At 39.4% G+C, this 144,179-nt stretch overlaps 9 protein-coding genes across 20 annotated transcripts; 5 read left to right on the plus strand and 4 right to left on the minus strand.

Moving 5' to 3' along the window:
- Nucleotides 1-8,812: 8,812 nt before the first annotated feature.
- On the plus strand, nucleotides 8,813-9,769 carry LOC306998946 (uncharacterized protein; the record flags this gene model as incomplete). The annotated part of the gene is made up of 1 exon (XM_079613345.1): nucleotides 8,813-9,769. One exon carries the CDS (start codon nucleotides 8,813-8,815, stop codon nucleotides 9,767-9,769), a length of 957 nt encoding a protein of 318 aa, XP_079469471.1.
- A 4,011-nt stretch (nucleotides 9,770-13,780) lies between these two features.
- Nucleotides 13,781-17,758, minus strand: LOC306999143 (protein NYNRIN-like). Its single transcript, XM_079613627.1, has 2 exons — nucleotides 17,527-17,758; nucleotides 13,781-17,252 (listed from the first exon to the last, which is right to left on the minus strand). The coding sequence occupies exons 1-2, from the start codon at nucleotides 17,600-17,602 to the stop codon at nucleotides 16,345-16,347; spliced, it is 984 nt and encodes a 327-aa protein (XP_079469753.1). The 5' UTR covers nucleotides 17,603-17,758; the 3' UTR covers nucleotides 13,781-16,344.
- A 17,642-nt stretch (nucleotides 17,759-35,400) lies between these two features.
- LOC306999094 (uncharacterized protein) lies at nucleotides 35,401-44,098 on the minus strand. 7 transcript variants are annotated; one of them, XM_079613551.1, is made up of 4 exons: nucleotides 43,712-44,098; nucleotides 42,925-43,078; nucleotides 37,878-37,960; nucleotides 35,401-37,793 (listed from the first exon to the last, which is right to left on the minus strand). In XM_079613551.1, exons 2-4 carry the CDS (start codon nucleotides 43,010-43,012, stop codon nucleotides 36,153-36,155), a joined length of 1,812 nt encoding a protein of 603 aa, XP_079469677.1. In that variant the 5' UTR covers nucleotides 43,013-43,078; nucleotides 43,712-44,098; the 3' UTR covers nucleotides 35,401-36,152. The 7 variants fall into 7 exon arrangements, with proteins under 7 accessions (XP_079469677.1, XP_079469678.1, XP_079469679.1 ...); XM_079613552.1 differs by lacking the exon at nucleotides 43,712-44,098 and adding an exon at nucleotides 43,336-43,427; XM_079613553.1 differs by lacking the exon at nucleotides 43,712-44,098 and adding an exon at nucleotides 43,177-43,354.
- On the plus strand, nucleotides 43,712-57,161 carry sharpin (SHANK-associated RH domain interacting protein). Its single transcript, XM_079613554.1, has 9 exons — nucleotides 43,712-44,005; nucleotides 46,460-46,634; nucleotides 48,798-48,884; nucleotides 50,410-50,551; nucleotides 52,827-52,917; nucleotides 53,024-53,321; nucleotides 54,819-54,919; nucleotides 55,229-55,339; nucleotides 55,428-57,161. Exons 1-9 carry the CDS (start codon nucleotides 43,835-43,837, stop codon nucleotides 55,452-55,454), a joined length of 1,203 nt encoding a protein of 400 aa, XP_079469680.1. The 5' UTR covers nucleotides 43,712-43,834; the 3' UTR covers nucleotides 55,455-57,161.
- Nucleotides 57,162-58,006: 845 nt separating this feature from the next.
- LOC306999486 (alanine aminotransferase 2) lies at nucleotides 58,007-68,124 on the plus strand (the record flags this gene model as incomplete). The annotated part of the gene is made up of 11 exons (XM_079614189.1): nucleotides 58,007-58,111; nucleotides 58,417-58,506; nucleotides 58,645-58,753; nucleotides 59,050-59,183; nucleotides 60,149-60,392; nucleotides 60,513-60,592; nucleotides 61,755-61,891; nucleotides 62,112-62,286; nucleotides 64,911-65,066; nucleotides 67,269-67,381; nucleotides 67,661-68,124. The coding sequence occupies 11 exons, from the start codon at nucleotides 58,007-58,009 to the stop codon at nucleotides 67,749-67,751; spliced, it is 1,434 nt and encodes a 477-aa protein (XP_079470315.1). The 3' UTR covers nucleotides 67,752-68,124.
- Nucleotides 68,125-71,038: 2,914 nt separating this feature from the next.
- Nucleotides 71,039-88,778, minus strand: dhx30 (DEAH (Asp-Glu-Ala-His) box helicase 30). The gene is made up of 20 exons (XM_079612039.1): nucleotides 88,571-88,778; nucleotides 88,368-88,495; nucleotides 86,523-86,633; nucleotides 84,311-84,459; nucleotides 83,174-83,282; nucleotides 82,413-82,562; nucleotides 81,592-81,744; nucleotides 79,894-80,364; nucleotides 78,928-79,311; nucleotides 78,744-78,819; nucleotides 77,133-77,237; nucleotides 76,703-76,878; nucleotides 76,058-76,264; nucleotides 75,854-75,935; nucleotides 75,472-75,665; nucleotides 75,242-75,392; nucleotides 73,442-73,599; nucleotides 73,071-73,174; nucleotides 72,530-72,669; nucleotides 71,039-72,071 (listed from the first exon to the last, which is right to left on the minus strand). The coding sequence occupies exons 1-20, from the start codon at nucleotides 88,743-88,745 to the stop codon at nucleotides 71,779-71,781; spliced, it is 3,516 nt and encodes a 1,171-aa protein (XP_079468165.1). The 5' UTR covers nucleotides 88,746-88,778; the 3' UTR covers nucleotides 71,039-71,778.
- A 688-nt stretch (nucleotides 88,779-89,466) lies between these two features.
- Nucleotides 89,467-100,730, minus strand: LOC306998175 (uncharacterized protein). 4 transcript variants are annotated; one of them, XR_013797524.1, is made up of 6 exons: nucleotides 94,361-94,580; nucleotides 93,627-93,971; nucleotides 93,137-93,436; nucleotides 91,080-91,223; nucleotides 90,698-90,811; nucleotides 89,467-89,922 (listed from the first exon to the last, which is right to left on the minus strand). XR_013797524.1 is itself a non-coding variant. In XM_079612041.1 (5 exons), exons 1-5 carry the CDS (start codon nucleotides 100,690-100,692, stop codon nucleotides 89,906-89,908), a joined length of 801 nt encoding a protein of 266 aa, XP_079468167.1. In that variant the 5' UTR covers nucleotides 100,693-100,730; the 3' UTR covers nucleotides 89,467-89,905. The 4 variants fall into 4 exon arrangements, 3 of the variants coding, with proteins under 3 accessions (XP_079468167.1, XP_079468166.1, XP_079468168.1); XM_079612041.1 differs by lacking the exons at nucleotides 91,080-91,223; nucleotides 94,361-94,580 and adding an exon at nucleotides 100,668-100,730; XM_079612040.1 differs by lacking the exon at nucleotides 91,080-91,223 and having other exon boundaries at nucleotides 94,361-94,660.
- A 2,050-nt stretch (nucleotides 100,731-102,780) lies between these two features.
- Nucleotides 102,781-111,988, plus strand: LOC306999117 (uncharacterized protein). 3 transcript variants are annotated; one of them, XM_079613589.1, is made up of 3 exons: nucleotides 102,781-102,911; nucleotides 107,259-107,486; nucleotides 108,576-111,988. In XM_079613589.1, exons 2-3 carry the CDS (start codon nucleotides 107,402-107,404, stop codon nucleotides 109,544-109,546), a joined length of 1,056 nt encoding a protein of 351 aa, XP_079469715.1. In that variant the 5' UTR covers nucleotides 102,781-102,911; nucleotides 107,259-107,401; the 3' UTR covers nucleotides 109,547-111,988. The 3 variants fall into 3 exon arrangements, with proteins under 3 accessions (XP_079469715.1, XP_079469717.1, XP_079469716.1); XM_079613591.1 differs by having other exon boundaries at nucleotides 102,828-102,951; XM_079613590.1 differs by having other exon boundaries at nucleotides 102,851-102,999.
- Nucleotides 111,989-132,232: 20,244 nt separating this feature from the next.
- LOC306998947 (uncharacterized protein) lies at nucleotides 132,233-143,742 on the plus strand (the record flags this gene model as incomplete). The annotated part of the gene is made up of 5 exons (XM_079613346.1): nucleotides 132,233-132,865; nucleotides 132,941-132,995; nucleotides 133,326-133,475; nucleotides 140,550-142,681; nucleotides 143,680-143,742. The coding sequence occupies exons 1-5, from the start codon at nucleotides 132,779-132,781 to the stop codon at nucleotides 143,740-143,742; spliced, it is 2,487 nt and encodes an 828-aa protein (XP_079469472.1). The 5' UTR covers nucleotides 132,233-132,778.
- Nucleotides 143,743-144,179: the final 437 nt, after the last annotated feature.

Raw genomic sequence — 144,179 nt, forward strand, 5'->3', positions numbered from 1 at the left:
TTTAGTTAATACATTTAAATGACAGTTGGTCAATTATGGCAGTCAGTTTCTGCAAGTGAAATTAGTTTTAACTCGAGTTTTAATTTAGTGCATTTTACAGTAACAAACGGTATATTACAGTAAAATACTGTAGATTACAGTAAAGAACTGTACAATTAACAGTAAATTACTGGCAACAGTGTTGCCAGTATTTTACTGTAAAAAAACCCGGTAAGGTCTAACAGTGTAGGTATATGATATGATATATCAAAGTCTTGATAAGTTCCTGTATCATGTATTATACTATTTTATGGACCATCCCCTGATCTATTCTCAGAGTGCACAGTTCTCCAGAATAATTGGTGAAATTATTTAACATGAATAGTATGGCCTTCTTTTTTTCCTAATCTTCATTTTCTTTCAGTCAACAGATCAGGCCTTGATTGAGGCACTCCACCACCACGACACTCTCCATCCCCGCGGCCCACTCCACCACCACAAAGCTCTCCATCCCCGCGGCCCACTCCACCACCACAAAGCTCTCCATCCCCGCGGCCCACTCCACCACCACAACGCTCTCCATCCCCGCGGCCCACTCCACCACTACAAAGCTCTCCATCCCCGCGGCCCACTCCACCACCACCACGCTCTCCATCCCCGCGGCCCACTCCACCACTACAAAGCTCTCCATCCCCGCGGCCCACTCCACCACCACAAAGCTTTCCATCCCCGCGGCCCACTCCACCACCACAAAGCTCTCCATCCCCGCGGCCCACTACACCACCACAAAGCTCTCCATCCCGCGGCCCACTACACCACCACAAAGCTCTCCATCCCCGCGGCCCACTCCATCTTCGCGGCCCACTCCATCCTCATGTCCAGCAACCTCACTTCAGCCCACACCATCTCTGCTTCAGGCTGTTACTGATTGGGAGAGCTTTCTTCCCAGTCAGTTCAAGAGAGTCCTTCAGCCAGCAGATTGGGTATGGATTGCCAAGTGCCTCTATGAGCCCACAGGGCAGCTGAGGCAGAAGTTCCAGGCGAACTGGTTTTATCCACCAACGCAGCCCAAGCCGTCTCCTCCTGAGCCCGGCTGGTACTTCAGACAGAGGATGTTCTTGTGGGCTCCAATGAGGATGTGGGGCATTCCTCTTAAATGCCCACAATGTGGCCGAAAGATGCACCATTCAGGGATCTACCCAAAGGTCAGGGAGGTGATCGACATGGATAGCCGCTACTACCTGCTGGGTGGGGACTATCCACGCTGCAGTGCATGCATGTTGCCAGTCTGCCCATGGAGCAATGACATCCTTTCGCAACTGGATGTGGCACACAGGACCATGTTCCCAGCTGTGCTGACCACTAAGCTAGCCCTGGACAGGAAATGTGTGACCTTCCTCTGGCCAAGGACCATTGGCAACAGTTCCTCCTACCTCCAGTCAGCAATAGAGGAAGTCCACAGTGAGGAGTGGGCACGACGGACCATCCACTACCTCTCTGACTGTGAGAATCATTTGCGAAAGGTTGCCCTAGTCCAAACTGCAACGGCCCCTGCCTTTACCGCACCTGAATCCTTCAGGCCACTTCCACTTGCCCAGTGGTTTGAGACTGTCCACTCCAACGACATCCTCAGCCATCTGGACGAGATGAAGGGGGGGATTACCTCCACTTATGGCCGAATCCTAAAGATCGATTCTACTAAGAAGGTACAATACATGAAGTTTATTTTCAGCCATCCATGTTAAGTAATTGGAATAGATATAGTTTCCTTATAATGATGAAAAAGTGTGCATTTGTGTTATATATATTGTAATGCTTCATAACAAAAAGAAGCCTGTCATAATTATAATTAAGCCTGTCCTTATATAATTAAGCCTGTCAGAATGTCTTTATGTTTCCTTATGTTTGTTTTTCAGATCACCAAAAAGCTGGCTGGTGGCATTGGGGACACGGCTGCATGGATGACCAACATTGGCAATGAGCTCGGCCAGGTTCTGAACAGTGTTCTGACAACAGCTGAAGGCGCAGGACTGGAGGAGCTGTGCCAGGGCGTCGTCAGACGCTACCAGAATGCTGGTGAGCCAGAGCCTGAGGTCATCTATGTTGACCGGGATTGCTGCAGTCAGTCAGGTGGGATTTTCAAATGGCTACTGTGCATTGCAATATATTTTTCAAAAGTTAATAGTGGTGTGAAAAGAGTTCCCCTTTCCCTATTGGTGATGGTAATTAGTATGTAATGTAATTGTAATAAATTATAATGACTGAAAAGTATGTTGAAGTGAAATGCATGCTTTTTGACCCCCAACCTGTAATCTGTGGTGGGGGCCTCAAACCTCAGGACATTTGATGTCTGCTTAATGTCTAATTTAAACAGCATGAGCCAACGCGTCCTTGGATGGGGTTTGATGCCAGAATTCACCCCTCCAGGAAAACCCACTGGTCAAATATCAGGGCAATGCTGAGCAATGGAGTATTTCTCTCTCTCTCTCTCTCTCTCTCTCCTGTGTGTGTGTGTGTGTGTGTGTGTTAAATGTTTTAACAATGTGTTAAAAATTATTGCAGGGGAGCGCATTGCGGTGGAATACTTGTTGGTCCAGTCCAATAGAGGCGACCAGTTGATTGCACACCACAATGTCATACCTGAAGTACCCCCAGAGGAGCCCGAAGATGAGAGTGAAATTGACACAACTGTGTGCCATGCAGCTGACCTTAGGGCTGATGACTCTGACCTTTCAGTAGCTGACGTGGAGGCCCAGGTGACCAGTCAGGTTAGTGACACTGGACCCAAATCCCCTGATGAGGATGTCAGTGAGGAACAGGAGGATGACACAACAATTCCTAGCACATCAGGCCAGGTAATGTTGCAATCCGGTACTATCTTTTACTTTAAAAAAAATGATCTGGTGAAGTGTAAAACACCTATTGTCAACTGGTTGTAAAGTTAATATATACATGTACATTGAAAAATAATTACTACAACATCGTATATTTATTGGACTGTGGTTTGCTTTTTCCTCAATTTTCAGAGTATACAGTGTGATTCCAGAGATGTCTTGGGCTGGGAGGCAGTTGATGCCCTGGCAGCCTACCTGGTTGGCGTAAACCGAACCATAACTGCCTTGTCATTACAAGAGGAGGCCAAAATAATCCAGCTGTACATGGCTCTGCATGCCATGGACAAGGTACCGTCCAAATACAGCCAGAGGGTTAAGAAGACGACTTTGCCATGGACCTTGGAGAGCATCTAGGAAGCGGAGTGGCTCTGCTCCAGGACAGCAGGCAGCGGAGAGGTAATTTGACTATTTTGATCTTCACTAGTTTATTACTCAGTATACAGTCCAGATTATATTATCCTTCTTTTCCATAGACTGTTCATGACTCATGGGCAGGTGGCTCAGGACCCTGAAGTCCACAGGGTCAGTGAATGTGTTTGCTTACGTCTTTTAAAAGAGTTTCAGCAAGCACGGAACAGGCCCAAGGACACACAGGGAAAAACTCTGCCAATTCCACAATCTATTGTGGTGGTATATAGCCACTTGAAACAGCTTCTGGAGGACAGCAGAGCGGTTCTAGGACAGACTAATCTGGTTCTAGTCCCAATAAACACCACTACTGTCTCCTCGTGGTGAGTCTTCTTTTGCGCAATACTTTTATACAAATCATAGTAGTATATCAAGATTGTACTTATAAAATTATACTTCCATGTTTCCATTAATAATTATACTAAGTAAAGACAATGGGCTTTAATCCATTAAAATTACTTCAAGCTGAAGAATGTTTCTCTTGCAGAATACTAAGAAGACAGAAACGTGTGGACAGAGACATGCTGCTGCAGGGTACTGCACTGCCCAAACAATTATATTTGTCAAAGGAGTCACTTCCTGAGGTGCGCGCACTTCCAGCTGCTCCAGCACAGCACGGGCATGAGGCCATGGTATTTAAGGAGCCAGTAAATCAAGAGGGAGAGGCCTTCATTCGTGAGCGTATCTCCAACAGGTGCCCACTGCCCACCCCTCCTCCTGGATCTTACTCGCCATTTCCCATATACCCACCAGCACCACACTTTGCATTTCCCACTCTTGGGCCCTACCAATCCTTTCCCAGCTACCCACCAGGTCTACCAGTGCCTCAGTCTTCCCAGTTTATGCCCCCTCCCCATTTCCAGCCACTTCCCCAGTTTCAGCCACCTTCCCAGTTTCAGCCACCTTCCCAGTTTCAGCCACCTCTCCAGTTCCAGTCACCTCCCCATTTCCAGCCACTTCCCCAGTTTCAGCCACCTTCCCAGTTTCAGCCACCTTCCCAGTTTCAGCCACCTCCCCAGTTCCAGCCACATCTCCAGTTCCAGTCACCTCCCCAGTTCCAGTCACCTCCCCAGTTCCAGTCACCTCCCCAGTTCCAGTCACCTCCCCAGTTCCAGTCACCTGATAACCTGCCTCCACAAACTCAGCCCAGGCAGCGCACCTGGAGAAGGCAGAAAGCTGCCCAAGAGGATGAGGAGCGAGTGGCTAGGGGTGAACCACCACGGAAACGGCTGGCGAAGGATATGTATCACTATATCTGCAAGCAGTGTGGGCTGGCAAAAAATAAGACAACTGGCCACACTCAGCTGAAGGGCCGGTGGTATTGTCCAGCCTCAGGCCTCTCTATTGCACAATGGAGGGAGAATGTACATGGAGGTCTTTGATTTTATTTAATTGGTGTAATGTTTTTATAGTTTTATAAAGTTCTGTTTTTAATTGTGTTTAACCTTTTGTTTTTAGTTGCTGTGTTTACAGTCATTGTGGTGTAAAAGTAACACAACTCTTGTGGTGTAATAGTAACACAACCATCCTTTGGGTGGAAGATTCCAGGTGCAAGTCCTGGCAAGAGTGTGTGGTGTGTTTGTCAGATCAGTGTTTTATTTTTTATTTTTTTTATACATTTTAAATTATAAATAGTCAAAAATCTATTTTATTTAAATCCTTTGTGAGTGTTCATGAAGTGTGATGGATATTTAAACATTTTTCTTCTTTTTTATTTTTCTTTTCCCCCCCTTTCCCCCCTCCCCCTTTCCCCCTCTCTTCCCCCCCCCTTTCCCCCTCTCTTTCCATTGTTGAGATTCACAGGCTGATTATTGATGTCAAATTTGTCTAAATAAATAAAAAATCCTACGTTTTTTGATCAGAACAACTTTAAAAATATATTTTGATAATACTGAAAATGCTGATAACCATTTAGAATTAAAGGGCTGCTATAATCAACAATGTAAAGCTATCTCTCTATGTGAGATTTTTAATTCAGGTCAAATAATGATTATTTAATATAACCAACTTCACCTGATCACAATTTTATTCTAAAAAGTACTTATGTACATTATGTACAGTGAGGCAGGTTTCCTAAATACAATCATTATAATGCACTTTTTATTGTTGCTAAAGTACAATCAATAGCATTAGAACACATAATGTGAGAGATATTTGCTGGTACATCTGTAGTTTGCAAAAATGTAGTTGTCTGTTGTTGTGGAAAATTCTAAGTCTTCAAAGTCTGGTTCAGGTTTCAAAGAAGTTCTAACAGAGTCGAAGTTTCAGGTCTCAGAAGAATCAACTTTATTGAGCATTCAACAAAGTGAGATGGTAGCTAGACATCTGATTTCTACATGGCTGGTTTACACGGTTATACTTTTTCTTATCTCCAAATGTCCAATTAGTGGTCTTCACACTATCTCTTAGTGGTTGCTCCTCCTTGCCACCATTAGAAGTTACTACCCACTTGGCCTACTTCTAAGTGTGGGCAACCTTCAGCGCATGCGTTATTTTAAAAAAATCATATGTTTTCTGGGTACTTTCTCAACAATGTCATCTCGGGACAAGCTTTTACTTTCCCAGCAATGTTATCTCAGAACAAGCTTCTTCTAGTTACTTTCCACTAGCTTTTACTTTCTCATCAATGTTATCTCAGGACAAGCTTCTTCTTAGCTACTTTCCAAGGCCGTCTTTTCATAACCAATTCAGCTGACCCTTTACTTACATCTTGTTTTTCTCATTTTGCACCATTGAAACTTAGAGCTTATGTATGTGATAGATGGATTTCTCCAACACTGTTTGCACACAATGAAAAAAAAGACAACTTTTTAGATGGTCCCTGTCTTGTTCACCGCACTACATTGGACATTCAGAGAACATTCGCAAGTTTGTATGCCATTAAAACAATACTTGCCCATTTTGATCGATTGTGGAAAATGTTGTAGTTCACCATCCTTGTCCTAAAGATCATGTAGCTGCTTTTATTTGGCAAAAATGTGCTTTATTGCATATGTTATTGAGACACTTTTTAAGCAAAAAAGTGTAAATGTGCGAATATAAAACCAACTTTACCTAAGTGTGGCACTGACCTGCCATTTCGATTGTTCATCGATTTTTGGAAATGTTCCCACGACATAGTTCACCAATATAGTTAAGCTAACGTTAGTTGGCACAGGAAAGCGAGGAAACGGAAGTGCCGCACAAAAAAACGGAAGTTCGACCCATATTTACTTCCGCGTTCGAAAATAAGGCGAATAGACTAATAGCGGTTTCAAAGCAGATCCACACAGTTTAGTTTCTTCTTCCCTTTTTTGATAGTTCGCACCAATTTCGCGCATTACCGCCACCTACAGTACCCTCTCAAAGTTTATGCAACAGCGCTGCGTGTTCAGCTCATGTAGTTCATCTCTGGTTTAAAAATAAATAATGAAAATACACAACCAAAAAGCAGATTTCATTTAATTTAAACCCATGAGATGTCACTTGACTTGAAATAATAGGCCATTTATGAAAACTGTAGGTAAACATAAAAAAAATAAACATAAAAATGACCACATAATCCCACAGCCTATTTTATATTAGGCTATATTAGTAGCCTAAACTGTAGAAAAGGAAAAGTTCACCCATAAAAAAAATATATTCTTAATGTGAACTCATATAGCTTATTTGTTCTTATTTTCAGATGTTATCATATGGCGCTTTTCCACTGCATGGTACGGCTCGGAGCGGTTCGACTCGGCGCGGAATGGTTCGGCTCGCTTCGCTTTTCCACTTCGTGGTACGACTCGACTCGGTACGGCACGGTTCGGTTTGCTTTGGCTCGGTTGCTTTTCCACTACAGTAGTACCGCTTCAAAGTGGGTGGGACTGATCGTTAATAGTTGCCGCCTCTACTGTCATGACATCATCCTAAACGCGCCACATTTCAAACGCACAACACAGGAACAATGGAGCCTATCGAGGGGATGGTGTTCTTGATTCTCGGCATGTGGATGTTTTTAACTTCAAGACGGAGAAATGTGTTTAACCCTTGTGCATCGTTCAAATTTCCATCCTTTCGTTATGTTCGTGGCTGAAAACAGCCACTACTTTAAACTGCTGTAAAAATTGATCAGATAAATATTTTTTTGAATTTTTTTTTGCACAAATCTATTAATCAACCTCAGTCCTGTTCAAAACTACTAAATGTTTTTTAAAAAATCAAGATTTTAACTCTTTAATTGCCAAATTCATAAATTATGTCACTGATTTTGGGGGGAAAAAAACACAAAATTACTTATTTTCAATATAAAATGTGATTGTGGACTGGATTTTTTTTTACCTTTTATCACAGTCTTGGACATTTCAAAGATTAGAAACAAGGGTCCACACACACACACACACACACTTTATTATGCTATTATACTCCATATAACTCCATGTAAAAGCCAGAAACTAAGCTTTTTTTTGCACAGGCCTGTATAAAGGGTTAATGGTGCCACCTGGTTATCAACAGTAAAAATTACTAATTTTACCTCTTCCCAACAGGGAAAACCACCAACAATCAAAAATGCATGATTTTATGGTGTCATGGCTTTGCAATCAAAAAATGTGGTTATAATGGAAGTCAATGGGGCAAAAACAGCCACGAACAGTACATGAGGGAGAAAAAGTTAAAATCTGATGCTGCACAAAAACTAACAATGCATCAAAACCAATGTTGTTTCTAATCTTTGACATGTCCAAGACTGTGATAAAAGGTTAAAAAAAATCCAGTCCACAATCACATTTTATATTGAAAATAAGTAATTTTGTGTTCCCCCCCCCCCCCCCCCCCCCCAAATCAGTGACATAATTTATGAATTTAGCAATTAAAGAGTTAAAATCGTAATTTTTTTAAAAACATTTAGTAGTTTTGAACAGGACTGAGGTTGATTAATAGATTTATGCAAAAAAAAAATCCAAAAAATATTTATCTGATAAATTTTTACAGCAGTTTAAAGTGGCTGAAAACAGCCACTACATAACGAAAGGGTAGTGAATTTGCCCAGAGTGTACTGTTGAGTTTTTGAAAAATTTCAAAGCATTTTCCCAAAATGTGTGTCAAAATAAGATTTGTCACCAAAAATCATTCCATTTGCTGAAACACAGAGAAAGTTATGGCCAAAATAAGACAAAAAAATACCCCATAGTGGCTGAAAACAGCCCCAACAGCACATAAGGGTTAAAATGAGGCTGATGGCAGCAAAACAAATTACTGCAAAAAAAAAAAAAAGAGTCTGGGAACTCTTACAACGGAGCGAAGATGACGACATCACTCGGTTTGCCCGACGGCGCACGAGGGTAAGCTAATCTTGTTTAGGGTCTCAATCGCTATATTGTCACAAAGCATATTATGAATTTAGCTGCCAACTTTATGTATTAAAATGTGTACTCTGTGTATTTCAGATGTATCATATTTCGCAAATTCGCCACCACAGACCATCTGTTTGGACATTTAACAGAGCTTCTGAGTGGTGGGATGTGATTGTTCCTGGGTTTACAAACACGCAGTGGTTGGAGAACTTTAGAATGTCGGAAGAAACGTTTATTTACGTGTGCAACAAACTGCGTCCTGCGATGGAGAGACGGGACACAAACTTCCGCGTGTGTGTACCTCTAAAGAAGAGAGTAGCCATTGCACTGTGGAAGCTTGCAAACGGCTCTGAGTACAGAAGTGTTGGACATCTTTTTGGAGCAAGCATTTCAACTGTGTGTCGGTGTGTTCAGGAGTTCTGTGCTGCAGCAGAGACGTTGTTGGTACCAGAAAAAATTTGTTTTCCAGATCAGGAGAGGTTTAAAGAAATGGCTGCCTACGTTGAGAACAGATGGGGACTCCCACAGTGTATTGGTGCTATTGATGGATCACACATACCCATAATAGCACCACAAGACTATCACTGTGACTATTTCAACCGTAAAGGCTGGCACTTCATCATCCTTCAAGGTGTTGTGGATGGAAAGGGACTTTTCTGGAATGTTTTCACAGGACTGCCTGGAAGCCTGCATGATGCCCGGGTTTTGAGACTGTCCACACTGTGGGAGGTGGCAAGCCGTGGAAACCACATACCAGCTAGCACCAAAAACATTGTTGGGGTGAATGTTGGCTACTACATCCTTGGAGACTCTGCCTATCCCTTGCAAAACTGGCTATTAAAACCATTCATTGACACTGGACGGCTAACAGCGGAACAGCGGGTCTACAACGTGAAAATCTCCAGAGCACGTGTAGTGGTTGAAAATGCTTTTGGTAGATTAAAAGGAAGATGGCGTTGCCTTATGAAAAGAAATGACTGTGCGGTCGACCTTGTGAAATCTATGGTGCTGACATGCTGTGCTCTACATAACCTTTGTGAGAGTCATGGAGAGGCCTATGAGAGTGCATGGGATCCACCTTCAGCAGCAGAGCCTGTGCTGGGACTGGCACAGCCTGTAGAGGAGGAGGGCAGGGATGTCCGTGAGGCTCTGATGCGTTACTTGAATAGCTGACTATGTCTGTTCTGTAAAGTGTGTTGTCAATAAACTTTTGTGCAGTATTTGAAAAAAGTTTCCCTTGCATATTTATTTACCCATTTATTATAAATAAATATAATATTAATAATAAATAGCATCATTAATATAAAGATGTAAGACTCCAGCTTTGATATTTGACCAGTTTATGATAAATCTGCTTTGCAGTGACATTAAATTCTTAATTTATTCCAGGAGTGCAAAATTATTAATCTGTAACATTTGATATTTTGAATAGGAATTATCACTCATAATACAGTCAATCATGTTTTCTCAGGTTTGTGTTCACTTACATGCAATATACAGCATTCATCAGGGCTCTTATCCAATTGTGTGCATATTTGGAGAAATAATCACATGTTCTTTTAAATATTTTGTTATACAGAATAGCATTTTTGTTCATTTTATGTCCAAACACTATTTTAAACCACAAGCGGAATATGATACAAATACTCAATAGCGGTTTAAAGTGAGTTTAGTAAAAGTGTACTATTAATCTTTTAAATTGTGAGATGTAGCTTGATACCTGTTGCTCTAATGCACATGCACCATTAAAAAGGAAAGTAGACGTTTGACAAGTAAATTTTATTGAAGAAAAATGTAAACAAATCAAACGTTAAACAAAGTGCAAATGTATGTAGTGCAAAAAAATGAATATAAAGAAAATATAAAGACACATTTAAAAGTAAAGAATGTACACCAAGAGAACTTTAAATGTGCAAATGTATGTAGTGCAAAAAATTTATATAAAGACACATTTAAAAGTAAAGAATGTACACCAAGATAACCTTAAATGTGCAAATGTATGTAGTGCAAAAAAATAAATATAAATAAGACATATAAACAAATTTAAAAGTAAAAAATGTACATTAAACAAACTTTAAACGTTGTGCACAAACGTATGTAGTATAAAAACATTCACAGGAAAAACAAGTTAAAAAAATAACAATTTCCGTGAAGGACTAGGGAGGTTTTAGTCGGGCAGAGAGTTCTGTTCTTGTCGGTTCTGTTCTGTCACTCATCGTCTGTACAAGCATCCCCATGACGTTGAGAAAGGCTTGATTGAATGCAGCCGATTGTGCATTTTCCTCCCTCCTTAAGGCCGCTTCCTGCTCCCTTGCTTGCCGGGCCTCATCTATTGCCATCTGCAAATGGAGCTCCCTCTGTGCCCGGTTCAGTTCCTGCTGTTGAATATCAGCCACCTGCATCTCTCTTAAAACAGCAAGATGCTCCTGATGGTGCATGCTCCGTTTCCTCTTGCCTGGACACAAAGAAAGAAAAGTTATAATTGTGATTTTTTTTTTATAAAGGTTTTTGCTAAAATTAAAAAAAAAATTGAGAGTAAAATTAAAGCTAACATTATCACATATCATCAATTAATTTATGAAAGAACTGTCCATTAACAACCCCATGATCTACAGTTGAGTTACAGTAGCTAGCAATAATGTATTTATGGTGAGCAACAGGATTTCATGATATATCCAATTTTAGTGCAGGCTTTCAAATCGACATAAGAAAAGGATTAGGTAAGCTTAGTCTAAATATATGATTTGTAACAATAAGTGTTTTAGCCATATTTCATACCTGGTACCACTCGCTCTGGTGTCCTGCTGGTGCTGCTGGAGGTTGCTGGTGTCGATGCTGCCATCACCAGTTGGGACGTTGAGGCATCACTGCACGGAGAAAGTGCTAACGAGTCAATCGTAGACAGTGCATCTGAAACAAAAAGTTATTACAATGTTTGTTAATGCACAAATTACAGCAACACAAATCAAACTAGCAACAATAACAAATCCATAACATTTAAATAATTTATGGGCATACATGTAAAAAACAAAATAAAGCTTTACAGTATCGATGGTCAATAAAGTGAAGCTTTCAAACTTACAGTTTTTTTCAATCGCTAACAAGCGCTTACCCATACTTTAGATACTTTTTCTAAACTCTTAACACAGACTCACACCTACAAAACACAATTGGCCAAATGGATAATTTTCTTCTCAAAAACACATTTTGTTAATTATATACTAACTCTTCATTTCAAAATAGAACACATCTTTCTCTGCACACACTAACTTTACCAAAACACTGGAAATCTGACTCAAAATGAAATTATTATGTCAAAGAATAACACTTGTTTTCACTTCACAAGATACATGCAGTCAATCAAAGTACACCAGGTTTCAGAATACTGGCTATTCTTGACATTACAAAAACTGCATAGACTTTTATGTTTCTTGGTTGGGAACTGTATGTCCACATGTAGTAATGTTCACATTCAAAAGCATTCCAGTAAAAAGCAAATCCTTTACTGTTTACTACAAGAGGTACAGTAGAAACACGGTATTGCTTACAGTGAACAAAATATCCATGAAACACACATGAGCATTCTGAAAAAAAAAAAAAAAAGTTTTAGTACTAAAAAAGCACAAAATTACTGTATCTAGTCTCTGCGATCTTCAGGGTTATGCCACATGTTTTCATCAACATCACATCTGATATTATCCAAGACGATGCAATCAAGAACTGTGATGTCCCTGCACCAGCATCCATGGCTTCAAGGAGGGACATCTGGTCATGTGGCTGATGGTCATAAACCGTCCACCTCCATGCAGAAACGAACTCCTCTATGGGGATGAGGAAAGGTGAATAGGGTGGAAGGAAGAGACTTACCAGTCTTGGGTGGACTTCAAACCATGTTGTTATTGCTTGAGAATGATGGAAAGCCACATTGTCCCAGGTAATTACAAAGGTTCTCATGTTTTCATGAGAACCAGGCGCTGCTCTGGAACCAGGCGCTGGTGGAGATCATTGAGAAAGGCAAGGATGCGCTCGGTATTATAGGGTCCACTGGCTCACTGCATCTCTCACTGGGCCTGCTCTTCTCCCTTCTCCTCCTTTTACTGAATAAGTGTCAATGTAATAGAAAAAAATATCCCCTGCCACTCTAAGCCAGACTGGAATCAGCTGTGGTTGGCACAATTTACCCAACATAAATCAGCTCTGTGTCAATTATTCAATTGTTTGTTTATTATCAGCTGAGATATATTGTCTTTGAACTGATCATTGCAGAAGCAGAGGTTTTTATACTGTATCTAAGGTTTGGAATATTGTTTTTGCTATTGTGGGATGTTGTGTGTTAACATTCGTAAATACTACAAAAACAATCCATAGTTTTGTTGGGAGGTATAGCTTGTCTGTTAAGAAAATGTAAGCATTGTGGAAATGTGTTCACTGACTGCATATTGTGTGAAAACGACATGAAATGTGTGAATGGTATGGCCACAAAAGACCGATGCTGTGCTAATTGTGTTTAGAGTTTTGAAAATGTGACAACTGGCTGGACAAACGCTTGTTAGCGACTGAAAAAAACTGTAATATATTGTACACAACGTTACGTACCATCCTCGATTGTGTTGTCCAACAACGAGGTGGCCGAGTCCAGGGCACCCTCTCTCCCATTGCTCGCAGGTCGACTTCCGTAGATAGCGTCCATTTGGTCGAACCACTTCCACGTTCTTCTGTTTGCACCACTCCTGCCGTTGTGATCCTTTATGGCTCGGTAGTCACTTTTTAGTTTTTTTAATTTGTCCCTACACTGTTTGTAGGTCCGGTGGTAGCCGTGTGCGGCTAAAAGCTGTGCTACTTCTTGAAACACTTTTTCGTTCCGTGTTGCCCCATCGAGCTCTCACTGGATCCGCTCCTCGGCAACCAACGAGAGGAACGTCTGGACCTCGTCCACTGACCACGATTCAGCCATTTCTTGTTTATTTTTTCTACTTCTTTTGTCAAGTAAATAATCTCAAAACAGGTGCTACCGCGTTGGCTGTTGTCTGACTATTTAAATCTAGCGGGTCTCGTGTCGCAAATACAATGACGCTGAAGTGACGATTCTGTCTGACCAATCAGTGATCTGCAGTTTTTTTACGGCACATTTTAGTATCGGTAAAATTGAGCCGAAGCGAGGCGTACCGTACCGTACCATGCAGTGGAAATGCGCCATAAGTGAGCCGTACCGAACCGAGCCGTACCGTACCATGCAGTGGAAAAGCGCCAAAGCGTGCCGTGTCGTACCGTACCATGCAGTGGAAAAGCGCCAATAGTGTCAGGTTTGGTGCAGGATGCCGAGGACACGGGTACTTGAATGCAGTTAGTTTATTAATTAAATAAACTTTCAGGAACAAAGGAAAAGGGGTCCGGGGTCCTTTGCTAAGGGCTGTCCGGTCCCTGTACGATCGAAGCAGGAGCTTGGTTCGCATTGCCGGCAGTAAGTCAGACTTCTTCCCGGTGCATGTTGGACTCCGGCAGGGCTGCCCTTTGTCGCCGGTTCTGTTCATAATTTTTATGGACAGAATTTCTAGGCGCAGCCAGGGGCAGGAGGGTGTCTGGTTTGGGAACAACACGATTTCGTCTCTGCTCTTTGCAGATGATGTTGTCGTGTTGGCCCCATCAGACCAGGACCTGAAGCGGCTGGGATGAGAATCAGCACCTCCAAATCCGAGGCCATGGTCCTCAGTCGGAAAAAGGTGGCTTGCCTACTTCAGGTTGGTGGAGAGTTCCTGCCTCAAGTGGAGGAGTTCAAGTTGTTAGGGGTGAACAGTTATAAGACCCGAGACCAGATATGTAGAAAAGATGACCAGGAGTCGTGAGGTTCAATCAAAAAGATAAAAATTTACTGAAGAATAGTTTGCAGTTTCATTGGTAGAGCGAGTGTCAAAGTCTCACGAGGAAGTCGCAAGCCAACTCCACTTTACACAAAATAATACACCAATTATACCATTTTGCAAGGGCAAGCATCGCATCATCATACATCTGATTGGCTAAGAGAATATAAGACCATAAACAATTTCACACATGTGAGCAGATAGAAGGTGCCTATCGCCATTAGTCAGGATAGCTGTCGCCAATCCTTAGATTTAGGTCAGCGTTAACCTCGCAGGTTAGAGGAGAGCGTCGATGAGGCTGAGCGTTGGGTCCCAAATGCCTACGTAGAAAATCAAACACACACACACATAACACCACCAAATAACATCGCCAAGGCCGAAGAGTGCTTGAGCTTCGTATTATCAGTTAGCCAAAACATAGCTCCTCAGGAAGAAAGGGAGAGAAATTGCATTGCTCTCTAGAGAAAATATATAATTTCACAAGCACAAAAGAATATAGAAATGATTATGTGATAATGCATATATTTGATTATTGATTTGTATAAAAGTAATGTAAGCATTCAAAAGGATATAGAATGAAATATATATATATATAACTGACTGAAGAGACAAGGGATTTTGACCGCCCCTTCAGTCCCCCGTTTTAGACCTATGTGGGGTCCAATACCGCCACATCTGGTCTAACAAGTGAGGTCACTACGGAAGGTGGAGTGGTGACAAATGGTTCCCTGTCGGGTCACAATTGTCTCTTCGCCTTTTTACGGACATGCTGGAAACTAAAAATTCCAGTCCCCATTCCAAGGCTCTCCCACCTTCCACTCACAACAGGGCATCAATGTTGTTCCTCCTCAGTTTGTCGCTCAGGCGATTCGTCAGCTTTATCAGTCTGCTTTCCTCGTCGACAGGATTCAACTTACTGCAAGAAGACCTGCAAATATATGAGAAGAAGAAACGAACACACATCCATACACAAAAACATAGAAGAGCCAACCATTTTGCATAATGAGGGTACTACCGGGATAATTTGGGGAGTGACCAAGCCAAAAGGTCACCGTCTCATTTCCGTCCAAGCGATAGCAGCGATCATTAACGTTCTGATACATGGTTTGGAATTAAATTTAGACCCTCAGTTGAATTTAGGCATGGGTATTGAACCCATGATGGACGGTTATAAATCTCCTCACAATCCCAGTGAGTGGAGAACGCATGGAGTCTACCGGTCCAAATTGAAATCTGAATACATCAGGAATGATAAGGCTATTATAATCAAAGCCACAAACAAGAGAGGGAGTGCCAATCGAATGATGGCCCACCTCACTTTCAGTCGTTTGGTATTTCGCACTTCTTCCTAAAGAATTAGCAGCTTCAATATATCGCCGGATTCCGCCATCTGTAATGATAAAACATTGTTACAGAATTTTTACACTATCACACATATAAATGATCTTTTAGAGATAGTTCGTTATTATGATGCGGTGATTTGGTTGGAACCTTTATCGAGTGGTTTCACCTGTGACCAATGTCTCCAGACAGTACCCAGAACCCCTCTGTCAAGTAAAACAGATGTATTAGTTGTCAAGAGCACCTGGTAAGGTCCATCGAATTTTGGACCTAGAGGAGAAACAATCTCTCTTTGCAACATTACATTGTCACCTATTTCAGGCAAGGCAGGCATGTAACGACCTGTCATTATTTCACAAGGGCTGATCTGAGTAGTTTTGTTAGGACTGGCTCTCATACTTAAAAGAATCATTGGAACAGCTGCGTGCCACCCTTTCCCCCACTCCAACAATCTCTTTCTCAATGACGTTTTAAGTGTTCTGTTTGTACGTTCAATGGAGCCGCTAGACTGAGGCCTAAACGGGATGTGGAAGTGTTGTTTCACTCCCATCAATTTATGACATTTTTCATTACCTTTCCCGTGAAATGTGTACCCTGATCTGAATCAATTTGTAAGGGTAGGCCCCATCTTGGGAAAATTTCATTCAACATTACTTTTGCGGTTGCGTCTGCGGTGCAGTTTCTCAGTGGAAATGCCTCCACCCATCTGGAGAAAAGATCAACAATCATTAGAATGTATGTGAACCCTCCACTAGGGGGCAATGGACCTATGAAATCAATTTGGAGGTGTGTCCACGGACCCTGAGGTCGAGGGGCATGTCCTAAGGGAAATTTCAGCTTTGAGGAAGAATTAACCTTAAGGCATAATAAACATCTCTTACAGAAATCATTGCAAGAAGCCCTCAGCTTTGGCCACCACCAGGTTTTTGAAATCATTGCATGTAATTTCTCAGGCCCTGCATTTGCCAACCCATGATACAAGGACATTAGTTCGGTTCGAGCAGAAACAGGGCAAACAAAGCGTCCATTAAATTTCCAAAGTCCTTCAGAATTTTTCTGTGCTCCTAACTTTGTCCACTGTTCTATCTCTTCATGGTCATCCTCTGCATAAAGTTCAAAAATGTCTCTGTAAGTCTCATTCTCAGTGTCTGCAGCGTGGTTCCCTTTGGCTTCCGGAGAGCTGTCAGTGGCGTGCCCGGTGACTTTAATGACTGCTCCTTCTGCGGGAAGATCACAGGCATTCATAAGTTCTTTTACCTGCTGTTGATGTGAGATAGGAAGTCCTGCGGTAGTCAGAAATCCCCTGCGCCTCCATTCGGAGCCGAAGCGTGTACCCTGCTCATGAAAGCTGGAGCCGTCCACGAACAAGTTCATAGCATTAGACAGGGGTTCAGATTGAAGAGGGCTTTGGCTGTCCATCTCGATCAGTCGGGCACAGTTGTGTGCAGTTCCTTCTTCTGGAAGCAAGGAGGCAGGATTGATAGCAGTTTCAATGTCAATTTGTATGTTCACATTTTTACTCAAGAGAGTGGTCTCCCATTTGGCTCGTCGTTGATTAGAGATGGAGCCTCAACCGGGTATTTGTTAACAGTTTCAAAATCTGGTGTCTGGTGTGCAGTATCACCTTTTGTTGTGTCACAATGTCACTGCCCACTCTGCACAGTCACATATCAACAGGCACGGATGTTGCCCTGCCATTGAAACAGGAATAGGAGCAGAATAATATCCTACCATCCCATACGAGTTCCGGCCCGGAACCTTTTGACCCAGAGCAGCGGAGTAAGACCAGGTCCCCACCCATGTCCATAGGTGGAAAGGCCTGCTGGCATCGGCATGTCGTAATGCTGGGGAGGAAGCAAGAGTTTCTTTGATACTCACGAAAGCCTCCTCCATCTCCTCAGTCCAGTCGATCAAATCCGATCCAGGTCTTCCTCCTTTCAGTGCCTCTGTGAGTGGTTTAGAGAGTTTAGTCTATTCAGAAACATACTGGCGGCAGTAATTCAAAAGACCCATCACTTGCCTTTTATTTCTTTGTTTTATTAGATTTTGGATTGTCTTCCTCTGCCTCAGTTTTTATTTCAAGGTAAGTAATATTACTTAGCTGCTCCTAAATGTGTTGTCATTAATGTATGTTGTATATTTTATTTTTAGACTTCCATTGGATATTTATTTGTGGCCATTTTTTTTGTGATGGGACAACTATCCGTACATAAGCTATTCATGTAGATTCAGCACTGGAAAAAATTAAGAACATTGCAAAGTTATCTGTTTCTCTGGTTTTACTATTTATAGGTATGCGTTAGAATAAAATAAAAATATTAATTTTACTCAAAGCTATGAAACATTTCTCCCAAATTCCAAATACCGGTAATCAAATTGTCATTTAGATAATTTTTTGCAGAAAATGACAACTGGTCAAAATGAAAAATACATACTGTGTTTTCAGACTTCAAATAATGCAAACAAAATAAGTTCAAATTGTTTTTTAAACAAGACAAAACTAATGTTTTAACTTAGGAAAAGTTTATAGTTAAGTCCATAGTATTTTTTTTCCTACTATGGAAGTCAATGGGACCTGGTAACTGTTTGATTACTGACATTTTTCAAAATATCTTCCTTTGTGTTCAGCAGAAGAAAGAAATTCATGCAGGTTTGAAACAACTTGAGGGTGAGTATATGATGACAGAATTTTCATTTTAAAGTGAACTATCCCTTTAATATATATAATCCCTTTAATATTTTAAACTCCATTTACAATTGCATAAATCTATGAGATTATTTTTTTATTCAATATTTAAATATACAATTATTTCTGATTTTATTGTTTTAATTAAAGGGTAGCTATTTTAAATATGAAACTAAAACCGCCAATAGGTGGCGGCAAGTCACTTTCTTAATAAGTGAGTTGATGGAGTCAATTTGTTCAAACGGCTGATTCATTCAGGGAAAGCAAATGATTGTTCATTGAATCATTAAAATGATTCGTACAAAACATGGATTTCAGTCGAAAAATTCATCGCTGTTGCATTGAGACTCTGCTACGGTTTCATTTTGAAATTCTCGTTGGGACATCAGCGAAATAAAGGGAAAACAAACAATACTAAAAAGTAGGCTAACTCACAATGTTAACTAATTTTAACTGTTGTATAAAATTAATATCACATTTGCAATTGTGCAAGGGAAAACTGTACTCTTGCTCATGTGATATTCTAATATAATATATTATGATATAAATATAAGACAAAAACTCATTTGGGGACATACGTTACCTATAACATCATGCAGTGAAAGCACGAGAGACAAATGCGATGTCAGCTCGCAGTGCCCCGTACATCGTTAAAACAATGATTAGCCTACAATATCATCATAGACAATAGATATAGCACACTCCTAAGCACATAAAGAATGAACTAACAATTGAACTGACATTTAGCAACTTTGGCCCTGTCCCAAATGACGCACTTCATGTGGACTTTCGGTCTCGTGGACTTAAAATGCGCGTGCTCGCTGAGTCTACGAGTCCGTAGACCGTCCCATTCATCATTTTACCGCTCTGAAGTGTGCTCAGCAGCGCCCCCTTTGTACCCTTGAAGCGGTCTTCCGCGAAGCCCGCATAGATGCAGGCTTCACGCACTTTAACTACCCAGAAATCCTTGCGAATTTGCGAAAGGCCAATCAGACAACGAATGGGAGGAGCTTTCGCTCACGTTAACATGAGAAGAACATATTTAAGTGTAAATATCATTATGGTTTTTATGACCTATGCGTACATTTTACCAGTTGTTACCTACAGTTTATACAAATATGGTGGTTGATGTCTCAAACATAAATATATATTTATATTTAATATAAACATAAATAGTGCACTGAATAATAGGCTACAATCACATTATGATTCATTAAATAAATATAACCGAATGTCAGGGCTTTACTGAATCATGTGTAAATGTAGAAATATAATATTTAAACAACAACCGGACCGTCTTCCTATTTCCGGCGTGGCGATCGAGTCTGTCCCAAAAATACCTCTCAATGCGCCCTCGTGGACTCGCGCCAAGGGCCCTATAGGTATGCACTACATGACGTCACCAAAGTGTGGACTCTGAGGAAGTCCACAAGTCCGGAGTGTGCCATTTGGGACAGGGCCTTTCTTCTCCCTCTCTCGCGTGCAGGAGACTGACGTAGCCAAATATGCTGCCGCGAATGACGCGAATTGTCACGTGAACAAGCAAATCCACAAAGATAGAATAAAAATAATAATACGTAAGCTAATTAGATAGTATCAATTTGGAAAGCATTTAGATACGTCTAAGTCAAAGTGTCATCTAAAATTTAAGACCTTTCATAGGTAAACATAAGACTTAAGACTTTTTATGGCCTTAAATAAAATAAAAAATCCAATTTAAGACTTAGACTTTTTAAGGATCCGTGGGGACCCTGATTAGCAACAATGCCAAAATTAAATTTTCAACCGACCATATTTTTATACTTTCAAAAGAGGGCCTCTTTTTTAAACTTTATTTTAACAAAGCATTTTGCAGAATGATTTAGGCAGCACTGCCTGTTGAATTTATAAGGGATATAATTAAGAGGTCACGACGCTTCAGTGCTCTGTCAGTAACATTTTAAAGATTAAGTTTATATAATATAACAATTACAAATAGGCTACTAATAACTTGAAACTTTATATACAACGCTAAATTATGTTTGCGCTTATTAGGATCGACATCGCTAGTGTTTTGCTTTAAATAAATTTGTTTAGGCTTTAAAATAAATATTGTTTGTGGACAACGTGTTTCATTACTTAAAGTCCGCGTGAACCGGAAGTTGCAAACGACTTTTCTCAAGTGTTGTGACGCATTTCCGAGTGAAGCGGAATATTGAACAGAGGGCAGGGTTTTACTTTAGCGCTCCTCTTCTCCATCTCTCGCCCATAGCAGAGTAATGGTTTGAGGGGAGTGGTTAAGCGTTTAAGCAACCCAAGCCGTCAAACCTACGTCATCAGAAAAATAACCATTCCAGACCGGAAGTAACTTTCCAGACTTTGATTAAAGATAACCACGGCAAACAATTTTTTTCTGTGTATTAACTTGCACGGATTAATTGTTCACCACAAGACTAGTAATATCCACTAACAAAGTAAATAGGGTCAATTTTGATTTCATGCCAACTTTAACGAATCAGTCATTTGAACAAATCTTTTGAATGAATGACCCAATTACTCACTCATTAAGACAGTCAATTACCGCCATGCACCAACTGGCGGTTTGTTATGGAAATTTTACATTTAGATGTGTTTCTTTTGCTTTTGTATGGGTACAACTTGTATTAACGTTGAACTTTCATTTGCTCATAAGCATTTAAAGGAATATAATCATATAAGCTAAAGCACAATAATAAGATATGTAGCCAGACATGCATGGGTTGGAATAGGCTTGCAAGAGCAATATGTTCGAACAATATGTTCTAAGAAGAACTAAGTAGCAAATAACTTTTCTGTACTCCGAAGTGTGAAGAGTGTGTGTGTGTGTAGTTTTGTTCGAACTAAAGATAGGCAGTAGGTGTGAAAATGAGCAGTGGCTGAGAGAGGGGGTTTTTGGGCAGACAAGGCATTGTTCTGTTCAGATAGAATTTATGATTAGACGAGATCTTGAACACGGACGTATACAGACGTTTCCTTTTAAGGTAAACGAGACAAATCTTTTGACAGATGCAGCCCACTCAGGATATGTTGGGGGTATATAATCTTAGCAAAGGGGACTGGCCTTTGCCTTCTCATGTCAGATGCTCTCTGTGTGAGAATGCCATAGACCTTCTCATATCAGACGCTGTCTGTATGTTGAACGTCTTATTTCATGCATGAAATAAAATACTTTGTTTAATCTCTTGAGAATCGACTTTGTCTCCTTCATCCAGGTTTTTGAATATTGATAATTTCCACAACAAATGGCGACGAGGATGCGATTGCAAAACCGATGATCGTCGTGAGGGGAACAGTTGACTGGCCATCCCGAGAGAACACTCTACGGCTCAAAATCCTCAAACTTGAGGAAAGAGAATTGTTCAACTCCTCACGACGACCTAGGTGGACGCAATTCCAAGAACTCACAGACAGTGAGACTCACAAGACGGTGAGAAGAAAATTATTTACGTAGTAAATAAGAAAATTATTTGCGTATTAAAGTTTCGCCTAAAAGAGTCACGTTTTGGGATAAGCCTAGTAAATTCCCAAAACACCAGACATAGGTTGTCTGGGAAAGACCTACATTGACGAATTTAGGCAAGTTTGAAAGACCTGCATCGACGGATGTTGGCGGGGGCGTGGGTGACCGCGCGAGGGAAATTTAATACGTAGAAGAGAGCGTGGGTGGCTGCGCGAGGAAAATCGATAGGTAAATATAAAGTAATAAAATTTACTACGTAAACTAAAAATAAAAATAAAATAAAATTGATTAGCAAATATAAATTAACAAAATTATAGGGAAATTGAACAAACAAAATTGTTTAAGTAAAAATGGGTAACGGAAATTCAAAAAAGAAGGATGGAGAACAGGTTGATTTCTCGAAGGGTTCATACAAAATAATGGACAAAGTAATAGGAATTTGGTATCATGAATATGTGCCGTATTTAAAAGAAAATTATGGGTTCAATGGGGGTTTAAGCGTGTCACATTTGACAAAAACCAAAGAGAATTGGTCGAATCACGTTGTCAAGGGGAACAAAGAAAGACATTATAAATACTGTGGGATAGTCATAGAAAGATGGTTGGAAGAGGCAACGCGCAGACAACAGAAACAAGTCTGCCGAGCCATCGCACCATCATTCTCTGACGAAGACAGAAAAAGCGCATCAAGAAAAGCGCTATCTAATCTTAAAAATGACTGCTCTGACATTGCTTTTTCTTCCTCCCCTTTTGACATCTGCTGTGCGAGACTGAGAGAGGAGGACGGGACGTATCCGGCTCATCTTCCACCTCCTGGCAATCCTAACCTGATTCCGGCTGACGCAGTGACACGGGGACATGCAGTTCCGAATGCTCCACTCCTACAACCACCACCGCTCTACAGTCCTCGCCAAGATGAAAGTAACAACGAAGCATCAACATCAGCAACACGCTCTGGGACCACCTACGGCGCAAAGCGGCCAAGGGACAACTTCGAGCAGATTGAAGAAATGGTGAGATCAAACCTGAGAGACTTAAGTATTCACCCACGAACTTCCGTGAAACGCAAATTGAGTGGGTCAACGAAGAGACGGGAGCGTCTGCAACGAACGCGCCGACCATACCGATCAAAGAAAGACGGTGCAGACTCTGAGACAGAGGATGACAACGAAAGTGAACTTCAGGCACCTATGCTTGAGGTGGCGGGAGCAGCGGGACCCATTCTGGTCATGCGACCATGGACACAAGAAGAACTGAAAAGCGCGTCTCAACATCTGCCTAACCTAGAAGCGGGTGGGGCAAAACTGGGCGCTGATCTAGCCATTTTCTGCCAGGAGTTTAGACCGACTCTGGGGGAACTGTGGAGATTGATGGTTCTGAAATACGGACCAGTCCAAATGGCGAAGCTGTCAGGTAATTGGCCCGCTGATTCCCGTTTGAAGAACATCGAGTACAGCCACGAAGATAATGCTGATTATGTGGGTAAGGTCAATTCAATCATTTCAGCACTTTCTGAGGCGTTTCCACGAACTCTAGACGTACAGAAAATCCGTCAGTGCACCCAAGAAAAAGATGAGAATACGGAAGCATTTTTTGTACGGCTGAAGGAGTGCTTTGATCGTTATGGTGGTATTGATAAAAGACCCCCTGCAGCGGAACCAGCAGGAGAAGCCGTGGGGTCAGACCCGTACGATGACTACCTAAAGACTTTGTTTTTAGATGGCTTGGACAGTGACATTTCAAAAGCAATTCAAAAGAGCTGTGTCGGATGGCAACTTGCCTCTACAGCAGAAATTCGACGACATGCAAAACATCATGAAGACGTCATGAAAGCACAGCAAAAAATCAAAGCAGCCAAGCAAGATAAAGACTTTGCGTTAGCCCTAGTGACAATGCAAGGTGTGCACATGAACAACAACAATTCTCAGTATCACCAACAGAACCAGAGAGGCAGAGGAAGGGGTCGTGGAAGAGGACGAAGCTTTCCACAAATGAGACGAGGACAAAATGATTCGGACATATGCTTTAACTGCAGACGTAAAGGACATTGGCGGGATGAGTGCCCACACGGTGAAGGCGGGGGTCAGGCGGATTGAAAGGAGAAGGGGGTGAGCGACGGGGGTCCTGTCTCTCCAGCAGATGAGTATAATTTACCTTTATTTTCTGATTTCTGCTCTATGCAATGAAGACTTGCTTGCTAGGGTTTTCTATAAGACTCATATTTCTTTACCCTTGATAGAAATGACTGTTAATGACGCATCTTTGCTATTTCTGCTTGACACGGGAGCTTCCAATTTTGTAATTAAAGCGACAGAGTTTGAAAAACCAATTCCACTCTCTAGTAAGACGACTTCTTCCAGAGGTGCAACTGGTCATGTGGTCATAGAACAATATTCGAAAACACTTGAGTGTTTAATTGAAGGGGAAAAATAAAATAATAATGTGCATTGTTTTTTAAATTACTAAGTTATGCCCAGTGAATTTAATGCGAAGGGATTTACTTTGTAAGTAGGGTGTTTTTTGTTTACTGTGGTGATCAGGGCTTATCAGCTGACATGAGAATGACGCATGAAACTGAAAGCACAGAGGATTTTTCTCTGTTTGTATATGAATGGCAAATTTCTGACACATGTCTGACCACAAAGCGGCTCATGACAGAGTGTTGCCATCTTCTGAATCTATGAGAGACTCAGATTTACATTGCACTTCTCATGTAAGCACTGATCATGATGATGAATATGCACAGCGATGTTTTGATGTTGACATAGAAATTGTGACGACTGACTATGTGTATTGGACTGACCAATGGTGTGTTTTGAATGTGAAATTGACTGACAAACAGAAAGTGTTTTATGACATGGAAAATGCACAAGCCATATATCACTGGCCAAACCAGTGAAGGCTGAATGGCGTGACGCGGGTCCCTTCATGGCCAGGTGCCATGAACTGACCGACTGGGTCATAATAGATCAAAAAAAAAGAATGATCTGCCAAAATGAAGGTACCAAAAATAGCCATGTCATGGAACACAGAAGTTTGAGAGCAGTCACAGTGTTGGATGAGGAAGTGGCAGTTTGTAAGTGCCAGGCTCATACTTCGGGTAGTGATGACGTTTCTAAGGAAAACAGGGTGTCAGAGTTTAGCAGCGAAGGCTGCAGCTCGACTTCCTGTTCAGATAACCATAGCAATACGGCTGAATGAGGAACTAGGTGACAGAAGCGATGCAACAACAACAACGCTTCTGCCTATGATAAAGAGAAATGGAAGAAGGCAGGCCGTGAATATAAAAATGGACGATGGGGCCCCAGCCAACCAATAAATAACAAACCATGTTTACCTTCTGATTTCTTTCAGGTATATGCAAGTTTGATGCATGGATTGGACCATGTCTCAAAAGGGAGGATGTTTACTATTATGCAAAATAACTGATTTACCAAAGTTTTTTTCCACAGTGGCAGCAGATTTTTGCAGCAGATGTTTGATTTGTGGTATTAACAATGTGGGCAGGGGTCAGGCAATGAGACAGGGGGGCATCCCAGGCCGCAGAGACCATTATCAAATGTAATGCTCGATTATATTGAATTATCAAAATCTGACAAAAAGAGATACTGCATAGTGGCAGTCGACATGTTTTCAAAATGGGTAGAAGCCATGCCAACAACAAAGGCAGATCCAAAAGGAGTGGCAAACCTATTCCTACAAGAAATTATCCCACCATGGGAATTTCAAATCCTGAAAAATTATTAAGTGACAATGGTTCACATTTTGTAAACAGTGCAATTTCAGCAGTTGAAGCATTCCTGGGTACATCCGGAAGCGGGAGGAGCTAACTTACATGAGAATGAGAAAGAGGGGACGCGCACAGCTCTCACCATTTGAGATTCTGTTTGCTCGCCCACCTCAGATGGACTGGGAGGCACGAAATCCTCGAACATTGCCTGACACCACTATTTGTGAGCATGACATGTTGCAATATTGTGTTGAGCTGGATAGGGTTTCTGTAATATCTCAAAACAGGTCCAGGCAGCAGTTCCAGAGCCAGCTGAGACGGCCCTGCACAGCTTCCGAGGAGAGTTCGTGTTGATAAAGGATCTGAGACGAAAGCATTGGAAGGCGAAAAGGTGACAGGGACCATTCCAGGTTTTGCTGACAACTCAAAATGCGGTGAAAGTCGAGAAGCATCAGCTCATGCGGCTAGCTGCAACGGAAGAAGAATCCCACTCAAAGCTAACGAGTGCCAAACAGAGATCAGACTAACCAGAGACGTGTCATCCCGTAGGTTACCAATTTGAAAACCACCGTCACTGGAGAGCAGACGAATCAATAGTAAGAGACGATTGTGCAATTTCAGGAGTGGTCAGAACTGTATCAAGGACTTTGTGGAACTTTAACGGCGTGGGCATTGAAATAACCTGTCTGATCATATCAACTAGACCTGCCCTGAGACCAAAAATACATCGAGAAACGGGACTGATATCGTTCAAACAAGAACATTTTCTCGCCTGACAAGGTTGTAATGTGTGGCAATAGGTCACTAAATCTTATCCTCTTAATTAGTGTGGCTGTAAGCCTAGCACGAGATGATAGCATATAGAGGTGAAAATGACAAAGGGAAAATGGGGTAAGACCATGTATTTTTGTAAGGATCCATGTCAAGGGCAATATGTGTACGGAGGTAATCAGGATGCTATCAGAGAGGGTCTATTGACCAAGGCGGGGTATGTCTCACTTCAGGGTGATTAAATTAGAATATTAGAGTGATGCCAGAGTTTTTGGAATTAGAAGAAATCACTGAAAATTTAGGAGAATTAATAGGGCTAATTCCATGTACTATGTAGAAATTACTGAATGTGAAAATTCTATAGAAATCAAATTATCTCCAAAGAAAGTCAAAAGTCAGAACCCATCAGAACACAGCACTAGAGACTTTGACAATGTATGGGCAGTGAAACCACAATTAGGCGACGTATGTTTATGTAAATTAGGGACCCAACAAGGGGCAATAATGGCTGGTACAGCACACTGTAAAACCACGATAATCATGAATAATAACAAATGTATAACATCTAATGGTACAAATATCACATGTCCAGGTGACGACGATGACCTCGGAGAGACAACAGCTTGAACAGTATGTGCACACCCTTCCTAAGAAATGGATGGGGTGCTGTTATCCAGGACTTTTAGATGTAGGAGGTTTATTTGAAAATATGCAAAATGTTAGTAACCTCTTGTTGTTTTAATTTGACTGACGTCTTTCAAAAAGTATCAGACATAATAGAACACATGAAAATGGCCGTAGCCACTCCAGATGAAATGTCATCTTCACTAGATAATTGGTTCTTGGGCCTGCAGGGGTGGACGAAATTGTTAATAAGTACCATTATGCCAATCGGATGTTTGATTTTGATTTTTCTTTTAATGATTCCATGTTTAATGAATTGTATTTCTAGAATCACTGCTAAGGCAGTGACTGCCACAATGGTGAGAATGAGTCCAGGGGAATACACAACAGTGATAAGTAGAGCACCAGAGGTGAAGTTAAGGTGTTAGTGGCTGATGATGATGAGGATTATGAGAACAAGAGCGAACATGAGTTTGACTAGGAAATTAAGTAACCATGGAAAAATTTACCTGTTGTGAATTACTATGATTATGGAAGAGTAAATGTAAAATTGTGTGTATGTTCTTTGAATGAACATATGGGGGATTGTTATGGAAATTTTACATTTAGATGTGTTTCTTTTGCTTTTGTATGGGTACAACTTGTATTAACGTTGAACTTTCATTTGCTCATAAGCATTTAAAGGAATATAATCATATAAGCTAAAGCACAATAATAAGATATGTAGCCAGACATGCATGGGTTGGAATAGGCTTGCAAGAGCAATATGTTCGAACAATATGTTCTAAGAAGAACTAAGTAGCAAATAACTTTTCTGTACTCCGAAGTGTGAAGAGTGTGTGTGTGTGTAGTTTTGTTCGAACTAAAGATAGGCAGTAGGTGTGAAAATGAGCAGTGGCTGAGAGAGGGGGTTTTTGGGCAGACAAGGCATTGTTCTGTTCAGATAGAATTTATGATTAGACGAGATCTTGAACACGGACGTATACAGACGTTTCCTTTTAAGGTAAACGAGACAAATCTTTTGACAGATGCAGCCCACTCAGGATATGTTGGGGGTATATAATCTTAGCAAAGGGGACTGGCCTTTGCCTTCTCATGTCAGATGCTCTCTGTGTGAGAATGCCATAGACCTTCTCATATCAGACGCTGTCTGTATGTTGAACGTCTTATTTCATGCATGAAATAAAATACTTTGTTTAATCTCTTGAGAATCGACTTTGTCTCCTTCATCCAGGTTTTTGAATATTGATAATTTCCACAACAGGTTTAGTTTCACGTTTATAATTTTTTTCCCAACATTTATTTGTATTTTCAGAAAACATTTAAAATAACATAACATTGTTTAATTCAGTTGTAATTTTTCAAATAAAATTTAAGAATTTAAAATGAAAGATGAAAATACATTTAATAAGATTAGAAAAAAACAATTTATAAAGGTTACAAAAAGCCCTCGGGTAAATATCACAAAAATTCAGATTTCAATGTCAAAGCTGATAGAACACTGATGAGAATATTGCTTCAGAATAAATTAGATTTACACAACAACAAAAAATATATATTTTTTAGACAAATTTTATTTTTTGCAATTAATTTATCATTAATCAAAAATAATTTTGACTAATGTAAGTAAAACTATAAAACAAAAGCTGTTATTTTATTTATTTATTTTTTACAGACATTTTTAGCATTGTTAAAATGGCCTCAGATTATCTTAAAAATTGGAGGAAGGTCAATTCTATGGTAAAGAAACTATCTGAGGATGACAGTGAAGAAGAGTTCATGGATAACATGTCCTATCTGGATGATGACGAGTTTGATGTTGTGGATGACAGCAGGGATCGAGAAAGATACTGTGTTGAAGGTCCAGACACAGAAGACGAAGTAATGGAAGAGGCACTCAAAATAGCTGATGGTCTTTATGAAAACAGATTAGACCTACAAAGTGACTTGGCAGATTGGGCAGTGATCAATAATCAATCACACAAAACACTCAATGACTTGCTCCAAGTTCTACGCAATCATGGACACAATGACCTGCCCAAGGACTCACAGACACAGCTTTGTACTCCAAATGCAGTGGAACGCCAGGCAAGATGTACATACATCATATACATCTATTATGGTTTGGAAACTGGTATACAGCGCACACTTCTTCACTGCCAGCTTCACCAGATCACATTGGTGTCACTATTAATGTTGATGGTGTGCCATTATTCAGATCTAATGCTGCTCAATTCTGGCCTATGCTGGCAAAGGTTGAGGGATTTGAGCCTTTTATCGTCTGCCTGTTTAGTGGCATGACAAAACCTGAACTATTGGAAGACTATGTCCAAGACCTGGTAGAAGAAATTAAGAGGCTCGGGGGAAATAGAATCCAACACAATGGACATGTCATAAAGGTTCACATAAAATCCTTAATCTGTGATGCTCCAGCAAGAGCTTTCTTGAAAAAGATAATCTACCACACTGGATACCACAGCTGTGAGAGGTGTGAAGAGGAGGGTGAATGGTTGGGAAAAATAGTCTTCAACAGCAAGGATACATCCCCTAGCAGGACAGATGAAAAGTTCAGCCAGATGGCCTACAGAGCAAATCACCAGAATGGAGAAAACACCACTGATCAGAGCAGGCATCCCATGTGCCGGCTCTTTTGTTCTTGATTACATGCACCTTGTTTGCTTTGGGGTTGTGAGGCGCATCCTGTACGACCTGTGCAGGATCCCCAATCCTCGTAGACTCTCTCCGAGACAGAGCTGAACTCTCCAGTGAACTCATTAAACTGAGGAACTCAATGCCCAGTGACAAGGCACGGAAGCCCAGATCCCTTCAGGAGTTGGATATATGGAAAGCCACTGAGTTCCGACAGTTCCTGCTGTACACTGGACCAGTGATACTCCATAGAATTGTGGACCCGGATTTATACCACCACTTCCTTTGCCTGACGATTGGAATGTCGATCCTTCTTTCTGGAGATTGCGAACTTTCTACCATGTGCAGCTGACCTCCTTAATCATTTTGTCATCAATAGCGCTGAGGTCTATGGAAATAAATTCACTGTCTACAATGTGCATTACATAAAACACCTCCATGAAGATGTTGCACATTTGATTGTTCGTTAAATTAAATATCTGCTTTCCCTTTTGAGAACCATCTGAAAACCATCAAAAACTTGTCAAGACCAGCCATAACCCTTTGGTGCAAGTGGCAAAGCGTATGGCAGAGAAGGAGCGTGCACAGAAAAATACAAAACAGAAGCAAACTCGCCAGCAGCTAGTGTCAGGAAAGCAGAGAGACAGCTGCTGTTTGCTCCAAGATGGCAGCGTAGCTTTTGTAACTGGAAAAAAAAAACAGATGGCAAATTGGTTTGTAGTGTCATCCCATATCACCAAACCTCCAACCTATTTGAAAAGCCTTGCCAGTCTAAACTCCTGGACATTGCTTTTGTTGGCATTCCCTGCAGCACAGCTAAAACACAGCTACTACAAAGACAGGACTTGAAAACAAAAGCTGTAGGTCTACCACATTGTGGAGAATATGCCATCTTCCCTTTGTCGCATGATGTAGAATGAAAACTGAATAATTATTATTTGTATTTTTTTAAGTTGCCCTTTTGTAGTTTCAGACATGGTTTTTGCAAGGGCTGTTTGGATCGAGGGTGACAAACATTTTGAGGGTGTCATCCCAAAAAACTGGATCCTTGAAGATGAAAAGGTTGTGAGATGGCCAAAGACCCAGGTACAGTCAGCACATAAAAAAAAGTTAAACCCCACGGAGGACTGGCTCACTTTCCAGCTGGTGAAAATAAAAATGACATCAGGTACAAATACACATAGCCTACTAAATTTGGTGTTGTTATTAATTCCCTGCGTTAGTTACATACAGTTTACTTTACATTTCTATTTAACTTGGTGATTTATTTTGTAGAAAACGAGAAAGACTAAACTTTATGACTACACATCACGAAAATATCACCACTATGCCATATAAAAAGAGAGTTGTAAAAAAGAGAAAACATGAGGATTATATGGAATGTAAGTGCATAATTGTTCTCCAAAATATTTTATACATACAGGGCTCGACATTACGGTTTTTTTGAAGGGGCAAGTGAAAGAGAATTTTACACGCCCGATCAGACAAGTAGTCTGATAAAAAAAATCTGCATTTTACACGGTATTGCTTCTCCAACGCAATGGAGGTGGAGATGAGCTTCTCCAGAAAGCTTGCGCTGAAAAGCGATGCAGTGCCAAACGCTGCTCTTCCTGCATGAACTCCACCACCGCAGTGGCGTCATGATGTGAGTGAGCATATATGTTTAATCACAATTTATGTTCCTTCCTATTAGGCTAAAGTTAACCCTCTGGTGTCGACAAACGCGCCGGCGCGTTTTGCTGGGGTTTTTTTTCACATAGCAGCAAAATATACTGAACGTAATAGTAATAATAATCCTGGAAAAAATTACCTCAAAATGACTGAATATAAGACTAATTTTAACACAATTATTATTGTTTTTTTAGCATACAATGACCAGAGAAATTGGGTGCCAGACTGAACCAGTCAGCTCCAGATCTGCAGGTGTGCAGGCTAACGTGAAGTCCATTAGGAGAAGCAAAGGTGATTTTGAATACTATGGAGCTTTTGTATGTCTCATCATATAGTCAAGATTATATCATTTTGTTTTGTATTTTCCCTGCTTATTGATAATACATCTATTATTCATTTGTGCAGCCACCAGGCCAGAATGCCTAACAGGAGTGTGTCGTGTGACACAGGCACACTGATGGAGCCTTTCACAGAGTGTCCTGGGGCAACATCTACACCAATAAAGAGGAAAAGATGTGAGGTGTCCACTGATGACTCCAGCTACCATCAAGATGGAAGTGAGAGCACCATGAACTGTACAAGGTAATGCGTTTAGTCCCGTTAGGTTTTTCAGTTATATTTTACAGTTCTAATTTAGCCATTACTTGTTTTTAAATACTTTTGATGGTTTGTCATTAAGTTATTTCTGATACATACACATTACATAAACCAAATTATGATTATTTATGCTTTTATTTAAATTTGTTTTTACTTTTACAGTCTCCAATGAAGTACTAGCCCACAAAGTGACTAAGTACATTGTTTATGAAGATAAACTGCTGGAGCTTTTTAGAAGATGCCCTGTCTGCACCCGGAGTTTGGTTGTCTCACAAACAACCTTTGGGACACTTCTCCGTGTCAAACAACACTGTGCTTACTGTGAGTACTCCAGTGATTGGTCGAGCCAGCCAATGGTAAACAATATACCAGCGGGAAACCTACAGCTCTGTGCAGCTATTCTGTTCACTGGCTCATCATTTTGCCAGATATCGAAGGTGAGATAATAACATAGCGCTGTCATGTTTGCACACCCCTCAGGACATTACATGAAGATGTTTTTTTTTTTTTGTTCTTGGATGCCTTCAAAATCCAGGGGATCTCTGAGCCGTGCTTCCACAAGCATCAGGCCAAGCTCCTTATCCCAACCATAAACTGGCAGTGGAAGATTGAGCAGGAGGACATTATTGAAAATACCATTGCTGTTGGGGCTGTGACTCTTGGTGGGGACATGAGAGCTGATTCACCTGGTAATAAATACCAAAAAATGACATTAGACACGTCTTCGACCCTTGGCATATGGGAAAAGGTTAGTATTTTCAATTAAACGAAAACAGAACCAGTATTTCTAACAGAAAAATTGTCAGTTAAAGTGGTAGACAATTATACGGGAAGATTGCAGAAAGTTAACTTTTTAAGATGCCCCAAAAAGGTTAATTTGTCACAAACTGATTTTTATCATATAGCCTATACTGAATGTTAGTCCACCAACTTGGTCTATACAGTGCTGCGGGAAACACTGATTACAGTAATTGTTTTTATTATTCTTTGTGTTCAGGGCTTGGTAAAAAAATGGATGCCCTTAGTAAGGGTAAGGGACTGCAGGACGTGGGGCTGTGGAGAAAGAGTGTGGTCAATCACCTTTATTGGTCTGCGACCACATCAACATCTGAGGAGGAGGTAGTGGCCAAGTGGATCTCTGTAGCAAACCACATTCAGAACATCCACACTGTAACTGCAATGCTAATGTATTTTATTTTGTAGTCACGTCACTCTCTAGATTTATATTGAACTATCTCCAACATCTCCATTGCAACAAGTCAAACTTAATCCAAATTATAAAACTGTATTGAGAAATGTATTGTGTTAACGTGATAGAATTAAAAACATTCTGGCCACACTGTCATCAACTGTTATATTAACAACTTTAAAATTTTTGTTTAGGCACAGCAGCATGTGAAAAATTCACAGCAATTTTGTTGTCACCACGTCTTCTCAAAGACATGCACAAAATTAGTCCAGAACACCACACCTCTGGAATCGCAGACTGATCTCATGAAATGGCGTATGTATGACACGCCAATTCGTATTCCATTCGGTGTGCTATCAAGACGCATAATCGCTTTTTGGCGTGTTTTTCAATCACATCTGGGGATATGGTTCGTTTCGGCGCAGACATACACGCGGAATCACATGCGGGGATAATGGTTCGGTTCGGGTCGGGCGTAGACATACACGCGGATAGCTCAAAATGCGTACAGATAACACACCACTGCCAAGTGGCGTGTTATCTGTACGCATTTTGAGCTATCCGCAAAGTCTTTGCGTATGTTTACGCAAAGTCATCATGATGTCATGTTGCGAATCGAGTGTTTCCACAGCCTCATTCTGAAGTTCTCAGCCAAAAATGTGTTCTCCTTCAAAGGAATGTTGTGCAGGTAAACAAGATAATGGATTACACATTTAGTGCTGCTTGCTAAAAACACTACAATGTTGTAACCTGTAAGCGCTTTGTTGGTCAAACGCACTCGGGCACGGTTCAAACTGGCTAGTGTGAGTACACCCTCAGACTACAGCTTGCTGCGATGCATTACAATGAAAATGCAGGCAATGCAGACAAAAAATATAATATATATTATAATAATTCTCTTTCTGAAGGCTACATTGACAAATTAATGGAGCTGCTGTTCCACCATGTGGTGGAAAACCCTCTTCCGTACCTGGACTTCTCTGGACAAATGCAAATTTTTGCTGTACCAGAAAAACTGTGTGCTCAGTTTATTCGGCCCGACAAGGAGGAGGCAGTGAGCAGACACAGGTCAAGGTTCTTTAAAAACACATGAGGTTATACCCACTCTGCCAGCTTGGACACACCTGTCTGTCATCTACAACATTCAAGAAAAATTTTGGTGGGAGTCCAGTGTGTAAGCGCTACTGATTAAAATTGACTAATGAGGGCAGAAATAGGTTGGCACATATTAATTTTGAGCTGATTTAAAAAAAAAAAAAACTATTGTGTAACTCCAGTTAAAAATGCTTCTTTATAATTAATTTTTATATTATAAAAAAAAGTTTAAAAAATATAAAAAAATGCAGTGGGGGAAGGAAACCTCTGTATGTTCCTTCTTCAGGAAACTCTTCCCTGATCCGCGTTACAACGCATGAAGGTATGACCACCCGAACGTGTTGGCCAAGGTACCCCCAACACCACCTAACGACATTGCGATATGCAAGATGAAAGACAGGTGGTGCACATGTATGTTGAAGTGGAGGATGCATATTTTTATATATTTATTTTTTATATTTATATATATAAAATTTAACCTTTCTTCCTGGAACTAACCTGTTTGTAACTGTCTCTTCCATCTCACCATATAACTGGACGTAAGTGCCATATGCAGCTTGTAACACATAGGGGTTTAGTGCTACTGGCTCAAAGCCTGGATGAGCCTACTCCGCCAATCTGGTCACACCTGTGTACTACCTACAACATGAGAATGTTTATTACTACTTTGTTAGGTTGTTTTATTTAATATTTGGTAAGTGAAGGTTGTGTGTTTTTTTCAGGGTTCGTACAAGGTGCTTAAAATGCTTGAAGTACTTGAAATTTATGATTTATAAAATGGAACTTAAATTATTGAAAGATAATTTATGTGGAATTAGTGTTTAATTTAATAACTAAAGCAATATTTTCACAAAAAATTATATCTTTATCAGATAGACTGAAGCTTTAGAACCATTTTGCATGGCTATGAGTGTGATATTGTTCATAAATATCCAAGTATATGATACAGCTTTCATTCTTCAGGTCAATCATATTCATGAGGTGGAAAATCTGTTTGAATGCGATATCTTTGTCATAGTAACATTTCAATGGTTAAAGTTTTCACAGTCATTGCATCTGTTGCACTTTATTTTTTAACCTTTATTTTATTTTGTTTAATTTGTTTATTTCTGTTTACCTATTTATCTGTATGAACCCTGGTTTTGCGTATAGTACTTATTAAATGAATTAACTGGACTTAACACTCTGGTCTTGTTATATTTCATAGCTATACCTTGGGTATCTCCCTACTTATTTTCATTCTTGTTCTGAATACCGTTAAATTTAAAGCTATAATAATGTTTGTAAATGTCTTGTTTTATTTACAGGTATTTAATATTCATATAAATGAATGTAATTGTTTGCAATTATGAGGTTAACGGGTGTTTTTGAGAAAGATCAATTTCTCTTTCATGAGATTACTTCCTCTTCTTGGCCGGGTTACATTTCTCCATGTCGTAAACTCTAGGGTCAAGGCTTCAAAACCATGAATTTTTAGGGACGTGAAATTCAAATGACGATTGTTTTCAGCAGCCACATTTATCAACGTATGATGGGACTGGCGGAATATAATATTTTTTTCATGAAATCACACGTAAACCCTGTCATAAGATGATTTCTGTGCTCGGATCTGCGCTCGTTTCTACGTTAAGATTGATCAATTCAATTCACATTTATTTGTATAGCTCTTTTCACAATACATAATAGTTTCAAAGCAGCTTTACAGAAAATGCATGCGTCTACAATAGGATTTTTCTTCAGTTCCTTTTTCTTCTTCTCTTTGTTGGAATAGCACATACATCCCCATTAGGTCATTTAACCCTGTTAGATAAAATCCCCCTTTTGAAGAAATTCTTCTTTTTGCTCTATATGAATATCACACTATTTGCTAATTAATTACCGAAGACAAATTTTGCTCTCTGCGACTACTCTGGACAATGTTTTGGTCTGGGGTTTCTCCAGTGTGGGTCCGTTGGTGCCGCTTCAAGTAGCTTGCTCTTGTAAAAGCTTTACCACACTCAGGGCACACATGAGATTTCTCACTGGCATGTATTTTCTGGTGTGATTTTAAACTGCCGAGCAGTTTAAAACTCTCTCCACACAAAGAACATAAATAGGGTCTCTCATCTGTATGAAGTTTCAGATGTGCCTTTAAGCGCGCTGCCAAAATAAACTTTTTGCCACACTGATCGCAACTAAACGGTCTTTCTTCAGAGTGAATGAGCACATGTGTTTTGAAAGTGTTGCTCTCTGCAAACCTCTTGCCACACTGAGAACACTCATGTAATTTCTCTCCAGAATGATATTTCATGTGCATGTGTAGGCTTCTTTGAACTGTGAAGCTCTTCCCACACTCATGGCACGTGAAGGGCTTCTCTCCGGTGTGAGTTCTTATGTGCGTCTTAAGGTGTCCTTTACATTTGAAGCTCTTTCCACACTGAGGGCATGTGTAAGGCTTCTCTCCGGTGTGAATTCTCATGTGATCTTTAAGCTGTCCTCTATGTGTGAAACTCTTTCCGCACTGAGGACACTTAGAAGGCTTCTCTCCGGTGTGAACTCTTATGTGAATTTTAAGGTTTCCTTTGTGTGTAAAACTCTTTCCACACTGAGGGCATATGAAAGGCTTCTCTCCGGTGTGACTTCTCATGTGACGCTTTATGTATCCTTTATCAGTGAAACTCTTTCCACACTGATGGCATGTGTAAGGCTTTTCTCCAGAGTGTGTTTTTATGTGATTCTGAAGGATTACTTTACGAGCGAAACTCTTTCCACACTGGTGGCACGTGAAAGGCCTCTCTCCAGAGTGAACTCTCATGTGACACTTAAGGTTTTCTTTATGTGTGAAACACTTTCCACACTGAAGGCAAGTTAAAGGGCTCTCTTCCGTGTGAATTCTTGCATGAATCTTTAGGTTTCCTTTATTGGTGAAACTCTTTCCACAGTGAAGGCACGTGAAAGGCTTCTCTCCAGTGTGAATTCTCATGTGACACTTCAGGCTTCCTTTACATGTTAAACCTTTTCCACACAGATGGCATGTGAAAGGCTTTCCTGCTGTGTGAATTCGTATGTGATTTTTAAGGTATTCTTTCTGTGTGAAACTCTTTCCACACTGATGGCACGTGAAAGGCCCCTCTTCGATGTGAATTCTCATGTGACACTTAAGGCTTCCTTTATGTGAGAAACTCTTATCACACTGAGGACATGTGAATGGCTTCTCTCCCGTGTGAACTCTCACATGGCATGTAAGAGTGCCTTTACACGTGAAACTCTTTCCACACAGGTGGCACGTGAACGGCCGCTCTCCAGTGTGAATCCTCATGTGACCATTAAGGCTTCCTTTACACGTGAAGCTCTTTCCACACAGACGGCATACATGAGGCTTCTCTCCAGTATGAATTCTTATGTGATCATTAAGGTGTCCTTTGTGAATAAAACTCCTCCCACACAGATGGCATGTGTAAGGCTTCTCTCCAATGTGAATTTTGATGTGATCCCTAAGGTTTCCTTTATGTGTGAACGTCTTCTCACACTGAGGGCAGGAGAAAGAATTATTGGCTTCTGTTTGTGAGAAATTATTTTCATTTAGCGAGGAACTGAAAGATTTTTCTCCAACCATATAATCTTCAGGTTTCTCAAAATAGTGGTTCTCCTTGACATCACTCGGTTCTTGGTTTTCCTCTTTCACTTCCATCTGGCCTAATATGAACATATTACATGGTCAAAAAATCAGTCCAAGAAAGGTGACACAAGAAACAAGTGAAGTCCTACTTAAAGGGATCGTTCACCCATAATTTAGGCTACTCGCCCTCAAGCCATCCTAAGTGTATATGACTTTCTTCTTTCAGCCAAACACAGTCGCTATATTAATAAATGTCCAAGCTCTTCCAAGCTTTATAATGGCAGTGAATGGTAACTGAGATTATGAAGCCCAAAAAAGTGCATTCATCCATCATAAAAGTAATACATATGGCTCCAGGGGCTTAAAGGGCACCTATTATGGAATTTTGAAATTTACCTTTCATGTAGTGTGTAACATAGATCTAAGTGAACAAAAACATCCTGCAAAGTTTGAAATATGAAAGTGCACCGTATATAAAGTTATCGTCTTTCAAAAGTAAGAGTCGACTCGGAGTCATTTTTATGAATCGTTAGAAGACCGAAGCTTTTTCTCTGACTAGATGACGTCAACTTGTCAAGTTATTTGAATACAATACGCCCACTTATTGCGCTCCAAGGCCAGGGAAAATATCAAGGCGACGAGACGCTGTGTTCTGAAGTGCGACTCAAAAGCCAACTTTTTTAATCTGCCCAAGGAGGAGCATTTGAAGACTAAGTGGCTACAATTCATATATACAACTATACCACAGAAGTATAGTCTGAGCCTTGTGCTTTGCTCGCGCCATTTTGAAGACGATTGCTTTACCAACTTAAATGCAATCAAACTTGGATTCGCGAGCCGGCTGATATTGAAGGAAGGTTCAGTTCCAAGTCTATTTGCATCAGCTTCCTCCTCCGTAACCTGTAAGTGTTAGCCTATTAATAATTGTTGCATTTATGTTTTATGTAGCATGCTTAATAATTATTTTGTTTGTTGAGTAAGCACCGTTTAGCTTCTAGGTCTTCAATGGCAATTGTATTGAGATATGTGAAGTGTTTGTCGTTGTTTTCGGAGTTGTCTTAAAGAATAGAGTAATACCTCGTAGTAACGTAACTGCATTTTTTTTTTTGTAAAAACGTTATGTGTATGCATCGGGCTAATGCAAACAAAGACTGATTGTGCTTTTACAATATGAACTCTGGGCTATGCTCGCTAACATAACATTAAATTCTTTATCTTATTTTTAGTTTTTTACTACAAACTACAAAGCAATGGACTATAATCATTATTATAACACGATTTAATTGATAAAAGCATCATTGTACTCAGTGTTAAACAATAAGTATTATCTCTGTAAACACTGCTGGGTCATCTGACCAATCAACGCAGATTAGCGTCGCGCAAAGGAGGGGTTTGGAAAAATGAGTCGTTGAACGATTTATTTGGGAGTCGGTGAGCAAATCGGGTAAAAATAAATGCATATTATACGACAACAAAAGTGTTTTTTGTCATTACATGCACGTAAACCTGTTGTTGGGGACTCCCAAAACAACATTAGGAACATTTTAAATGTCATAATAGGTGCCCTTTAATAATAAAGGCCTTCTGAAGCAAAGCGTCTTTGTAAGAAAATTATCCATATTTATAATTTTATAAACTATAATCACTGGCTTCCGGTAACGGCCGTACTCAAGTCTACTTCCAGCGAAAGATTGACCTCTGATCAGACGTGTCGTAAGTGTCGTAAGCTTTGATGCCTCTCGCAGTTCAAACAAATAGCACTGGGCAACAAACTTAAGCTCCTCTGACATTTCTCTTTAAAAATTCTCGTTTTAGACTTCTAATTTGTGACCGGGGTTTTCTTTTGCTATATCCTCTGCGATTCCACATTCGTCATGAGTCGGATCAGAGGTCAATCTTTCGCTGGAACTAGACTTGAGTACGGCCGTTACCGGAAGCCAGTGATTATAATTTTTAAAGTTATAAATATGTGAATGCGCACGGGATAATTTCGAGCTACAAGTGAAAGATCGTCTAAAGATCCCAATTCTCCAAATAGTAATTAAACATCTGTAAGTATCTTTATTTGTGCGTTTTCTGAGAGGAGAACCTTTCTTTAGTCCATGGAAAAAGCGCTTCCCTTCAGCACAAGTTTGGTATCGTTGTAAAGTGCTGTATTCCAACTTTGTTAATATTCATAGCGAATTCTCAATGGAATTCTAAACCATTGAACTGTGATTTTCAAACTCATGTTGATATAAACAAAAGGATCTTACTCGCGCTAACTGACAGAGCTGAAGCGTGCGCACAAAGACAGCACGCAATCCCGATACACACAGACAATTACAGTATTTCAAAATATCTGTCTTGGGGAGTATTCATGCAAACATTACCAGTTATGTCTTAAAGGTGCTGTATGGAGTTTTCAGCGGCATCTAGCGGTGATGTTTCAGATTGCAACCAATACGTTTACAAGCAAGTGCTCGTGCGCATGCTTTCTTTTGTTTTGTTTTATTATGTGGAGTTTGTGTTGGAGTCTGTGTTGTGCTAGTCGTTTTATAGTATTAGCAGACTCCATGTCATAAAGTTGCAGTGTCGTCGCTGTTGAGTGCAATGTCAGTAGACGAGGCGAGAGGTGAGACGCTCGGGAGCGCGCATGCAGGTCTCAGTCACGTCACTGGATTTCGCGGCAAATCCGACCCGGAGCATCACATAGAAATAGGAATACTTGCTTTCAGAGGTAATAGCAAAACCCGACAAAGTGGATAATTTTATTGTGAGATTACAACCCCTTCACACACAGGTAATAAAAAATTGATTCATTTTTGTAGAAAAACTCCATACAGCACCTTTAAATAAACGTTTGGTTAACTGTAAAAAAAACATCTGATGTGTAATATTACATTCATGCGGTACAGTAGGTCCCAGTATATATGTCTGTTAAATCAAATGTTAAAATAAATCAAATGTTAATCAAACAATTGTGCTATCATGGGGGGGGGAAAAAGTTAAATATTTTTTTTCCTATAGGATTTTTGGTTTTGACTTGGTGTGTGCCAAATTTTGTGTTATTACCAGGCATTTTAAGGTATGGTTGCTAGGTGAATTTGTTTTTGAAGTTGAACCTTCAGAAAACTTTAAATCGACTTCTCTGACTTCAAACAGGTGGGGTTTTTTTAGGGTCATTTTGAGGGTTTTTAATAGAGAATGTGAAAATAACCATAAATCTTTTTTGAAAATGTGGTCATTCCGACTCCTTTTGCCAGTATGGGTCACATACAGGGTTGGGGAGTAACAGAGTAATCAGATTATAGTAACATTTTGAAAAAAGGGGGAATAAATAAATAAATCAGTATTTTGGCATAATAACACTATATATTATATACTGTTACAGTAGTTCCTGGTTCTGTTGCCACTAACGACTCGCGTGTGCCACCCGCTGGTGCACGCGCTAATAACAGCCGTCTACAATCTCCAGTCACAGATTTAATCACTGCTGCTATTAGAAACGATGCTGCCCGCGGGTAAAAACGCTTTCAATTCATGGATGCTGGAATCTGTAGAAATTAGGAGAGTATCTTTTTTAGTATCCAAAATGTCCTTTCTTAATCTCTTCTCTCTTAATGGGATGTTTGCTGTCTAGTTAACATAGGGGAACTCCCACTGCCAACACCCCAAGTTCAGTCAGGCAAATTAAGAAAGATCACAGCTTTAGTCAACATGTAGGCCTATTTTAAAATAAACTATATGTAGATTGTGTAAAAATTTTAAATGTTGTTTTTATTTTTTCCTTGTACATGTTAGTTAAAAATAAAACAAAATAATCTGTAATACCACACTGTAGACACTAGATGTCTGTATAGCCCTTTACATAAATATTCAGGGCTGTGAAATTCTTAATAAATAAACTTTTTTATTTATTTATAATATTTCTTCTTGCTTTACTTTATTTATATAGCTACGTGACCTTGAAGTAATCCAAAAGTAATCAGATTACATTACTTTAATATTGTGGTATTTGGATTACGTTACTGAATACTTTTTTTATAAAGTAATTTGTAACTGTAACAGAATACATTTTTAAAATAACCCTCCCAAGCCTGGTCACATATCAAGTCAAGTCAAGTCATCTTCATTTATATAGCGCTTTTAACAATGTAGATTGTTTCAAAGCTGCTTTACAGAGATAAACGTATAATTTAAGGTAACAGATTGTTTTGGTTTTATAGCGGTTCTTGAATAATGTTACTTTCCAGCTAAAGTTAGTTTTGATTGATTCACTTCCGTCGAAAGGATAATTTGTTATTAAATTAGGGGCCGCTAAGACGACACCGTTCTCTCTACACAGACTTAAAACGCAAACCTGTGAGAAGCGCTGATGGTGCTCACGTGCGCATCAAGAATTAATTCTAGTTATGTGCGTTTGAATATATGTGCGCATACAAACCAAACCTATACAAACTACTTGTCCTGCCTATAAATTTGATACAGAATTGTATTTTATCACTACGGGGGAGATACCCAAATACAAGTATGTATTTGTAAATGGATATGTTTCTCACAAAAACGCATGGCTTCGCTTCAGAAGGCCATTATTAACCCACCTGAGTCATGCATTACTTTAATGATAGATGAATGCACTTTTTTGGCCTTCAAAATCCAGGTTACCATTCACTCCCGTTATAGCTAGGCTAAAGCTTGGAAGAGCCAGGATATTTTGATATAACTCTGATTGTGTTTGGCTGAAAGAAAAAAGTAACTTACACCTAGGATGGCTTGACGATTAGTAAATTATGCAAAAAAAAATTGTATGCTAAAAGTTAATTCTGACATTCTCATGTTAACAAGATGCAATCTGCAAGATTAGCCTACTACTATCAAATTGTTTTAATTTTATACAGTTACTATACTATGTCAGAATCAGAATGTGTTTTAATTGTTATTTTACCTCTTTTTATTAAATTAAATTCGGATTAATTTTCTAAAGCTTTATTACTTTATTACAAATGTACTTTAATGTTCCTCAACTGTCCTTAATCAGGATTCAAGAACAGACACCAACCTCTTTGTTCCTCAGTATCATCTTCATCTTTCACTCTGCAGGGTTCAGGATCATTAATGTCCATAACCTCCACTTTAATCAACTCCATCTCCAGCAGTGTGTCTGCAAGATCTCAGCTGTTTAATCTGGAGATCCTGCTTGCCTGGAAACTTTTCTGTCACGTTTAAGTGGGAACAATCAATAGAGAAAGGGGACACGTTAAACACTGTTCCTCAAGTGTGGATGCGCTTTGCATAGAAAAATAAGTCATACATGTTGGCGCGATTTACGAGACTCGTCTATGGCTCCAATAATAGGTTCAAAATGTCCAACGCAAAATGCTTTCAGTAATATTAACATGCTGTTGGAACACATTTGATTAAAAAAATCAACTTTAAAACACGTATACACCTTTATACACCTTCAACAAACCTCTCATCAGTCAAAAAACAGCAAAACCGTCGCGGCGCAGACCTAATGATGTCATCGGTGGCAAAATAAAAGACAGCTTAAACGGTCCAAAATAAAACTAGACAAACAAGAATTATTTAAAATATATACAATTAAACGTCAATTATGTAATATACATGTTTTTAAGTTATATTAATGTTAATCCTACGAATAAAAAGTGTATAGATTGATCCAATTTATTACATAGAAATATCTAAAATAAACGATTGTATTTAGTTAAATTATTATTAAAGTTGTTTAGGTGTAACTTATTGATCAGCACCACAGATTGCTGCACATCCACTCTCGGAACTGCGTGTTTAAGTGGTAAAAAGGGGGCAGTAAATATCAGACGGACCTGCTTCCTGTTTTGAAACTGGTTGCTTGTTGCTCATGAAGATGGTGATGATGATGGTGATGAAGATGATGATGTTAGTGTCAGTGACAGTGTGTGCTGTATAGATCCCCTGCCTCAGACACGATGGCCGTGAGCTCGGGCTGCAGTAGCACGGTGTTGATGTCGGTGCGGGTGTCGGTTCGGCCGCTCAGTGTGGGCTCGGATTCACTGCGGCTGCAGCTCAGCATGAACGGGAACCGCGCGGGACTCTTCACGCTCACACTCAGACACACCGACCGCGGAGGACGCAGCGTGGTACACACACACACACACACACACACACACACACACAGACAGAGCTGTCATCTATCCCCACTTTCATACCATCTGATTAGTGCTGTCTTGTCCACCTGTCAGCTGTCATTCAACCTTGTTTGAACGCTGTTTACCATCATTGAATATGCTGGTTTATACGTAGTTTATGTGTTAATCAATAATTTATCATTAAAAAATAGTCATGAGCAATTTTATGTTAATATCAGCTGCGACGCAAACTTCTCTGTATTGTAAAAACATAACCGTTTCGACCCCAGAGACTGTACATTACAATGCTCTAAGCCTACATTTCAATCTGTTTGTTCATCATACATAGCGATCGAGTCTCTTCAGAAAATATGGATTAAATCGTTCAATTCTGGATTAGTTTTACGATCTCTTTATGAACTTTTTGAAGTGTCAACAATATTGCGTAACGTTACCTGTCAATGGAGGGACAGCTCTCAGAAATAACCAGGAAATAACTTCATTTGTGTTTCAAAGATAAACAAAAGTCTTATGGATTTGTAACGAGGGTGTATAAATGACAGAATTTGTTTACACGAGACCGTTTTTAACTAAAAAGGGGAAACTTTATGCGTTTTGGCCGTTCATTTTACACGACAACAACGGTTTGGGGGCCTGACAATACTATCTTTTGAAAACCTGTTTCAAACTGCAAGTCTTTAAAAACGATACCGTTATCGTCTCCGTGTAAACTACAAAAACATGAATCCGTGAAAACAGTGCATCATGAACGTGTTCACTCCATAGGCACGTAGTGTTTCTTTACGAAGTGACATCGCCAACTACTGGCCTGGCATGAATAATACAGCGTTTTTAGTCGTTTTCATGGATATGTCTGAATGGGGATCATTTTGACAACGTCTGTACAAAGAAAAAACGTTTCAGTTTTTAGTACATCGATGTATTGTAAATGTACCCTAAGTGTTTTCGTAATATGCATGTTAGAAATTGGTTCCCCAAAATAATGTTGAACGAATGATCTGTTTTTCCCTGCATAAAGTGCCCCTTGTTTGCATCCAAAGTAAAGGCTGGATTGTCTTGCATTGTAAAGGAAGCAGTGGCGGCTGGTGATAATTATTTTTGGGGGGGCGCATTTTTTTTTTATTTGAGGGGGGGGGGGGGGGGGGGGGGGTACAAAGTAGTAACAAAAAGCATGTTTCCTACTTGAACATAATGTTGCTCTCCTTTATATACAGTCCCTTTCCAAAAATTAGAATAACATGGAAAAGTTAAATTATTTTAGGAATTCAACTTAAAATGTGAAACTAATTTTTATTTTAAAAAAAGGCTAATTTTAAGCCTTGATTTGTTATAATTTTGATGATTATGGCTTACATAATGGCTTACAGCTTATGGAACCCACAAAATAAATTTTTGAAAATTAGAATATTACATGAAATCACACTGTAGTAGTGACAGTAATCCCATGGTCATTGAACCAGGTTTTGGTTATTTTGGCAGTGTGGGCAGGTGGAAATCCTGCTGAAAATCATCTTCATCTTCATAAAGCATCTTCTGCTGAAGGAAGCATGAAGTGCTCTAAATGTCATGGCTGCATTGACTCTGGACTTCCAGGACATTAGAGCACTTCATGCTTCCTTCAGCAGAAAAGCTTTATGACATTTAGATTTTGTGGGTTTCATTAGCTGTAAGCCACAATCAGACTTTGAAAAATAAGACAGGGAAAACAAAACAGGGCATTGCTAACATCACATCCACTCAGCCAGCTCCGTTTCTCGTAACAAGCGCGCGCTCCGTTTGTAATGATATTGTCGTCCTCTGTCACTTGCCTGCTGCTGGATGTGTACATCTGGTTGTTCCGGTCCGAGATCCTTAATCTTTTTTTTTTCTTCAAGCGAAAGTCTTGAGAAAGGTTTTTTTTTGTAAATAAATAACATAATTTGGATTAACTGCTGCCGTAATAAAAAGTGATCAGCCTAGTAGCAAGCAAGGTTATTTCTCGCCGCGTACAGTTGAATGACAGGTGACGAGAACCAATCAGATTGGATAAAATAACATGTATCCAATTATGATTGGCCAGGGACGCAACGACTTGCGCCCCGAGGAGGATCTTTAAGAAACCAATCAGAGACCAGATTCAGGTCACATGCTGCCCGAGAATTTGTGTATTGAATATCGTCCCTCGCCCATGAAACGTATTGAAAATAGTAAATAGTTAATCGATTTAAGACTGTTTTTATTAAATTCTGAGGCTCTTACTACCAGCCGGCACATGAGTAAACTATTTTTTTATTATTATTATTTCATTTTAATATAATGTTTTTACACATGTTAATTTCTGAAATGTTGATGGGGGCGGCGCCCCAGCGCCCCCTATGGACTAGCCGCCACTGAAAGGAACATCAGTCATGTGTCATGCCATGTGTGCTGCCACCGAAGGGTTTCTGATGAGCTGTTCTCTCTCAGTCTCTAGCAGAGTTTGATCTACGCTCCGTGAAGTACGAGATCACATCGGCTCGATGTCACGAACTGCGTCTCACCAAGCCGCCCCACGACTGTCTCACGTTCACCTTCCGTAGCGAACAGGAGGCCCAGGAGTGGGCAACTGTCATGATGTCATCACTGAGAGAGACACACAGAGGTCAGAGGTCACAGCAACATTTAACACGATAAAGCTACTCTGCATGATTTTATAAGGCCTCTAAAATATGTACATGATCCCCTTCAGGTTGTGAAACGCGTGTCTTTTTGCTGTGAAATCTAAAGTAAACGTAAGAATCGCTTTGATGTTGTTACTGTAATTATATTTCAAGATCAACACTTACTGGACCGAAGCAACTTAGCTTCACTTATCCATATCATTTTTTGGAAAATTCATGAGTCTCCAATATGATCTTCAGGCTTTTGAGGAAGGTTTATTTGTTCATCTCTCAATCATCATTGTACTGCATTGCATTATACGTTTTAAAACTGCAGAGCTTTGATCATAAAACTAAGCATTTAAATATCATCTCACTAAGACATATTATTGGCAGATATAGAGTGAGTCAGTTAATTATAATTCAAAAACACTTTTAGTAATTAAATTAAGTAATTTAAAAATATTAAATATAAAAAAAAAGTGATTTTTGGATATTTTAATCTTAAAAATCTTACATATTGTGCCTTTAACCATTAATCAAAGTAACTTTAATTAGTCTTATCTGTATTTTATTGGCCTGTTGTTCATCACTGACTGCTCTAATGACAACGTCTATGTGTGTGACTATTCTTTGGAGATGCGTTCCCTATCAAACATTAATTTTACTTTCATAATCTAACTTCCTAATAATAGTTTTTTTCTTGATTACACATCTTGATTTGATTTTATGCTATTTATTTTGTTCTGCAGGCGAAAAAGTTAAACTAATCCTATAAATTTGAAATAGCAGTCATATCTCCCATTTAAATAATAATGTATTATAAAAATAATAATACAATATAAAATAATAATAATATGATTAAGTTTTTTATTTTGTTCTGCAGTCTAATAACATTTTATCAGATTTTTTTAATAAAATGGTAGCAGTATCTGCGCCCGTTTCTGAATCTGAGTTTAAATAGTATAGGCCCTCATAATAAACAAATCACAAACATGTCCATTGAAATTAAAATGATTGTATAAATGCAATTTAGTTATATTGCAAATGGATGAAGAAACTGCAGTACTTTGAATATCTCATGCACGCATTGTGAGTTTACAAGGTTGTCAGCTCTGTTATAGCATATTGCGAGCATTATACTTTGCTGTAGGTTAAAAAAAACAAGAAAATAAAATACACAAATGTCATTTTTAATTACTTCTATCTCTAAATAAATAAAGCAGTCATTAATTCGTGATAAGCAGCTTAAGGAACAGCTCTAACCAGAAAGAAATAACCTCACCGTTCTTGCTCATGCAGAACAAACCAATTCGTTTTTAATCCCTGATTTTAGACGGATAACAAATACAACATAGATTGAATACAAGTTTAAAAACAGCACTACACTGTTATAATTAAGGAAATTAAACTTTTCATCATTAAACTTCTACTCATGCGATAATGCCCAAAAGAAAGAGAAACGCCGGACTGCTATGTGACATCATCATGCGTTTATCGTTCTTCCGATCACCACCAGAATGATCACCTTCACCATTAATACTTCTGTGGTTCAGTTTTCAACTGTTCTCCTCGGTCCTCACAAAACGATAATGTGGAAATGAACATGACAGCAAAGCTAATGTTTTATGTTAGTTCAAGCTCAAACTAACCAAAGTAAAACTTTAACGTTTCAATCTTAAATGAACTCACTGAATCGCTGGATATCATTGGATGAAGTGCAGCCAAGCTCAACATGATGTGTCGGGGACGATATAATCCAACATCGTGATGCTTTTCAAGACGATTATCGATCAAATATGTTTACATATCGCCCAGCACATACATAGAGCTCATCAAATACAGTAAATGGAGAAGCTCAAGTGTGCTTGCCTGACATGATCTCTGAAGATTGATCACCCCATTAATATTCATATATCTCAAAACAAGATCAGAGAGCTCATCAAATCAACCCTTCAGACTTCAAGCCCTTTTAAACTCCTATATCTTAAATACATGGCAAGCAGAGTGGGAATAATGTGAACACACACGCACACACACACACAAAACATGCCTGATGTGCTTAACCTTTCTGCTTGTTAAATGATTTCCTAAATCTTATTCTTAAAGATGGACTCTGCTCTTACTGTGGCTCATTGCTCATCCACTCTTTTTTTCTGTCTCAGTCGCCAAAATGTCGCATGCCTCACATGACGGACTGCAGTATATGAAGTGTGAGGAGAAAAACTCTGTCTTGTCGCTGTCAATGAAAGGTTTGTTTTCTAAAGGGAGAGTTGACTGGGTGTAAGCTTGGTTAACCTCGATCATTTCTTTAGTTCCGCCATTGTTGTAGACACAAAATCAACACTTTTGTGGCACTGTGTATCTGCATCAGAGTAAAAAGTGCACTACTGCTGGCAGTGATATTAAACTGGCCCCAAGCACTTGACAAATCAGATTTAGATCAACAACAATACAATATAATATAATAACAATAGATCTCTCAGGGTTTCTGCAGGTCCTAAAACGTCTTATTTCATCCTTCCCCAAATTAAGCCCTTAAATAAATCTTAAATTAGAGCAAAAAGTCTTAAATTCATAAAGTTATGGCATTAAATATTGCATGCACTGCAAAAGATTAATATCGTCCTCAGTATTTTTGTCTTGTTTTTCAAAACATGTTATTTTATTATTAAATCAAGATATAAAACTTTATTAAATCAAGATGTATATCCAAAATGAAGATACAAAGTTTTCTGAGAAATTGAACAAAAATATGTGAGTTTTCACTTGAAACAAAAGCAGATCTGTCAATGAGCAATGAAAACTTGTTTTCCGTTCTGTTCTTGTTTTAATCATAAACTCGCTTCATTTTAATCAGTTTCACAGAAAACAAGACTTCTTATCTTATATCATTTTGCTTCTCTTATGAATATAACTTGATTTAAGAATCTTTATTTGCTCTAGAAAACAAGACAAAAATATTGAGAACGTCACTTTTTTTTTTGCAGTGTGATCAGAAGATACAGTAAAAGTTATCTCTGTATTCTAGTGGTTCGGAGCAGAGGCATTCAAGCCTTAAGAATTATTTTTTTGTTTTTTTTGTAAAATAAAAAAGGAAGTTGTATTTTGAAACGTTAACGTGTTTCTGATACAACTCGTTGTGCTTCTCCCCAGACATTTACATTTACATATTGTGTTCCCTTCACTTTATTCCTTCAATTTTCTTTACTTGCTCTTGAAAAGGTCTTTAAAAAATCTTAAATCTGCCTTCAGAAACCCTGAATAAGTAGGTTTGTGGCTTTAAAACGTGATTGGTTTTTATTTACCCTTTTCAATCATTTAAAAAAAAGAAAAAAGAATTGTGATTATTTTAATTATAAATAATGTTTTTTAATGTGCCTAACATCGCCCCTTAGCTGTCCCAAAATCACTGTAAACCACATCTTCACGGGGCTGTGCTTTATTAAACTGTAGTTTTAGATGAATTATTACATTTGTGCAGAATTGATAGACCCTTTTGTCATTTATTTTGATTGTTTTCCATTTGAAAACATTAGACTGTCAGTTTATTTAGCCTATTATTTATAATATTGTCACTGTTGCTGCTTGTAAAAACATGCACATGATTTTTTTAATCGTGATATGAAGATAAAAATCTACAAAAACAGAAGTAAAACATTAAATAATGGTTCTGCATGGACACATAAATCTACAGATAATCAGTATTGGTTATAAAATCACTATCTAGTGATCTAGTGCATTACTCTCACTGTGCTTCTCTTCTGCCGGCTGTAGAGGAGCTGTGTATAGAGCTTTCTCGAGCAATAGAGACCGGAGATACTCACGCAGCTGTGCACTACGCCTCCGATCTGGCCCGGCAGCAGATCGCCCTGACCATTCAACCAGCGCTGCGGGACGCTGAGGACAGAGAGATAAGGTGTGTGTGTGTGTCCTCGTCACACTTCAATTACTATAGTAGATCTGTCGCTTGCCTCATGCTTGTTATGGGGATTTAACATCACACATCTAAAAGTATGTTTGATCGCTTAATTATTGTGAGGGCTATCCGTTTAATGTGTTAATTTAAACAGTTAATAATAATTATTATCAACAGGGCTGTCGATTTTATCTTTAATTAATGAATCATGGGGAAAAATAATGCGTTTAAATGATTAACGTCCCAGATCTACGTAGTTCATGAAGTTGATTGGTGGCGAACATGAAGCAGGGCAACGGCTCACTGAATGATCGAGTCTATAGTATGCCGTTAGAATGACACTAGAATGCAGGATATTAGAAATGCCCCTTAGTTTCTGTCTCAGGATGTAGTTGAGCAATATCTCACGAGTGACGAGCGCAATATCTCACGAGCATGGGCGCCGTATAGGGGGGAAAAGTTAGGACGATTCCAAGGGCCCCTGACTGACAGGGGCCCCAACAAATACGTAAAAAGTAATTTAATTTTTTTTATTATATTATACACTATATAAACCATCATCATTGAGTATATTTCAAATAATAATAAAATTAATGATGTCTTTGATTGTACTTATTTTGGCAATAAAAGTTAAATATCCCCATTGACCAAAAAGTAAACATCCACCCCCCTTTATCTGCATGAAATGGTTTGGTCCTGCCTTAGCGCGCACACTCATCAGTAGCCGCGTTTCTATTACAGATTTGCTCTCTTTATTAGAAAATTATTTTCTCTCTTTCGTTGTTTTGAAAACCAGATTTTATTTTACTATGCAACTTTGTGGTTTCTGATGTTTCTGGCAACTAAACACCGTCATCCGTGTTTCAATTACCCTTTAAATTGCGCAAATTGAAATGAGGTGGTTTTTCAGGCAATATTGAAAAATAAATATTTCGCAAAACTGCAATGGAAACGTTTTTTGCGCATTTACACTCACATGATGTAGATGGTGGGGTGTGTTCAGACAGAATACGAGACGAGTTGTTTATTAAATTCATAAGACAAAAGAATTACAGGAATAGTGGTGTATTTCAATTTATTTTTAGAGGCTTGCACACACACACACACACACACACACACACACACACACACACACACACACACACACACACACTGTTTTGTAGCACTATAATAACCATGATGTGGAAATTCCGTTTTACACGTCAACTTTATTTTGTTGTTGGCATATATGTGCAGTTAAGTAAAAAATCTGATGTTTTTATTCTTTTGAGATGATGATGTTCATTTATTTTTATTAAAAAGTTAATACATATTTAGGTTTTTAATTATTATTATCTTTTTAATCTGTCATTAATTTTACAATAAAAATACATTGAGACTGTAAAGGATTGCTTTAAGGACATTTTTATGGTGGCTTTTAATCTTGCATCAAATAATTAATTGCATACTGTATGCAGACTTGCATTTACAAATCACCAGCTACTAAACTTTTTACAGTTTTACAAACTTGTATTTGTGGCCTCTGATTGAAAAATGTGTTTGTGCTATATTTATTTAAAATAAATATCAATTGCTTTAGATGTTATGTAAAGCATCTGATGGGACAGGTACGTCCTAGAGATCTGGTGACAACAGCTGTGCAGGGGGGGCCCAATGTTATTTTTTTGTCACGGGGCCCAAAATTCCTGGCGGCACCCCTGCTCACGAGTGCTGCTTTTGTCCCGAGTAGCACGAGTGCAGATGTGATGCTGATATTATACAACAGTTCAATAAATAAGAAGTTAATATTGTGTTATATTTTAGACACAATATTTTCTGTTTTTGTTACCTTTAAAGCCATAGCAGAACGACTGTGCTTTTCCGAGCAACACATTAACTTCATTCCTGAATGAATCAGCCGTTTGAACTCATCTAATAAATGAATGACTCAATTTAGACTTCTACCAAAACCTTCTGGCAGATTTAGTTTCCTATTTCCTATTCCTATTTTTTCTCCTTTACCCCAATAATGACTTTAGATTATCTTGTGGGGGTCATTTCTCAGCCAAATTTGATTCGACACATTGCATAATTTATTTGATAAAAAATTTGAATAGCTTGAAGTTTACTAGCAAAGATGCACAACTATTTCATTTGCATGAATGTGGCAATGACTTTTCTGTTGAAATCTGGAATAGAAAGCAACACAAATCAACATACATATAGATACATTTGTAATTTATATCTTAAAATCCTGATAGTGACGTAAGGTTCATGGATATGCTTTTATTTTCAGCTTAGCTGTGGTAGTAGAAGATGCATCATCTTCCTGTTGTGTCACAGTAAAAGTGCACCCGCAGGTGACTGTCGCTTCTCTGAAGCAGCAGGTAGGAAACATCGAAATATATCCTGACGAAATGAAGGCAAATCTTTCTCCAGTACCTCTGATTTGTCAGAGGATTATCTAATAGTTTCCTGCCGTGTCTCTTCCAGATGTTTGTTGAGTATGGTTTTCACCCCAGGGTGCAGCGCTGGGTGATCGCTCAGTGTCTGTGCTCCGATGGCCGCTCTTTAGCGTCGTACGGCATCTACAGGGACGGGGACACGGCATTTCTCTACCTCTTGTCTGCCCGTCACGCCTGCCTCGATCACCAGCAGGACCAGGAGAACGGCCTGCCGATGCCGACTGTAGCGCCGCCACTCAACGCCGCGCTGGCCCACACGCCGGCCATCAGCCATGACTGGAGAGCCTACAGCACGTTACCGCCCCGCTTCAGCCACAGCAGCACAGGTGAGCGCACTTCACACGCGTGTTTGTTTAGCAGTGCTTGGTGTGAGGAAAACTCACATGTCATGTCAAAAGTGTCACATGGAGTGTAGGAGGAAAAAAGTATGCTTCATTCATAGTATATATCAGTTGAGGATCATATTAAAGGGGACATATCATGAAAATCTGACTTTTTCTGTTTTTGAAGTGCTATAATCGGGTCCCCGGTGCATCTACCAACACAGAAAACTTTTTCTTAACTTTGTTTTGGCTTTCTCTGCAAGCATGTCAAAAAAATCCGATCAGATTTCGCTCTCCTTCTGACGTAGGAAGGGTTCTCCACGACGCCGCCATTTGGTTTTGCAAGCGACAACAGTGTAACCAGGTCTAACGCAATGGCATAAGCAATGGCGTCACGCAGTTGCTGCAGATTTGTCGTCTGCACATCCATGATGTGAATCTCCCGTTCCAGCACTTCCCAAATCTGCTCTACTGGACTGAGATCTGGTGACTGGAGGCCGTTTGAGTTTAGTGAACTCTCTCATGTTCAAGAAACCAGTCTGAGAGGATTTGAGCTTTGTGACATGGCACGTTGTCCTGATGGAAGTACCCATCAGAAGATGGTCCACTGTGGTCATGGAGGGATGGACACAGTCAGCAACAGTACAATAATAGGCTGTGGCATTTAAACAATGCTCAATTGGTACTAATAGACTCAAAGTGTGCCAAGAAAAAATGTCCCTCACACCATTACAGCACCGCCACCAAACATAAACACTTGATACTAGGCAGGATGGAGCCATGCTTTTATCTGAATGTTGCAGCAGAAATTGAGAGTCATCAGATCAGGAAACATTTTTCCAATCTTCTATTGTCTGATTTTGGTGAGCCCGTGCGAACTGTAGCCTCAGTTTCAGTTCTCAGCTGACAGGAGTGACACCGGTGTGGTCTTGTGTTGCTCTTCTGCAAACCTCGGTTCTAACAAGTGCTTATTTGAGTTACTGTTGCCTTTGCATCAGCTCGAATCAGTCTAGTCATCATTCTCTTCTGACCTCTGGCATCAACAAGGCATTTTCTCCAACAGAACTGCCACTGGGTATTTTCTCTTTTTCAGACCGTTCTCTCTAGAGAGGGTTGTGCATGAAAATCCCAGGAGATCTGCAGTTTCTGAAACACTCAGACCAGCCCGTCTGGCACCAACAATGTTTTCTCAATCTCTTCTTATTAGCAGTGTTGAAAACAGTTGTGCTCATATTTATGCGGAAACACAGATGCACTTTTTTCGTTGATGAATAGAACGATCAAAAGAGCAGCATTTATTTGAAAAATAAATCTTTTGTAAGAATATAAATGCTTTAATGTCACTTTTGAATAAATGCATCCTTTCTGAATAAAAGTATTAATTTCTTACTAACTCCAAACCTCTGACCAGTAGTGTATAGTATATAGGTCTCAGGGATCTGAAGTTTGCTCTTGCATTATCACTGCTTGCATCAGTGTGTTTTTCTCATTGTTGAATAGGCAGCGGTGTGTGTGGCCCAGAGAAACATAGCGTCAGTGACATCATTAACCTTGAGATGTTGCAACTTGGACGGTCCAAACTGAAATCAAGCAACACGCAGGTAATAATTACATTACATTCACATTTACCATTTCTTGAAACTAACGAATGCAGCCAGACTGTAAATAAGTGGCATGCGTCCACTTAATCATGAACCATGAAAACACACTCCCACAGACAGTAGCAAGGACAGCTTAAGATGTTATGTAACCTTCAAAGAAAGAGATCACAAAATGATTCCATGGAAAACAAGGTATATTTGTATATATTTGTACCCCCTGACTGATGGGATCAGTCTTCCAGCTTCATGTACATAACAAATGCAAATATTAACAGTTGTATTTTCATCTCTCTCTTTCTCTCTCTTTAGCCAGGCTGGTCCTGTCCTTCCTGTACATTCATAAATAAGTCTACGAGACCCGGCTGTGAAATCTGCAGCACAGATCGGCCAAACCCTCCCAATCCCAGTAGCGTTCAGCAGGTGACTTCCCCCGGCCAATACACCAGCTCACAACACTGACTGTGCTGGAACAGTGTACAGGCTAACGTGTGTTTCTTTCTCATTACAGGAAAAAGCAAAAAGGTCTAACCAGTGAAACTGTGTTGTAAATACACAGTGTGTAAGTACAGAGACTAAAACCCTAAACTAAACTCCAATTCATTGACTTCGAACGACCACAAACTCCAGCTCTCGCCCTTCTCATGCTAGTCCTCCACTTGTAGTTTTAATAAGAGTTGACTTGCAACAAAGCTTCACATTCCCACTGCGGTTATGCAATGGGGAATGTCAGTTGGTTTTCCTGGTCGTGTCCCAGGGCAGTTGTCAGTAACTAACCAGTAACTGCCCAGTTGATTTGTTGCTTGGTTTCTCTTAATTGAATACTGTTGAACGGTATAAGTGGATAGGCATCAGAAGATGTTTCGGTTTATTTTATCAGCTAACAATAGCACACACGTTCTTGTTTCAAATGGGACAAAAGAAGAATCTTTTAGCTTTGGTTGCAGATTCAGATTTGTAATCTGAAGTAAAAAAAAAACTGGCAAAACCTCAGTTGTAAAATTCAGTGCTGATTAAACGTACAGCATTTCAAGCTTTGTTTTTAATGTCCTTGCTGGAAGGGAGATTATGCACGAGTCAGAACTGCATCTTACCCAGATGACTCTGCTTCTTTTGCTCTTAAATCACTCATTTGCTGTGTATTGTAATTTCTGCTTGTGCAACAGTTTGGTATCTTCTTCGCTCACTACACGGTAGAGCTGCACGATTCTGGATAAATTGAGAATTACGGAAAAAAAACATTTGACAATTAAAATAACATGCAAACTAGAGGTTCTGACTAAATGTTCATTGCTTTAGTCTATTTAAAACATTAATTTGGACGAAATAATGAAAAAAAAAAATTTCATAAATGAGTCAATGTCTCATTTATAAAGGCTTGTTTAGTTATTGGATAAATCAGCATTTGTAAATAAATCTTTTAAATGAATGATTCAATGACAAACACTCTTTTTAAATGCTCACTTACGATTATCAATTCAATAAATACAAGAGTATTTTCCAAAGATGATTTACTCTTGTTTTGATCACTACCGTAGACATCCGTGTTTATACCCAAACTATACACTTTTATCCCAGTACACTTTTCCCCCCAGTTATTGAAATGTTTGTAACACATAAATAACAGTAATGTGTGGTTGAAAAGCGTGTTTGTTCATACTGTACATTTACACGGCAGCTGTTCTCTCCGGATCAGCGGCAGCACAGACGCAGTTTCACATCGCAAGCGGTAATCGTGCAGCTCTACCACACGCTGTGCAAGTCAGTGTTCATGTCTGTCCTGGAACTGGACCGATAGCGGTTTACTATTTATGTTCGCCAAGCTCTATTTTAGGGGCTTAAGTTTTAAATGTGACTTTGTCATCATGTGACGAGGCCAGTAAACAGTGAGAAAAACGACCGTTTTATCAGCTGAATAAAACTTTCATAAATGCATGTTATGTTATGTAAATGTTATGTACATTTGAAGTATTCCTTATCTAACTGACTGGGAATTCTCATGAAAGAGTTTGTTCCTGTTTGGAACAAACAAACTACATTCAGACAGGGTTATTAAGTGCATTTATTTTATTTTTATACATAGCATATTATTTAATGAAAAGTCTATTGTTTTGAATTGGGTTGAATTGTAATTGCATTGATTAATATGTGTATTGTAAATGATTGTTATAAATTCTTGCTAAAAGAAAGTCTACCTGCATTTCACCATGACTTTGCTGTGAATAAACATAATGGTTTGAGACTGATCTTTAGTCCCGTGCAATATTTCACTGTTTAGTAATGGAATCTAGTCGGTCTTGTGCTGCATATTTACACTTTTTTTTTTTTTTTTTTTTACCTAAAATTTTTAATCGCTTGATAGTTAACTGACATGAATTGAAACGTTTAAATCTGAACTTCTCTCATCACTGGATCTCAATTGTTGAACAATCTGTAAATGTTTGAAGAATTCTGGAAGTAGAAACGTGGTTTTAGTTTTAATAGATGAAAAATGGGGCAGATGCATAATTTTGATTGATCTTTGAATAAATAGCAATACACATAGACAAACAGCATCACTGCAATTATGACGTAAAGAGACTTTTGTGAAGTATCAAAATGATTTGGTGTTGGAAGCCAACAACCACATGGGAGCAGAGGTATTTAAAATTATTTCTCTTACCACTAGGCTTATTAAACTTGCCTTATATTATGTCTAGAATTTCAAAAACATGAAATGCTGATTTCAGTCACACCACGTTACAAGATGCGAGTCGATATGAGATGTGAATGCTGTAGATGATTCACATTCCTCCTGTAGGGAGAAGTTGAGCAGGGAATAATCATCTATTTATATCGCAATGTCTTTGTTAATGTCTCAAGAAGCTCGACCCACTCTCGGGAACTTTGCTCCTATGTATCATAGGATGAAAGATTTGGGTTTAATAACTGAAACTCATGGTAAGGAGTGGTTTTGAACATTTGACTGACTGTTAAGATCTTGCTGAATTCAACTGGTCCAGGAATAGAAGTTTCTAACCAAGAAACTTCTTGTTTCTTGTTGCCTTCTAACCAAGGCAACAAAGAAAATCTTCACACTGGGAAACCACAATGTCTTTCCTGAGAGAAATCAGCCCATTGGTGAAGAACATGTTTCTCTCAGAGAGGGATGTTTTATCCATACGTGCGGCACAGATTGCAGCTGAAATACAACAGGTGTGGTATTACTTTGACAATACTATCATCTATTCTCATATAATATTAATATCATATTTTGGTGCAAATGTATCTGAGGCGAAGTAGAAAGTAGGCAGATGACTACATAGGTTTTTTGAGAGAAGTTTTTTGTATCATATTGGAGCTTGATAATCTATTCAAAATCTGGATCCTGAATTAAAACCAGATTTGCTGAACTGATTTCTATCCTGGATCCAATTTTTATGGTTACACAGAGCAACATATGGTTACTTTTATGACAAGATTTTTTGTTTATTTTTCAATTTTACTTCAACTGATTTTAGGGTGAGAGAAAAAACTATAACGAAGTGCTTGATTTGTCTTCTGGAGATCTCCACAGAGGGGGAATAAAACCCATCACCTTTGTTCGTCAAGTAGGTAGCAGCTTTCTACAAGTCACTCAGTTGTATGGAGAACAGAAAAAAACATGTTGGGAAAAATATATCTTAACCCATGCCTTTATGAGAAATAGGACCAGTTAATGCTCAGTTTTTCTGTGTGCTATTTCTCAGGTCCTTGCTGCTTGCTTCTATCCAGCACTTTTGGAAGATGACAGTCTGCCATTCGATGTTAAACAAAGGGCAAATGGTCTTCTTAGACAATGTGATGGTGGAAGCGTAGGTGAGCTTTTGTCCGTGCACAGTGGCGTACCTTGCTGTTTTTATACATTTAAGTAACTTGATAAGAAAAGTGCAATTGTCACTGCACCACAGCAAATGTTCATGGCCAAATATTACAACTTCAAGAGATCAGCTAAATTTAAGCTGATTTCAGTGAGTTGGTTTTTTTTTTTTTTTACAGTGTGGACAAACAGTTACAGTTCTGATCAAATGTTAATTGAAGTATATGAATCGCAGGTGTGTAGTGTTGAATCCTTTCATGTGTACGTGATTATCATGTGGTGCCAATCTCTTCAGGCTCATATACAGATTCGTGTGGAATCGGCAAAATCAAACAGTGCGTGTCTCAGTTCATTACCAGGAGAGACGGAGGAGTTCCTTCCTCACCCGACAACATCTTCCTCACATCTGGGTCACAGATGGCTCTCATGGTTTAGTCAACAAAAATCATTTATCGCTTTTTCTTCCTTTTAAAGGGGACCTATTATGCAAATGAACGCAAATGTGTGTCCATAGTGTGTGTGAAAATCCACCCACTTCTTTTTTTTTTTTAATCTCCATGAATCATAATCTGTCTCTTCAAACGAGTAGTTCCTGATTTTCCTCTCTTACTCTTACATAAGAGTAAAGGAAGCCCCACCCATGACTAGTGAAGATCTGCCCTATTAGCATATATCCCGCCCTGAGTGAGCCGCAGCAGTCCACCATTTCTGTTTATACGTCTGTGCCAAAAAACAGTACAAATGTTCTGTTATTGGATGTACCAACAAACATAAGAGTCTCCATAGACTCCTGGCCACTGAGGACGCAGTGGATACATTTAATTTATGAAGGAAATGTGCCAAAGAAAGTCGTTAAAGTGTTATATATTTGGAAAAATTATTTTTACCCGGACTATTACAAACGAGGGTCAGTTCACTCTGGATTTGCTCAAAAGTTGCTTCTGAAAGAGTTTTTTAATTAACAAGATGGTACTTGCTAGTTGATGAGTTGAATCAACTTAACTCCACATAAACTACATACATTTATCTGACAGATTGGCTGCGTGACATTCTCCGGTTTTGTTGTTGACGGAGTATCCGAAGCACAAACTGTTGTAAAGGCTCCGCCCTCTTTTGGAAATGGGGCCCGGAGCAGCAGCTCATTTTCATTTAAAGGGACACACATAAAAACAGCGTGTTTGACAAGCTATAATAAATGATCTGTGGTGTATTTTGAACTAAAACTTCACAGACACATTCTGGGGACTCCAGAGACTTATATTACAGTACATCTTGTGAGGGGCATAATAGGTCTCCTTTTAATATTTTTTAAATGCATAAACATACAAGCACTTTTCTTTGAAAATGTAAGAATGGATGGTATAAGTTCAACTTCAAGTAAATTTTTTTTGTAGTTTATGGTGAAGCTGCTGGTTCAGAGCGAGGGCTCGTGTCGAACTGGTGTGCTCATACCTGTGCCAACCTACGCTACATTTACCGAGGCTCTGGAGGACCAGAGAGCTGCCATCATACCTTACCAGTTGTGTGAGGAGCAGGGCTGGACACTGCAGATGGAGGAGCTTCGCAGAGCGCTCCATGCAGGGAGAAGGACATGCAATCCAGTAGCGCTTTATATCTGCAACCCAGGGAATCCTACAGGTACAGCAATAGATAACCCTTATTATTGTGAGAAATATGTGCCATCTTGTAACCAAAAATTGAGAAATGGAAAATGGCTTCTTGTAATTATGCATGAATGAATGTTGCTTTGATTATCAGGTCACATACAGAGTAGGAAATCCATAGAAGAAGTGATTCGGTTCGCTGCAGAAGAAAGGCTCTTCTTACTGGCTGATGAGGTGAGTTTTTCTCAAGTAATGTAAGAGCTCTCTGCATTAAAACCAAAGTCCCTTTCAAGGAAAGTCTATACATTCTGCGGCCATGTTTGCAACGCCTCCAGGCAGCTATTTCGGGCATCCAAGACCATGTCCTGTCTACTTGAATGGGGGAATCCTGAAATCTCAAAACTGCTTGGCAAACTCACAATTAAGTAACATATTTCAAATCAGTAACAAAATCAGGCTAAATGCATGTGCAGTCCGCAAAACACTTTGTTTCTATAGTAACTGGAGCTTCTAATGGCAGCTGCAGTGATGCGATGACAGTACCAATCAGCAATTGGCTCTTGCATTTAGAGACGGGTCTTGTTCCGCTATATTGTGCGTGGCACTTTCTCCTATTCATAAGTAATATGAGTGCACCTTCTTTGGTAAAACACAATCCTGTTCCTGGAAGGACACCTTCCATCAGAATTTAGCTCTAAATTCGTCAAAGATCTAGCGGTGGCAAATCGTCACCTCGCATTAGCTGCGTCTCAGGCAAAAAGCTGCACTTGAACACACCAAAAGGACTAAAGGCAAATGTCAACTAGCATGTGTGTTCTGCGCCTGCGTGTAAGTAAATATCTGTCTATATCAGCAGGTATCAATAGTCTTGTTTTTGTCATTCAAAAAGGGAAACCAAAAATAGGACTGCAAATATACAAACTGTAAACAAAGCAGCACTTGCTTACCATTTTGAATATTAATCACGCCGATCACTTTCTTCATTCCAGTCGAATGCTCAAGTAAGATGACAAAATTATAACAGCCTTCTGTCTGTACCGTCTTGACTTCTTTGCTCGTAACTTTCATCACCTTCGCTTGAATGCTCATGCACTGACTCATTCGCTAAGCTTAACAGCCAATCAGAGTTCTCTCTCACCGATTGCTCGTTGCCGGTTCAACATGGGGAATCAGCCCAAAAAACACTGACGGTGTCCGACTAGAGCCAAACAGACAAAATTAAGCTGACTAAAGCTCAAAAACGGCCCGAAATCGCCCAATGGCCGGCCGTCAGCTTGGTGTGTCTCGAACTTTACAGCTAAACTCTGAATAAAAGTGGCCCTGCAGGAGCAATATTGCACACTTCTGTTCTTGAACCCTCCATTGACATGACTGTGAGCTGTGTCTTTCTCTTCAGGTGTATCAGAGCTGTGTGTATAGAGAAGATACTAAGTTTGAATCCTATAAGAAGGTGTTATCAGAAATGGGCTCTACTATTTCCAGCACTGTGGAACTGGCCTCCTTCAATTCTGCTTCCAAGGGCTTCATGGGAGAGTGAGTAGCGTGTTATGCTCTTGAGTATTATTCTTCCTTGATTTCTCTATATATATAATTACAGTGTATCGATCCTTACATTAAAATTCCTCTGGATACAAATAATAATAATAATGGGAGTGGGCCAGTGAGTCTGACAGATGCACATTTATTTAATCAACAAATGGGATAAATAGTAAATCTATGTTAGTCTACTTCTCTGACCATTCTTTGTTTTCAGGTGTGGGCTTCGTGGTGGCTACATGGAGCTGGTGAATCTTGACCCTGCTGTGAAGGAATATACTCGCAAACTTTTTTCCACTAGGTCCAGCCCACCTGTTGGTGGACAAATTGCACTTGACCTCATGACAGATCCTCCAAAACCTGGAGATCCCTCATTCCCCACCTTTTCTGAGGTTGGTATGCTCCATATGAGTGCTTAACATATACAGAAAAATCACAAGCACCATTTTTTTAATTAAGAAAAAAACGTAATACTCATACTCGGCAAACGTCATACTCGGCAAAAAAAAACATCATACTTGGCAAACATGGCTGAGCACATTTCTCAGCCTTGAACCAAAACAAAATCTGTAGGGTATTAGCCAGAGTGGAGTCATGAGCCCAACCGATAGAGGTGCCACCGGGAGATGTAGAGACCCAAGCGGAGTCCGATGCCCGAAGAGGCCAGGTGAGATCGGAGGACCAAGGGACCCAGGCGGAGCTGCGGTGATGAGTGGCCGAGGTGGAGCTAGGGTACCAGAGGACTGAGGCAAAGCAGGTGGGAGTTAGGACTGAGGACGAGCCGGAGGGAAGCAGGAGCCCAACAGAACCAAAGAGGAAGGAGGTGCAGCCAAAGTCCCAAAACTCTGTGACAGAATTAGAGTGACGACTGACTAAGGTAAAGCTGGAGGGATAAGGGGGCCCAGTGGAGCTGGAAGGACGATGGTCCCCGGTCGAGCCGAGGGAGGTAGGTGCCAAGGTTAGAGTAATGGGCTCGGAGGACCGTGGCGGAGCCAGGGATCATCACACCAAGGTGGAGCAGGGGACCAGGAGGCCCAAGGCATTGCAACAAAGCTAGGCTGAGCTGTTGGAAGCTAAGGAGAATACGAAGAAGACTTTGGGCCGGGTAGAACCAGCAGAGACGAGGAGACTTGGATGCTGGACGGAACTAGCGAGGATTAAGGGCTTGGGCACAGGAAGTCATCAGGTAATTTATCACTCCAGACTGAGGTGGATTGAATTCAGATTCTGGAGGATGGGATGACCAGCCACTACTTCATCCAGCTCCACTAAAGCTCCCATGGGACGGATGAATGAGCTGGCACACACACCTGGTCAGACTGGGCGGCAGAGTCGAGCTCCTGGACGGATGTAGCCTCTGGCAGGGGGTCTTTTGCGGGCATAGGCTCTGGCTCTGTGTCTGCAGTGAGCGTGGGTTTAAGTTCTGGTCCACTGAAGGATTTTGGGCTGGAATGGTGATGGAAATTGTGGAGCAGGCTTCCTCTCTTGCTGCTTCCACTGTGAGGGGAGAACCAGTCATCCATGAAGCATACTTGATTGTACTAGAGCAGGGAACTTCTGGACTCCCCCATGGGCATGATGTCAGATGGTCATATGGTCTTAAAAAAGCCAGACTGGAATTTGCTATTCAGTTCAGTGTTGATTCAGTTCAATAACTGTGTAAAGTTGATTAAATTCTGAAATTAGTTTAATTCAACTATAAAGCCGCTCTGTAGAAAACAGTGATGTAATCATCCAGCTCAGTTCAGTTCTCATCCGATTGTGTCAGTGCAGTCAAATCAACAATATTGCTGAATATTAAGTCTGAAATAAGCAAGCCAGTGGAAACAGTGGCAATGAACCCAAACTCCATCAGGTGACAGAAACAGAGAAAAATAACATTGGGAAAAAACAGGCTCAGTCGGGGTAGAAGTTCTCCTCTGGCTAAATGAATGAACATGGTGCGAATATGATTCCAGGCTGCATAACAATTATCGATTGATATCATTCAGAATATTTCATCCATTTGCTTCTGCTTGAAGATTAGGATACATCACATTGGCATATGGAGGAAGGGGGATTTGTAACTGGTCATAGGGGTCTGAGCAGAGGTTTTGTCTGGTTCCCATCGTCTTTAGGTCTAACTGGGGTTCTGTCTCTAGAGATTGTCTAGTTGTTGTGGTCTCTGCTGACATCCAGGTCCACCATCTGGTCTCAATAATACTATCAAGGTATTCTAGAGTGCAATGTAGTGTGCATCAGAAAGCTCTGTCTCAGTCGCAGATCATTGGTCCTCCAACAGGATAATGACCCAAAATGTACCTGTTGACAATTGCAGAAGTCTCTTTGGGAGCTACAGAAAAAGCCTCTGAAGGTAGTGCTACAAAATATTAGGTTAAGGTTACGATCATTTTTGTCCATGCCATTTTCATGTTTTATTATTTAAATATTTTGTTGAATCAAAAATCCAAAGCAGTCTGTTTTTTTTATTTTTGTTTTTTTGTCAGTAAGTTACTTCAGAGAAAAATTTGGGTTCCTTACTTTTTCATGAAAGGGTACCAACAAATTTGTTCACGTATGTATCAGGAAGAAGGCTTTCTGCTGTTTGCGCCAATTCCCCAGTCAGGGCTTTTTGGCGACGTGGTTAATGCTGCTTGAGAGCCCATGGCTTTTGCAAGCGGTTCTCGCTCTAACTCTCTCCGATGTCCTCGAGGGGATCAAGGAAGTGGTAATGTGGTCTGACAGCCCCTCACAGCTGGGGTGCAAGATCATGGAAGCTTCTGCCGAAAATTACAGATGTGTTGGAGCAGGGTTGGAGATGAACTCTGAAAAACAAGAAGGTAGCTCTCCAAGAGAAGGGCTGTTTTTCCTTGTTTTAGAGACTCACCAAATGGTCTCATGTATTGGTAGACCTGATACAAAAGAACTGATAAAGTTGAAAAGTGTCAATATCAGTGACAAAAAATATTAGTCAATCCAATTATCTGTCTATTAACTTTTTGATTTTGTATTGAACTTAATTATTCTTTTCTGTCAGGAGGTCCAATCCATTAAAAATATGATAAGTAAAAATGCTTGTCGGATTCAGGAGGTCTTTTGTGAGATACCGGGGATCAGCTGCCAGCCATTGAAGGCGGGATTTTTTGTCTTCCCCTGTCTACACTTACCTCCAAGAGCAATAAAATGGGCCAAGGTGAGAATCTGTGTATTGCAACAATTTGTGAATGACACTGAATTAAAAGTACTACTGTTGTTGAATAATACAGTGCACAAACAGTAAATATCACCACCAATCTGTATAATAGCTATTTCAAATAATGGAAACAACTGCCATTTAGCCTATTTCATCATTCAGTCTAAAAGTCAGTAGCATCCCTACAGGAAAAAAAAATTAATTTGATTGCTCATAAATGTTATACAAACAAATCTTACCTTCTTCTAAATCACAATTGTAAGTCAAACACAATCTGACTGAACTATTAACACACAAACAGTTTAGTACTTTTAAATAAGACAATGAAAACAATGAGTAATATGACTGAAAACACCTTTCAGATTTCACTTTCAAAATAGGCAGTCTATTTAAAAATACAGCCTATAATATTGGATAGGCAATTTTTGGTCCATTTTATTTCACTTTACAAATTTGCTTTCACATTCAGTGGTTCAAATTCAACAGAAAATTCAACTTTGCACATCCGGGAACTGCAGGAATAGCAGTAGAGTACAGATGGAAAATCATCATCTGCTGTTAGATAGTCTTACCAGTAGGTGGTACACGCGTGTGTTGAGGAAGACCAAAGCAACAGGTAAAAAGAGTCATTCATGCACAAAAACAGATTTGCAGAAATGGAGCAAGCCATTCATATTCTGAGTGCATCTGTTTGCCTGTAACCAATATAGTATAACCTACATCACCAGTAAGGTATGAGTTTGGTCTTTTTATATCACTGTATCAGTCCATTAAAGGGCACATAACACACACAGTTTCTCCCAATCTCATGTTATTATTGAGTTCCTATAGAGTAGTATTGCATCCTTCATATCTCAGAAGAGTCTTTTTTTTTAAAATCAGATTTATAAAAGACAGATACGCTGTACCGAGTCTTTCCGAAAACAGCCGAGCTCCTGGAGGTGTGCCGTGCATCGCTGCCGATGGCTTCTGTAACCGGGAGGAGATGCCCATACAAGGAATCCCTCCCTTTATGACATCATACAGGGCCAACTCTTTAACAGTGTAAATAAGTCAGAATGCATGAAAATAACATTAGACATCCCCTTTAAGCAACGTTAAGCGTTGTACCGGTATATGTCCCAGCGGCACGGTAATCCTGGAGTATGACGTATGAGGAGAAACCCAATACTGCAGCATAGCGCCACGATATAAAATTAGGGAGAGTAAAACCCAACCGTTGGTTTAAAATTAAAAAAGTGATTTTTAAACCCAACGATTTGGTTTGTCCATATTGGACCCAAACATGCAGGATACAGGAAACATTTAGATGAGGTTGTTGCTGCTAAAAGAGGATCTACTACACACTCTCATAACAATTTTTTTTGCAAAAATTGTACCTTGAGGGGTACAACAGATGGTCACTGGGGCAGTACCCTTAAATGGTCATCTTTGTTTCTCCATTAAAGATAAAAAACTTAAGGTTGCATATTACTACTCCAAGGTACTAAAATGCACCTTTTAGGGGTAGATGAGGTACAACGTTGTCTTTACGGGTACTGCCCCAGAGACATGTTGCTGTACCCCTAAAGGTAACATTTTTGCTATTTTTTTCTGACAGTTAGCGGTCCTGTTTCATGAGATCTACATTCTTGCAGAGTTCAGTTCCAACCCTGCTTGAACACATCCATTTTTAAATAACCAATGTTCATGAACATCTTAATTAGCTTCTTCAGGTGTTGGAGATAAACTTTGCAGGAAGGCAGATCTTCAGGAACAGGATTGACATCCACTGATCTACAAGATAATAACTTCAAGGGTTACTTATTCCAGCTTACGCTGTAAATGATTGCTCAATGACTTCGATAAAAAATTGAGAAGCACAACTGTTTGTATGCAGTTTAATCATCACAAAATCATACCCAACTATAGGAATAATCGACACAGAAAATCAAAATGCAAAGACCTTCAAATTTCTAATCAAGTCTCTTTACATATGGCTGAATGAAATACTGATACTGAAGTGTTGGCAGATGTCTCGATACACATTATGTGAGTCGTGGCCCATAATGATCAATTGCAGTGTCTTCAGTCAAGCCATAAACTCTGAATAACTAATTAACTAGAATCACAGCAGTGAATAAATCTCTTTAGGCAATACTAAAATGCAGTAACCTGACTGTAGTTCTCATATTTTCTACAATTAAAGTTTTCTCTTTGTAGAAAAAACAGATGGAACCAGACATGCTGTATTGTTTGCATTTGCTAGAAGAAACAGGTCTGCATGTGAGGCCGGGCGGTGAATTTGGACAAAGAAAGGACAGCTATCACTTCAGGTTTTTGCACTGCCACTGTTGCATGAGTAATGTGAATGGATAACTTAAACAAAACATTCGGAACTAAATCATGCTGGAAAATGTGAATTTGTCATTACTTTTTATCTGTGTGATTTTATTGTTGTTTTCAATTGCCAATTGTATATGAATTCTTACTAAGTTATGCTTACCATAGTAGACATTCAAATAAGCTGTAAACGTTAGCCCATCCTAATTGAAAGCATATTCTGTGCATCCTATAGATTCTCTGTGAAAAACAAATTCTCAATTGTTTCTCAGGCTTTTTGTGGCAACTCACGAGGACACCATGGAAGATGTTCTACAAAGACTGAAGACATTCCACAAGAGATTCATGAAGGAGTTTTCTTAGTGTCATCTTACCTGCTTTTGTTAGCTGCTTATGTCAGACTATGAGATTTGTTTGAAGGTTAATAAAAAAATTTTTTTTTAAAGAATATTGCTTATATTCCTAAAGAGCTGAGATAGATGGAACACCCTTTGATTTGATTTAAATTTCTCTGTTTTAAGGATCATCCATTGGTCCAACAATGGCATCCAATTGTATTGCTATGCGTTCTGTCTTTTTGCTGCACAATGTAATTTAGTTCCAATTTAACTCTTTATCTGCCTCAAATTTAGGTTGAAAGGTTACATGGTCAGTCTAATAAATTATTCAGACATTTGATTATTATAATTGTATACTTTAGATTGTACTCACTCATTTGGATTCCAATGTCACTCAGATTATCGCACCAGCTGTGCATACGGATCTCACGGTCACACACTCGCCAGTCGTGGTCATTAGGTGGAGGTAATTGACTAATACTACAGTTGTTAACATTTGAAGTGGATCAAAAAAGTTAATCAAAGTTGCCCTAAGACAAGAACGGGTATTGTTCAAAATTCATGTATAACTTTGATGAAAGGTTTTGATCCACTTCAAATGTTGACTACTGTATATAAATTATCTGTCCTTTATAGATATAGATGGTTGTTCTTTTATAAAAGTACTTAGTTTACTACCCACGGATCTGTACACAATTAAAGCAAGATTAAATCCAGCCAGGAATCATGACCATTATTATAGAAAAAAGCAGACCAGTAGAAAAACTTAGTTGAAAAAGACATAAAAAAATGTGCAGAGCAATAGGTTTCCATGACCAGGATTGAAAACCACTGAACTAAGTGAAGAAAGAAACTATGAACAGGTGTCAGAAAACAATGAAAAAATGAAAAACCATGGAAACAAATGAACAGGGATTAAATAACAAACAAAGAAACTAAATACAGAAAACTAAACTAAGCCGTCTCAACATGACATAATACCCACACTCCCAGTAGGCACTTCCTGACTTCGAGAACAAAAACTAAACCTAGGTGGCCTAGGTGTTCAAATACAAAGATTGTGCTTCTTGATGATGACAATAAGGCGGCGGGAAGGAGGGCCTGGACCCTCAAGAGGAAGAGTCCATTGGGTGGCCAGGAGAGGAGGCATGACAGAACTGGTTGAGTGGGATGTCCTGACGGAGCCAGAGGGATGCTTCTCACATGCAGGGGAACGTCACCAAAAAAAAGAATTGTCCTTATTTCCTTCATGAGTTATTGCATGTAAAATTTCACTTGCGCCAACCATTTGTCTTTCATCAGCAGTTTCTCAGCATGAGAATGTCCAAATGTAATGAATTGTATTTTTTCTAAACAATTAAACAGTTTTCTATCAAACGATGCCTACCTTTTGACTCTCCTTGCTATATTTTTGGAGTTAAAGGAGAACTCAGGGCAATTTTTAAGTTAATCTTGATCGTTATACCTTTGTGAGTACTGTCTATATATAAAAAAAAAACGAACCGGATTGGTGCTTGCAACACAGAGCTGCTACCGCTAATGCCCAGAGCTCCCACTCAGCTAAGACGGCAGTTATGGGGGCATATTCATAAAGAGTGTTTTTGTGCCTCTTAACAGACACAACATGCAATTAAAATGTCTGTCCAACATGAACAGGGTCCTTACATGACAACAAGATGCGTTTAGCAACTTAGCCATTGTTTAAATTCACCTAAATAGTGTTTTAGACGGCTAGCTGTAGTCTCGCGCTGAAGTCCCGTGGGAACTCCCGTTGAAAAGCGTATCCCTTTATGTGGGAAGAGGTTCACGGATCTTCTACAACTGATGCATCGAGAAAAGTACTGCACAAACCAGTGAGTAAAAGACAAAAAGAGGCATTTCACAGGGCGTTTTTAGACCTGTAGATCGTTTGTTTTGTTCTGAAACAGGGACTTAGTTTGTTATAATGTTATAATTAGGACTATTATTAGAATATTAGAAATCTAATATTCAAGCTGATTTCTCATTTTTCTACTCCTAATATTAAATCAAAAAACGACCGAAGGAATGATAAACAGATTCCACCGCGTTTGCGCCAGAAAACTACTGCAGTGCAGTCAATATGTTCGATCCTTTACTCTTCCCTGTGGATGACATGTGACCTACTTTCTGTACGATCTGAATTTTCCACGGTTTGAATTTTAGAAAACTGAATTTGAAGTTCCAAATTTCTTCTTCATCTTGAAAACGTGAATCTGTATTTTTTTTGCAGTCTAAGAATTCAGAAAAAAAAATAGCTGTTTGAAAATATGTCTATAAAATTCAGCCATAAAAATATTTCAATTAGTTAAAGGTGGGGTATGTAATTCTCTTTTTTGGCCATTTTTTCAAAATCACTTAAAATCCTATTCCTAACCCACTTACAGCCACTGAGTTAGAAGCACTGAAATAAAAATTAAGCAATTGAATCATCTGTGGAACGGGCAGGACTCGAAAAACTCCAGCCAATCATTTCCAAGACCACCTAGAATCATTGGACAGTAAGTGTGTCAATCAATCGGTCGTACCATCCCCCCCTCCATGTCCATATTCTTTGAATGGGTGGAGTCAAAGGAAAGAAGGTAGGACAGTTGAGTTGTGTATTTTCAAAATCTGCCAGCCATTTTGCAAATCACATACCCCACCTTTAAGTTTCAAATGTTCAATATTCGTTTAAATAAATAAAATTCAGAACTCTTTAAAATTCCACATAAGTGTCAATTTTGTTAGATTACACTTGTCAATAATTCAAATTTACACAATTCAAAATCAAATAATTTTGTCATTTTATAAGCTCCACATGCTGGGAGCAGCAACTCATTTGCATTTAAAGGGACACACACAAAACAATGCGGTTTTTGCCCACCCTCAAAAAGGGACAATTTTAACATGCTATAAAAAATAATCTGTGGGGTATTTTGAGCTAAAACTTTGCATACACACTCTGGGGATATCAGAGACTTATTTTACATCTGGGGATATCAGAGACTTATTTTACATCTGGTAAAAAGGGGCATTAAACCACCCCTTTAACTAATGTGCTCGCTCACAGAATCAGACACCACTGCTTTATATTAAACACATTTGCCGTTATGATTTGATACCGCTTGGTTCATTGATCCGTATTGTTTCTCACCTCAACCGAACCGCTCCAGAGTTTGTTTGCAATCGGGCCGAGCGAGACCACCTCATTTAGGTTGTCTTAGAGCCATTGTTTTAGTGCGGATCTGAGCGGGATTGACATGTTCATATCTCTTATATACTGTCTATGGTTCATAAATGCCTAAACAAACTGAACTAAGCGAGAAACGCACCAGGTTCAGAAACAAACGAACCAGCAGTGAAAGCGCCCTGAAATAATGAATTTCATAGTAATGAAATTTGGGCTTGTTCCACAAAGACATGCAGAAACCTTGTTTGTTACTTAAAAAAAAATGTATAGGTTCTTTTTAATTTGATAAGGTACAATCTTATAGTATCATACATTTCTACATAGTTACAACATTGCAATGGTAGAAACAACATGGCCACAACGTAAATCTGTTGAGTCCTGATTTTGCAATACAAGTTTCTCGGTTGAGTTCAATGCTGCAGGATGGGATTTGTACATCTTTCATTGCGTTAATTAACAAAAAATTAAGCAAAGTATTTTAGTATTATAATGGTTTTCATACACCCTCAGTTAACCTAAGTTAATGTCAACGCAATGCCTTTTGTGTACACATTCTTACAGCTTGTTCGTATTTCCGTCTCAAACATTCAGCTTGTATTCTCCATGAAAAGACCTTTGTGAAAAATGTTTTACATAGTATACTAGTGAGAAATGTCACTGTTCTTTTAACTTAAATAAATTACTTAAATAAGTGCTATTCAAGCAGTTTGAGTCAACATGTCCAGACATGACCCGTATGATTGTTCTAACAGGACAGTTTGATTCACACTACACAATTTTTCCCCAGACCGTCTTCATACGCACAGCTGTTTGGCGGGAATGGAAAAACATTTCTCAATTACTTTACAGTATAACGTGTCCATTAAAAACTGTCAGCCTTAACATCGTCTGTGGAGTTCAGACTGTGGTTGAAGTCATCCTGATCACTGCTAGCTTCTGAGTCAGTGTTATTCAGAAGGTCCACTAATAAGCCAATAAGCTCACGGTCCTTCCGGCTGTCTGATCTGGATTCACATTCAGACGGTCGAAGACTGCGGTGGATCATGGCCTGTAGGGAAGTGCGCAGGTCCCACAGCAACTCCCAGACTTGAGGGGAAAACTCCCATCGTATGAGTGTATGACCAGGTAATGCCACCTCTACACGATCTCCCAGATCTTTAAAAAAAAATTTATATATATATATATATATAACCACTGTATACACAACTTTTCAGAGCAAACATGAATTGAGAAATGAGCTTACATTATATTTCAGTATGAAGTGAATAATATGGAAACTTGTTTCCGCCACGGAATAAAGAAATATAGGTATTGAAACATCACCGAACTTAGACTGTGACGCTATTTTCTTCTGGAAACAAACTTTGTTGCATTCTTTTCCTGTTATCTCTGTAAAGCTGCTTTGAAACAATCTGTATTGTAAAAAGCGCTATATAAATAAATGTGACTTGACTTTAATCTCACAATTATTTTCTCACAATTGCGAGATATGAAAGAAAAAAGTTGCAATTACTGTTCATTTGTTTTTTTCAATCAGTGGCGGAAACAATCATCCATAGAATTGGATCTAGGATTCTGATTATTATTCTGTGTTGATGGCAGGCATTCATTACCTCTCTCGCTGAGGTCACAGTCTGTGAGGAGCAGCAACGCCAGTGGATGGACCACCGAAGAGTCTCTGATGAAGACTTGATCATTTGATTTCATAGCAGAGAAGAACGTGAGCCAGCGACTCGGGAGTTTCTGATTTCCCCTAAACGACACACAACACGTGACTGACTGAACAAAACAAGAATCATGTTTCTTAAACTCGGGCAAATGAATCAGCAATGAAGATTGTGATGCACATTTTCACCAGCAGAGGCAAGGTGGGACGTAATGAGGGAAGACAACTACATATCGTTCTGTTTACTCGAAGCGCACTTAATCCAGGTGTGTCTGACCAACAACAATAATCAGGCACACCTGGATTAATCAGTTTGGCCAATCCTGGCAGACAGGAAACAAAGGAGCCTGCACAAGTTCAGGAAGTAGTGCAGCTGTGCATAGGGCCTATACCTGTAGAAATTCATATTACAACAATACAACCAATAAACCACCAGGCATTCCATCCATTGAGCAATTGTATGTAACATCTCTAAACATGATGTTCACCTGTTGACAGAGGAGCGGTGCAGCAGCACAGGTGTGCTCTCCGTACGGTAGCAGAGAGTTTCTGGACGAAATCTGCCACCTTTGGTCACTGTGCCTCTTTTCACCTGGGTAAAGTTCAGATATTTTATTAATAGATATGCAGATATTGTGTCAGAGATGCAGAAAGATATGTACAAATATGTAACCCTTTGTATGTTTTATAAGGAAATACAATTCACACAGTGAAACCATGAGCTTCGGGCTTGTCCACATTAAACCGGGCTTAAAAAAAAAAAGCAGAACTTTTCATACAACACTTTTCATGGAGAAAACAATATAGAGTCCTGCATATATAGCGTATCTGGAGTGTACATGTGAACGCTGTGTGGTACCTGTATGAGGTTAGGATAAAGGCCAGCGACCAGCACTGCTTTGAGGAGCTGCTCCTGCTGACTGTGCTGGTTCAGATGAGACGAGAGACGCAGACATTCAGAAGAATGATCCAACAGTCTAGCCTCAGCCAAATTTTCACTGAACTGTTGCATCAGGCCTGTTTGAGAGACAAAGGAAAGGGTTTTTTGTTTGTTTTACTATGGCTCCAAAATGACTAAAAGCAGCATCAAACTGAGCATTTTACACTTGGTCTTCAAACATGCCCTTTATGGCCGCTGCACAGTTTATAAAGGCAGTGAAGAAATGTAAAAATGCACATTTACTTTAAAGACATGTCTGTGAAGTTTTACTCCTCTAGGACACTTCTGTTTTCGTCCTGCCCTAGGTTCAATTACGTTTTATTATTTTATATTTAATTTTATGTTATGGTTTTATTTTCAACAATGGTTTTTAAGGTTTCGTTTTTTGTGTGTGGACCCATTTCTATTTTGTTATTATGTATTGTAGCTTCAGAAACTATAGCCAAACAATTGGTTGAAGAATCAACAGAACATTTCCAGAGTTCAGATTTATATCTGAAATGTAATTTAAATCACACTTATTCGTTCAGCAGCCGCTTTTATCCGAGGTGACTTACGACAAAGCAATTCATCCTAAGCGTCTCACTCGTGGACAACAACGCATCACATCTACATATCTGTGCTTTCTGATGTTTGCAGAAAACAAGACATGCCCTGATTCACAGAACAGCGGAGTTTGAGATGACGCTTGTGTATGTTCTGGTTTTGCGTCACATTAAAGTACGAGGACACATGTTTCCTTACATGGACTCTGCACGCTCATAATGACAAATTAATTGACCAAAGCAAGTCCACCAACGTTACTCCGTTAACTCTTCTGTCTGGTTTACTTGTTGGACAAAGTTGTGGATTATTTGTTTTGATTGGTCAGATCGCCTGTCAATCAAACTCCAGGCGAAGGGTGAATTGAGAGACTCATACACAACCAGTGTTGGTCAAGTTACTTGGAAATAGTAATTAGTTACTGATTACTGATTACTTCTCCAAGAAAGTAATCCAGTTACTTTACTGATTACTTATTTTCAAAAGTAGTTAGTTACTTTACTAGTTACTTTACTGGTTACTTTACTTCAAAAACATGATGCACGACCTGAATACGCTATAAAAGCAGACCTTTCAGCCTAATTATATTCTTTCTGCATATTCCATCATCTAAAATTGAATCAAATTAAACATTCTCTTTTTTAAAACTTGTTTAATTAGTTTCAATATTTTAACTTTATGCACATTGCATCAACCAAAAAATTTAATTAAATGCAACTGTCTCATACTTGAAGAAAAATGTTGAACTTTTAACAAATTTCTGCAGAGTCCACCATATTTTAACGAAATACACAAAGTCCTTCTGTTAACTTATATTTCTGCATATTCCAGCATATAAAATGCAAATATTTTTTTGTAAAATCCTCTATTCGAATAGATTCAAATAAAATACAGCAATAAAATAATTAAAATGAAAGTCTCTCAGACGTAGAAAGCCTTTCTTTAAAGCCCATCACTGTACACAACTATATAACATTCACTGATGCTCAAGAAGGAAGATGATGCATTAAGAGTCAGGGGTGTAAACTTTTGAACAAGATCTGTACATTTGTCCTTTTTTTTTTTTTACCTACAATTTACCCCGATCATCCAATTTAAAAAAATGATTACAGTTTTGCAGATTCTGCAAGGGGGGTGTAAACTATTGAGCACACCTGTACATGAATTATGTCTCACCATGTATAAACCGCAGACTGGCTCCAGACAGAGTATATCTGTCCAGAAAGTCCTGTTTGTTCTCTTTGCCTTGTTGCTCTTTCCACCTCTGAACAACTCGACTGAAGACCAGATAATCACTGCAGCTGGACCCGCTCAGAGCGGCCTTGGCCTGCAGGGAGGAACACTATGTGTTAGCACAGAAAGGAGACCTCGTGCAGACACGTGTGAATGCCTCTCCAGACTCTGACCTTGGAGACGAGGGCCCGGTTCTGCATGCTGTTATAGAAGGGGTCTCGAGTCAGACAGGCTGCCACAGACAACATGGGAAGAACGCAAGAAAACAGAGCCGAGAGAACCAAGACTTTCCCCAGGCGCGGGTCACAGGACATGCAGGCCACGCGCTGTCCCAGCGGAGTCAGATTCTCTGAGCCGTCCAGCACGCCTGACAGACACAGAGAGTGTGTATGATTCAAGTGTGTGTGAATTAGACAGGGTTTACATTTTAAGACAAAAGTGAATTAGACAAAAGTTTACATTTTAAGTTAAATAAATGCATAACAAATGCTGTTCAACAAAATTAACTCATTGATGAACTAACAGCTCTAGTTCAGCAACATTTAAAACCATTACCAATTTCCATTAGGTTCTTCACAGCCAGTTTCACTGCCTGCCTGTCTGGGGAGTCGAGCACTTGCGACAGGAAGTCCACAGCCTGCATGAGGAAGAACGACAATGCTTTTAATCCAATCAAGAGAACGGACAAATGTAAGCCTCTTTTCTGCAAACTGTAAACCGTGACAAGAAAGCAGATTTGAACACGGTTTGCTCCCTCACTTTGCTGTCCGGACAGTGGATCTTGGCTTGAATGACCACGCTCTCCAGAGGCGTGCGCAGGATTTCTGGGATGGGGAACGTGTCCATGCTGTCCAGCTGTTTTCGAGGGTAGAGGTGGTAGGCATGTCCAGGTTGGCAGCGTCCTGCCCGTCCTCTGCGCTGAGTAACGTTTGCTTGTGAAATCCAGACCGTGTTCAGACCCGAGACCTGAGAACACAAGCAACAATCAGCTTTACTTTTACTGCCATGCCAGTTCTCATAACTTTAGTCACAATGAAATCAAAATTGACATCTTTTTTTGCTTTTTATATGGAATATTGCAGTATTTATTATAAATGATTTATCCGTGCACATTATCGTTTTAAATTCATGTGCCTCGTAATCTTTAATCAGAATGTCTTCCCCTCCCTCTTCCAGCTTCTCTTCTCTGATGACGAGGACACCTGTCACTCACACGAGATCAGCCAATAGCAAACCACCACCATCCAATCAATTCCCCACGGACAAAATCAAGCCCCGCCCACATTTGTTCTCACTTGAGAAGCCGTTTCACTCGTATACGCCACAACAGGGAAGGAAAGACAATCGTGTACTTCCGAGTACACTACACCGAGACAATCGTAACTTTACAGCAGGGGGAAGGACCTTTGTTCGGGGGTCGTAGTTCTGCTCTTTCTGAGAGCCGGCGTCCACCACGTGCACAATGTCGTCTATGGTGATGGACGTCTCGGCGATGTTAGTGGCCAGGACGATCTTTCGCAGGCCCTTCGGAGGGCGCTGGAACACAGCTTGCTGATCCGCCACAGCCATACTGGAGTGCACTGCAGGAGAAGCATTTCAGAAACCTTTCAGAGTCATTCAAAGACATGTTTGCTCCTACGCTTCAAAAAAGTCTGTTCATTTTGAGCTTATCACTGTATTTGCCATTATTACATATTTAATCAAATGCAGGCATTATATCAGCCATCATCCACCCTGCTCCATTAGCACCGGTTGCTGGAAAACACAAGGTAGCTTGTGCGGCGTGATCTGGAAGGCCAGGATCTTCAGATAAAGCTGCAGCTGGTGTACTTACACGGTAAGATCATCTGTGAGCCTGATCTGTGAGCCGCTCTCTCCTCCAGCTTCTGCTGTACGACTTTAATGTCTTGCCATCCTGGGAGGAAACACAACACAGCGCCTGGAACAGAGCAAACACTGTTAGTCCGAACACAAGAGACCGGACAGAAGAGCAGACACACACTTAACGTCTGCTGTGGAAGAATGTGTATTCTTAGAGAAAAGGTTCTATGGGGTTCTATATAGAACTCTAATGTTCTTGACTCAACTTTACAGAACTCTCTATGCCAAAAAGGTTCAATGTAAGGAGAAATGTCATTAATGATTGCACAATACTTTCATTTCTAATTGGTCAATTCTGAATTAAATTAAATAAAACAACATGAATCAGTTTCAACTAAATACATAAATTGATCCACTAATAGGAACCCCTAAAGGTTCTTCTATATATGAAGTGCCGACAGAAAGAAGCCTTTCCATGTAGTGCCTTTATATTTCTAACGGTGTGGCTTGTTTTCAGGAAACTCAGCCATCGGTGTTTCCTTTTAATTACAACTGATACAATTAATGGGGGAAAAACAGACACTGAACTTAGTCACATTATCTGACAGATGTGGTTAGTGTAATGCAAATCACAAAAATATATTATAATATTTGTCATTTGCAATTATTATTATTATTAAAAATGATCTTAGTTAATAAAGAAATACCTTACTATTGCAATAATACATATGATTGTACTGTATATTTTTAAAAATAATCAAGCATTTAATAATAATAAAATATTATAATACAATATAATTATAATAAAACAAAGTGTTAACAAACGTATTATCTTTTTTAACAATAAGTATTATCATGATTATTATTTAATACAATTTTACAAAACAGTAAAATTAAAATACTAATATTTACGGTTGTCCTAATTTCTTTGCTTTCAAACTTTAAACCATTGAGCTTTTATTTTGTCAGAAACCACGGGGAGAGCTTAACGCTTCTCTGTCGACAACAACAAGTTTATAAACGATTCTCATTACGAATTTGGGAAGATGGTTGGCATGTGTACATATGTGAATATACAGTTTGTACAGTATAAAAACCATTACGCCTATGGAATGTCCTCACAAGGATAGCAAAACAAACTTCTTTTGTTTTGCACACTGTGTGTGTGTGTGTGTGTGTGTGTGTGTGTGTGTGTGTGTGTGTGTGTGTGTGTGTGTGTGTGTGTGTGTGTGTGTGTGTGTGTGTGTGTGTGTGTGTGTGTGTGTATTATGGCTGTCAACAGATTCAAACTAAATGTTTAACACTGGTAAATACATTTAACAAAGTGTTAATATACAGGGCCCATTTACACTTGACACTTCATGCATCTTCTCGGAATAATTAACAAATCGAATGGGTATTTGATCAATATTCAGTTGGCCACATAAATGCGTCTCCACAAACCGATTACGAATCCGATCTTCAATTCCCACACTATGCAACTTCAAGAGTTCATGTCACCAAAAGCAGCAGATATGAACTGCAGTTTTCTATCAGACAAACACATGAAGTGGGCAAGTGTAAATACTGTAGGCCCAAAGATGATCACATGATCTGCTTCATGCACCGTTGAAATCATCTTTACCTGGCTCTCCAGATCTGTGAATATGGCCAATCACATCCGCCACCAGATCAAGGTCAGGAGCGACGTCTTTTTCCTCCTTGAGATGAAGAATGAAAGCAGACCGTTTTAGCTGTGGTTAGAAATCCCTACAGCATGAACCACACAACCAACCAGATGATGTATTTCAGCCCTGATCTGAACGTACCGCCCCGGTCCTCTTCTCCCTGCTCTTCTCCAGCAGCGGCCGACCCATCTCCGTCATCACCTCCTCCAGGTACCTCGCCTGCACCGGGTGCATGAACCCAGGCACACGCACCACCGGGCATCCGCCGAAGTACTGAGCCAGCCGGCAGGTGTCTCCGGTCGCGCTCATCAGAACCACTCGCAGCTCTGGGTTCTCCTTCAGCACTGAGAGCAGCAGGGCCAGAAGCAGGTCGGTGTTGACGTCCCTCTCGTGGACCTCGTCCACCACGACGTGGCTGATGCCCTGCAGACTGGGGTTGGACTGTAGCTTCCGCAGGAGGACGCCGACGGTGAGGAAGAGCAGAGCGCCACCGCTGCTCTCAGGAGGACGAGACTCGAGACGCACCTGGAAGAGCCAGACACACGCGCTCAAGTCTCAAGAGAATGCTGCATTTCAGGGACGGGTCACTTTATACCCCAAACACAGACATTCATGTGATGGGCTGATCAAATAATATGCTCTAAGGCAGAGTTATCATAGTTAACTAAAACTAAACTAAATTTAAAAAACTATATATACAGTATATATTTCTTATTTTCATTTAGCTTGTGTACTAAAACAAGTTAAAGACTATAGACATTTGAAAAAAAAAAATCGGCAAAATATTTAAGAAACATTTAAATCAAAACAGAAAAGAATACCAAATAAATACGGTAAAATATTAATACAAACTATAATAGGATCTCAATGACACTAAAATAATAGTAATATTCCTGTGTCAAACGTACTTTTTTTTTAAATGTAGTTATCATCATATTTAGTACACCTTGTCCTGTTTTTGTTTAGTCAAGTTTTAATCTGAGCATTTTAGTCTAATATCATTTGTATCGCATAATAAAACCAATAACACGCATGTATAAAATAGATAATTTGACTTAAAGCAAAAAAGCACAGATTCCTGAACAGAAATGTTTCGGATGTTCTTGCCTGGTATCCCACACAGTGGCGGAGGGCAGGTCCCATCTCCTGCGCCACACGCTGCGCCACAGACACGGCACTGATCCGACGAGGCTGTGTGACCAGGATGTTGCATTTGGCCCCGTCTCCGCTCCTAACGCGCCCCTCCAACAGGAACCGCGGGATCCGCGTGGTCTTCCCGCAGCCCGTCTCTCCGGCAATCACGACCACCTGTGATGCTTTCACCGCGGCGAGCAGGCTCTCTTTATAGGAGTCCACCGGAAGCTCCACCCCTCGCCCGGGCCCCGCCCCCATCCACAGGCCGAGCAGGCGGTCGCTGAGACTCTCCTCCTCCTCGGGGCGCAGAGCGCGGTACGGCTTATTCGTAATGACATCTTTAATGAAGTCGTCATCTTCATCATCTGAACTGATGGAGGACGATTGAACTGAGAGCTGCTCCTCTTCATCCCACAGCTTCTGAACTTCAGCCTCCACTGGATGCTACAGCAGATATCAAAACAATTATTCAAATCATTGATGAAAACTGTATTTTGTTTTACTGCACTGGTGGATTTTTCATGTTTCTCAGCTAGATCCCTTTTCTTATCCATTTCTGGAACATTTTACTAAAACCTTTTGTCAAGTAAGTGTAATGCTCATTAACTCTTTCCCCGCCAGTGTGTTTTTTAAGTTGTTTTTGATCAGCGTTTTTTTTTATCATTTTCACAAAAATGTCATGGCCCCCGGAATATCTGTTGTATGAATATCTGAACATACAATATCAAAAAAAGGAACAAAAACCTTTTTTATTCTAGCTTTATGCTTTTCTTTTCTATCAACACTTGAATATGGGCAAGTTTCATAAACAAAGCAACATTTTGAGCAAAAAGCTGAGAAAATCATGTTTTTGTCAAAGACAAACACATTCAGATCATATTCAGAACGATGATCAAAACACAGATGGAGTAGCCAAAGTTCATATCCAAAAATCAATCCAGAAAAATATTATTGGTAATTTTAAGGTTACATTTACATGTACTTATTATAGTAAAAACAGTAAATTATGCATAATTACAAGTAACTAACCTCAAACCAAACCCTAACTGTAACTATAGTAAGTACATGTAGTTAGTTCATATTAATCAGTACCGTATTGTTCAGAATATAAAATTACCCTAATTAGGCTATCCATCTCATAGTGAAAACCATGTAGCCTACCAACATTGTATTAGCAGTAGAAGTGAAATGTTATCAGTTTTGAAATCTGGGTACCGGTCTTACGTTTTAAAATCACGTACGGGGGAAGTTTGGTCCCGTCAGCAAGGCACAAAAACATGAGTCGCGCGGCTCTTAGACGGTAAGCTTTTCTTTGATCGTTTGCGTTTTTAAGATCGTGATCTTCTAACATTACGCTCTGACACACCGTATTTCTTGGCACACTCGTTTAACGTGTATTTGGCGCCACCTATTGTTGCGGGTGTATTACTGACAGGTAAAACTCTAGACCCTGAATATAAGACGAGACGGTTTTCAGATGCATTTCTAAAAAAACAACATTGTCGTATATTCAGGTACTTGTGTGAGTAAATACAATGTAACTAGGTCACCTTAAAATAAAGTGTAACCAAATGATTTGTGCTCATCTATATTCGAACATGCATAACTATGTAATGTTTATCCACTATGTACCCAGTGCTACGTGAAGCAGTGATTGGCCAAGCATGTCACCTGTGAGAGGTACTGTTGAATCCTCTGCTCCACATCCTTGGGTATTTCAACACGGCAGGGCCGCCTGTGCCTCTCGCCGGCCTCACGCACCTCCTGCTGATGGTACCTGGCGTGAGTCAGAGGCTTGTTCTGCTCGTCCAGAAGCTTCAGTTCCTGTGGGCATAAAGCAGTCAGGTGGTGAATAGAGGACAAGCACAGTGCTTCCTCTTGAGACGGGAAGTAAGGGTTATCAAGTTACTTCACAACTATAGAAAGTGATATGCTACTTAAAACTGTCAGTGGTATTAGTTCAACGTTCAAAAGCTGCGCTTCAGAGAATGATGGTGCATTCATGCCACCTCAGAAATTAACATAACTTGTGTTTAGACATTTCTAACAAGATGCAGCACAAGTGTGTGACGGATCAGAGCCGCGTTTGCTGAAGCGGCAGCACACACAAATAAACACAGTGTGACCGGTGTAGTCGGCTTCATGACCAAATGAGCCGACTCTCCAAAGCCGTCAAGTGGTGGCAGGACAGTTGGCCTGCTTTTTATATTCCCTATTTTACTCATCACATCATATTTTAGGTATAATTTGCAGTCTTAAACAGACACAAAATTGTAAAAAAAATTAAATCACTCTGAGAAAACCGTTTTGAAATTTGACATTGCAATGCATTACTAATGGCACTTTAAAACCTTTAAGTGACAACATTTTTGTGATGCCAACTTGGATTGAAGACGTGAACTTTAACTTCTATAACTTTTTTACACTTTTTTTTTCGTAGCTGCTTTAACTTCTGCAATAATCTGCTGAGTGTCTGTCCCACACAAACCAACCTTAAACCGGAGACAAGCCAGTGCTGCCGCTTTAGCCTCCGCTTCCAGTCTACGCCGGCCGTGAGCTGTAAAGGTCATCTCCTCCGGCCAGCGTACGGTCAACTTGCATGTCTTCACCGTCCCACCAGTCGTTCTGTACTGAAGAAGCTCCTTCACGCGGGACAACGGAGAAGCAGAAACACAGAGGAAAGAAACCAGAAATCAATGAGTGCGTTTACAGGCACGTTCTTAACCCGATTATGCTTAATCTGACAACGCATGTGGTCATGTAAATGTGTTAACCTTTGGTCTTTTATCGGAATAAACAGATTTTGCCGGTAGTAAATAACCGCGTTTCTTTGGCGTATTGAAGCGCACATGTGTGATATGTGACAGGAAAGCATCCTTTCAGTGGATTTAAGCGCATCCAGACCGAGCGAGCGTTTCGTGGCGGGTAGGGGGAAGAAATATATCGCAAACTCTTGACCCAAGAAACTAAAACAGGGTCATCTCATGCTGCCAAAGTAGTGGTTCAGTCTAAATACTGTTTAGATCTTATTTAACATCGCAGCTCACATAACAAATGGGATCATTCGGGTAAACAGATTATTTCCTTTTAACATCACTACCAGGGAGTAACGTCTTGCAAACCCGGTTTACTTGCTTTGCTTTGCATATGAACCACAACAACTGATTTTTGGGACTGATCAGTGCTTCTAGTAGACATGCTTGTTCTGTCTTTTTGTCAGATGTGTGCCGGTCAATAACAGTTTCTAACTCACTCTGACTCTACAGGATGATGTGGCGACCTGAACGACAATACCCAGAAGTGCCTTCGGCTTTTGAAACATGGAGAGTGCCTCAGTCACCGTCGGATCCTCTTCTATTGGCCTATAACATATCAGATACAGATACAGATACAGACGGAGATCAGACCAAACGCACAGACATGAACAACAATGATGCATCAAATAATGTGATGAAGGATTTCTGAATCTGATCTCTAAAGCATTTCTTCTGCCAGTGTAAACAAAGATCAAAAGCCGATCCGGACAGTAATTGTTTCTCATGAAGACGTCTGTAAAAAATACATTTGCATGGTTACCTGGTTGACTAGCAGACGTACAAGCCCTAATTTATTTAAATGTACACAATACATATTGTGAAGTGTTATTGCATTCCTGTTGCTGGCATAATAATGCCCATTTCAAAACTTTACATGATCTTGTTGTCTTATGTATTTTAAGTTGTGGAGCAGGGACGTAATATTTTTTTTAAACAGTATCCAACATTTTTGTAATAAAACTTCATACTTAAAATGCATGCACAATTGCACATTGCTGTACAGTGCATGACAGTGGTTAAAAATATTTACAATTAGACTTTTGGATTGATGCCGCCTTGCATGTAATTTAGCCAGGACTTTTTACGCAGGTGGTGGGAGAAAAACTCTGACATTCTGGAATCAGAATCCCAGACTAGCCTCTGTACATGTTGAAAATACCTTCTGTCCCCATGAGAAACAAATACTCTCCAAATAGGGCTCAAGCCACATCTTTTAACAAAATGGGGTACCTCAGGGATCGCTGTGTGGTCCCATCCACTTTTTGAAATAGAGAAAAATCACTAGAACATTAATTAGGCACATTGCTTTTGCTTACTAACAAGTGCCTATCCTCACAAGCATGTTCTGTCAGTGATGTAGATTGCACTACATGTTTATTGTCATTTAATACGTGGCACATTGTGACTACACCTTCTGTGCCATGTTTGTACTTTCAAAGAGGACCTGAGTATTTTATGATTTGGTGACTACAATCTCATCTGCATGTTTTTTTTTTACACATTTCATTCATCTATATACTTGAATATGACTGTAATGATGAACATGAAATGATAAACTCAGAGTATTAGACTACCCTTGGGCTCTTTCCTTCTGTGTTTTCTTCTGGAAAGGCAGAGACTCCTCATCTTGCTCTACATCTTCCCAGACAGATGTCGGCCTCCCTTTCGGTCTCCTCTTTCCTGTTATGGATGGTTGCTTTCCTTGACCAAGAACTCCCAGCTCCTAAAGACACAATTTTCAGGATTACTAAACCTACAAATAGTGTAAATCATCCATCTTCGTAAACAACACAGAAAACAAACCAAATTGTAATGGTTACTAATGCTAAATGATATAACCAGAGTTGCAGCAAGCAGATCTTTATCATGGGCTATACTATGAATAGAAAAAGCAGCAAGAGACCATTCTGTATTTAAAAACAAAAATGTTTGAATTTGAACACTGTTTTCCATACTCTCTTCATGAAATATATCAATGAATAGGGACCATTGATTGATTGAGTGAAGTTTATTTCGAGCAAAAGAAAATATATATGCTAACATAATAAACAGAAAAAATAGAACAGTTTATCTCCCATATATATACACACACATATCTATACATAAATAATAATAACTATATATATATATATATATATATATACACACACACACACACACATATATACGTATGTATATGTACATACACGATTATGATACACATATCCACATACATTATTTACACATTATATATAATGTGTAAATTACCCCATTCTTAAAGTCCCCCTGTGGTGAAAATCAACCTTTTAATGTTGTTTATATGTGTTTTTAATATGCTTTGAGAGAAACCATGTGCTAATTCATAAGTCGACAGAATTGCTGAGTATTTTCTGCTTAAAGCTGCAGTGAACCAAAGACAGTCTTAAACACACGGTTTGAAATCGCTGGTGTTTCTGACGTCACACACTACCTTGTAACCAATCAGATCAACGTGTGATCGTCAACCAGTGGATCTCTGAGCAGCTGTGAGTGAGTGAGTGGAGGCGGGGCTCATTTACATATTCATAGAACTGCGTATACTAAATGAGGCAAGAGTGTCAAGTTACATTAAAGCTATTTTAAGGCATGAAGAGTAATTATGTTTAAATGTGTAATTTTGGTGATCAAAGGTGAGTTTTAAGGGATAAAATGGTTGACTACAGGGGGACTTAAAGTCATGAACTGGGGAAGACTATCAGGGGCCGGTTTCACAAAGATAGACTTTGACTACGGCTTGGATATAGTAGATAGTCAGACTTCAGATAGACATCTAAATCAGACCGTTTCACAAAGCACTTAAGACTTTGACTATCTTAAGTAGGACTACACTGCAATGCATTCTGGGTAAACTAAGACACTTTTCAAAACAAAAAACATGGCGGATCGAGTAAGCGCATTCAGCCGCTCAGTGCAGTTTATTCCAGCAGAAAATATGTGTTTGTTGGAGGAGTATAACAGTTACAAGGACATTTTAATTGGGAAATTTAGCGGAGAATGTAGTAACAAGAAGAAATGTTTGGAAAAAGATTGCTATGACAGTTAACAGCGTTAATCCGACCGTTGAGCGTTAAAGACGTACAGAAAAGATACAAAAACGAAACCGACGATGAAGTCCTCATTATTATATATTTCCAGTAGTTACTGCGGTCCCTAAAAACCCTTTCCCTTCTCAGCGCTCTCCACGTCGTCTGTAAACCACAAATTATGAGCCATTTTCCCTTTTCTTTCGGCTGTTTGTTACTGCTGGTTGCCAAGGTAACACAGTCTTAGACCGAAGTTAGCCTGGGGGGAAGGTGTCTCATTTTTTTGGTCTACATTAAGTCAGTCTTTATTTTTGTGAAACAGTCTAACTTGCATTAGACTAGTCTATGAGCAAATTTTAGACTTGTCTAACACTATAGAACGGTCTAAAATAGCTTTGTGAAACCGGCCCCAGGGAATAACAACATGGCTTTAATAGACTTGGAATATAGCGCACTAGTATGGACTACTTTTATGAAACTTTTATTGTGCTTTTGCATCCCCATTCATGGCCATTACATGGAAAATATAAACTGGCGCGGTCTCCAGAATTTCTCCTTTAAGGCCCAAATATACTTCAAGCTAAAGTGAAGATCAAACTGGTGACGTCATTTCAAACTAAATCAGGCTGAAACCAAGTTCATTTGAAGGTCAAAACAGAAAAAAATACCTTCATACAAAACAGCTTTCCAAGGCTCCCTATTCTAGGAGTATTTGCTAAGGTGGAGGAGATGAAGTGACACTTACTCTGAGTTTACACAGAGCTGCAGCTGCGGCTTGCCGCTCGGCCTCCAGCTTACGAGGCCCAAAGCCCTCCGTCTCAATCCTCTCGGGCCACTGAAGGGTGAGTGTTGCTCTCTGAAAGACATTGTGAGGAAGTGTACAACAAATACAATGGTACCATCACAGAGTAACGTTTCATCAAGCTATGGAACATTATTCTTTATTTGAATGAGCTGTCCAGACCAGGGATTGTTTAGGGTGTTCACACACTTGGCATGTCTGGATGGATTAAAATGAATCCTGGTGCGATTGCTCTGTTAGTGCGGTTCATTTGAAGAAGTGTGAACGCTGCCACCCGAACCCTGGGGCACCAAACAAACGGACACAGAACGCAGAAAAGACGATCTTGAAAAAAAACAGACATGATGTCACAAGATGCGACCCTAAAAAGGACAGAATGCTCAAGCATATCTCAAGCTAACCTTTCCTCGTCGTATCGCAAGTTTGCTCGTCACCGTTCGGTTCAGGCGTCAGTACCGCGTCTCCTCGCAGCAGATCTCGGTTTGTGTGTGACGGAGGGATTCCTGCGGCTGTTTTGACTTCTTTACATGTTGTATAAGCTCTTCACGACTTCTCAGCTGGTCAACATCATATATAAGTTACACACACACGACGAGCGCATTTAGCCCAGAACACAGTGTTATTTTGGATGTTGCGTCTCGAAACGTCATAAAAGCCGATCAGGTTGTGAATATCCCTATGCCTTTAGGTCCGGTCTTAAAATGGCAATCTGAACGCGAAGGACTAAATGTTTTTTTGGTATACATATCAATTATGTATAGACCCAATTTATACTGTAAAAAATATGTGTAATATATTATGTGGAAAATATTTAGTTTACATTTTTTACTCACTATAGCACTGTATTGTGTACTATTTGTTTATTTTTAAATCTTTTTTTTTTTACTTTTATAATTTATTGCATTTTTTTATTTTATACATTTACTAATATCAAACTAATTTGAAACAAATCATTATTATTTTTATTCATTTATTTACATCAAATTTACATTTTAATCTATTTTTTATTTATTTAAAAACATATTTGCATTTGTATATACGTTTTTTCTTCAAACATTTCCCCGAACCCCTGTTTTTTTCTTTAAGGCGGTTCATAACTTTCAGACCTGAATTATTTCAATTTTTTGTTTGTCCACTACAATGGACATCACCACTGAAGCAACTTAAAAATCCTCATATTTAAATTATTTACATGAACTAGAGTTTGTGAAATAGGCTAGTGTTTTTGCAGGTCTGTGTTTTAGCTTTAATAGGCTTGCACAAATTTCACAACCTGCCACATAACTAATTCATGAGATGATATATCTTTTAACATCTCATATCCATTGTGACTGGCGTTAAACTTAAAAAAAAATCCTGTTCTGCAACTCTGAAAGATCTTCAAAAAAACTTTGAATATTTTCACTTGATACTACTAAGTTTATAATAGGTGAAAGTTACTGAGGCTATCATGAACATAATAATTATGTGCATATCAAATATAAAAAAGGGTTACCCACATGCCTGAAGCTCAGTCAGATTTAGTTAGGGGGCGGTATCTTCATAGTGATTGGTTGACCAGAGACCAATCAGCGAGCAGGAATTACTCGTATTATAAAACATTAAAAAAATGTTGGTTTACACCAAAAACCATTTGATGTCCATTCCACAGGATATGAAGTAAGTCAGTTCCATAAAGATTGGTCTAATTTGTAACCGAAAGTGAGAATGATTTCCCCAAACTGCTAATATAGCTCTTTAGACACAGTCTGATCATAACTGCACAGTTCAAGCAACTGCAGGACTAACCTTGACCTCGCCATCGCTGCAGCTGTACTGGATGTACTGGGACAGATCGGACAGACCCAGGGATTTGGACAGTGTGGTGTACAGGAGGCTCTTGGCTTGAGGAAACTCTTGGAGAAGATCAGGACCAGCTGTACGCAAATGACACTGTCAGAAACATAAAAGCGCGTGCGTTGTCTTTCGCATGATGATCTCATGCATCTTACCTTTGTGGACAGTTTCCGGCGGAGACTGGCGATGTTTATGGATGACACCTGTTTTAGTCCTATACTGACTTACAAATGTCCAGTTTGACCAGACGTCTTTGTTAAGTTGAAGAGTTTTTCTCCTTAAAGCGACGAGTGCCCGTACCGGCATGAGTGCAGTGCAGGACATCGCCATGTCTATTGTCTTCTTCGACGCTTTTGACGCGTAACCTACTGGGCGATAGCGCCACCTATACTGCAATGAGCGAAGAAGTTGAAAAATAATGTTCGAATAGGGAAATATGTTGTTCATATTAACAAATACATAATCCATAATCAACAAATAAATAATAGATCCACAAATAAATGTAATTCAGTTTTTAAATAAGTGGCCCATCGCTCCAGTACAAGTAGGCCTACTCAAATATCAATGATCAATTGTTGTAACAAAATGTACACTGCATTGTTGCATTATGTACCTTAGTACAGTAGCATAATAAACACATGGACCCTGAACGTGAACAAAATCTGAACGAGGTAAAGCCAGAAAAAAAAATCATGACAGAGAAAATGACCTTGACTAAAATGACCTTGTAACCTTACATTAAATCTAATCTGTTTATTCCACAGACTCTCAATCTTCTTTTTTTCCCTTTCCTAAATCAGATGATGACTGAAATGTGTTCAAATACAGATTCATTATTAATCTGGTTAATCTCAGCTAGGCAAGAGAGCAGTGATCAGAAATAACACAGAACAGAATATTATTGACTGAAACTGAATTATGAAGAGAAAGTAGAGCAGTGTAAAGTGATGCTGCTTTGGTGAATCCAAATGCTGAGGTCAAAATGAAGCGCACTATGCCGGTCACAGCACCATTTCATCAAATGACAAAACTGAAAATGTTTATGTTTTTTAAATAATTTATTTTAAAACAAATCCAAGCATACAAAGGAAATACTGAGAATTATAGACAAACAATTATGTTTTCCTTCAGGAAAAAATAAACAAACAACAGAAATATAGTAGCTACTGAAACTATCAGAATATTATTAAAAATATGTTTTACAAATGAACGAGTTGATGCGGATTAAAACATCTCCAAGTTTCTCATCACAAAATTTAAATAACAAATCACACTGCTATAATTCTTCAGTGAGTGGCATTGAAAGCACATTTGTTAAGATCAACGGAAGGATTTTTAAAAACAGTCAGTCGGCATCAGACCACCATTACCATCATGTCTGGACGGACATTCTGAGTCATGGTGATAAACACACTAACCAGAGAGCTTAAGAGTGTGTGCAATAATATAGTCTCTCCATCACATTCTGCATTTCATCCTCACAGTTCTCTTCAGCAAGTTTCATCAGCTGGGTAAAACACACCAAATGTTAAAAGATAAAAAATAAAATTAAATAAATTCAACATTCTTGCTATAATATATCTATATATATATATATAGCAAATTATACTAATATATTAATTATATTATTATATGAAGCAGCACAACAGTTTTAAACATTGATAATCATCAGAAATGCTTCTTGGGCATCATTTCTGAAGGATCATGTGACACTGAAGACTGGAGTAATGAAGCTGGAAATTCATCTTTGATCACAGGAATAAATTACTTAAAATATTTAAATAGAAAAAAAGTTGTTTAAAATATTTCACAATATTGCTTTCTTACTAGGGCTGTAATAATATATTGTGTAACAATATATCGCAATACAAAAATGCAACAATATGTATCGTGGATAGTGACAATATTTATTGTGTTTAGTTCACCCAAAATGAAAATTACTGTGTGAGATAAAATTCTAGTTTACAGAGATTTAGTGTCAGTACTAGATTAAACTACTATATATAATGTTGAATATAATGTATAATAATGCAATGGGAGAATATTTGTGGGTCCTGATAATGCCAAGTGTTTTTTTTGCGAAATTGTTAACCTTTTATCATACGTCTTGGAGTATCGCAATAATATTGTATAGTGAATTCAGTATTGCGGTATCGAATCGTGACATGAGGGTATCCTTACACCCCTATTTCTTACTGTATTTTGGTCAAACAACAGGTGAGAGACTTCTTTCAAAAACAGAAAATCTTTACTTTGGAGTGGACTGAATGAGAAATACTTACTCTCTTGTTGTGCTTTCCTACGTTTTCTACAGACACACAATATCACAACAGTCACTGTGAGAACTACAGGAATCAGCAGCAGGAGCACCAAATAGTAGAGCAACGAGTTGATGTCTGCAATGATAAACAGCTGGATGTCAAAAACACAATCCACAAAAGCATAAATGACTTTAAGCGACTCCATGCAATCAGTCCCACAGCATTTACATTTACATTTATTCATTTAGCAGACGCTTTTATCCAAAGCGACTTACAAATGAGAAACAATAGAAGCAATTAAACTAGCAGTAGGACAACAGTATGTAAGTGCTATAACCCTTCACAGTACAATCCAACGCAATTTTTTTTTTTTTAAGAATAGATAAGAAAGTGTTAGTAGTACTGGATCAAGTGCTGCCGAAAAAGATACGTCTTCAGCAGTTTCTTAAAGATGGCTACAGACTCAGCAGCTCTGGCTGAGCTAGGCAGATCATTCCACCAGCAGGGAACAGTCATGGTAAAGGTCCGAGAGAGAGATTTCGTGCCTCTTTGAGATGGCACCACAAGACGTTAATGAAAATTTAAACAAATGAACATTCACAACATTCAAATGAACATGACACAAATGAAAATTCAGTCATTTTCTCACTCTCATGCTGTTCTGCACTCTGTACTGTACTTTTCTTTCTTCTGCGAAACACAAAAGAAGATGTTTGAAGAATCTTTCAGCGGTTTATTGGATTTAGGTTTGTTTTAGGTCATATGTTGTTAAAGGAACACACTTTTTTGGAAATAGGCTTATTTTCCATCTCCCCTAGAGTTAAACATTTTTACCGTTTTCGAATCCATTCAGCCGATCTCCGGGTCTGGCGGTAGCACTTTTAGCATAGCTTAGCATAGATCATTGAATCTGATTAGACCCTTAGCATATCTCTCAAAAAAATTACTAAAGAGGTTCAATATTTTTCCTATTTAAAACTTGACTCTTCTGTAGTTACATTACATTGTGTACAAAGATCTACAGAAAATGAAAAGTTGTGATTTTCTAGGCCAATATGAGGAACTATACTCTCATTCCTGCGTAATAATCCAGGAACTGCTGCCGTACCAGCAGCGCAATGATATTACAAACTTAGTGCCGGTCACCGAGTTACCGAGCTGGGGACTATTTTCAGGCGCTGTGTAATATCATTGCGCTGCTGGTACGGCAGCAGTTCCTTGATTATTACGCAGGAATGAGAGTATACTGTAGTTCCTAGTCATATTGGCCTAGAAAATCACAACTTTTCACTTTCTGTCGGTCTTAGTACACTATGTAACTACAGAAGAGTCAAGTTTTAAATAGGAAAAATATCAAAACTCTTTGGTAATTTTTGTGAGATGCTAACGGTCTAATCAGATTCAATGATGCTATTGTGCTGCTTGATATTGCAAACTGTAATCTGTTGTTTTCATATCTTAATTTATGAACGCAATCATAAATTTGGTTTGTGGCGCAAATTATTTAGCCATTTACTGCATTTTGTTATCCTTCCAGTTATTAACTAATAATCAGAAAACGGCTTACTTCTGTGTTGCTACATAAGGTGAATAACGGCTAGACAAAAACACCTGAATCATTCTTCAAATAACTCGCATAGGGGAAAACATCAAATGGGTAAAGATCAGCATGAGGAAATGATCGACACTCTTCAAAATAAAGCTTTCAAAAGGGGGTTTCGTAGCAATGCTACAGAAGAAACATTGCTGGTTCTGCATAGAACAGTTCTTAAAGTCCCCCTGTGGTGAAAATCCAGTTTTTAATGTTGTTTATATGTCTATGTGGCGTTTTTAATATGCTTTGAGAGAAACCATGTGCTAATTCATAAGTCGACAGCATTGCTGAGTATTTAGTGCTTAAAACTGCAGTGAACCAAAGACGGTCTCAAAAACACGGTTTGAAATCGCTGATGTTTCTGACGTCACAAACTACCTTGTAACCAATCAGATCAACGTGTGATCGTCAACCAGTGGATCTCTGAGCTGAGTGAGTGGGTGGAGGCGGGGCTCATTTGCATATTCATAGAACCGTGTACACTAAATGAGGCAAGGGTGTCGAGTTACATTCAGGCTATTTTAAGGCATAAAGAAATTTTTTTTTTGAAAAAAAAAGAAAAAAAAAAGAGTTTTCAAAGATAAAATTATTAGCAACATGGGGACTTTAAAATATATATTTTTTTTTATTATGAATAACTAATACTCTAATGATCTAAAGAACATTTTTCGACTATAAAGAACCATTTTTGGAATGGAAAGGTTCCTTGGATGATAAATATTCTTCATGGAACCATCAATGCCAATAAAGAACCTTTATTTTTAAGAGTGTAACACTTCAAATGTCTTTCAGTTACAATAAAGTACAGTAGAGTCTAGACTGAGAAGAGTCAGTCATGCAAAAGAGAAGAGAAGCTGCGGCCGTACCTGAAGGCGGCTGGCAGAGGTCTGAAACTTTCAGCCGTGTCGTCTGGTTGCTGAAGGGGTTGTTTACCACACAGCTGTAGGTGTTTTCATCAAGATACTCCATTTCCAGAGGTATAGACAGTGTGTTGCCGAGATCAGAGCCACTGACGCTGGAGACTAAATCATTGCCTCTGTACAGGGAAAGAGTCGCCCGTGTCGCATTCTTCACTGAACACAACAGGACACACGCTGGATCTAAAGACCTTCCTGACGCCGTGGAGTTCTGAGCGGCACTGCTCATCATGGGAATGGGCAGAGGAGCTGGAAGTACAAATATGTTGACATTAACATATGCTTTTTTTTCATTGTTAGTTCACCTTAACTAATGTATTTAGCTAACTAATGTTAATAAATGGAACCTTACTGTTACCAATAAACAATTATCTTAGAAAAAGAGACTTAAAGATCCAACGAGTTACAAGAAGAATAAAACGTATTATTTATTTCTCACCGTAGACTTTAACACTGAAACTCCTGATGAAAGTCTTTCTGCCATTGACGATAGTTAATTTATAAACTCCAGAGTGTTCAGAACTAGTTTTCTTAATGGTCAGAGACCCGGTCTGATCATCCAGTTGCAGCTGGTCTCTAAATGGCAGCTGTTGACTGGCATATATGGAGAACATGTAGGACCATTTGATGATTTCAGCTATCAGGGTGTCTGGACTGTCAGGTCCAAACCTCCACACAATGTCATCATTTCTCTTAATTTCTCCGATATCAGTGTGCAGAGTGACTGAATCTCCCACCATTACTGACACGGTTTCAGTGTTATCCGTCTCTGCACCAAACACACCTGCAGAAACACAAACAGCCAGTTATGAAATCATGTCATCAATGACGACTTATAGTTGAGGAAAGTTGCTTTTTAATACTTTATTAACTTCTTAATATTAAGCTTCAACACAGCCATGAGTGGTTTAAGATCATTTGGTGGAGTTTGTTAACTGATGTTTGATGTCATTAAAAACGACAGAAATTGGGAACAGTGAAAATTTGAAACAACAGTTTCAAAAAGGATAACAGAAAGAACACCTTTAAATTAAGAAACTGTAACAATATTACATTGCTCCAAACACTGCAACACTTACAACACTTATAGTGTGTGTGTTTGGGGGGGAACTAGACCAGATCCCATTATTATTAATAATAATTATTAATAATAATAAAAACTCCTCAACTTACCGGCTAGTAAACACAAGATAACGACAGTCTTGAAACGCATTTTCCTGCACAACTTCAGACAGTCTCTGAAAACTGAGCTCATATGTGCGTTGAGAACTGCTCCACACTCACTAGAAATGTTTGTACTAAAAATGTGGTTCGTGGCTCGCGCCAGTGGCTCATCGACTGAGCCAAATATTTTTTTTTAATTTTTTAAAGGATCGACTTGGATTGTCGCGCGTTTAAACTGAGATGAATCAATGCACCCATGGTCGCCACGCCCACTACCTTTCGGCATGCGCACGGCACGCCCATTACTGCAAGTCTCGGAGAAAGAGTGTTTGTGTTATAATAGTACCAGTTGGCAAACGTTTCTAACTTTAGTGGTTTATAATTGCTTCTAATGCACAAACTTGGCTTCGCGTTAGGGTTACGATTTTCTAAAAATTTCTGCTAATATTTCAAGAGGGTTTTTTTAATGGCTGTTTTTTTTTAGTGACTTATGGTTTTGAATCACATATTCAGATGTTCAGAAACTTCCTTCTAAAGGTAATGCAAAGATGCGGTTGCAGCGTCTTAAAGGGATAGTTCACACAAAAATGAAAATTAGCCCATGATTTAATCTCCCTGAATCCATTCTAGGTGTATATCTGTCATTCTTCTATCAGACTAATACAATTGGAGTTATATTTTAAAAAAAATGACCAGAGGTGGAAAGTCCAGGTTCAGGAAGTAAAAGTCCTCCTCAGTATTTTGTTTCAATCACCTGGATTTGCTAATTAGCACAGTTTTTCAGCCAGGAGATATAACTAATTAGTGAAATCAGCTGAGTTCATGGGTGGAATAAACATATGGCAGGACTTTTACTTTCTGACCCCTGGACTTTCCACCTCTGAAAATGACCTGTCTCTTTCAAGCTTTATAATGGGAGTTAATGGGTATATTTTTTTTGAAGTCCATCAAAGCACATCCATCCATGATAAAAGTGCCCGAAACGGCTCTGGCGGGTTAATAAAGGTCTTCTGAGGTGAAGCGATGCGTTTGTGTAAGATATATATCCATATTTAAACATTTATAGACTAAAATAACTAGCTTTCGGCAGACGGCCGTACGCAAGTCGACTTACGCCAAAAGAGTAACACTTGAACTTGACACACAACGTAATGACAGAGCCCGTCTACGGAGAGCCTGGCCACTCCCTATTAAGTCCTATTGTACCGAATTTTGGTTGTAGTTCCACCAGAGTTCCACTGGGGGCGATCGCCCGAGTGCAAAATGAATGCGAGTCTATGGAGCTAGACGGCTAAATTTGTCTCTTTCACCCGATTGCCGTTGAGAAATCTCAGATTTGATTGTAGGTTTTGCAAGTTCAACATGGGTTATAGGTCGAAAGTTGAATGAACAAGTACTTATGTCCTTTCGATTTCTTACATGTTGAGTTGTTGTTGCCCATAACACGCTAGCATTCTGCTAATGAACGCTGATTGGTCAGTGAAGGACTGATTACGAGAGATACTGTTGATGGCATCCAAAGCGGGACCAGAATGTCTTCTAGCAAAAACTCTTCTAGCACATGTATTTACCTGTGTCCGCTGTGTTGTGTGTTTACCTGTGTCAGCTGTGTTGTGTGTTTACCTGTGTCAGCTGTGTTGTGTGTTTACCTGTGTCAGCTGTGTTGTGTGTTAACCTGTGTCAGCTGTGTTGTGTGTTTACCTGTGTGAGCTGTGTTGTGTATTTACCTGTGTCAGCTGTGTTTTGTATTTACCTGTGTCCACTGTGTTGTGTGTTTACCTGTGTCAGCTGTGTTGTGTGTTTACCTGTGTCCGCTGTGTTGTGTGTTTACCTGTGTCCGCTGTGTTGTGTGTTTACCTGTCCGCTGTGTTGTGTGTTTACCTGTGTCCGCTGTGTTGTGTGTTTACCTGTCCGCTGTGTTGTGTGTTTACCTGTGTGTGTTGTGTGTTTACCTGTGTCCGCTGTGTTGTGTGTTTACCTGTGTCCGCTGTGTTGTGTGTTTGCCTGTGTCAGCTGTGTTGTGTGTTTACCTGTGTCAGCTGTGTTGTGTGTTTACCTGTGTCCGCTGTGTTGTGTGTTTGCCTGTGTCAGCTGTGTTGTGTGTTTACCTGTGTCAGCTGTGTTGTGTGTTTACCTGTGTCCGCCGTGTTGTGTGTTTACCTGTGTCCGCTGTGTTGTGTGTTTACCTGTGTCCGCTGTGTTGTGTGTTTACCTGTGTCAGCTGTGTTGTGTGTTTACCTGTGTCAGCTGTGTTGTGTGTTAACCTGTGTCAGCTGTGTTGTGTGTTTACCTGTGTGAGCTGTGTTGTGTATTTACCTGTGTCAGCTGTGTTTTGTATTTACCTGTGTCCACTGTGTTGTGTGTTTACCTGTGTCAGCTGTGTTGTGTGTTTACCTGTGTCCGCTGTGTTGTGTGTTTACCTGTGTCCGCTGTGTTGTGTGTTTACCTGTCCGCTGTGTTGTGTGTTTACCTGTGTCCGCTGTGTTGTGTGTTTACCTGTCCGCTGTGTTGTGTGTTTACCTGTGTGTGTTGTGTGTTTACCTGTGTCCGCTGTGTTGTGTGTTTACCTGTGTCCGCTGTGTTGTGTGTTTGCCTGTGTCAGCTGTGTTGTGTGTTTACCTGTGTCAGCTGTGTTGTGTATTTACCTGTGTCAGCTGTGTTGTGTGTTTACCTGTGTCCGCCGTGTTGTGTGTTTACCTGTGTCCGCTGTGTTGTGTGTTTACCTGTGTCCGCTGTGTTGTGTGTTTACCTGTGTCCGCTGTGTTGTGTGTTTACCTGTGTCCGCTGTGTTGTGTGTTTGCCTGTGTCAGCTGTGTTGTGTGTTTACCTGTGTCAGCTGTGTTGTGTATTTACCTGTGTCAGCTGTGCTGTGTCTTTACCTGTGTCCGCTGTGTTGTGTGTTTACCTGTGGCAGCTGTGTTGTTTTATTTCCCTGTCAGCTGTGCTGTGTGTTTACCTGTGTCAGCTGTGTTGTGTGTTTACCTGTGTCCGCTGTGTTGTGTGTTTACCTGTGTCAGCTGTGTTGTGTGTTTACCTGTGTCAGCTGTGTTGTGTTTACCTGTGTCAGCTGTGTTGTGTGTTAACCTGTGTCAGCTGTGTTGTGTGTTTACCTGTGTGAGCTGTGTTGTGTATTTACCTGTGTCAGCTGTGTTTTGTATTTACCTGTGTCCACTGTGTTGTGTGTTTACCTGTGTCAGCTGTGTTGTGTGTTTACCTGTGTCCGCTGTGTTGTGTGTTTACCTGTGTCCGCTGTGTTGTGTGTTTGCCTGTGTCAGCTGTGTTGTGTGTTTACCTGTGTCAGCTGTGTTGTGTGTTTACCTGTGTCAGCTGTGTTGTGTGTTTACCTGTGTCAGCTGTGTTGTGTGTTAACCTGTGTCAGCTGTGTTGTGTGTTTACCTGTGTGAGCTGTGTTGTGTATTTACCTGTGTCAGCTGTGTTGTGTGTTTACCTGTGTCCGCTGTGTTGTGTGTTTACCTGTGTCAGCTGTGTTGTGTGTTTACCTGTGTCCGCTGTGTTGTGTGTTTACCTGTGTCCGCTGTGTTGTGTGTTTGCCTGTGTCAGCTGTGTTGTGTGTTTACCTGTGTCAGCTGTGTTGTGTATTTACCTGTGTCAGCTGTGTTGTGTGTTTACCTGTGTCCGCCGTGTTGTGTGTTTACCTGTGTCCGCTGTGTTGTGTGTTTACCTGTGTCCGCTGTGTTGTGTGTTTACCTGTGTCCGCTGTGTTGTGTGTTTACCTGTGTCCGCTGTGTTGTGTGTTTGCCTGTGTCAGCTGTGTTGTGTGTTTACCTGTGTCAGCTGTGTTGTGTATTTACCTGTGTCAGCTGTGCTGTGTCTTTACCTGTGTCCGCTGTGTTGTGTGTTTACCTGTGGCAGCTGTGTTGTTTTATTTCCCTGTCAGCTGTGCTGTGTGTTTACCTGTGTCAGCTGTGTTGTGTGTTTACCTGTGTCCGCTGTGTTGTGTGTTTACCTGTGTCAGCTGTGTTGTGTGTTTACCTGTGTCAGCTGTGTTGTGTTTACCTGTGTCAGCTGTGTTGTGTGTTAACCTGTGTCAGCTGTGTTGTGTGTTTACCTGTGTGAGCTGTGTTGTGTATTTACCTGTGTCAGCTGTGTTTTGTATTTACCTGTGTCAGCTGTGTTGTGTGTTTACCTGTGTCAGCTGTGTTGTGTGTTTACCTGTGTGAGCTGTGTTGTGTATTTACCTGTGTCAGCTGTGTTGTGTGTTTACCTGTGTCAGCTGTGTTGTGTGTTTACCTGTGTCCGCTGTGTTGTGTGTTTACCTGTGTCCGCTGTGTTGTGTGTTTGCCTGTGTCAGCTGTGTTGTGTGTTTACCTGTGTCCGCTGTGTTGTGTGTTTACCTGTGTCAGCTGTGTTGTGTGTTTACCTGTGTCCGCCGTGTTGTGTGTTTACCTGTGTCCGCTGTGTTGTGTGTTTACCTGTGTCCGCTGTGTTGTGTGTTTACCTGTGTCCGCTGTGTTGTGTGTTTACCTGTGTCCGCTGTGTTGTGTGTTTGCCTGTGTCAGCTGTGTTGTGTGTTTACCTGTGTCAGCTGTGTTGTGTGTTTACCTGTGTCCGCTGTGTTGTGTGTTTACCTGTGTCCGCTGTGTTGTGTGTTTACCTGTGTCCGCTGTGGTGTCGATGCCTCGAGAGAAAAGAAAGTGCAGAGCGCGAAAGCACCAAAGTGACTGAAGGATTGCCGTAAAGCAGTATCTCTGGTCGTACGATGTGTATGACGTCATTGACATTTTAAAATATTTTTTATAGCAAATAAGTGACTCTAAAAAATCTAACACCCAGCAATGTGTAATTTCTTTGCATCTCCTTTCGAATACAACATTTAAATTACTAGACAAAAAATTATATCCTGAGAAAAGTGGATTTTGAGGGGTATAGGCATTTTGAACTCGCCCTCAAATTTTTTCAAACCTGAATGAATTTCTTTCTTCTGCTGAACACAAAGGAAGATATTTCGGAAAATGTCAGTAACCAAAAAGTTAAGTGACTAAGTACTTCCCTACTAAGTCAATGGGACCAGTTAACTGTTTGGAGTAAATGATGACAGAATTTTCATTTTAAAGTGAACTATCCCTTTAATATTTAGTCAACATCAATGCTGTCAACGGAGGGGCAGAAATGACTCCGATTTCATTAAAAATATCTTCATTTGTGTTCCGAAGATGAATGAAAGTCTTACGGGTTTGGAATGACATGAGTAAATTATGATTTTTTGATGATGAAGCCTTTAAGAAAACTTCAGTGACTGCATCATTTGCTGAGAGCCGGGGCCCCAGAATAAAATATCATTGTAAGCAGTGTTGTAAGTAGCCTACTGCTTTTCAGTAGTGGTGCTTTAATGTGATGACATAAAAAATACAGCGTAACGCAAAATAATGGCAAGAAAACACATTATACAATAAACTTGCGAATGCAGCGTGCCCAGTGTAGTCGGATTCATTAATGACTCTTATGAACTGGTTCTTTGTGAGTCAAAAACACAGCTCAGTTCACTTATACGAACTGTTTTTCCATTTGTTCGTGAATCAGACTAACTCTAATCCCGTCCGTATATGTTTGAGATTCATTTTGGCCCAATTTCCCAAACCATTAATTCAGTTCTCAAAACAAGACATTTCTCAAAACGTTTTACAATGAGTATACATAGCTAACAAAACTGAAAGAATAATATACAGGGTAGATGTTATATAATTACAATACTCTAGATAAGTACTTTACCAGTATTTTATGTACAGTAAACTGTACCACATGTAGTACACCCTCAGACTTGATTGTCAACTTTATTTGTAGCCTTTTTTGGTGTGTGTACTGTATTTTTTGCAGAACTGAGAAATGACTGCCTAGGGATATAGTCTTGTGTCAGAATACCAATAAATTGCTATAGCTGTACTGTAATGAAATCTGGACAAATGTGCAGGATGCTTTCTGTGCTTTGATATTATTGTATTTCTTTCTAATGTTAGGAAATTCATAAGTTTTGCTGTTTAACTTGCACCAAAACATGTGATTTGTTCCTTCCAAGCAGCCTATGTAATATTAATAAAACTGCTCGTCTTCATTAATGATACAAGTTTAGAAACATGTATGTATGTAAACATGTCATTGAGTATGTGAAGCTGGGCCATCGTCAGAACATAATATTAAATATAATAATAATAATATCGCGCTTGAAGCGCCTAGTGTTAATGCTGTCCACTTGGCATTGCTTCTGTTTTGTGGTACTCTGAAATGAGTTTTTGTGTTGTATATTGCGTTTTCCTTTTTTTGTGTGTCTATGTAACCCCTCCACCCGGGTCCTTCTCACCCCACTCCGTGCGGGTCTCCGGCATGAGAGTCAGGCGTTCTAACAAGGAGGCTAAAGTCTGCAGCGTCTGTCGCCAGAGCGCCTATTGAGATCAGAGGAGTGAGGTTTACTCGCACAGCGACTACTAGCTGGCCTCCGTTAGAAATAAATATCAGAAATAAACTGTTTAGCAACAATACTCTCAGTCTCAATGATGGTCGATTTAGCTAATGACATGATGTGCTGAAGAGACTACAAATTCAAAAAGGATTGCTCTCTGGATTTAAAGCAATCAGCGATTGTGAAAGCTGTGTGTTGCGCTCACTGAAGCGATGGTTGGTTTCTCCAAGAAGTGTTTCGAGTGCTCTGTAATAAAGCTTCTGTAGCTCTGTCTCGCCATTGTCCTTTTGTTTCCTCAACCAAATACTGGTGTCAATTATTTTGCACTGCCGTTTTGAAGGTAAATGATTAACATTCAAATTGCACGGTGGAAGAGAGGGAGGAATGTTCCGTATGTAGAGTGCAATTAATGAAGTGGAAAAATGGATAGACAAATGTCGAAAACACAGGTTATTTGTTTTTCAGTATATGATGTTCAGTATTCAAACATTAGCCACGTTTCCATTTTTTTCTAAATATCGATACAAAACTATTGCGAAATGACGGCGTTTCCATTAACCGATGTTATGCGACCTAAACTTATTTTTTTCCTCTCGCTATAAGTCATTAAAAAAATCTTGGCAACAGTCGTTGGTAGGTTTATATATCACAGCCACCGCACTAGACATTATTATTATTAACGGAAGGAGTCGTAGACCATTGAGCGTATTTTCAATTCGCAATTTCAATTTGCGCAATTTGAAGGGTAATGGAAACGCGGCCAAATGTGAAAACACCCACAAAAAAATTTATAATAAAAAGATTTTTATTTTATACACTGAACAAAATTATAAACGCAACACTTATGTTTTTGCCCCCATTTTTCATGAGCTGAACTCAAAGATCTAAGACTTTTTTCTATGTACACAAAAGGCCTATTTCTCTCAAATATTGTTCACAAATCTGTGTTATTGAGCACTTCTCCTTTGCCGAGATAATCCATCGACCTCACAGTGTGGCATATCAAGATGCTGATCAGACAGCATGATTATTGCACAGGTGTGCCTTAGGCTGGCCACAATAAAAGCCTACTCTAAAATGTGCAGTTTTACTGTATTGGGGGGTCTGGGGGGAAGGTTTAATCTTTTTTCCCTGCCGAAAAAAAAACTAAAAAACGTTTTAGATTGTGGCTTCTGTAGCTCTATCTCGCCATTGTCCTGTTGTTTCCTCAACCAAATACTGGTGTAAATTATTTTGCGCTGCCGTTTGGAGGAGGGAGGAGGAATGTTAACCCCCTAACCCTAACTGTAATTTGCACTACTCTGTTCAAAATAAATGAAAACAAACCTAGCATTGGGGATTTGTAGCTATTTCCTGTTGTACTGAACTCGTATCGAACCCTAAAACCAAGGTGTATGTACTAAACCGTGTCTTCTGTGAACCACTACACCCCTAAAATATAGCCTATATACACAGCAACGGTCTTTCAATAAATTGTTAATTTATAAAAAAATATAAGTTTTTTTCTATTATGAAGTTAATTATGGACAAATATATGCTCCAATGTTAGTATTTAAGGTAGCCTATGAACTATACAAAACGTTCTAAAGTTATTAAAAAAGATTCTCTCAACATGGTTGTGGTGTGAAACGAATCATTACAGTTAAATCACATCTTTAAATAAACTCTCATAAACCATAAAAAAATCTTTTTTTTACCCTCTTTTTTTTTGCGTTTAATAAGTCAGAAGAAGAGTCGATTTCAATAAGAAGTAAAGGCTGACACATTGGCTTTTATGAGTTTTATTTATGATCGAGACTTTTATTTTAGCTTCGCCGAATGATGTCATGATGACGTCAGCAAGTCACAGGAACAAGGCCGTTAGGAAATAAAAAATATATATAAAGGTAAAAAAAATAAGGGAACACACAAGTTGTTGTTTTTTGGCAGAGGAGCTGAACACGCAGCATACAGAAATACCGCTTAGGTGAACCCAAAATAATAACTATAAATAAATTAATAAATAATATGAAGAGACGTGACTATCATCCATATACGGATAACAACAGTAGGTGGCGGTATGTGCCTAATGTGCGGAATACGCCAGATTCCAAAGAAGAAGACGAAGAAGAACATGGATGTTTGCTGTTATTCTGCCGAGGGAAGGTCTGTGTTTCCAGCGCTTCAGTTGTTAATGTGTTTAAAGGTATATAATACGGTTGGAAGTTTTGACAGAAGTGCCCACGGCGACACGGTACTAGCCTATTTTTTAAGACATTTTGCGTTAGTAACGTGAAACAAATGTAGATTATTGCCGAATATAATATTGTAATTTTTTGAGGCCTGTTCACATCAACTATGAAGTAAAAACGTACAGAATGGGAATGCTTAATATAATTAAGCTTTATCTACATTTTATTACAGAAGCTGCGTATTTTATTTCTTGCAGTAACGTTAACGTTACTCTTTATAGTCAGTCATTGTACTGTGTTCATGTGTCACTAAAGCTAGTGAAATCTTTATGGTTATGTGTCTTATAACAGATTTTGTTTTAAAGTGAGTCGAGTTTTATTCTGCAAGTGAATGATTGAAGTGCATTTTGCTGGATACGACTGAAACCTGTCATATTGGATCTCAAAAAATAAAAATAATACCGAAATAGGAAATGATATTTGACTTAAAGAGGTTGAAGCCTAATTTTAGAACCAATAAGAGTTTTTTCATTGTGACCCGTTCAGCATTTATCCTCTATCATTTTCATACATTTCCTGTAGAAAAATGAAAATCATCCCATGATTTACTCACCCTCAAGCTATGCTAGGTGTAAATGACTTTCTTCTTTCACCCAAACACAATTAGAGTTCTATTAAAAATATCCTGCCTCTTCCTAGCTTTATAATGGGAGTGAATGGTAATGGTAAGCCCAAAAAAGCGAATCCATCCATCATAGAAGTATCCATACGGCTCCAGGGGGTTAAAGGGCATACTGCAGGTTAGAGCCCCCAGTGAGTCAATGTAGGACTTGATGTGCAGTGCCTGACTTTGCACCCAGGCTTTGAGGCCCGTATGTGCTACCATGTCGAACTCCATCATATCGGCGGGATGATAATCCTCCGGTCCAAAGTGAACGCTACACACTACCGCATTTCTCGAAGCAGAAGTGAAGTCCCGTCTCGTCTGCACAAAACGCACCCAGACATGGACGATAGCACCGTTCTTTATCTCGTCAGGAAACCTGTGGACTCGATGTCCTGACAGGCTGGAGTTTGTGCAACCTCCAAAAAACACAATAATTTAGGACAACGATAAATTGAAATGAATGACCACTGAAAACACTGAATCACGACCGCTCCTCCTGAATATCAGCTACTCTGCACTGAGCAAACGCAGAGCCTGGTAAACGACTCCCTCTTGTGACGTAATTATATGGCGCAATGTTGGGGAAAAAAGCGTTTTTAAAAACGGTCAAGGACACTTGTCACTTTTTCTTCTAAATTTGTGCCCTCATGTCTTGTAAAACATTTTAAATCCTGCATTAACTTTTCATATGATATTTTCATACAAGGTTAGGCTTTATGTTCATTTTGTAAAAAAATAAATATGCAATATGCCCTTTAATAAAGGCCTTCTGATGCAATACTTTTTTTGTAAGAAAAATATCCATAATTTTAACTTCATAAATTGTTATCACTAGCTTCCGCTAACGGCCGTACGCACGTTCACGAGTAAGTCGAGTTACGGCTTATGATGTAGGAGTGTCGTAACAAACAAATCTTCTCGCGCTTCAAACAAATGGAGCTGGGCAACAAACTCAAGCTCCCCTTTATTGAAATCCTCTGACGTTTCCCTTTAAAAAAATCTTGTTTTAGACTTCTAATTCGTGACCGGTGTTTTGTTTTGCTCTATCCTCTGTGCTTCTGCATTTGTCAATGCGTCACGTGTCGGGTCAGAGGTCACTCCTCAGCCAGAACTAGACTCTGACCATAAGTCAGTCATTACAGTTTATAAAGTTATGAATATGGATATTTTCATAGCTTCGCATCAGAAGGCCATTATTAACCCCCTGGAACTGTATTAATAATTTTTATGATGGATGGATGCGCTTTTTTAGGCTTCAAAGTAGTGCTGCTCGATTATTGCAAAAATCATAATAATTTTGCTCAATTTAAATCAACATTATTTAGCCTAACACTACTATAGGTGGGTGATTAGCCTAATCTAGGTCTTATTTCAGGATACGAGTCATTTTAAATGTCAGTGAAATTTCAAAATGATCAGTACTTCAACAAAAACTAATACTAGGTTAATTATAATTAATGTAAGTAAAAGTCCTTACAGTTACAGTACAGAAGACAAGTAAACAGTCAGCAATACAATAATAACAAAGAAACTAAATTACAAAGTAACTGACCAAAAACACTACAGAACAAAAATACTAATAAAATAACTAGAGCTTTAGATCTTTCAGGATGATGTACTCGGTAGTATTCAGATAGCCGACATCCGACAACAGAAATTGAATAAAGTAATCAAATGTAAAATAACACTGCTGTATACATTAAATATAGACTAATCCTTATTAAAATTACGGTTTATTCATTCACGAGCAGTGACTGATTTTATCTTTGTCTTTTGTTGTTTGATTTACAATAATGACTGCAGCAGATTTATTAGGCTGCTGTCACTTTAAGAGTTTAATGCACGGACCCAGTGTACTGTTACACGCACTCTTTCTCAGTGTTTGCATTTCAACATATGTAATGTAGGCTATTTGACCGTTCGGGCCGTATCTGAGACCCACAGGATGCTCCGCTTATGCGTGTCCCACCTCGTCTCGCCTCGTTATTTTGCTGATTTGAATGTCAAGTTTGGGCTTTTAGGGACTAAAGTGCACCGCTGTGAAGGAAAGGAAGGTTTAGTAACCCTGTCGAGTAACCTGCAAAATACCGGAAACGTGATTTCCACGGACAGGAAATCCATGAACCGCATTATTACACTGGTTTATAAGGCTATGCAATATATTTAAAACCATAATATTGCATAGTGCTATTCTGAAATTACAAAGTATGCGATTCATAAATGTATGCGCTGGGGTTGCTTTTTCCACAGAGAAGCACACAACGCTTTAATTATTTATATGCGTGCAGAATACATGTTAAAATTACTGAGTTTCATAGTTGCACTGCTGTTTTGTGCATGGAGCGCGTGCGTCTTGGGTTTCTCAAACTCCATCTCTGCATGCTGTGAGTTTGGGTTGCTTAACGTTCATCTGGGAACCCAGTGTGCACCAATTCACAAGATTTGTAACGCAAATAATCTATAAACCTACGCCAACACAGGAGAATACATACATGCGTTTCTAAATATGCTAATTGTTGTTCATTGCGATTTCAAAATAAAACCATCGCTCTGAGTTTACATGTTTTGATATTAATTCATTACATTTATATAGTGCTTTTCTGGACACTCAAAGCGCTTTATATAGAAGGGGGAGATCTCCTCAACCACCACCAATGTGTCACCTGGATGATGCGGCGGCAGCCATATTGCCCCAGAACGCCCACCACACACCAGCTTACTGGTGGAGAGGAGACAGTGATGAAGCCAATTAGTATATATATAGGAGGATGATTAGGAGGCCATGATGGACAGAGGCCACTGGGCAAATTTGGTCAGGATGCCGGGGTTACACCCCTACTCTTTCGAAAGACATCCTGGGATTTTTAATGACCACAGAGAGTCGGGACCTCGGTTTAACGTCTCATCCGGAGGACGGCGCTCTTTGTCAGTATAGTGTCCCCGTCACTATACTGGGGTGTTAGGACCCACACAGACCACAGGGTGAGCGCCCCCTGCTGGCCACACTAACACCTCTACCAGCAGCAACCAGGTTTTCTCAGGAGTCTCCCATCCAAGTACTAACCAGACTCAGCCCCGTTTAGCTTCAGTGGGAAACCAGTCTTGGGCTACAGGGTGATATGGCTGCTGGCAATATTAAAATCCACTTAATATTAAAGATTAAGTGGATATTTGAATTAAATGTTGTTTGGACAATATTAAACATGCCGTAGTGTAACAACAACTAACACCTGGCTGTTGGCGCCCTCTGCAGCATTGCATACACATAAGTTATGTTTATATTTATTTTACAGTTTTGTTCAATACAATCCATATAATTACTTACTTTGATACTTTATTTTAACCCATTATTATTTATTGTTATTATACATTTGTATTAAGTAATTTTAAAGACTGTTTTTCTCTTGGATCTATTTTTATTACCATTTTTAAAAAAAAATCAAAAATCAATTACGATTAATCACACAGCTTCAAAGTCTCAGTTACTATTCACTCCCATTAGCCTATAAAGCTTGGATATTTTTTTATATAACTGATGTTGTGTTTGGCTGAAAGAAGAAAGTCATATACACCTAGGATGGCTTGAGTAACTGAGTAAATTAGGGGATTATTTTCATTTTTGGTTGAACTAACCCTTTAAAATTGACTTAGCAGATTTGGACCTCCATACCAGTGAAGCTGCTCCCCTGAGATGGGAATATCTCAGTCATTCTACAAGTGAAGAAGCCACGTGGATCTAACCAAGCAGGAACAATTCTGGTGTGACAACCAGTCCTGCTTAACACATCGTTGAAAAGATGGAATTCGTCAGAGTGTTGATTGGGGACGTGAGCGATCCAGAACCATTCAAAATATTAAAGGATGATTCGGAAGAACATAAAGGTTGGTGCCCAGTTTGATCAACTTGCGGTAATTGCAGGGTCTATTTATTTATTTAAATCAATTGACATGGAATATGTTGATATTTTACCATACTAAAGTATCATTTCTTCAATCACAAAGTAATTTTTAAAGGTCCCATATTGTCAAAACCGAAATTTCCTGGCTTTTTTCATGATGGCAGAGGTCTATGGGCTGTGAAACTACCATATAAGTTTCAAAACAGTCGATCCACAGACGAATGCACACAGCCTGCATAAAGTAGCTGTGCCTTTTCACGAGCCGTTGTGACTTCCGTATTAAATGTGATGTCAGAACTACTCAGTCACCACCCCCACCAATGGTGGGTCACTCAGAAAACAACAGGCCAATCAGAAGAGAGGCTCGTGAATATTAAGTAGACAGGCCAAAATCGACCCGTTCTTGGCAGAGCTCCTGAGAAAGGAGCTGTAAAAATATATTGAGAAGTTTTTTGGTACTTATACCGCAAATATATATTCTTAAGGACATCAAAACCTAAAATAAAACTTCAGAAAGTTGTACAATATGGGACCTTTAAAGGAACACTCCGACTTTTTGGGACCTGAGACGCGCCGTGGTGAGGAGCAGAGAGTTCGTTCAGAGCGCGTCTCAGGTGCTGCGGTTATCACTCCGCCCAAGTAGCAGTGCTTCGCCTTCAGATAATATAGTTCCCAGTATTTATACAGTTAAAATATGTCTGTGTCTCATGTGACTTTGTTTTTTGTACACTCTGTGACTATACAAATCACAACATGTAAATAGGAAAATGTTTGCGTTATTTTGTCACTTATTTGGATTAGTATGCTAGCTGCAACCATTTACATCCAGTCTTTGTGCTAAGCTAGGCTAGCGGTGGGTTAGTCAAACAGACTTATAGCACGCACGGAGATGAAAAAGGTATGTATGGACTTATCTAACTCTGGGGGATAAGTTGAATAGGCTAAAGTCCCAAAAAGTCGGAGTGTTCCTTTAAGGAAAAAGGCAAACCAAAGTGCATCATCACTGCAGCAATGCCAAGAGTGTGAGAAAAATGTCTAGATTTTTTTATATTTTATTTTGTGTTCATTTTAGACCTGGTGGAGGTGAAAGAGGAAAGTCCAGAGTTGAAAGAAGTGGAGGTGAAATGTCAGTTTGAGGAACGTCATGCGTTCATAACTAGTAGTGACAAATCTTTGAGTTGCTCACAGACTGAAGATAATAGCGTTCAGAAAAGCGCTCTCATCTGCCCTCATTGTGGAAAGTGTTTTAAACAAAGAGGACACCTTGAGGATCATATAAGGACTCACACCGGAGAGAAGCCTTACACGTGCCTTCAGTGCGGAAAGAGTTTCACACACAAAGGAAACCTCAAGGATCACATGAGAATTCACTCTGGAGAGCGGCGATTCGCGTGTCAGCAGTGCGGGAAAAGATTCACGCATAAAGCAAATCTTACGGATCACATAAGGATTCACACCGGAGAGAAGCCTTTCACATGCACTCAGTGCGGAAGGAGTTTCACACACGCAACGAGTCTGAAAACTCACCTGCTCACTCACTCTGGAGAAAGGCCATTTAACTGCGATCAGTGCGGGCAAAAGTTCATTTTAGCGGCGCACCTGAGAAGACACCTGAAAATCCACACCAACGAGAGGCCGTATGTGTGTTCCTTCTGTGGGAAGAGCTTTTTATGGCTCTGCTATTTTAAAGACCACCAGAAAAAACACACCGGTGTGAAAGCGCACGTGTGCTCCGAGTGTGGCAGTGCTTTTACTAGAGCCAGCGAATTGAAAATGCACCAAAGAATCCACACTGGAGAAAAACCGTACACGTGCTCGTATTGTGGGAAGAGCTTCGCTGAGTCTGGAAACCTGAAGAAACACGAGCGAGTGCACACCGGAGAGAAGCCGTACCAGTGCCCTTCATGCGGGAGGGGGTTCAGCCAGTTCAGCCATCTACTGAGACACTTAAAACAGCAGAACTGTCCCAAGTTAACACAGTTCATCTTCAGGCCCCAGGACGAGCAGAGCTCCTCCCCAGGTGCAGCGCTTTCAACTACATAGTGTGTCATTCAATTGAGTCAAAGACTCCCAACATAGCAATGGACTGTGATTATATTTCCAGAGAAAACTGAGGTTTAACCTACTGACATCCTTACGATTTTCTTTTTTTTTAAAGTCAGTCCAGGATTAAATAAAAAATAATAATGTCAATATATTACTGTATCTGTAACTGCATTATATGTTTAAATAACCTGGATTTCACAGTGGAAATACTGTATCTAGGGCTGTCACGATTCCTCGATTAAATTCGAGTACCCGATTTAAAAATAAAAAAAATCCTTGATTGCATTTTGCTCGTGTCGAGTAACCGCTAAAATACCGGAAGTGTATTCCACAGACGAGAATCCATGAACCGCATTATTAGACCGTTTTTTAAGGCTGCACAATATATTAAAACCATTTAAAAACATTCCCAAAGGCTGCAATTCATTTAAATAAATATATGGTCTGCAGATCTAATATATATGCACTTTATTTTCATGTGTAGGGTTATGTGCGTTTCAGAGCAGCTCCGTTCACAGTAAATGCTGCTCCACATGAACTTAATCATTTACATGTGTGGAGCGTCTCTGAATATATGCTGTGAGTTTGGGTTATGATGTTTATCTGGGAACCTAAACCTAAATATGTTTTTAAACCTGAATATGTTTCTAAACATATTTTGATGTCCACATATTCCTGTTCAAGAAATTACAGTGGCTATAGCACTTCTATAATAAAGAAGTTGCCAAGATTAAGTAAACTTTTAAATGTTGTATTAAATATTAAAGGATTTGATCCAGTTATATGTGTAACAACAACAATCACCACTCTGTTGTTCCTCTGCAGGGATTTGTTATAATACATAATGTACATACATTGAACAAAATTATAAACGCACGCAACACTTTTGTTTTTGCCCCCATTTTTCATGAGCTGAACTCAAAGATCTAAGACTTTTTCTATGTACACAAAAGGCCTATTTCTCTCAAATATTGTTCACAAATCTGCGTAAGTGAGCACTTCTCCTTTGCCGAGATAATCCATCCACCTCACAGGTGTGGCATATATCAAGATGCTGATCAGACAGCATGATTATTGCACAGGTTTGCCTTAGGCTATGTTTACACGGAAACAATCTGAAGAGAAAACGCAAAAGTGGCATTGCGTTATCACTTTTTATTCTGCGTTTAGACGAGCGCTATGGGGGGAAATCTGCGTGCATATGGTGATGCAAAAGTGTGTGAAATTGGATGTAGTGTGCACTCCAGGCGGCTAGGTGGCGATGTGAAGCACTGAAAGTGAAAGAGCCGCTGACACTGTTTTCCATATTCAATACGGTAAAGCTGCTGCTTTAACCCTCGGTGCTCTTCGCGTGTCGCATGTTTGTTTTTTTTGTCAATGAAATGAATGCTATATTTTAGTTTGATAATGTTTTGTTATTTTCCTCTACTGGCGCATGCCTGTGACGTAAACGCGTACGTGACGCCTTCACTGTCTAGCAGACTTTTGCGTTTTTACCGTTTTTACCCTTTAGACGGGAACGCGATGGTGGAGCGTTTTTAAGATTTCCACTCTGGAGGGTGGTTTCACTTTTTTGCGTTTTTTAGGCCCAAAAAACTCTGTCGCCGTGGAAACGAAAGGCACATCTGATAAAATATTTGTACGTTTTCACCTGCGAGCATTCTGGCCACAATAAAAGGCAACAAAAGTGTTGCGTTTATAATTTTGTTCAGTATAAGAATAAGATGATTTTTTATATTATGTATATTATGTATTTTATAAAACTATATTATTACATTATTGCCTCATTATTATAGATGTATTTTAAGTCATTTAAAAGCTTAGGTCTCTGCTAAGGTCTATTTTAATTATTTTACTCGATTAATCATCAATATAATCGACCAATTACCAAAATAACCATCAGTGACAGCCCTAGAAATATCCATAGAAGCTGACATGGCATTACAAACAAAGTGGGAGACTTTTTAAGATGCATTACTTGGAGTGATGACCTATAGTACAGTAGTAGGTGGCTGTGAAGTGCCATGGTGTTAGAGGTGTGTTACATGTTAAAGTAGCAGTAGTACAAAAACGTGTATCTGGGACGGTTCACTCAGAAATGAAACTTCTGTCATCATCATCATCTCCCTCGCATGTTGCTCCAAACTTCTTAAGATTTCTTTCTGCTGAACACAAAAGGAGATATTTAAGCCTTAAATCCTGCTCTTTCCCACACACTGAAACACACGTGTGTGATTCTGACTGTCAAATGCAAGTACATTAAACCACTCTTTTCCAAAATCCTTTTGTTTTCCATGTCACATAACCAGTCACATAATACATGACACTATCAGTACCAAACTGAGCTTGATTTTCAAGTAACACAATTGTTGATAGAATGTATAAGTTGCTTTGGATAAAAGTGTCTTTAAACTGAATAAATGTTTAATGCTTGTTCACCTTTAGAAACTCTTGTGGATGAAGTCAATTTTTTTGTGTACTTAGCTTGCAAACATCAGTCAAGCTTGTGTGTATACTAGCTTTCTCTTTTAAAAACTTTTTTACACAAAGTCAGATCTCATTTGAGGAGTGTTACAGTTCAATGTGAGTGTTTGTTGGCATATAGAAACCATATGAACTCTCTTGTCACTGTCAAAGATCGTTATTACACAAGGGCGACAAGTAAAAAACATGAGAGTTTGCATCTATTAATATATTATTGATCTGACAAAAGGTGACAGCCTGCACTTTCGATGAAGAGGTTACACATTTAGTTGTGCTGGTCCTAACTCAGCAAAATGTGTTCAGATGGTGAATCATTTCCTTGTTTGTATCCCATTTAGCCCCATTTTCTGTAAAAAAACAAAAAAAAAAACAATCTGTCATTTATGTAGTTTGCACAATACAATGTACAAAAGGTTCATCACAGTAACATATCAAGGTAAGATGGCTCTTCTTTTCTGACCCCATCTTTCAGGTTCCTGTCACTTTGGTTGGTCTTGTTCTTAGTTTTGTGACAGTCAGGCAAAATACATGTCTTCACATAAAACAAATGAACAGCAGAAAAACTTAAATTAAAGGAATAACTTTATACTTTAGGCTGTATGCTACATTTCGAGAAGAATTTCTATACATTTTAAAATAACAATGTTTGAAGATTAAATTAACACTGATTGCCAATAAAACCATTAAACAAATGAATAATTTGCACTCTCCGAGTGTTTTGGTGCACCAAGTCTTTCACTGCAGCTTTCATGTCAGTGTTGTGAGCATGGCATTCATCTCAATACTCAGAAGAGCTAAACTAGACAATCTTTTTTGTGACATTGTGCTCCAGATAAATGTCTTGATCACTTCCAGTTTCGAGAATGAACTTTCAGCAGTTGCAGCCACAAGTAAGCACTTAGTGTACGCCATAAGCGATAGTCAACTCAACAAACACAAAACTATATATTTTTCTATATATATATATTTTTTTTTCTTTCTACATTTGTAAATAAACTGCATGTTAAACATATCTGTAATCCAGAACTTTTATTTTCTCAATGTAAAATTAAATACAATTGAATTTACAAATTTAAAATAAAAAAATTCACAAGCAATTTACAGTACAATGCGTCAACCTTTCTGTAACATGGAACTGTTGTATTTTCTCAATGTAAAATACAAGAAAAATTCACAAATAAAATAAACTATTTACAGTTTACCATATTTGTTAAGGCGAGACACTACAGGTGAATAGGGTACATTTTTAAAATAATAGATATCACCATGAAACTTCCTCAGTTGATTACTTACACAAGTTCATAAAAAAAAATGTATGACAAGTTTTTGAAATTTGTATGTTTAATTATGCAAATTAGGCATTTTCTCATTAAATATGCGCAATTTTGCATATATTTTCGGTAGATAGATCTGAACATATGATAAAGCCAGGTGCAAAAATCTTTTTTCATTTTGATTACACGCAAGATGAAAAAAGATGTTCTGAGGGATTTCAGGATATATGCTTTCATTACCTAGGAAATCAAAATATACTGTCCATAGCCTTAAAAAATCGATTTTCGCCATATTTTTTATATTAAAATGTCACATAAATCAGGCCAGGGATGATTTATTAACAAATCCCTCTGAACATATCTTCAGAATACTGCTAAGTGTATAACTGGAAAGTTTGGTGTACATCGGTGCTACATCGGTGAGATGTTTCTACTGGAGAATGACAAAAAACTCATTTTGAGAAAAAGGCATTTAAAGATTTGTAATGTAAAAAATCATACTTTTTTAGTGGAAACAACTATTTATTGACACAATATCTTATCAAATCAAATCATTAGCAACAACAATAAAAACCACCTAAATCACATCAACACTTATAAACACAGCATTTATGGCCTTCAACTGAGCAGAAAAACAGTCAAAAACACACATCTAAATGTCAGAGCGCGTCACGTGATGCATCTGAACCAATCACGCTGTCAGAAATTGACATCAGCCAATGAGATTTCGCTTTTAGGGTTAAATCCCCATTATACTTTCACGATTGGTTGCTGATTAAAGGAAGCAGAGAGAGATCGCGGAGCAGCGCGTTGATTTAGAACGCCAACTTTTGTTGAATTGCGGAGAAATCTACTGACGCAAATAGACAAAGCGTAGTAAAATAAAGACCTAAATGTGTATTTTGGACTTTTTTTCACCACAAGTCTGAAAGAAGACATGTTATTGAAGACAAATATCCCAAAATCTCAAAATTGACCAGTGAAAAAAAAAACGATGTTTTTGCCTGCCGTGTCTCGCCTTAAAGGTGCCATACCAAATTTCATACCAGATGGGGGCAGTATACCTCCATAAAGTGAATTGGTCTACTCTAGAGTAACAGACGAGAAACGGCATAGTCTCTATGCTCCGCCCCTACATTCACAACAACAACACTAGAGCCATAGCCGAGGCATAGAGGACGTTTTGCCTCTAGAGGAACGTTGGGTGATGTCAAGTGATTTTGAAACATGACATCTTCAAGCTACTCCCCTTCACCTTTACCAGTGAATATGTTCATATTCGTTTTGTTCATATTACATTTTGAGTTGTATATAAGTTACACATTGTTTGAATTAAATTAATTTGACAGACAGCATTCTGTCAACATCATTGGTCAACATCAGACAGCGCACGTGAACCGATCATCTCTACTATAGAAAAAAACACGAACACTGTTGAAAGATAGGCTACAAAAGACCTGTTCGCGCCACAAATTGTTCTCCGTCCTTAGCGACCGAGTCATTGAATGTGAAACAGCGGCTGCTGTCGTCAGCGAGCAGCACTCTTCAGACAACGAGGGCGCGCGCGCCGCGCTGATACCTCCGTTTCAGTTTCTCGAACCCGCGCAGTGCGGCGGTCAGAACACGGAGACCATTCTGCCCCTAGCTATGCGTGCGAAAGCATGGGGAGCGATCCCGGGCGTGTCAGAATGGGTGCTGAACGTTGTAAAACAGGGCTATGCGCTGCAGTTCGCTCGCCGTCCCCCGCGCTTTCGAGCCCGGACCGTGACGAGCGGTTATTTTCTTATCTGATTTGATTTGTGCTTTTTCCCTGCAGCGGGTGGTGGTGGTAGGGGTCTCTTGCCCAGGGCTTCAGCCATCCTTCCCCTCTCTTCCCTGAATTGAAATGAAGTAGTGGGCTGTACTTTCCACACGATTGACATCAGGTTCAAGTACGCCCACAAGCCATGCGAGTTATTCGTGAATTGCAGGTTGGCTGGTGGTTATGTTGCCCGCATACCGCCTCCCATGGCCGAAACTGGTATTACGACACCTGTCGGGCCGTGGCTAGTAATGCTAATGCTAATTAAGGTTGATATCTCTGCAGCACTATAACTTGAATTTTTTTTAATGACATCATCGCCCTCATTTCTTCTCATTCTTTTGATGCGTGTAGCTAATTTTTGGGATATTTTTACCTCAATTTTTACACATGGCACCTTTAAACATAAAGGGTGTTAGGGTGGTGCAGAGACAATAGGGACCCAAGAGCAAGGCTGGATTAGTACCCCCAGGGGCCCCTGGGCACTCCATATCCCTCTTTTGCAAGCCGTTGCTTGTAAGCTTAAATCGGTTCAGCACAGTGTCCCAAAATATGGTCATGAGTGCAGTCTCCAGCTTCCCAAGCTTGTTACACAGCACAGCGGCCTCGCGCCTTGTGTCCTGTCGCTCTTCATTGTCAGAGGCTAACATCTGTAAAGCCCCTTTTATTTCAGTATAATTTTCATGCAGAGCTTTTGTGGAATCCCCTCTGCAGCTCCATCGTGTACAGGAGAGGGATTTTAGCGTCATTGTGATGTTGGCAGTGAATATCTTATTCCATCGATAGGTGGAAGCAGAGCAAAAAGCATATAGAGCTTGAAGTAAGTAAAAAAACTGGCTCGCTCCCCGACAGCTATTTTCGACACAGTTCACACCAACCAAATTTAAAGAATGTGCCGCACATGGAATGTAATGAATGAGTGGGTTTTTTTCTTGAGTTGAGCTTGCAAACCATTATATTTCCCTGACATGTTTGATGTGTTGTCATATGCCTGGCCACGGCAGTTGGAGAGATCCACAGTCGGCCAGACTTGACCCAGTGTGGCTGTGAATTGGTTCAAATGCGATAAATCGCTCAACTACTTTTCCATTCTCACTTACAAGTCGGAACACAAAAGTTAGTTGGTCCACGTGAGACATGTCAGGTGTAGAGTCTATTATAACAGAGAAATATTTTGCTCGCTGTAGTTCTGTAGCTATGACTTGTTTTGTTTTGTCACCCATTAAGCCAATAAATTCGTCACACAGATAGTTGATGACAAATATGAAGTCTTACCACGACCCTTCTGACCATACTTCTGCAAATGCTCCATTAAAAATGGATCAAATTGTGCGAGCAGCTCGAGGATTCCCAGGTAATTACCATTATGTGGGGATCCCAATTCAGCATCTCCGCGGAAAAGAAGCCCCCTTTCACTCAGAAATGTAATGATGGTAACTATACGCTTCAATACATCCTTCCAGTACTGTCCTTCTGCTTCAATTTGTCTCCCAAGAGAAGCATCCACAGTTCCCAGATGTTTACTGCGAAGTATAAGTGAAAGCATGCATTTTCTGTGTTCACCACTCATTTCATGTTCCGTTATTCTCTGGATGTTTCCAGTCGCTAAACCCGGCAACAAATGCGCTGCTGCTGTGTTTTGATAACACTTTACAAGCAAAGCAAAAAATGTCTCCGGTGGACGGTGAATATATAATGCACTCCCGTGGCACAGTTTCACCGTTGTGAAGGTGTCGGGTCAGTGCCTCGTTGGTGAGAGAGCGTGTCTTTCCACCACTAGCCTCGTTTCCCCTCCGAGATACTGGATATTTAACCGCCTGATTCTGAAAGGCTGAAATCCCTTTGAGAATAATTTCCTCCCGGACTCTCTCTGCAATCGGTCCCCATAGAGCAGGGTCTTCAGAGATGATGGTACCTGAGTTACAGGTGCATTGTTAATTTCAACAGCAATTTTTTATTTAGTTTTAGTCAAAGGCCATTTCTCAATAAGCGCTCTTGTCTGTACTTGTGTTAATATGAATAATTTTTAAAGTTTGAACCTGCAATACAGACATATATTTAGATAAAATCCCTTAAAATTAAATAAAAACACTTCACCTAAAGTAGAACAGTCTTTTTTTCTTTAATGAATAATTATGCAGTCTTTAACTTATAATACAACATTATTTATTCTTTCAAGCACACATATAGGCTATATTTGTATACATAAAATATAATTAATCCTTATTAACGCTATTAAAGAGCAGTGAATGCTTTTCTCTTTTTATTTTGTTGTTTGAATAATATTAAGTCTATATGAACGGCATTAGGTTCATTACGCACTGTTACTTTAAGACCGAGTGTAGATCCAAGAGCTTTTAAGACCGAATGCACTGATGCACATCCGAAATTTTCACAACTGTACATTCTGTAAAGACATAACCGACTGTGTTAACTCTCCAAAACGTACAATTAGACATAATGCTGTGTATTTGTCCATTCAGATGCGAAAGAGAGCTCAATACCTCGTGCGCCGTATATAGCGATCTATGTGCAGGGCTGCATGCTTCAGGTCGTGTGTGTGCATTTGTGTTTGTGTGTGTATGTGCACACAGAAAACATGCCGATTAAAGCTCTCTTTCACGTCGTCACTCTTATTCAGATCTATCCATATGTCTGTTCTTCTCTTTCAGCACTTTAGTACAATCAATCTGCGCAACGCAAATCAGTTCTGAATGAATCTTCCCCAATCGCCCCTCTAACATTTTCATCTAGTTTTTATTTGTTATTACTTGTTGGGTTTTATTTATGTAGCCCCTAGGGGGCCTCTTCACAACCAGTCGCTTGTTGATTAGCGACCGTCAGAATTTTAGATGTTTACCAGCGGGCTTCCACAATAAAGGGAAATAAAAGGAGAGAGAGGGACTGGAGTATTATAAAAATAAACCAATTTATTTAGTTCTTCTCAAATTTAACACACATAAAAACAAAGACATTAGGCCTCGGGGTGACAGATTCAGGGCTGGGAACAACAAAAGTATAAATCAAAATATAATAAGGCACGTCACAAATCACATGCACAAAAAAAAAAAAAAAAAGTAATTCACATTCAGCAAACCAGTGATCACACAACAAGGTCGTTACCCGCTCCTCCTGCAAAGAACAATTTCAATGTTATACAAGTAATTATACAGGTCGACATCACAACTGTGCCTAATTTGTAACCTGTACATCAATGGGCTGGGAATTACTTGAGCCATAAAGGATCTTCAATTGAATAAGCAATCGGAGCAGGGCAAGAGGCTAAGGTAGCCTATATTACTAACCTGTATGAACACAGACCACGGCGTCAAGCCAAAAGCTTGGTTACTTATACTGTAGTGATCGCTTTACTCCGTCTGGTTTTTATTCGTACATTCCCAGACCAGACTATAATACCAACATGGCAAGTCAACATAACTACATACATGTATACAAGCATTCCATAACAAAGATGTACACACGGGAGAGAGAAAGGAAGCCAGTAAACTTACGTTCTCGGCACAACAAACGCACTCAGCAAACTTGTAGTGGTCCCTCTAAACCCGAAACTAATATAAACAGAGCATGAATCAATACAAGTTCATTACAGCCAGTGGTTAAAAAGCAAAAAAACGAACGCTGCTCATCAGTAAAAGCAGGAGACTTACGTTACGTCTTCGTTGAAACACGCCGACACAATTCGCAGCCGATGAGGGCTCGCGAAGACAGGGAATTAACTGCAACGCCGGCACAACCACGCAAACATCAGTTGCAGCTATAAAACAATGTAATAGTCCGAATCAAATCGGATCCATGCCAACCAGGTTTTCACAAGGAGGCTAAAATACATTTAAACATGAACTCACGTCAACTCGTACACCCAACCAAGAGTCCAAGGAATCAACAGTCTGTAACAGCACTAATCCGGAAAACTGCCAGCTTGCTGGATTTAAAGGTGCAGCGCCAAACAGCCACCACCTGATTCAATCAAGGCGCAATTCTCACTGCCTACGCCCCACCTGCTACATTTAGTTATCGTCTCTTTTTCGTCTGCAAAAAAAATGTCAAATTATTTATTTAACGAAATGAACACTGCAGGTGTCATTCATTACCTTGTTCTTGCTGATGATGACCGGCCTCATCATCTCTGTCTTTTTCCACAACTTCGCTAAAGCTAGCTACTGTTAGCTGAGGCTGAGCGTAGCTGGTAGAGGGCAGCGATTCTTCCAAACTAACGACATTCTCCTCTTCATCGTTCTTAGCTCTTTTAAAAAAGCTATTTATTCGCGGGACATTTTTAATAGCAGCCGCTTCTTTATCTTCCTTTTCTTTTCTTTTTTTTCTCTTGGCAGCCCCGCTGGGCTTTTGATTGGTGTCCATTTTCTGCAAACACCAACTATCCCATAATATTCTTAATTCCCGCTCACCTTTATCATTAGCCAATCAACACAGTGCATGCGGCCTGCCAACTGACATATAAAACAGACAATCCCGATACAATTTTTAAAAAAAATTCTGATTGGATAATTCTCAAGATCGCATGTATACTATTTTTTTGTAGCACAAAAAAATAAAATAAAATAAAAATCCGTAACACTTTACAATAAGGTTAATTTATTAAACATTAGTTAATGTATTAACTAACATGAACTAACAATGAGCAATACATTTGTTACAGTATTTATTAATAGTAAATAGAAATACAGCTGTTCATTGTTTGTTCAGTTCACAGTGCATTAACTCATGTTAACAAGATTTGAAAAAAGTATTAGTAAATGTTAAAATTAACAATAACAAAGATTAATACATGCTGTATAATTATCCCTTTAGATCCTGAAGCTAAAATAGGTGTTTTTCACATATTTAGATTTTTTTGACTGTAAAATTCTAAACCAATGCATAGCGCATTTTCTTTTTCAGAAAAACATGAGCTTTCAACAAATTACAGTTATTGACCATTATTGGTCCCTTAGGAGCAAGACATAAGCTAAAAAGAGACAAGACACCAGTAAGACAAAAGGAGGTTAAATTGAGAAAACCATTTGAGCAATACTTGAGAAGTGGGATAAACAGCGGAGATCTCATAATTGTATACCCCTGATCTCAATTATGTCTTGGTTATTTGAAGGAGAATTAAAGAGAATAACATGAGATGAATCCGAGACTTTTATGAGACAAATCTGAGAATTATGAGCCTTAAAAGAGATCTTATTATTGTGTGTCCAACGTCTCTTCCATCTCTTGATTATTTCTCTTTAATGTCTTACTGTAGCTATATATGAGAATGATATCTGAGATATATTTGAGAAATACAAGAACAAATTGAGAATGCAATTTAAAGATGAATTATCTTTATTAATTAGAAATAACTAAAAACAATACTCAATATTGAAAAGCTGAAAACTGTATTTGTGTAACACCAGTACAACACTTCAAGACAAAGCAGCAAGTGGAACCTGGGATACGTGGAACAACAATGTTAGGCTCACACATGAAAAGTATGGTGGCCTGGAGGTGCAAACCAACATGAAAACTCAGCTCACTCCTCAGGTGTAGGTGCTCGAGTGTGGGGACATCACTAGTACAGTACAACACTTCCAGATTGTAAAAATAAAACACTGACTAGGACATGGAACAATAATGTTTGGCTCACACACACATGAAAAGTACGGTGGCCTGGAGGTGCAAACTAACATTACAAAATCTGAAACACTTTTACAGAGCTTGAGACCAATTTAAATTTTAGAAAACATTTTTACACATCATAAAACAAATGACATTACCATAACACATCTACAAGTCTCGAAACAAATGTAAATTTCAGAAAACAAATTACCAAGAACACACTTTTACAAACACCAAGACAAATTTACAAATATCAACAACCAGAAAGGGAATGTACCAACTCCGAGGTTGAACCAGAGGTGAATGGGAGCAGCCAATATGAGTTGTTGTCGTTGATGGTGTTCATTCTGACCCGATCAGTGCCCTTGCCGGCAGTAGACTACCGTATGTGAATTTGCCATGGTCATTACCGGTCTGGCGGTCCCGTTGCCTACTACTACTAACTATATTACCATGAAAATGAATAAGAAAAATAAAAGAAGGGGTAGAGCGAGAGAGATAGCGGTCCACATAGGACAGGCTATATCAGTGGCCTACTACTTGGAGCCTGCTCTGGCCCTACATTTGTTCACAAAGGCTTTCTTGAGCTTGGCCTCCTCAATTGGTTCCCAGTCCGGTAGAGTTGCACATCTCAGGACATAAGCTGTAAGACAAGAGCATTAAAATCTGTCATGAGTAATTTGACAAAAAATTTTTACCACATAGACCATATACAACTGCACTTCAGGTTAAAAGGAAATAACACCGTGAGACATCCATTTCAGTTCAAAGAATTGCAAATCAGCAAGTAAGATTTTTTTTGGCCAATCATGAATATAAATAAAACAACAGTGTTATCCTTAAAGGTGCTATAAAGTGATACTGGATAAAACTTCATTTCTGGTTTTAAACTTCTATTCTGACAGTTTAGTCAGACAACTCTGAAATTAGAACAAATAATTTATAAGCATTGCAAGCTGAAGCACAGCATCCTTGAGCATGGATGCAGCAGATTTGGCATCAGGCTCTGACTCAGTAATTTGTTCCCTGAATGATCTGCTTTGCAAGACTTTACAGGGAATGAAGCAGACCCCCTGCATGGAATCATGAAGACAGAGCTCAAAGGTGGATGCTGGGGAGGAGGTGGGTTTGCAAAACCTAATTTAACAAATCCAGGATAACTGAAAAAGCGAGGCTTGACCAAGTCTAGTATGTGCATCTTGGCTTGGGCACAACTTTAAATAGTAATAGTGCTTAACTGAACATCAATTATGTACCTATTGTATTTTAATACAGGCTGATAACAATAAGATAAAACTACTGCTGAGCGAACAGAAAAGGCCCCAGGATTAATAAATCCTGGCTGTTAGCCTGGTCTGGAGCAGGCTAGCTGCACAGAATAAATCTCCATGGTAACTAAGGTGCCTCTGCTTTTGTGCAAACAAGTCAAGACTAAATTCATCCAGGATAACTGGAACTGGATAACTGTTTCACAGACTTTGCATCAATCGTTGCTACACTGTCATGATTGGATATAATCATTCCCACTATCGTGGCCTAAAAACACACAGAGCCTAATTTTGAAAAAACTTACTTAGGATTCCGTCAACTTTTTTACGGTCAAGGATCTGCTTTCCTTCCTTTCCTGAGGGGTTGTTGCCAGGGCGACCAAAGGGCACAGCATTTTGACACTCCTCAACAGTGAAGAAATTATCAAAAAGTGCATGAAACAGACGCATGCAATTTGGTTTTGATGCGTGATTCATGGCAGCCAGGCGGAATGATGAGATGAATAGGCCGCTCCCAGGAAACAGCTCCTGCTGGCCTGATGGTGAAGCTGGGCTGCCACAACATCTCTCTCCAATTAAGTTGCAGAGAGTCTGAAGCTCTCTGACCTGGCCTGGATCTGAAAGGGAAAAAATTGTATAAACAATACAGGAGTGAGAAAATACCAAGCTACTCTTTAAAATGGTTAAAGAGCTTTAATGGCAGGCAAGTTTATTTTTGAACATAATTAAAACATGCCTAGATAACCTTGCATAGGCTACAACACCACAAGAAAAAATAATATTTAGAGAGACACTTTGGAATATGTCTGTGGGAGGTATATAGAATGAACACTTGAGGGATCATTAATAATACCAAGGCTTGACAAATACCATAATAAAAAAAAAAAATCTTAATTCTTGTCACAAGTAAACATTTCCATTTCATTTTTTTTTCTTGTCATTTTTTGTCAAGCCTTGATTATATTGATTACAGCTGATGTCCTGTGTTAATTCTAAACATCTATCTTCCAATGATGTATACCTGAGTATTCCCCTTTTCCACAGCTGATGGTTATTGCACTTATGGGACGAATAGATGCATATACAGTAGCTTGTTCGTGTGGTGTCATGTCTTTCTACATTGCCTGAAGAATGCCTATGTAAGGCCAAACATATAGGCATGTTTTAATATGTCCCAAGACTTAAGTAGCCCACCATTAACTAGTGTGTCCCCTACAAAGGCTTTACTTGGGTGGCCCGCCCAAGAAGATGAAACAAGAACTCAAAACTAATACTGCTGCACTTAATTTATATTAATATTGAGGGAAAAGGAGTGAAAATGGATTTTACTTAATTGTACCAGTTCAGATTAATTTGATCACCTTTAGCCCATTTACACACTTTCATTAAACTATCACAATAATAATTAATATAATGAATTGTTGTGCTGTTAAATTATGTTCATACTATAATATATTATTTCCTTTTTTCTAGGATAGTTCAAACAGTGTTATGTGTTCAAGGACCTATCACTAATATAGGGATCTTCGCCCGTGATGTCACAACGCGCTCTGGTTGGCAGAAGAAAAGTACTGGCCGCTTGCTGCGCAGCGCAAACACAGAAGAAAAATGGTTGTATCGTGCTGTGTGATCGGCTGTGTTAACAGGTTCGATAAGAGTTAACCCCAAGAGCTTCTACCGCGTACCTAAACAGCCTGAATCAAGAAGAAAGCTTCGGATTTCTGCAATTAGGCGTCTAACTAGAACCCAGTGGAAAACAATGGGAGCCAGCGGACCACGATCGCGTCTGCTACCTACATTTTGCCTTAAAAATTAAAATAAATTTTGTAAATAAATGTTACTAGTAGGTTCTATAGCATTGATGGATTAATTAATTAATGAATAATTACAAAATACCTCGGAAGACGTGTCAGAGTCAAAGTGTTTGTTTACATAACTTTTTGTGTGCAAGCTAGTGTGACTGAGCAATGGAAGTATAATAACATTGACATACCCTTATACATTAAGGCCAAATTATTGTATTTTCATTCATAAATTTTTACGTATATGTTAACCAATGTTATATATCAGAGGTAAGATTGACTGCTTGCTACGACGTGTTTTGGTTCTTTCTGCCAACCAGTTCACGCCCACGCCCATATCGTGACGTCACATTTGAATCCGGCGAACATCCCTATAGGTACAGAACAATTACATCACGAATGAATTAGCAATTAGAAATGACTTGCCTATTCTCGAGATGACTTCATCGATCCTTCTCTTTTCCTGTAGGATTCTTTCAAACTCCCCCTTACAATCCTGACATGGTGTCCAAGCATTTTCTTGCGGGCTGGCTGCACGGCCTCCACCAGGTGATGGACCAGAGGTGTTGAGGTTGTACGGTGATGGGCTGGGTGTATGGCCTCCACCAGGTGGACCAGAGGTGTTGAGGTCATACAGTGATGGGCTGGGTGTATGGCCCTCCACCAGGTGATGGACCAGAGGTGTTGAGGTTGTACGGTGATGGGCTGGGTGTATGGCCTCCACCAGGTGATGGACCAGAGGTGTTGAGGTCATACAGTGATGAGCTGGGTGTATGGCCTCCACCAGGTGATGGACCAGAGGTGTTGAGGTTGTACGGTGATGGGCTGGGTGTATGGCCTCCACCAGGTGGACCAGAGGTGTTGAGGTTGTACGGTGATGGGCTGGGTGTATGGCCTCCACCAGGTGATGGACCAGAGGTGTTGAGGTTGTACGGTGATGGGCTGGGTGTATGGCCTCCACCAGGTGATGGACCAGAGGTGTTGAGGTCATACAGTGATGAGCTGGGTGTATGGCCTCCACCAGGTGATGGACCAGAGGTGTTGAGGTCATACAGTGATGAGCTGGGTGTATGGCCTCCACCAGGTGATGGACCAGAGGTGTTGAGGTCATACAGTGATGAGCTGGGTGTATGGCCTCTGTAGGGTGATGGACCAATGGTGTTGAGGCTGTACACTGATGAGCTGGCTGCATGGCCTCCACCAGGTGATGGACCAGCGGTGTTGAGGTTGTACGGTGATGGGCTGGGTGTATGGCCTCCACCAGGTGATGGACCGGAGGTGTTGAGGTCATACAGTGATGAGCTGGGTGTATGGCCTCTGTAGGGTGATGGACCAATGGTGTTGAGGCTGTACACTGATGAGCTGGCTGCATGGCCTCCACCAGGTGATGGACCAGCGGTGTTGAGGTTGTACGGTGATGGGCTGGGTGTATGGCCTCCACCAGGTGGACCAGAGGTGTTGAGGTCATACAGTGATGGGCTGGGTGTATGGCCTCTGTAGGGTGATGGACCAATGGTCCCCCCTTTGGCAGAGCTATAATAAAATGACATGGAACCAGAAATGACATTTCTGTAAACTCAAATTGCCCAGAAGAGATTTGACCAATAACTACAAAGAACTGACTGGCATAGACATAAATGAAGAGTAGATGCTGCCTTGACAACTGGGGCTGTCTACTCTTTTTATGTATATGATGGCCAATACCAATAATGAAAATTAATGTACTATGACCAAAATCTGCCATATTTATAATCATTTTATACTTTAAAAACATAAAACATTTCAATACTGGAAATAGCTGATCAACAAGATCACAATATGTTGTGAAATGTGAGCTTGTAAAAAGATGAACATAAACGATTCTGATCATTAAGCAAAAATAATAGCAAATAATTTTCATCAGGGCCCACCAGTCACTCACATACTATTTACTGAAATACAGTAATGGGCTCTACGCACAGCTCCACTACTTCCTGAATTTAAGGCAGCTCCTTTGTTTCCTGTCTTACATTGGACAAACTGATTAATCCACTTGTCAGTTAAAAATCCACACGTGGATTAATCAGTTTGTCCAATAATGTAAGGCAGGGAAAAAAAAGAGCTGCCTTAAGTTCAGGAAGTAGTGCAGCTGTGCATAGAGCCTATTCTATTATCATAGATTGATCTATGATAGATCCTAGATCCTAATGCTGTTTTTTTTTGGTTTTGAACTTTGCCAAATCTGATCGGATAATGATAAAAAGTTTTGAACTCATGGGACCAGGCGATTACGTAATAATTATGACAAACCTACCCATAGGGTGGTGGTCCAGCTGTGTTGCGGCCTGTTGCATGTCCCCCGTCAGGTGATGGATTCAGCGATGGGATTTTCTCGCCATGCTCAGACAGTGGGCTCCTATCTATTATAATGGTGTCAGTCCCTGACGTTATGTCTGATGGCTCATCGCCTTTTAAAATATTTAAAAAGGACTCCTGTGGAGTTGGGTGGCCTTTTGGCAGCTTAGCCTGATCTTCCCCTGAAATATATTCAACAGTGGCCTTATAAAATTTACCATCTGACCACTTTGCTAAAACAGGGTCTCCTGATCTAAGATCTTGCAGCTGCACAGGAGCCTCATCTCTTGCCAAAATGTCAGATACTTTTAAGATTTTGCCAGTATAACCATCTTCCCATTTGACAAATGCAACACACCCTGAGAGAGAGAGAGAGAGAGAGAGGGAGAGGGAGAGGGAGAGGGAGAGGGAGAGGGAGAGGGAATATGTTTAATTTCTATTTCTATTTGGCCACAACAATTTCGACTGTTTTTTTTAGACATTATGTGGACAATAATGTTATGATTATTACCCCCGTATGTAACAGAAACTATTACGTTAATACTTACCAGATTGCTCATTTGGGGGAGGGGAGCTCAGGTCCTTCATTTTCTGAGTGGGAACCCGTAGCCTCTTTTTTGCCAGCACTTTGTTTTTCTCCATCCTGTTAATGAATAATTTTAGATCATTAACGCTAAGTATAATATAAATAGACAATATTTTAACCTAATTCACCTTATATCTTTGAGGCAAGAATGGTATCAAAATGAGCAAAAATCAAATCAAATTATTTTCCTAATTGATTGTTAGTTTTATAACCTATAAAACCACCAAGATTAAAATAATTTAAATATCATGAACCATGATAGCATCCCTATTCTTGGGTGAGCTTTTGCAGAAAATCTGCTCACAACATACGAACTCATGACACAATATTTATGAACTTGCAGATATGAAATTTCAGAGATATTTAGCTAGTGTAGAGCAAAAATAGGAGGGCGAGTCCAGTCAACCAAGTCCAATTTAAATTTAATTAAATCGTGACCTTTATTTTTTTTAAAATCAAAAGTCAAATCAAATCATGGTTTTCAAGAATTGCCACACCCTAGAATGTCACAGTCAAAGAAAATGAATAAAATAAATGAACATCTGGTAACATGTAGGCTAATCAAAATTTCAAATAGATATTTCACAAGTGTAACGTTACTGCTCGCAGACTGGGCGAAACGGAATTCCACACTGAGTTATTGGCAGCCACCACAGGTGGATCTTAATTAGCTAGGGCGAGTTCATGTTACGCTCGGGACTGGAGCGAATGGAACGAAACAGAATGGTATTGCATACTGGGTTTTGAGCGTTGCGGCCCGTTCCATAAGCTCCAGTCCCGAGCGTAACATGAACCCGCCCTAGCAAATTAAGATCTAACTTACCGCCGCAGCTGCCACCAACTCAGCGTGCGACACCATCATGTTTCTCCCAGTCCGGTCATTAATATGAGCTCAGCTTCCCCAATTAAGATCCACCGATCGCCAGTTCTCAAACTGTTTTCATTTCAAGGACTCCCAGTTTGATATGCAACGTAGAACCTAACATTAGCCGCTAGCTAACGTTAACATTAGCTAACTTAGCCAACCATCCCATTTTCGACGGGCTGAATACAGTTCGAAGTTTCTTTGTCATTTACTTGTTGGACAGACACCTAATTACCTAGTCCCCACCTTCCATTATTATGATAATGTCAAAAGAATTTAATTCTTACCTCTTCGGCGTGGCAGGGGCAAAAGCCAACATGCGCAGCAGTGACCAACGCACGTCTCTCAGAGCCGTTATCTCTCACCCCAGCGAAATTACGAATTGGCGCCAAGACCCGCCCTCCAATCTTCTTCTTCTATTTTTATCTGGCGGTTGACAACTTGTTGTATTACCGCCACCGATGGACTGGAGTATACCCACAGATAATATTTCCTTTATACTATTAAATTCTTTTTAAAAGCCCTGTATTCTTTAAAAAAAATTTAAAAAAATTAATTTGTTCAGGTCATATCCCCTGACCAATCCGCTATCCTAACCTTAACCACTCGAGGTGAAAAGTCGAATCAATCGTGAGCCATGCAATGAGCTGCTTCGTAGGCCGGGTCTTGACGCTACCGGTCACGTCTCCCGCGCGTGCAACGTTCAGCTTCTTCTTCTTCTTTTTTCGGCGGTTACTGCACTGCCCGCTGTGGAGTGTGGGGCAGAAATGGCTCGAGTTTGGAAGAAACAGCAAAGCTCTCTGTAAAGGATAATGACTAACGGTAAGTTATAGTAGTGGTAATAGTCACTTTTATCACACATGAGGTAGGATTCTTCACGTGCCGATGCTCACAAGTCAGTGGTTAGTAACTTTTCGACTCCGGCCTCCTCTACTCCGTGTATTTCTCTGCACAGGACCCGAGCACCCCTGGTTTCGTTTACCCCGACACCGACACAGCACCATGGACCCTGGATGATGCCACAGCGGAAGACACGAGCCAGGACCAGAGCAAGGACCTCTCCGCCCCTCCCGGTCTTCGAGATCTCCACCCGGAACCACTTCTCCCCTCTTCGCGAGACGGAACGCGACGACGCTGTGATCATCGGCAGTTCCATGGTCCGGCATGTCCGCGCTACCTCAGGTAAAGGTATGGTGCGCACTCACTGCTTTCCTGGTGCTCGTGTTCTCGATGTCGCTGCGCAGGTCCCCGAGATCCTGAACGGTGACGAGCGCGTCGGAGCTGTCGTGCTGCACGCGGGGGTGAACGACATCAGGCTGCGGCAGACGGAGGTTCTGAAGAGGGACTACAGGAGCCTGATCGAGACGGTACGCAGAACATCGCCTGAAGCAAAGATCGTCGTGTCTGGACCGCTTCCCACGTACCGACAAGGACAAGAAAGGTTCAGTAGATTGTTTGCACTAAATGAATGGTTGATGTCATGGTGTAATGAACAGAGACTGCTCTTTGTAAATAATTGGAATCTGTTTTGGGAGCGACCTAGGCTCTACCGTGCTGATGGCCTGCACCCCAGCAGAATCGGAGCGGCTGTTCTGTCGGACAACATCTCCAAGACGTTACACACCATATGACTAGTAAGTCAAAGTCCAAATCACATTCTTTGCTGTCCCAAATTAATTGATATAAGTACCAGTGTAGAACACTATATAGAAACTGTGTCTATTCCTCGTTTAGTGAGGCCAAACAATAAATCTACTGCAGGATCTAAGAAAAATCTAATTGTGATTAAACCAGAAAATCTCAATATTAGTGAACAAAAACAATTTCTAAAGCTAGGTCTTCTAAACATTAGATCGCTTACACCTAAGGCGGTTTTATTGTAAATGAAATGGTCACTGATAATAGCTTTGATGTACTCTGCCTTACTGAAACCTGGCTTAAATCAAATGATTATTTCGGTCTTAATGAGTCCACTCCACCAGGATACGGTTATAAGCATGAGCCCCGTCTGATTGGTCGTGGCGGCGGTGTTGCAACAATCTATAGAGATATTCTTAATGTTACTCAGAAAACAGGCCACAGGTTTAATTCGTTTGAAGTACTTGTTCTAAATGTTACGCTCCTAGATGTAAGAAAGAAATCCCTATTATCTCTAGCCTTGGCTACCGTATATAGACCGCCAGGGCCTTACGCTGATTTCCTAAAAGAGTTTGCAGATTTTCTCTCAGATCTATTGGTCAATGCCGATAAGGCAATAATTGTTGGAGATTTCAACATACACGTTGATAACACAAATGATGCGTTAGGAGCTGCGTTTACAGATTTATTAAACTCCTTTGGGGTCAAGCAAAACGTTAGTGGTCCCACTCATCGTCTTAATCATACTCTAGATTTAATTATATCATATGGAACCGATCCAACCGATATAGATATTATACCGCAAAGTGATGATGTCACTGATCATTACATGGTAACTTGCATACTACGTACGGCTGAAATGTGTCATGTTGCGCCACGTTATCGACCAGGCAGAACAATCCTTCCAACCACTATAGATAGATTCTTGAATAGCTTACCTGATCTATCTCCGCTCCTCAGTGAACCCAAACTAACAGATGAGCTAGAGGAAATGACTAGCAGTATGAGCACCATTTTCTCTAGTACATTAGAAACTGTTGCACCAATTAGATTAAAAAAGGTTAGAGAGAAAACTAAAGCACCATGGTACAACAGTGCTACGCATGTTATCAAGAGAGAAACTCGTAACTTAGAGCGCAAATGGAAACAAACTAATTTAGAGGTCTTTAGAATCGCGTGGAAAGACAGTATGTCACGTTATAAAAAGGCTCTAAAAGCAGCCAGGTCTGAGCATCTACGCAAACTAATAGAAAATAACCAAAACAATCCAAGGTTTTTATTTAACACCGTGGCTAGATTAACAAATAAACAGACATCACCTGAACAAAATATTCCGTTACATTTTAATAGTAATGATTTCATGAATTTCTTCACTGAGAAAATAGAAAGCATCAGAAACACAATTGTAAATGTACAATCTTTGACAGCGTCTTATGATTCAGCCTCAATTATCGCCCCTCAAGAACAACTACAGCGCTTTACAACTATAGGACAGGAAGAGCTAAATAAACTTATCACTGCATCTAAACCAAGAAAAATCAAAGATAACGTCAGTAAATTATGGAGTGCCGCAGGGATCTGTATTAGGCCCCCTGCTATTCTCAATTTATATGCTGCCACTTGGTAATATTATAAGAAAACATGGAATAAGTTTCCACTGTTATGCTGATGACACTCAATTATATATTTCATCTAGACCAGATGATAACACTAAATTATCTAAAATGACAGAGTGTGTTAAAGATATAAAATATTGGATGACGTGTAATTTTCTTCTATTAAATTCAGATAAAACGGAGGTATTACTGATTGGTCCAAAAAACTGCCCACAAAACCTCTTACAATACAACCTTAATCTAGATGGACGTCCTGTTACTTTATCCTCTACAGTAAAAGACCTGGGTGTCATACTAGACCGCAACTTGTCTTTTGAAAATCATATTTCAAATGTCACAAGAACAGCCTTTTTCCACCTTAGAAACATTGCTAAGCTACGTAATATGCTATCAGTTTCTGATGCAGAAAAGTTAGTTCATGCATTCATGACCTCGAGACTAGATTACTGTAATGCTCTATTAGCTGGTTGTCCTGCATCCTCCGTAAACAAGCTACAGTTAGTCCAAAATGCAGCCGCTAGAGTTCTTACTAGATCAAGAAAATATGATCATATAACACCAATTTTATCATCTCTACACTGGTTACCTATTAAGTTCCGTATCAATTACAAAGTATTGTTACTGACCTATAAAGCCCTAAATGGTTTAGCTCCTGTGTATTTAAGAGATCTTCTATCGCCATATAATCCATCGCGCTCTTTAAGATCGCTAAATTCGAGGCTTCTGGTCGTACCTAGGATATCTAAGTCCACTAAAGGAGGGAGGGCGTTTTCACATCTAGCTCCTAAACTCTGGAATAGCCTTCCTGATACTGTCCGAGGCTCAGACTCGCTCTCCCAGTTTAAAACTAGATTAAAGACGCATCTCTTTAGCCAAGCATTCACATGATGCATCTCATACCTTTTATACTACAGTTAAATCAGATCAAATGCATTCATATTAAGAACAGCAGCTACGCTAATTATTTCCCATCTGCCTTTTTTGTTATCTCGGGACGCCTGTCCCGAGATAACTCAAATAGAGTTTGTCAGCTCCAGTTAGTATCCAGCCTCTCATGGAGACTTCAGATGCCCCAACGCCTGTGATGAGACGACTCGACGCCTGTGAAGAGACGACCCAACGCCGGCGATATGCTATGCCCTAAATTTCATGATTAACTAACTGTATTTTTGTATGTATATTTTTTAAATGCATTTTCTGTAAAGCTGCTTTGAAACAATGTGTATTGTGAAAAGCGCTATACAAATAAACTTGAATTGAATTGAATTGAATTCTTGGAGTAACGTCACCGCATTGCGAATGCCACATTCAAGGGGCTAACGTTACCACTAGCTATGCTAACGTTACACCTAGCTAATAGGCATACTGTAAATGTTTGTCTACAGAACTCTAGTCTGGCTATCACCAGACCAAGTTCAAGAATAAAATTCAAGTTCAAGCCAAGTTCAAGCAAGGTTTACCCTGACTAGCAGAACTCTATTCTTTATTAAAATAATTACAACTCGCCAACTTATATATATCTATGGTTACAAATCTCCTAGACTTCAGACTCTTCAGAAATGTCAAAACATACGAGAAATACACGTGTGTATTTGTGGAATTATTTGGCACAAAACAGTGACATTGAAACTCTGGTATTCATTCAGTGGTGATCATAAGCCTAGCTGTATTTGTTCTTGATCATGTATATTTCACGCTGCTACATAATTAATAGATTATTTATAAAAATATTAGGAGGTATAATTTACATGAGTTAGTAATACAAATAACTTGCATTATAATTACATGCATTATGTATTACTAAAGAGCTTATTAGATGTAAACCTCTGTTACTGAATAAACGCTTCATCAGAATATAGAGTTTTACTTTTACAAAAAGTTCCACTGTATATTCCATCAACTGGGGTCTGTATTTATATAGTATTGGAGTGTCAAAATGACCAGACGAAAACCTGGAAAACGATGGAGAAGGACTGGTAATGAAGAAGACCCAAATAAACGTCCAAGACGGGCTGCACAATTGGTGAGTAGCCTGGCATAGTCGTGTTGCAAATTGGCTGCAGATAGGATATTTAATGCCTTATTTTCCTCCCTGCAGTCATCCCTCCCTGCAGCCACCAGTGTTCATGTGGAGACTGATCAGCAATATTTAGGTAACTTATGAAATGTGTTGGTTGGTGTGTGTTTAATGTTCAAAAAGCCACACCCAGTCCCATGTGCAGAGGAGAGAGAGATCCTGAACAGAATTAGTTCTGATTAAGAATCACAGACCCTGTAAATAGATAGTAGATAGAATGCAGTCTACAGTTGGTCAAACCATGGCAAAATAGCTTTCTCTTATTCTTCTCTTTTTCTTTTTTTTATCTTTTGAGTTTCTTACAAGAAAGGAGAAATCTGAAAATTTTAATTTAAGCAAAATGAGACTCTAATATTGATCTAGAAAAAAGGTGTGAACCACTGATGTGTCCTCTTGTCTGTGTCAGGAGGTAGCAGCAGCGGAACACAGCAGGGGGGGGTGCCTCCTGGAGGAACCCAAAACGCTGTACTTCAAGGGGAACACGCCCAACATCCTGGTGTCCATGCAGGATGTACCGCACTCACACTCGGACATCAAGTCTCTCACCACCTGCCAGGTACACACACCCTGTCTGTCTGTCTGTAATGATGTACAGTATATTTTGTCACTGAGCTGGGGTCTCATTTATAAAGCATGCGTACGCACAAAAAAGGCCTTGAAACAGGCGTACGCCACTTTCGACGCATAAGTTGTGAATTTATAAAAACAAACTTGACGGGATAATTTGCGCACCTGCACGCAAACTCTGACCCATGCGTACGAACGTTTTGGAGACGGCGCAGTTTGGCGACACCGATGTTGAGCTGGAGTTAGTAATGGGCGATATAAACAATATGCGATATAAACGATACAAAACTGGCCTACGATAGAGATTTTATTTCTATTGCGATAATGCATGTTGATGACGCAATCTACCCGCGGAATTTAGAGCCACGAGCTGCAACCGGCTGAAACGCATCATATTCGTCGTCATCTTGAGTAAACATGGCTGAAAGCGAAACGGAGGAGCTGGTGAAAAAGGTGCATCATCCATTATTTGGACTTGGTTTGGATTTAAGCCGTCCGACGAGCAGCAGCAAACTATACAGAGTGTGTGGGGCAACAGTTCGGTAACACACACGACTAATCTGTTCTACCACCTCAAAACAAAACATGTCACTGAATACCAGCGCGTATTCACAAAATAGTGGTGTAAACACAACATCTCTGTGTGTGCCCGATTTTAAGATTCGTTGTTGTTGCTTTTTAACTGAGAAGACATCAGTTTTTCTGCTCTTTGCATCTTTTGTGTCCTTTAAAAAAAATAGCCAAACTACATTTGGAGTGCCTTCTGCACTGTTTTGCACGTTTTACTGTCTATGGCACTACTGTAAACAAACTTTTATACTTAAAGCATTTTCTTTACTTGACGTATACAGGTGAAACGCGAAAAATTAGAATATCATGCAAAAGTAAAAGGTGAAACTAATATATTATTTTAGACTCATTACATGCAAAGTGAGATATTACAAGGCTTTATTTGTTATAATTTTGATGATTATGGGTTACATACGGTGGCCGAGAGAGCTCAACGCGCTGCAACTGAAGAAAACACATGCCAATAGAAAAAAACACCAGCAAATTAAGAAAACATCTTCATCAGTTTCACAACACACGTGTGCTCCAAATACTCACAACACAACCAAATACAGAAACGCGCTGCAAATAGAACAGAACACAACGGAAATGTTTCCGGGGAACCCAATAAGTGACGGACCCGGCTGGGACGTGCTTGGTGCTTAATACTGCTTAAAGCTACTTTCATTTTATTTATTTATTTATTTATTTTTTGCAAAACATAGAGAGGACACGTTTATGACATACAACTTTGTATACAATATACAAAACGTATTTACAATATGTTCAATGTTATAAGAATACTAATCAGATAAGAACAATGAGCTGAAGACTCAAATAAATAAATCAATAAAAAGATAGAGAAAAAGAACATGAGGGAAAGATATTAATCTATACATCAGTTAACTTACATTGTACACATTTTGTCATGTTACGTTAAAATAAGTTTCATAAGAAATGTTAGAATGCAGGGTCCAAATATGACGCATATTTTAAAAACTGTTGTATAAAATCTATATTTATTTGCAACAGTTATGTTAACAGCAATAAAACTATATTTCTGGTAAGAACAGCTATTATGAATATAATGAGGAAATTACGTTGTCTTTCGTTTATCATCAAGTCCGTTCCAAGCGGCTACATAACGGCACACAAGTGCCCTGCTCCCTCCAAAGTCCCCACTTCAAGGGCTCTGCCGTCTGCCCTTCTAAGGGCGTAGGGCATAGGGATGCTCACGAGCAATAAGCATGTCCCAGCCGGGTCCGTCACTTATTGGGTTCCCCGGAAACATTTCCGTTGTGTTCTGTTCTATTTGCAGCGCGTTTCTGTATTTGGTTGTGTTGTGAGTATTTGGAGCACACGTATGTTGTGAAACTGATGAAGATGTTTTCTTGATTTGCGGGTGTTTTTTTCTATTTGCATGTGTTTTTTTCTATTTGCATGAGTTTTTTTCTATTTGCATGCGTTTTTTTCTATTTGCATGTGTTTTTTTCTATTTGCATGCGTTTTTTTCTATTTGCATGTGTTTTTTTCTATTTGCATGCGTTTTTTTCTATTTGCATGAGTTTTTTTCTATTTGCATGCGTTTTTTCTATTTGCATGTGTTTTCTTCCGTTGCAGTGCGTTGAGCTCTCTCGGCCACCGTACTTACAGCTTATTACAGTTTTTTTGGATTGCTTACACACTAAAATTAAAAGTAGTACACTATTAGCAAAACCTTACACTCAAGAAGCAAAACATCAGCCCATATTTGCACAACTATAAGCACATTGTCAACCTCACACTTGTTGCAAAACTCTACACACAGTGATTTGCAAAACACTAAACACACTTAACATACATTACACACAAAAATCTATCATGAAGTCACTTCCTTGCAATACCAAAGCACTGGCTGTCAAATTACCGCACCGTCAAACCAATTGGTTCAACACAGTCATCAGGTGTGCAAACACTTGTTCGCTTAATTGTAGACACACCAATCAGGTGTATAAGCACTATAAAAAGCAGCAGGTGAATTCATCGGTCTTCAAGCACAATGGAAAGAGAAAGAGTAAGATGAGGAGGAGAATGAGGAAGACAAGAAAGTGCTCAAAGAGGACCGAATCTGACAAATGAGATCCGCGCAACACTGGTTGACCACGTTGTCAACCACGGCCTGACGCTGAGGGAGGCTGGACTGCGAGTACAGCCAAATCTAAGCAGATACACAGTGGCAAGTGTGATAAGAACATTTCGACTGGAAAGGTACTAGATCTACACTGAACTGCACAATTTTGCCTGACACTGTTCTTCAGAGAGTTTTACGAATGGATGGAGAGGAGATCCAGCATGAGTTCATTTACGTAGATGAGGCTGGGTTCAACCTGACGATAACACGAAGGAGGGGAAGAAACATCATTGGCCACAGGGCTATAGTCAATGTCCCAGGGCAACGTGGGGGTAATATAACACTGTGCAGCCATTACACAGAATGGGGTCCTCCACCGCCATGCCCATATGGGCCCTTACAACACAGCACTCATACTTACATTATTGGACCAATTGCACAACGTTAACAGCAGCAAATCAAATCGATCATAATATGCAGAGTTCATATGCAATACATTGTTGTCTGGGACAATGTGTCTTTCCACCGCTCTGCTCTGGTTCAGAAATGGTTTCAGCAACATCCACATTTCACCGTCCTGTATCATCCACCATACTCTCCATTCCTCAACCCTATAGAAGAGTTTTTCTCGGCATGGCGGTGGAAGGTATATGATCTCCGTCTCCAGGCTGAGATACCCCTCATCCAAGCCATGGAGGAGGCCTGTGACCAGATGGAGGTAGCAGCAATGCAAGGATGGATTCGTCATTCAAGATGTGTCTTTCCAAGGTGTCTTGCTAATGACAATATTGCAACATTGCTTGCGATGAAATTCTCTGGCCAAATCCAGCTAGGCGAAGAGACAATGTCTAGTTTATTTTATTATTTTTATTTTTTTACAGTAAACTTACAGTACAATACGTAAAGTGACATTTTGTTACAGTATTATGAATCTCCATGTCAAGATTTTGGGCGTGTTGAGAAATAAATGAGTTTCTTCAGTCTGCAACATTGTCTTGTGTAGTGTTTGGTGAATTTACATTATATATACTTTGTTGATGGTAGCCTACTCTAATCATATGGAAGTAGAAGTGCTAAAAGTGTTTTAGGTTTATCACAGCAGAGTGTAACTCGTGCAAACAGAGTATAGTAATGTGAAACGTGTGTGTTTCATATGGTAACAAAGTGTGGTTTTTAAACAGAAGTGTATATTTTTTACAAGTGTGTTTAATTATGCAAAGGATCTGTAGTGTTTTGCTAATTGGGTGTGTGGTTCTGCTAATTGTGTGTAGTGTTTTGAAAACACGGGCCCTGTTTTGAAAATCGTGCTTAAGCAATCCAAAAAAACTGTAAAACCTTTTCACAATATTCTAATTTTGAATTTGGGGTTTTTATAAGCTGCTAGCCATAATATTTAAACATTAGTTTCTTTAAACAAACATTAATATTAATATTTAAAGTCTCTGCAGCTAGTGTACTTGAATTTTATTTATCTGCAACATTATGTTGTATAATTACAGTTTTGCACAATAAATGTTCTCAAAACTACACCGTTTCTTTCTTTCTTTAAAAAATAGTTTGACTTTCCTTAGGGTCTGTGTAACCTGTTCTGAAATGGTTTTATTGTAATTTATATATCGTGATATATATCGTTATCGCAAGAGGCTGCAATGTATATCGCAATATGGATTTTAAGCCATATCGCCCATCCCTAGCTGGAGTTATGTCTTTTTGGTCACTTTTAGGCAGAAAATCAAAGAAAATTATACAGCTACAGAAAGATAATAATTTCACTCACCAAGCATATCACTTGAAGCAAATATCCATCCATTCTTAAATGTCCGCGTCAGCGAGCGCGTTGGGCCGTTTAGTGAAACTGACGCATAATATAGCCTGACGTAAAACCGTAAATCTTTATTATGAGTAGTAATCATACATAGGCTACAGTGCATGTTCACAATAACAGTTTAAATAAATAAATTAATAATTTACTAAACTATATGTTTTACTTCTAATATTAAACATTTAGATTGAATATGCCATTCTCATTGGAGTTAAACACTTAAAATAGGCCTACATGAAATCATTACATCGCCAGACAAGTTCATTTGATCTTGGTCTGTAGAGAGAGAAATAATCTGCGAACATAGATTGAAAAGCACATAATCTTAGAATAATTTCTTAAAGGGCACCTATTATGACATTTAAAATGTTCCTAATGTTGTTTAGGGTGTCCCCAACAACAGTTTTACATGCATGCAATGACAAAAAACACTTTTGTTGTCGTATAATATGCATTTATTTTTACCTGATTTGCTCACCGACTCCCAAATGATTCGTTCAACGACTCGTTTTTCAAACCCCTCCTTTGCGCGACGCTAATCTGCCTTGATTGGTCAGATGACCCAGCAGTGTTTACAGAGATAATACTTATTTTTAACACGGAGTACAATGATGCTTTTCAATTTTGTTATAATAATGATATAGTCCACTGCTTTAGTTTGTAGTAAAAAAACTAAAAATAAGATAAAGAATTTAATGTTAGCGACCATAGCCCAGAGTTCATATTGTAAAAGCACAATCAGTCTTTGTTTGCGTTAGCCCGATGCATAAACATAACGTTTAAAAAAAAAAAAAAAAAAAAAAAATGCAGTTACGTTACTAGTACGAGGTATTATTCTATTCTTTAAGACAACTCTGAAAACAACGACAAACACTTCACATCTCAATACAATTGTCATTGAAGACCTAGAAGCTAAACGGTGCTTACACAACAAACAAAATAATTATTAAGCATGCTACATAAAATATAAAAGCAAAAATTATTAATAACACTTACAGGTTGTGATACGGAGGAGGAAGCTGATGCAAATACACTTGGAACTGAACCTTCCTTCAATATCAGCCGGCTCGCGAATCCAAGTTTGATTGCATTTAAAAAGCAATCGTCTTCAAAATGGCGCGAGCAAAGCACAAGGCTCGGACTATACTTCTGTGGTATAGTTATATGAATTGTAGCCACTTAGTCTTCAAATGCTCCTCCTTGGGCAGATGAAAAAAGTTGGCTTTTGAGTCGCACTTCAGAACACAGCGTCTCATCGCCATGATGTTTTCACGTTAGTTTTCCCTGGCCTTGGAGCGCAATAAGTGGGCGTATCGTATTCAAATAACTTGACAAGTTGACGTCATCTAGTCAGAGAAAAAGCTTCGGTCTTCTAACGATTCATAAAAATGACTCAGAGTCGACTCTTACTTTTGAAAGACAATAACTTTATATACGGTGCACTTTCATATTTCAAACTTTGCAGGATGTTTTTGTTCACTTAGATCTATGTTACACACTACATGAAAGGTAAATTTCAAAATTCCATAATAGGTGCCCTTTAATGCGCATGTGAACGCCATCAGAGTTTATCACAGGTTCGCATTAAAGTCTGTGTAGAGAGAACGGTGTCGTCTTAGCGGCCCCTAATTTAATAACTAATGAACGTTGCGACGGAAGTGAATTAATCACAACTAACTTTAGCTAGAAAAAGCTAGATAAATAGCTAGATAATACCAAGTATTATCCATTTGTCTCTGTAAAGCTGCTTTGAAACAGCCTACACTGTTAAAAGCGCTATATAAATGAAGATGACTTGACAAAAATTTAAATATTCAATAAATAGAAATATTTGTTGTCGATGCAATGCTTTTGAACACTTTTCTTCTGGCATCTTTAATGTTTTAACTATAATTGCTTATCATGATAGCTGAGTATTAAATGAATAGATGAATAATTGTCTGAGAAAATAGCTTAGTGCAAATAATGCACAACATGGTCTAAATCTGTTTCAATTAAAACTAAGATTTAGCCCGTGGAAAAGATTGATAAAAATAAATGTATTTTACACTATTTCATTTATTTATTTTAAAAAAAAGGCAAACTAAACTATTTTTATTAATGTGACGTGACGCACATCCATATTTCATATTGACTAATGTCTTGTTGGCTACCTACCGGTAAACATGTTAGATGATCACGTGAATGAATAATCATATGCAAATGTTATGCAGATGAAGATATGCATAGTAAAACTAGGCATTGTAAGCTCCTTATATGGTTATTTCGGGGAGGAGACGCATGTGCGCACAATCTTCTGCTGACTGGGATTTATAAAGTGAATGTTGCGCAGGTTCTGGCGTACGCACGGTTTTATAAGTCTGAATATTTTTTTGCGCATGCCATTTTTGGCTTTCGGGCGCACGTACACTTTTAGTAAGGATCCTACGCACAGTTTTATAAATGAGACCCCAGATCCTGCTAAAATATGACACAATAATCTGAGTGTAAGAAAGTGATATACAGGTTGAGACGATATAGGTTTTGGGTTGTGACAAGATGTTTTTTGACCCTTAATTATTTTTATTCTATTTTATTACCAGCACAAGGTAGCGTGGCACAAGAGAGTATTTCAACTGTTAACTCTATCGAAGACAATGAAGAACCATCTTCCAGATCAGCCTTCAGAGATCCTTCTGATGACCTAACAACTGAACTACATGGCAATGCTGAGTATGATCCATCTCAATTATTTGAGGAAGCTCTCCCTGATGTGGAGGATTGGACATATGATGATGGACATTTGTTCAATGAGGGATTTGAAGAGGGTTTGAGTGAGGACTGTGCAGAAGAGTCAAATTTCAAGGACACAACACACAAACCATTATATGACAATGCATCAATAACTGTTGCAGAGAGCCTTCTGATCATCATGGCTTACGTAAACTGTCATAAAGTAACTGATAAGGCCCTTAGTGATTTGCTTAAAATGTTTAAGTTGGTTTGTCCTGATAGTCTGAATACAGACTGCTTAAACAGTGTACAGAAGTTAAAAGACTTTTTTTTCTCACATGCTGCATCATCTCCTATTGTATTGCATAAATATTGCAGTACTTGTTTTGGGTCATTAGAAGGTGAACAATTACAATGTCTATCTTGTGGGACCAGTGTGTCAGAAGAAAGATCCTCATCCTTCATAGAGGTTCCAATTGATGCCCAAATAAGGTCATTGTTTCTCAAGGCAGGTTTTCAGGAGAAACTTAACTTTAGATTAAGCAGGAAGAAGACAGATCCTAACAACATTGAAGATATATATGATGGAGAAATTTACAAACAGCTTGTAGATGGGAGTGGTCCTCTTAGTGACCCTAAAAACATCTCACTTACTTGGAACACAGATGGGGTACCTATTTTCAAATCGTCCAAGTTTTCAGTGTGGCCTTTTTATTGTATCATCAATGAACTGAGTTTCATGGAACGCACAAAAAGAGAGAATATGATATTTGCTGGACTTTGGTATGGGGACTCAAAACCATCCATGGTTACATTCCTTAGACCACTAGGTGACACACTGAGTAAACTTGCAGATGATGGAATTCTTGTGCAACCTGCAGAGTTGACATCTGAACCTTTTGTGTGTAAAGTGCTCACCATTGCTGGAACATGCGACTTACCTGCTAAAGCATTAGTCCTTAATTCAGTGCAATACAATGGGAAATTTGGATGTCATAAATGTGAGCAGCCAGGAGAGACTGTAAAGACAGGGGAAAGGGGACATGTTCATGCATTTCCATACCAACATAGAGATCCAAAAGGCCCACTGCGCACAAATGAAAAGTTTGCTCTTGATATGAAAATCTCAAATGAGACCAAAACCACCGTTAAAGGAGTGAAGGGTCCCTGTTGGCTTAGCAAACTTAAATGTTATAACCTTATCAAAGGCACTGCCATAGATTACATGCACTCAGTCCTTCTTGGAGTAATGCGCCTTCTGATGGTTCTGTGGTTTTCTTCAGAGTTTTCTCGTCAGCCCTTCAGCATGGCAAAAAATGCAAAGGAAATTGACAGGCGATTTCAGGATATCTCTCCTCCATCCTCCACTCGATATCCTCGATTAGTGACATCTCACAGAATGTTTTTTAAAGCATCAGAATATCGGGATATTTTGATCTTCTATGGACCTGTTGTTTTCCGTGGAATTCTTGCAACACTGTACTACAAGCACTTCCTTCTACTAAGTGAAGCCATTTTCATTTTGTTGATGGAATCCATATCAGTTGAACAGATTGATCATGCAGAGAAACTACTGTGGAACTTTTGTTCCCAAATGGCTAATCTATATGGTGAGCGGTACGAAACTGCAAATGTACACCTTCTTGTGCACCTAGCAGACAGTGTGAAGGCCCTTGGTCCATTATGGACTCATTCGTGTTTCCATTTGGAGGACAAGAATGGCTATTTGTTAAGGCTCATACATGGCACTCAAAATATACCTATGCAGATGGTCCATGCAGTCAAACTTGTGCAGTCTATTCCTGTTATTTCACAAACCATAAAACCAGGGAATGCCATAGCTGAATTTTACACACGGATGACTAAAGATGATAGTTTCTGTCAGGAAAACAATGATTTGTCTAGGACCAAACTATATGGAGCATCTAGTGAACTTCAACTGGACACAGTTCAACTCTCTACATTGGAAAGACATACTGGTCATTGTATCAGTTCTAAAACAGTAAGGATATTTCACAGGGCACAAGTTAAGAGAAATTATCTCACCTCAAAACACTATGGGAAAGGCAATAGAAGAAACAATTTTACAGTCGTTTTTTCTAGTGATGGACAAAGAAAGTATGGACAGATTGAGTTCTTCTTTACCTCAGAACATTCATATGCCAAATGGGCCCTTGTTCATGAATTCAAAGTTGCTGGTTTTTCTTTGCTGCATGATAGTGTAACAAATGGTACATGCAGTCATGTTGTTCCCCTATTGGAAACCTCTGTTAATACAGTAGTTTCCTTGGATCATATATTGGGTAAAGTTGTTTTCTTAGACTTGACATCTATGCCTGGCATTGTTTTTGCAGCTAATTTCTCAAACACACTTGAAAAGTTTTAACCCCTTAATAATATTGGGTTTATACTGGATGCAACAGTGGGTCATGGTCAGGGTGTGTGGTGGCAAGATGAATTGCCTCTATTGTATTATCAGGGTGCTTGAATTAATTGAATTAAAACAGCATGTGCTCTATTATGTGTTACACTTTTACTGCTCTATACAATAGAGCTTTGCTGTGAATTCTGTCAGCACAATGTCAACATTTAGAAAGTTCACAAAGGTGTCTTTTGAGCACATCATGGCTTATGTTTTGATGGGTTACGTTTTGGAACTCAAAATTGTAATTAATGAATTGTATGGCTTGTGTCAGAAATGTATTAATTAAATTTATTATTACGTAAACCATCTATTTGCCTGAATTGACTTCTTTTCTTAAATTTTGCGTGAGATAAACTGAGATATGATTGAGCTATAATATTAAATAATGTCTCATATTGAGACTAATTTGAGAGCTTGCACTGTTCTTTTTGCTGAAACACTAGAAAGAGACAACTGTAAGAGAATCTGAGAACTCAAATAGTGAGCAGTACGAGACATATTTCTCACTGAGATATAACTGAGATCAAATTGAGACATATTTGAAAGCAGCACAGTATGTCTCATTTTTCTCTTAGTTGAGATCAGGAAAAGAGACAGCTGTGAGAGAATTTAGAGAACTTGCACTGTGCTCAATGTGAGACTTAATTCTCAGGAGAGACATTTGAGAAGAATGAGAAAACCACTTTGGTCTCAATTAGTGCTCATTTATATCTAGGAGATGTAAATGTGACATAAAGGAGATCTCATCTTCAATTTTGCTTTGCTATGGGCACTTTAAAGTTGAAAAATTAAGTATAATACATCTATACAATACAAGTCTTTTTTGTGACATTGGGTTGCACAGTTTTCATTTAGGACACCTTTTTCATACACGCACACATACAAATGCGTCCTTTCATAGGCACGCATCATACATAGCCTACACAACATGTAAAGATACGTGAAAATGAAAAAATAAGTTACTTTAATTTGAAAAATCAAACATGCTTCTGTACAATGTGCTGTACAACAACAGAAGAAAATGTGTAAACAAGTGCAAACAAAAAGTAAAGAGTGCAAACAAAGTAAACGAGTG

Source organism: Phoxinus phoxinus (assembly GCF_949152265.1).
Source record: "Phoxinus phoxinus genome assembly, chromosome: 5".
Lineage (NCBI taxonomy): Eukaryota > Metazoa > Chordata > Actinopteri > Cypriniformes > Leuciscidae > Phoxinus > Phoxinus phoxinus.

Excerpts from the sequence above, each read along its gene's own strand:
- LOC306999143 (XM_079613627.1), bottom strand. The coding sequence starts at position 17,602 with ATGGACATGGGTGGGGACCTGGTCTTACTCCGCTGCTCTGGGTCAAAA. Across the intron at positions 17,253-17,526 it reads GCCGGAACTCGTATGGGATG|AAGAAGGAACTGCACACAAC; the intron begins GTAGGATATTAT and ends CCTTGCTTCCAG.
- LOC306999094 (XM_079613547.1), bottom strand. The coding sequence starts at position 43,012 with ATGGAGTTGATTAAAGTGGAGGTTATGGACATTAATGATCCTGAACCC. Across the intron at positions 37,961-42,924 it reads TGATACTGAGGAACAAAGAG|GCCAGATGGAAGTGAAAGAG; the intron begins GTTGGTGTCTGT and ends TGTTCATATTAG.
- sharpin (XM_079613554.1), top strand. The coding sequence starts at position 43,835 with ATGGCCGTGAGCTCGGGCTGCAGTAGCACGGTGTTGATGTCGGTGCGG. Across the intron at positions 48,885-50,409 it reads CTTGTCGCTGTCAATGAAAG|AGGAGCTGTGTATAGAGCTT; the intron begins GTTTGTTTTCTA and ends TGCCGGCTGTAG. Across the intron at positions 54,920-55,228 it reads TGAAATCAAGCAACACGCAG|CCAGGCTGGTCCTGTCCTTC; the intron begins GTAATAATTACA and ends CTCTCTCTTTAG.
- dhx30 (XM_079612039.1), bottom strand. The coding sequence starts at position 88,745 with ATGGCGATGTCCTGCACTGCACTCATGCCGGTACGGGCACTCGTCGCT. Across the intron at positions 88,496-88,570 it reads GCCGGAAACTGTCCACAAAG|CTGGTCCTGATCTTCTCCAA; the intron begins GTAAGATGCATG and ends ATTTGCGTACAG. Across the intron at positions 80,365-81,591 it reads TTCAACAGTACCTCTCACAG|CATCCAGTGGAGGCTGAAGT; the intron begins GTGACATGCTTG and ends TATCTGCTGTAG.
- LOC306998175 (XM_079612040.1), bottom strand. The coding sequence starts at position 94,442 with ATGAGCTCAGTTTTCAGAGACTGTCTGAAGTTGTGCAGGAAAATGCGT. Across the intron at positions 93,437-93,626 it reads TTTCAGTGTTAAAGTCTACG|CTCCTCTGCCCATTCCCATG; the intron begins GTGAGAAATAAA and ends TTGTACTTCCAG. Across the intron at positions 90,812-93,136 it reads CCTCTGCCAGCCGCCTTCAG|ACATCAACTCGTTGCTCTAC; the intron begins GTACGGCCGCAG and ends TTATCATTGCAG.
- LOC306999117 (XM_079613589.1), top strand. The coding sequence starts at position 107,402 with ATGGAATTCGTCAGAGTGTTGATTGGGGACGTGAGCGATCCAGAACCA. Across the intron at positions 107,487-108,575 it reads TGATTCGGAAGAACATAAAG|ACCTGGTGGAGGTGAAAGAG; the intron begins GTTGGTGCCCAG and ends TGTTCATTTTAG.